The sequence below is a fragment of the Lygodium microphyllum genome, chromosome 12, assembly GCF_053477565.2.
Source record: "Lygodium microphyllum isolate KBCC chromosome 12, Lygodium_microphyllum_v1.1.10, whole genome shotgun sequence".
NCBI lineage: Eukaryota > Viridiplantae > Streptophyta > Polypodiopsida > Schizaeales > Lygodiaceae > Lygodium > Lygodium microphyllum.
In genome coordinates this window covers 110970325-111114503 of record NC_141146.1, presented here as the reverse complement: position 1 = coordinate 111114503, position 144179 = coordinate 110970325, and positions in this window count along the sequence as shown.

Here is a 144179-nt window from a genome sequence, read left to right as displayed (position 1 = left end):
TGCCAAAAATTCAATTGGCCAAAGCATCTCGGATAATAAAAGGAGTTAGAAAAGGGCTACCTGTCTATTTGATTAAGCTAAATAAGCTTGATCAGAATCAAGAGTCTAGGGAAGAACCTTCATGGCTAAAGGAGTATGCAGAGGTATTTCCTAAAGAGTTGACAGAGCTTCCTCCTCAAAGGGAAGTTGATCACGAAATCAAGCTAGTGCCAGGAACTGCATCAATCACAAAGAGGCCATATAGAATGTCCATCCCAGAAGTGATTGAGCTAAAGGAGAAACTCAAGCAACTGTTAGACCAAGGCTACATCCGTCCTAGCAATTCACCATGGGGAGCTCCAGTGCTGTTCCAGAAGAAGAAGGATGGAACACTTCAGTTATGCATTGACTATAGAGGATTGAATCAATCAACCATTAAGACCAAATATCCCATTCCAAGGATAGATGAACTTCTTGACCATCTTCAAGGTGTAAAGATCTTCTCCAAGATTGATCTTAGGTCTGGATATTATCAGATAAGGATCAAGGAAGAAGATATCCCAAAGACAGCATTTAACACAAGATATGGACACTTTGAATTCCTAGTCATGTCATTTGGGTTGACAAATTCTCCTGCTACCTTCAATAGGTTAACGCAGGATATCTTTAGGCCCTATCTTGATGACTTTGTGCTTGTCTTCTTTGACGATACCCTAGTCTACTCCAAACATGAAGAAGATCATGAACCCCAGCTTCACATTGTTCTTTAAACAATGAGGGCACACAAGCTTTATGCCAAAAAGAAGAAATGTGCATTTTTCAACGATAGATTGAATATCTAGGATTCATTGTATCAGCAGAAGGAATTTCAGTAGATTCAGCCAAGGTCAGAGACGTTCTGCACTGGCCAACACCAACAACTATCAAAGAAATATGTAGTTTTCTTGGATTGACAGGATTGTACAGGGTCTTTATCAAGAACTATGCCCTGATTACAGCACCTCCAATTGTATGGTCAACTGCTAAACAGTCCAGCTTTGATAAACTAAAGCAAAGCTTGGTATCAGCACCTATTCTGAAACTTCCAGACCTTAGTAAGGAGTATGAAGTGATAACTGATGCTAGCACACTTGCCTTAGGATGTGTGCTTATGCAAGAAGGTCATCCTGTAGCATACTCTTCAAGGAAACTGAAGAGCCATGAAAGTAACTATGCTATCCATGATCGAACTGTTGGCTGTCATCCATGCTCTCAAGCTTTGGAGACACTACTTGTTGGGTAACAAGTTTACCCTAGTGACAGGGATCATAAAAGTATTAGATGGATCTTTATCCAGAATGAGCTCAACATGAGGCAACGTCGATGGATTGAAGTGCTCAAGGAATATGATTTTGAAATCAAATACCAGCCTGAAAAGGAGAATGTAGTTGTCGATGCACTCAATCGCAAGGCATTTTTGAATTCTTTGATTTTGCAAGATCCATCAACAGCCTGATCTCTAGCCACAAAGGTATCCATGCCAAACAATCCAATTCTTGTGTTAGCTAGAGAAGAGGCATGCCATGACCTAACCTATCAGAAATTTCTAAAAGAGATCCCTATCAAGGATCAAGACCCCAAGCTACAAACAAAGTATCAAGAATTCTCTGTCAATAATGGACTTGTCTACTATAGAACGAGATTATGTATACCAACAAGCCAGTCACTCAAGCAGAAGATTCTTTGGGAGGCCCATGACTCCCCTTTCTAAGGACATACTAGCTATGCCAAGACCCTCAATGCAATCAGAAAGATCTATTATTGGGAGAAGCTTAAAGGTGACATTCTCAAATATGTCACGGAATGTTTGTCTTGTCAACGCATTAAGGCTGAACATGTCAAAATGCCAAGGAAATTGCAAGCACTTGACATTCCTCAAATGAAATGGGAATTCATTAGTATGGACTTTGTTGTTGGCATTCTCCAAGTTCAGGGAGGATACAACACCATTATGGTTGTGGTAGATATGCTTAGCAAGGTTGCACATCTTATCCCTGTTAAGACAAACTATAAAGCCTCAGACATTACAAGGTTATTCATCAAGGAGATATTCAAACTGCATGGGTTACCCAAAAGAATCATTAGTGATCATGACTCTCTCTTCACATCACACTTCTGGAGGGCTTTCTTTGAGGCCATTGGGACTCAACTCTATTTCAATACAGCTTATCATCCCCAAACCGATGGTCAAATGAAAAGAGTCAACCAAGTCATTGAGGATATACTAAGGGCACATTGCTGCCATGAGCCCAAAAAGTGGATTCAATATTTGCCAACTGGTTGAGTTTGCCTACAATGCTTTCTACCAAGAAAGCATTCAGATGACCCCTTTTCAAGCATTGTATGGGCACCATTGTCGAAGTCCTTTAAACTTCTCGGATCCAACCTTGAGGGTTGAAGCCTCAAAGCAGATGCTGCAAGATATGGATGACCAAATCAAGTCAATAAGACAGGACATCCAAGCCGCCAAGGATAGATAGAAGGCTTATGCAGATTTGAAACGTCAAGATAGATCCTTCATTGAAGGTGACATGGTCTTCATTCGCATATGTCCAAAGAAGAGTTCCCTATCCTTAGGTGAATGCAAAAAGCTAAGTCCAAGGTATTGTGGACCCTATAAGATTGTCAAGTGCCTAGGGCCTAATGCTTATAGACTGCAACTCCCTGAGAACCTAAAGGTTCATAATGTATTCCATATCAGTCTACTAAAAAAGTAAGTACCTAACCCTAGTCACGTACTTGATGATCAACAAGTTGTAATGCCTAGCCAAGGAGTCCTTGAGCTACGGCCTGACAGGATCTTAGATGTTAGGGAGAGGCAATTGAGATCCAGAACCTTAAGAGAATACCTCATCCAATGGAAAGATTATCCTAAAGAGGATGCCACTTGGATGGATGAAAGTACTCTCAACCATCAATACCCCCTGTTCTTCTCTAGATGAGGACATCTCAATTCCTCTAAGGGGGAGAGAATGTAATATTTCCACTACGAAATATTGAAGACCCAAAATCCAATGTAAGAGCAACTCAAAATAATCTTCCACAACGATAAACATTGGTGGCTCAGTGCTCCCTCCGCGCACATTAATAAACTCCAGCTCCGTGTCGTGTATGGAAGAACATGGCTAAAAACCCATAGTTCCACGTGGAAACACCCTTCGCGGGAAAAGGAAAATGGATAATGTATAAATTTTTGGCAAATTTTTTTATAATAACCCCCTCCCCTTCAACCGTTTCATGGCAGGGGAGAGGGAGTGTGAGAGGAGTGGTGTGGAGTAGGAGAGCACGAGGGGAGGAGGAAGCATGCAATCAGCCATGTGTATAGCTATCCCTCCCCCTTCCACCTATAAGACCCCCCCTCTCAAGCATGAGGGAGAGGGGGGAGAGATTGAACTCTTCCGCGCTGCCCGCCAGAGAGTTGTCGCCACCATATTGCTACCACATGCCACTGTGGATAAGCTGCTACTACCACGCTACCCCCACCATCATCATCGTCATCATCATAATCATTATCCTCTTCATCTCCTTCATCGTCATCCTCATCATCTCCCTCATTAACTCCCTCATCAACACACTTTCTCCACGTCACTTCTCTGCCACAGAAGCTTAGAAGCTTCTCTTTGGAAGCTTCCACTAAAGGCTTCCATAAGCCCTTGTTCTCACCATGCCTCTCGGGATTTAGAAATCCGTGTTCCCCAAGACCCAAACTCTCGTTCTGCGAGGGAGATCCCGAACAGAAAGCGATTTCAGAATTTGGATAAAGGATCGGGAGGAGTTTGCTGAGACGAGGATCTACGTCATCGATGGCCCTAAAGCAAAAGTTGCGAGGTTCACACGCGGGAGCTTCCAACCTGATTACACGCATAGACAACATTACGAGTCCTCATGCCCAGTTTCCAATTTTATTCTTGCATGAGAGGGGATGCATTAAGCATGATGGTTTTTAGGAAAATTCGAATGCATTTATTGATTCATCTTACAAGATTTAGCTATAGTCATGCATTTGAAATTGTTTGCACTTTCATGATCAGGTTGCAATCTCCTTGAACGTATAATGCATAACTTAGAAGATGGTATTGTGCTAAGAAGGATAGAGATTATGTCGCATGATGCATTTATGAATTAAATTCATGGTCGTGTCCAAATCGTCACAACGCATGGAAAGGAATTGTGAACTTGCAAATTGCATGCGGGGATGGTTACATTTTAGGTCGGTTAAGTGCTAAAGAACAGGTTAAATCATAAATGGTCTCATGGCATTCGCTCATGCATGGAGTTTTTTTATCGAATTTTGTATTTAGGAAAGAATGCATTTTCATATTAAAGCTTGAATTCAATGCATTAAACGAAGGATTTATAAGCATAGTTCTTGATGTAAATCAATGTAGGGTTTATACGAGATTGCTTTGAATTGTCAAACATTATAACAATCATTATAGATCTTATAGCTGCATAGAAGGAAAAAGTCTATGGTTTTTGAATTCGTATAATTGCATGAAATGTTATATCTTGCAATTATTTACATATTTTAGGGGAAGCATTTGCATCTCTAAGGAAAGAACACCTCTTGTTGCAAGACAATTAGATCAATTAGGTAAATCGCTTGTAATGGTGTAACTCAAATGATGATTGCCTCAATGCGCTAGGTAGATCTAAGCCGCGATAAAATTCTGCCTAATATCGCACTCGAAAAACTGACTTAATATTTCCGACCTCAAAGATCCTACCCACATTCACGGAATGTTAAGGTTAGTTAAATGCCCATGCAAGAACGATCTAGGGTCCTCACCCTAAAGATTAATTGGCCAATTACTAGACTTCCAAAACCCTAGGGCCAAACGTTGTCGGCCTAGAAGGGTTAAGGGTTGGGTTGGGTCAAGGGGACGAAGGAATACCGTGTGATGGGAGAAATGACCCTGCAAGTTAGGTGCGACACTTGACTTGTGCAACAAGTTGCAACATCGCATGATTTTGTGACTAAAACACAAAATAGATTTGCCACTCCTTAGAACAAGGTTGGCGAGTTCTAAGAGGATGAACAGACATCCCACTACATCACCCTTCCTTGGGCTGATTTGACAAGTTAGAGGAGTTATGAATTGCCTAGCAAGCAATTGACCAATCAAGTGAGGACAACGAGGTTGTCCAGGATTTATTGACCTTAATATAAGGAACCTAAGGTGTTTGTCAATTTGGGTTAACAGGGTATAAACCCTAACCCAAGGATAAAAGGGTATAAGAATCTTAGCTTACAAAACCCTTGGGATCTTTGATCCCGGATCGAATGCTGGATGCATTTGGAGAGAAGGATTCACACCTTAGCAGTTGGTCGTACAAATGACCACTGGAATGATTGTGATTGTATACTTAGGAGCGTTGTTTGTACCTCTTTGCTCAAGGAACTAATGTTGGAAAATAACTAATGCTTCAGGTTGAAGACCTGAAGGGAGAGGCAACATTAGTTACCCCCGATTGTCTGCCTGACCCTATCCAAGGGGATTGTGATCTGCGCCGGATACGTGGACCGAACCTGCCGTGAGAGATCTCTCCATGGGTGCTATTTGGAGTAGGAGGACGCTTGGGTGCCACGGGGGCTCTAGCCATAAATCCCTTGCCTCTGGGTCTTGCACAAGAGGCCGACGTGACTCAAGATTGGATCTCGAGGCCCGCATACTAGTCTACGGGCGAAAACTTAGAATAGCGATCCTTGAGGATTGCTGGAATTGCCTTCGGGCGGTGTCGAAGGGTTTTCGAAAGCAAAGTCGCGACCACAGACAACCTTGACTAATTTCAGCAGAGAAGATTAATCATACAAATAAGCAAGATGAGAGGATTTGTGAGCAGCAAAAGCACTAATTTTATGCCAAAAAAATCTGCAAAATCCACTATTCAATCAGCTATAGTCATAATTGTTATTGGCAGCTTTCTTTGTGTCAATAAGCTTCAGGGATTTTGGCGCCAGAGATGATGACTCTTGTTCCATTTTCATGATTGATGGATTCATCTACTTGCAGGGTACTGCTCATCCAGGCAAGTGCCAATGTTGTTTCATGCAGCAAAACCAGGTATCAATGAGCAATAACTACAAAGACAATGAATCGCAAGAGCCTGACACCAATTTTTCTGCTATTGGAAAAGTTGTCACCACAGGACATCTGTTATGTTATTGTTGGGCATGCCACGTCCAGAATCTCAATCTGATGTATTACAATAGAACACAATATTAGTGAGTTTGGGAATCTCTCAATTCCCATTTTTTGAATACTAAAAAGGTGGCACCTAGATAACATACCCATAAGTTTCACAAAACCATATGATGTGACCTATCATTGGAAAGCACTTGAAAAATGGAATCTATTGAGCTATAGAGCACTCGATTTTGGAGCTATAGTGTTCAAATTATGACAAATCCAAAGATTTGACCATGTGTCCCAAACTTATGGGAAATTCCCATATTCCCCAATATGGTGTTATAGGGTGAAGACTTGACAAAGGTCACAGGTGGATTCTCATCATCAATCAGTGTTTTCAGGCAATATCCAGTGTGAGAATCCCAGATTCTACAGATGCCATCATAGCTGCTGGAAACTATCAATGAACCATCCTTGTTAAAGTTGACTATTGTCACTGGTTTTGAATGTGCAGGTAGTACTCTCAAGCATTTCCCTATTTTTTTTTACATCCCAAATCCTTACAGTTTCGTCAAACGAGCTAGATACCATCAAGTTGGACTGAGGATTGAAGTTGACATAGAACAGAAAATTCGTATGACCCCTCAGGGTCTTTACATACTCTCCTATCTCAACGTCCTAAATACGCAAGGTCTCATCATTAGAAGCCATGCAAATGTACCGTGAATCAGATGACCAGGCAAAGTCCGAAATGCCTTTGTTGTGGCCCTCAAGTTCTTTCAGAAAGGTGAATTGTCTTAGCAAACGAAAAACAATTTCCCTCTCCTCAAAGGAGTGCTCACAAAGAAGAGCTCGACGGATCACTTAAGAGCCCATTGCCTATGCGCCTTTCTTCGTCTTCACTTCTTTTCCCCTCACGTATATGCCTCCCTTAGATGGAACAAACACAAGCTTCAATTTCCCTGGTCCCTTGATCACAGTATCGGTAGCTCTAAGATGCCACTTCTTCTATAATGCCATGGCCATGGAAGCCTCTGCCCCACTTTCTCTCATTGCAGTCCTCTGACCTCCTCTGAGTTGCTCTGCCAGCCTGTATAGAATCTATGCAACCAATTCATCATTGCTTACGCTTCGTAAACGACGATCACAACCTTTTTCAACAGCATCTGTTTGATTCTCAAAAATCTCTCTTCTCTTCTGGAGATAGTCTAAATTTTGGAATCCAGTTCAGGAAAACTCTTCCTGACGATGCTCGAAGCACGCCTAGCAGCTTCTGTGGCTACATGAATTTCCTCCAGACACGCTCTTAGAGTCTGCGGAATGTGGGTAGCCTTCCTTCAATACGAATCCTTACTGAAAGGTCTTTGCCCCGCTCTCTCTCGATCCAGAAGATCCCTTTGCTGTTCTGATTCCCCATATCTTGCACCATAACTGAATCTGTGTCTCCATAAACAACCTCCGCATCGAACTGATAGCCATTCCTCAGGTTAGACCGATCTTCAACGAGCTTCTTTGTGTGTTCAATCCTCTGTCTCCCATAGCTCGTCACACTGCTTGATATTTCAAGACATGCGAGCTGCCCAATTGTTGCTCCAGTAAAAAAAATACACTGAGTTTTCACTAACCTTTAAAGCCCATTCTCTTCCTTCAGTTTCGTTGCATCCTCGGTCTCCTCAGCACGTTAAGTCCCTCGTTCCCTCTTCTGTAGCAGATTTCTTTTTTTTACCCCCCCCAAAAAGCCTCCTTTTGAAAATAGTCATCCGTGGCTTTATTTTTTTCTTTCCCCAGGCATTCGATCCTTCCACAATAGGCCCTAGAAAAGCATACAAGCCCTCATCTTGATGCTCTAACCCAGTGAATGATCTCATAAATTTGCCAATAAGTCGACCATAAACTGCTCCTGCTATAATTTTTGGTATAAACAGACCCTAAGGAATTGCAGTGCCATAGGTAATCAGAGCTAGGAAGAAGGTGTTCAGATTCAAAGAGGCAGATAGATGACAGACAGAGTGAAGCAACTAGCTTCCTCTCTCACACTCTATTATTTATATCACACTCAATAGTGAAAGATACAACCTACGGTCATAAGACCATTCACACCAAAGGCACCGACTTATTTAATGTATCTAACTACTATGGCTAGACTAGCTGTGTCCAGCTCATGTCGGTCAACACACACTAAATGAGCTTGATATTCTAACACTCCCCCTCAAGCTCAAGACAGCATATGTACTCCAAGTAGCTGTCTAAAACCACAGAACTTATCTTTACCCAGAGACTTGGTAAAGATATCTGCTACCTGCTCATCAGTCCTCACATGCATAAGATCAACCTTTCCTACAAGAACCATCTCACGAATAAAGTGGTAGTGTACCTCTATGTGTTTTGTCCTAGCATGGTAAACTGGATTCATGGCCAGGAGTACACTACTCAGATTATCACATAACAGTTTCACTGGAGCATCAACCTGAATATCCAAGTCAGCCATAAGCTTGAGCAGCCAAGCAATCTCACATGCTGCCAATGCAGCCCCCCTGTACTCTGCCTCAGTACTAGATAAAGCAACCGTAGGCTGCTTCTTGCTGCTCCAACTGATCATGCCGCTACCAAAGCCAAAGGCATAGCCACTCGTAGATCGTCTGTCAGTTGAGCATCCTGCCCAATCTGCATCTGTGTATCCAATCAGTATCAAGGGCTTATCTCTGACATAGAACAGCCCATAGTCTACAGTGGACTTAACATACCTCATGATGCGTCTAACTGCATCCAAGTGCGGCTTTCTCGGCTTTTGCATAAACTGGCTTATCAGCCCTACTGCATAGCTCAAGTCAGGCCTAGTGATGGTCAAGTAAATCAGACTGCCGACCATCTGCCTGTACATAGTCACATCTTCTACTTCAGCCCCAGTGTTCATGTCTAGCTTTACATTCTGGTCCAGAGGTGTATCCAGTGGTTTGCATTCAGCCATGCCATACTTCTTAAGCATTTCCATGGCATAGTGCTTCTGCATCAGCCATAAGCCATTTTCAGCTGGTACGACCTCAATACCCAAGAAATACTTCAGATCTCCCAGATCTTTCATGTCAAATTCGGATTTCAACATCTTCATAGCATGCTGAATTCCCATGTCATCATTTCTAGTGATTATCAAGTCATCAACATATATGACCAGCACTACCAAGCCACTGTCAGTCTTCTTTGTAAACAGGCTGTGATCAGCCCTGCCAACAACAAATCCAAGACTCTGCAAGTAACTGCTGATCCTAGCATGCCAGGCTCTCGGAGCCTGCTTCAGCCCATACAGTGCCTTTTTCAGCCTGCACACATAATGCTGAAAATCAGGGTGCTCATACCCTTCCGGCTGAACCATGTATACATCCTCTGTTAAATCACCATTGAGGAATGCATTCTTAACATCCATCTGCTGCAATTTCCAGCCTTTTGCAGCAGCTAAGGCAATAACAGTTCGTATGGTTGCCATTTTTGCAACCGGGCTGAATGTTTCATCATAATCCAAGCCATACTGCTGAGCATATCCTTTAGCGACCAGCCTTGCTTTGTACCTTTCTACACTGCCATCAGACTTACATTTGATTTTATACACCCATTTGCAGCCAACAGGCTTTTTCCCTTCAGGCAGTGGTACCAAATCCCAAGTCTGATTTTCAGCCAAGGCTTTCATCTCTTCGTCCATAGCCATGCATCAGTTTTCATCCTTTGCAGCTTCAGCATAAGTACCTGGTTCTTTGATCTCCATCACTTTTGTCATGTATGCATAATGCTTTGCAGAATAACCAGAGTACGTCAACCTGTCAACAGGGTATCTGACCCTCTGTGATCGTCTAGGCTGTGGTGCACTACTCGATTCACCTCTCTCATGAGGCGGAATGTACCTGTTCTGCCTCGTGCCAGGCGTATAGACAGTCGGAATACCAAGTTCGCTGTCTAAAGTATCACTAGACTCATAGCCCAAAGTCATTCTGCCAGGTGTCATCATACCATCCTCACTAACTTTCTCTTTTCCTTTGCTGTCCAAGACATCATGTCTCCCCCTCACTGACATACCCGTGTCAATGGACGGTGAGCTCCTCAATCTCCCTGTCCATGGGGATACTGTCTGACTGATAGGGCCTGTCATAGCAGTGCTCTGCTGCATATCAACCGTAGAGACATGAGTGGAAGACAGATCGGATAGCACTGCAACTGGTGAGACATACCAAGAGCCCAGCTCATCAAAGATGACATCCCTGCTTACCAAAGTCTCCCTGGTAGAGGGATCATAACATTTGTATGCCTTCTTCTCCTGCGAGTATCCAATGAACACACTCTTATGCGCTTTGGGATCCAGCTTTTTCCTCTTCTCATCTGGAATGTGCACATAAGCAAGACAGCCAAAGACCTTCATGTGTCTTACATCCGGCTTATAGCCATAGAGCCTCTCAAACGGTGTCATGTCATGAATGCCTGCAGTGGGAGTCCTGTTCAGAATATATGCGGCTGTCATAACAGCCTCTGCCCAATAGTAAAGTGGCATATGCTTCTCATTCATCATGGCCCTGGCAGCTTCCATTAGAACCCTGTTCTTCCTTTCAGCTACTCCGTTTTGCTGCGGAGTGTAGCTGCAGGTTAGCTGCCTACGAATGCCATTTTCAGCCAAAAAATCAGCAAATTCATTGGAGACATACTCCCCACCGCTATCAGATCTCAAGCAAGAGATGTAACACTCAAATTCCTTCTCAACCTGTGCCTTAAATTTCTGAAAAACAGCAAAGACCTCATCTTTTGTTTTCAATATGTAAAGCCAGGTATATCGACTGTAGTCATCAATGAAGGATACATAGTATCTGGAACCCCCCATAGATGCATTATGAGCTGGTCCCCAAACATCAGAGTGCACTAACTGCAGTGGTCGTGTACTCTGTCTTACATGCCTGACAAACGGCAATCGTGACTGCTTACCAAACTGGCAAGCCTCGCAGACATGACCAATATCTGAATATTGGAATCTAGGTAGCCCTGTTACCAGCTGCTTCTTCTGCATGGTCTGCAGCCTCTGCAAATTGACATGCCCCACTCTCTTGTGCCAAATCTCTAAGTCCCTGATAGTGCCAGAACCCTGAGCAAACATAGCGGAATTCAGCTCTAGCAGTGTAGCATCAAGAGTGAACATTCTTCCATTTCTGTGGCCTTTCGCGATCAACTTGCATCCATTGCCAAACTCTTCAATAAAGCAGCCATGCTTATTGAAGCGAACCTGCAAGTTTTGCTCTGTCATTTGACCCACAGACAATAGGTTCTTCGTAATCGAAGGAACATGCAAAACATCATGAAGATTCTTCTTCCTGCCATCATGTACAACCAGAGGCACTTTGCCTTTATGCTCAATGCTATGCTGCGTGTCATCACCTGTGCATACATAGCCATGCTTTTCAGCCACCATATCCGTGAACCAATCACCATGAGGGGTCATGTGATTCAACGCCCCCGAGTGAATGTACCACACTACATCATCAGATGATTTTTGAGCAGCCATATCTTTGACATATTGCATGGAAAACAGTCTATCACCAGAGTCATCTGCCTGACTGGATGTAGCATAATGTCCATGCTGCTTGCCCTTCTGATTTCCCTGCTTCTTCCAGCAATCCTTTGCAATATGCCCATACTTTCCGCAGTAGTGACAATCCTTGTCCTTATTTGGATTGTCTGACTGACGCTGCTGCTGCCATGAGCCTCTGCCACGAGAGTTCGATCTCCCCCTACCTCGAAAGCTGCCACTACCTCTTGCATTTGATGACTGCTGATTGCTATTACTATAGGATGCATTCTGCTGGCCTCCTCTGCCAGATCCATAGCCTCTACCACGGCTACCACGACCACGCTGATTCGAATAAAAAACTGCATCCTTATTCTTAGAGCTGCTTGACCCTGTAACTAAGCCAAGCTTCACCTCTTCATGAATCAACAACGCAACCAGCTCATTAAAATCAGGCATCTCAGCCCGCACAGATACTGAAGTGTCAAAAGACTTGTACTCCGGACCCAAGCCATTTAAGGTCACTGCAACCATATCCTCATCTTCTACCTGTGAGCCAACAGATGCGAGCTGATCTGCTAAGGTTTTAATCTCCGTGACATAGTCCTGTATGGATCTGTTCTTCCTCTCTATGTTGTTGAATTTTTGCTTCAGTTGTATCTTCCTGGCACTCGTAGTTGTGCCATAGTACCTGACCAATATGTTCCATGCATCTGTTGGGGATTTACAGTTCATGATCTGCATCACCATAGCATCCGAGATACATAATGACAGCCAATGTAAAACTCTACGAGCTCTTTCCGTCCAAGCTCGATGTGCTCGTCTTTGATCAGCTGTAGGATTCCTATCTGGAACTTCAGGTTCAGCCTCAACACCTGTCACTAAGTCCCAGTATCCTTTGCCTATCAAAAAGTTCTCCATGCGGAACTTCCATATTGCATAGTTGTTGCTATCAAGCTTTTCTCCCACAATCTGGGTTACATTATCAGTTCTATCAGCATTTGCCATGTTGCAGACCTTGCCTGACTACCTGCAAACCAAGATTTTCTTAACAGTTCAACTTCAGCCCGGAACTGTTTATGACAGTTTTCTGCAATTAATTGCTGTAAAAAAACCAGAGTATTTCAGCCCACTGACACCCCAAAACAACCCACAAACAAGTGGTCTCAACTGTAGATATAACTGTCAATACATAAGCTATGTGTTTGCTTCAGCTTAAGCTTATGTAACCTCACTGCCAGGGTACATACATGCAGTCTGAAAACTGTAAACTGTGAGTAACCAGCAGCAATTTCAAGTCCAAAACTGAGTGTGTCAACAAATTCAGTTTCAGGTTGCAGTCAACCAGAATTCAGCATACCAAGCTCCAAGCAGCTCCAAAATTGTAATTAGCCAGGACAGTGTAACTGCATTTACTTCAGCTTCAAAATTCAGTTTTCAATGATGCTCATTGCTTGCTTCAATTCTCCATGCATTAGCATGTATAGGCCAGTTCATATAGATGATGGAACCCCCAAGATGACCTGTATTGCTTCAGTAATGCACAGTACTTGTCATTGACTGTGTATGAAAGTTTTCAGCTTGTCATTGATTTTCAGATCTAAGTATTCTGTCATTGACTGTGTATGACAGTTTTCAGATTTTCAGATCTGAGTATTCTGTCATTGACTGTGTATGACAGTTTTCAGATTTTCAGATTTGAGTATTCTGTCATTGACTGTGTATGACAGTTTTCAGATTTTCAGATCTGAGTATTCTGTCATTGACTGTGTATGATAGTTTTCAGATTTTTTAGATCTGAGTATTCTGAGCAAGAGATCTCAGCTCCAAGACATTTGATCCAATGTATACATGCTTTGACACATTCTTGTGCTCCAAAGATGCTTTCTGAGTGTAGTACAAGGCTCCTGTGTGTCAGTAATGACTGAATGCATGCTGTCCATTCATGTTTATAGCAGTTCAGAAATGATTACAGGTATGTGTCTGTCACTCCAGCTCATAACAGAGCTCCCACACAAGCATTTACTCCTTGCACACTTCAAATACCTTCAATAGTGAGCATACATGCTCTATGAACCTTGTCCAGGTGCCCCACTGAAGATTGACAGGTTGCTATTTACTCAGATCAGCAAGCGCAGATTTTCAGATACAGGTTGCTATCCATTCAGATCAGCAGGCGCAGATTTTTAGATACAGGTTGCTGTCCATTCAGGAGGCAGTCCATGATTTTCAGACACAGGTTGCAATCCACGATTTCAGGACAGATTTCAGGAGGCAGTCCACGATTTTCAAACACAGGTTGCAGTCCACGATTTCAAGACACAGATTTCAGGAGACAGTCCACGATTTTCAAACACAGGTTTCAGGAGGCAGTCCACGATTTTTCCTGATTCCTTACTTCCATCTCCTTTGCACTGCAAGTTGTCATGCCCATTCTCCCACAGCCTCATGGATGAAGCTCTGATACCATGTTCAGATTCAAAGAGGCAGATAGATGACAGACAGAGTGAAGCAACTAGCTTCCTCTCTCACACTCTATTATTTATATCACACTCAATAGTGAAAGATACAACCTACGGTCATAAGACCATTCACACCAAAGGCACCGACTTATTTAATGTATCTAACTACTATGGCTAGACTAGCTGTGTCCAGCTCATGTCGGTCAACACACACTAAATGAGCTTGATATTCTAACAGAAGGTTGCAGGCAGAAGGCAAGACATACATGTGGCCACCCATGGTAGTCCAAATAAGATCACAGAAGTGAGCATGGCCACACCAACTGCATGAACTATTTTTACCGAGTTTCCATACCTTGTATGCCAACTAGAGTAGAGTCTAACAATCTTTCCGTTCACATAATTAAAAAAGGTACCAAAATAGCCACCAAGCACATCCAATATTACAACTGCTATCAGTTCTCTAGCGCCCACATATGTCTCATCCATTTCCATATCAAACATGATCAAGCTCCCAATTCCAAACATTCCACATTTTCCACTCTGATAGTAATTAATTGCTAAACGAAGAGTTACAGCACAAGTTGCAATGGTGAAAAAGGCCCATTGTTGGAATGGAGACTATATTGACACAAGATTTCAAACTGCACAAAAATTTACCAACATCCAAGGATAGGCCTTCTTCTTGCATCTCCCTGAAACAGTTGAGCACATCCTCACTGAGCCCATATTTAGAGTATCTAGCAGTTATAGCAGGCACATTGAATGTATCAAACACTATTTGTGTCATCTTCTCTCTATTAGACTTGGGATTCAGTGGAGCTTCTGTGAGGAGGACTGCCTGCTCTTCCTTAATGACCTCTATTGCAACCCTTTGCTTTCCAACTTCAAAAACCTCCATTGCAAAATCCAAGGTAGATGGTAATCAATCTTCTAGTGCTTCTGAAACTGATCCAAACTTCCCAAACATATCCATCACTATGCTTCCAAACTTCTCTCCACTATACTCGCACGGAGAAAATAAATGTAAACACGACTAAGTATGTACAAAGTAACAAATGTGACACACACAGCATTTTGATGGATTCCACACCTCGAATGCGCAGCAGTACGACATCCACCCCCTCTAATCCAGCGCATCCTCCGGTTGAGCCAACTACCCATGATCATTATCATCAAGATCCACGAATAGATCAATCTCTTCATTGTGTATTTCCGGGTTATCAGCAAGATTATTTGTCATATCATCTGTCTCTTCTACTGGAGTTTCTTCTCGTTGCTCTTCTCTTGCAAATTCTTCCAATGCATAATCCTCATCATCTCTTTTCTTGAAAATATTGATTCTTTTTCCTGCAATAGGTACTCTAAGCATTGTCCCATCGAATTCTATCAACTCATATGTTGCATTATCAAAGACGTGTCTGACTATGTACGGTCCAAACCATCTTTTCACCATCTTCCGAAGTGCAGTATGCTGATTTTCAAGGCTGCTATCAAAGACTAATACCCAGTCTCCCTCTTCTATTGTTCTAGGCTGCAAGCGATGCCTACTGTCAAACCTGTCCTTATTTCTTAGTCTAGAAACCGTCAACCTGTCAATAGCTAGCAAAATATCCTCTAGTCTTCTCTCCAACTGTCGAATCCGAAGAGCTAAGAGCTCCTCTCTCGTCAAATCCTCCTGCCAATGTAAAATTGACCAAGTCAAAGCACAAGTCTCAGTCGGCATAACCGGTTTTTGACCATACATCAACTCTGCAGGCATATATCCTGTGGTAACACTATGAGTCGTACGATCAGCCCACAAAGCAAATGGTAGAAGTCTCGGCCATTCTCCAATGCGTTCTCTACATGCTTTGGCTAATGCTTTCACTATCGACGGATGTCCTCTTTCACTCTTCCCATTTCCCTCTGGATTGTATGCTATGGTTAGAGCCAACTTGATTCCTAGTTGAGGGAAAAACTCTCTAGCTTCATCTGCATCTAATTCACCACGATCTGCAGTGATCTTACCCACACAGCCATACCTGCAGAAAATTTCTTCCAATAAGAACTTACACACTGCACTAGTGGTCTTCGTTCTCAAAGGTCTGGCCTCAACATGATTAGTAAGATCCTCTCTAGCCAAAACAATATACCTCATCTGCCATAGACCCATAGGCATAGTAATCAAGTCAACTTCCCACTTATAATGAATGCATAGCGGATAGGTCGGATGAAGCTCATCTCGATGACGCACTACCGAATACATCTGGCAGTCTCTGCAAGTCTCTACAAAGTGAGAAACATCTCTATACATGCCTTTCCACCAATATTTCTCCTTGATTTTCTCATAATTAGCCCACACTCCTCTATGACCAGCCCAAGGACTCTCATGAAACTCCCTCATCACCTGTAACTGTGTCTCTTTATCGCAGACAACCGGCAAGGGTAATCCACCTCTTTTCTTCAGATGCTTCCAAAGAAATCCGTCCTTGAGAAAATAACCATAGGCTTTTCTTCTGATCTTTTTGAATCTTCATCTGTCCATTCATCTCTTTTGCTTAGAGTACTAAGGTACTTGCCAATCTGCAACCAATCTCCAACATAGAGTTCTTCTATGAAAGCCACAATATCATAGACATGGCAAACATGATCAACCATAGCGGCTGAAATTTCTGCATCATCCTCTTTTGCAAGTAGTGTCTCCTCATCATCATATCTGGCTCTAGACAGCATATCTGCCATTGGATTATCCTTTCCTACTATGTGTTTAAATTCTGGATTTAATGACTTGATGTATGCAATCCATCTCAGCATAGCTATATTCGGAGTAGAGCAACTTGTAATCATACCTATCAATGGCAAGCAATCTGTCTCTACCACAACTGAGGCCCCAATAAAGTACTCCTTATCACATTTGAGAGCCATAACAATCCCCAGTAACTCCCTCTTGATTTGCGGATATCTCCTCTGTCTCTCATTTAGGACTTTCGCCCCAAACCGAATAGCATACCTGTTTCCATCTGCATCATCTTGACCCACAGCCCAACCTATGCCAATTGGACTAGTGTCAACTGTCAATACAATAGGCCTTCCGCAATTATAATCCGTTTTCCTGAGAGTAGGAGCAATCTGCAATAACTTCTTCAATTTCTTCATGGCTCTAGTGTGGCTCTCATCCCAATAAAATTTTTACCCCTTTCGAAGCAGCTAATATAAACATTTTGCTATGTGTGCAAAATGGGGTATCCAAATCATATAAAACACACAAGCTCCAATGAATCTCTGTACCTCTGAAGTGGTAGAACAATACTCCGTAATCTTGCCTAGCATCCACCTTCTGAGGTGAGGGTTTCCTGCCATAATACCCACACATATGTCCAACAATGACAACCTCATTTACTCCAAAAACAGATTTTTGCCCTGATAGTGTCAAATTCACCTCTTCTAGCCTAGCCAAAATCTTTTCACAAGCTGAAATATGATCAGCCACAAAATATCTGCATCCCTGCTCATTTAGACTCTCATTCTTCTCTTCTTCTGCACACCCCTTAATGGGCACATCATCCAAGAAAGACATGGTAAGCTAAGGTATGTAATCACGAAGGACCTTATGCATGGCATTCATCATATGCGCAATAGAATTAGTTGCACCTTGAGGCAAGGTACACATCCTGACAAGCCCAATACGAGTTCTCATAGTGGTTATGTCCCTGCTTTCCAAAGCCAGCTGAAACTGATCATATCCCAAATACAAATCACCTAAAGAATAGATGGCACGTCCAGCAAATGCTTTTGCAAACTCATCCACAACTGGACCTATACCAATATTCCTTATAGTAACTCTATTTACTGGCTTCATATCATGTATAAATCGGAGAGTACCATTCTTCTTTGGAACCATAAACCACCTACTTGAGTATGGTGCAGATGGCGGCTCTAGGATTCCCATCCTGATTTTCTCATTCAACAAGTCAATCAGCTTTGGCAGGTGTGCCTTAGGCTCTGGAATAGGTCGAAGGTTCCATGGAATATGAGGAATAGTAAAGATCACCATAGGAGCAACAATATCTAGATTCACACATCCAATATCATGCGGAAAAAAAGCAAACCCCCTTCCATGTCACTCAAGCATCTCCTGAAAGCATTGCTTCTCTGTGGGTAGCAAGAAATCACCATTTCCATTTTTTAATTCAGCAAGAGTCTCTGCTGAAAATTTATGGCCTATATGCTCTAGATTCCTCAAAATTGGCTGTTTGGCAGCCCTCTCTATTTGCTGATCAGTGTCAGGTGGAAGCGGTACAGCTACCGACTTCACCTTATTATCCACAGTCTTGTATTTCGTGTCAACCCTGGCTTCATTATGATCCTCTGCATTACTCAAATCTTGCTGTAAATCAGCAATTCTGCACTCCAGTGGTGGCTGAATATCCTCAGCCCTCTGCTCTATGGACTGCATAGGAACAGCCCTAAACTTTGGATGCTGAAATATTTCGGCATAAACTTTGTTGGCTAAAAGTTTTCAGCCCTCTATGTCTCTGTAAGCTGATCATAATTAGCCGGAAACTCTATTTGCTGAATTTCTTCAGCACTCAATACTTTTTGCTGAGTCATCTCAGTCTTTGACTCTATCTATGACACAAAATCTGCAATTTCATGAAACATGTCCAGGGATTGCACTGATACGTGACAACTTTGCATATTAGTTTTCAGCATATTTTCTATCTCTATCATCGTATATGCACAAATCATACTATCATACATCCCATCTATATGCTCATCATCCTCTAAAATACTTGCATTTTTCAAATTTTTCTCCTTCCTGCATATGTACTGCCTGGCAGCTCTAGGCAACTTACAAGTCTTCTGATAACTCATCGAACTGTTTGCTGAAATTCCAACAAAACTGGAGGAGAAAACACTGCTGCCAGGAGGCGAGAACTCCAATCTCCTCTGCTCTATACCACCGTCGTCTCGCAAAACAGCGGTACCTAATGAAAATCTGAATCCCTCACAGTGCAAAGGTGCATCTCTAAGAGTATTCCTGTTTCTAACATGGTTCACACACATAGTCATAAACTGAACTGCTCTCATGCCATCTTTACTACGAATCCATGCATAAGCAGATCCATCATCCATTACTTTTGTTTCCATGCGCATCTCTGTGATGAATGGCTGTCCAAGAATTATGGGATAAGAGCATGAATCCTGCACAAAGAAATGGAAATCCTCCTCTACATCTCCAATAGAAACCCTGACACTGGGACAGGCAGCATACAAATCACCTACAGTATTGTTGGCGGCTCTCATACGCCACCCATGCTCTACATCCATAGGCCATCTATTACTTTCATAAACTCCACGAACTATGAGATTAATCTCTCAACCATGATCCACCAAAGCAACATAAGGCACCTGTTTCTCTCCAATTTTTATCATCGTTTCTGTAGTTGCCCTAGCCCAATGACTCTGTGAAAAGTGACTATGCGGTATCAAAACAAGCTCATCAGTTTTAGCATAATGCATAGGATGAACCCTCTTCTCTATCTGTGGAAAAACAGAAGCATTCTCAACCATAAACTCATCCTCATCCTCATCCAACTTCCCAATCAAAACTCCCTGTGTATCAGTAGTAGGCAATGCATGTCTTTTCCTCTTCAAGTCTTCTTGGAACTGATCTTGAAACTCTCTTTTCGAGATGCCCAAAACCTCAGAAATAGTAAAAGTCACCTCACTGCCAAGTATCTTGTCATTAAATATTTTCTTCATGTCCGTAGAGATGTCTCAATATCGGACATCAATCTAAACCCTGGCTGCTTTCTCTCTCTAGGCTCTTGCCTCTTTTCTTTCTTTTGAGCATCTTCCATCTGTCGATCTGGCCCTGGTCTTGAAGACGGTCCTGCAATAGGTGGAGTAACAAACTCACCCCCTTTAGTCTTTTTAGCTGCATTTGGATTTTCTTCATTCCCTCTTACACTTCTCCTTAACAAGTACATCTGCTCCCTGAGACTTAGCCAAGTAGGCATAAATAGTGTACCTGTCAACAGGCGAATCCCAACCTGTCTCAGATCTGATGCTAGAGCCTGCACTAGTCAAAACAGTTTACTAAATTTTTCTCTTGTTTGCCATCTCCATAGCATAAGTCCATAATGCTGACTGATTCTCTGATCCTTTCTCAATCTGAACTCCATATGTAGAAGCATCTCCTCTAGCTGCCACATAAGAAGTACGCGCAGCCATGTCATCCACTAATTTCTTCATTCCGCCTTTCCCAAAGTTGGTAGCAAGCGGAGCTCCTATTTCAGTCAACCAAATCTTACCATCTTGTCCCCAAAATACCAAATTCTTTCTCCTTGCATCCTGAAAAGATTCACAATCCCTGCAATGCTGATGGTCCGTACTATCACACCAAATACATCTTTGATCTCTCCTAGGTGCACTAGGAGCACTCCTAGGTGCAGTTGGAGCACTAGAAGAAATAGTAGGCATAGTTGAAGCAAATTGCTCTTTCAATTTTCCCACCAATTCTGCTTTAACTGACTCCAGTGTCAAATCTGTTATGCCTTTGATTATGTCATTAAGAGAGGAAGGCACTGACGGAGTGGATGGTTTTGGAGCAGAAGGAGCCGGCATCGGTCTTGGAACAGGAGAAACAGGAGGAGTAGAAACAATAGGCACATGTATAGGCCAAGAAACTGGTTGAGGAAGAGAAGAAATAACAGGGATAGAAGCAGGCATAGGAGCAGAAGATGGCATCGGTGTCATAGATCCATTCTGTAGGCGGGTCTTCCATATCCTCCTCTTAGTCAAAGTCGAGACTGCATCCTGGGCATCTTGCCAATCCGTTTTAAGACCCATAGGCTTCGTGCGATCCTCAAGAAGCTCTCCTAATTCTTCCTGAAGAGCAAGATCTACAGCTTGCAAGAAAAGCTCAACTTTCTCAACATCCAATGCTCTTTGTTCAATGGCATCAAGCTGACTATACCTCTCTTCAAATTCTCGAATCAACTCTGAAGCAGCTAGACCTTTGTTTGGCATGTAGACCCACTCTCAGAATGATCGACATGTAGCCATCCCAAAGTCCTCAAGGAAATACTCTTCTTTCAGGGCCTTCTTAAAATCTTGCCAATGCGAATTTTGAATAAAAAGATCTGTCACTTTTGCCCTCAAGGCGGGTGTGACAAGACGAAGGAAATACTTACTCATAAGTCCAGCTGGTACTCCAAAAAATCCCATCTTGATCTCATACGTCTTCAAATAAGCTGAAACATTATAGCCATCAAATAGCTTCTTCTCATTCTCAATTGCTTCAATCGTCTTAGTCGCGCTGATTGCATTCTCCTGCTCCGAATATAGTTGCCTTTGCTGAGACAACTGTTGTTGATGCAATTGCTGCTGCTGCTGCTGCATATACAATTGTGTCTGCTGATTTTGAAGCTGCATATACATAGACATATTCTGCAAAATCTGCTTTAAATCATCCGTTGAAGTACTTGAAGCAGTAGTCAATGATGGAGCTGAAGTAGAGGACAAAGCAGGAATCGTAGAAGAGGCTAAAATGGATGTTGAAGTATCTCCCATCCTGAAATTTATGCGACGCTTTCACGTCGAGTTCACCAAAGATGTCGAAGGGTTTTCGAAAGCAAAGTCACGACCACAGAAGACCTTGACTAATTTCAGGATAGAAGATTAATCATACAAATAAGCAAGATGAGAGGATTTGTGAGTAGCAAAAGCACTAATTTTATGCCAGAAAAATCTGCAAAATCCACTATTCAATCAGCTATAGATATAGTCATAATTGTTGTTGGCAGCTTTCTTTGTGTCATCAATAAGCTTCAGGGATTTCAGCACCAGGGCTGATGACTCTTGTTCCATTTTCATGATTGATGGATTCATCTACTTGCAGGGTACTGCTCATCCAAGCAAGTGTCAATGCTGTTTCGTGCAACAAAACCAGGTATCAATGAGCAATAACTACAAAGACAATGAATCGCAAGAGCCTGACACCAATTTTTCTGCTATTGGAAAGGTTGTCACCACAGGACATCTGTTATGTTATTGTTGGGCATGCCACGTCCAGAATCTCAATCTGATGTATTACAACAGGGTGAAGACTTGACAAAGGTCACAGGTGGATTCTCATAATCAATCAGTGTTTTCAGGCAATGTCCAGTGTGAGAATCCCAGATTCTACAGATGCCATCATAGCAGCTGGAAACTATCAATGAATCGTCCTTGTTAAAGTTGACTGCTGTCACTGGTTTCGAATGTGCAAGTAGTACTCTCAAGCATTTCCCTGTTTTTTTTTACATCCCAAATCCTTACAGTTTCATCAAAAGAGCCAGATACCATCAAGTTGGACTGAGGATTGAAGTTGACATAGAACAGAAAATTCGTATGACCCCTCAAGTGTTGAGAATAGCAAATGATGTATGCCCATAGAGGCTGAATGTGTGCCCAAAAGAGGCTTGCCCATAAGTGGCTTTGTATGAGAGATATGACAAAGATGTATGCTCTAGAAGCTCTAAGAAGAGATGTCCAAAATCCCATATGCACAGTGAGGTACAGTGGTACTATCCAAAAAGCTATAAAGGCATGTACTTAACACTCATTTCATGTAATGGCACTATCAATTTGATTCACTCAAGATTGTGTTTATGAGTCCAAGCTAATCTATCTTGGAACCTAATTCACTTGAGTTACAATTCCTTATTCTGATAATGTATCGTGTGTTTGACTTGCGTCCACCATAGCCGATCTAGTTCTAGGTCCGTGTTTCTCAACATGGTATCAGAGCCATGGCTGAGCTAGATAGCTAGTGGGCGCATCTTACTTATTCCCTGCATACTTTAAATCCTTGCTATTTCGATTTTTCTCCTTGTACATGCCATCAAAATCCTATTTCCATCTCAATTTCCTTTCCACACATCCATTGTCTTGTACAAGGTGAAGGAGCTCAAGGAAGAAAGTGCTGCTACTCAAGAAGATCAGTTTAGAGTTTATATTGAAGGGGCTATTTTTTTTAATAGAGAAATAGAGAGGAAGGAATTGAAGATTGATTGGCAAAACCCAGAAATCTGAGGACCTCGAAGGATTGCCCCAGGTGGCTCACTCGCAACAGCACCTTGAAGCCCAAACAAAGGTGGCTCGGGGGGCTCGCTACCATTTCTCTGTGGCACTGCATTCATTCTAGCCCTACGCGAGGCATCTGTATGCATTTCCAGTCTAGATATTTCTTCGTGAAGCTCGAGCTCCTCCTGTGAGAGGGAGCTTCGAGGGGAGAACAGGTCAGAGGAGGACGAAGACTGGCTGGAGGATGCGTATGTTGCGCAGAAGGCACGCATGGGCTGGACAACAGGCACAGGTGCCAGGCGGACTCCTATCCACTGCCGCCACTGGCTGTCATATCCTCCATCACCCTCCTTACAAGCACCTAATCGGCCCCATCAAGCTCCCTGAAGCCGCCATATCTTCCCTGCAAAAAACGAAATCCTCCTCCTCCTCCTTAGAGCCTTCCCTCTCCGACCAAACTAATAGCTACTTGTATGCCTTGAACGATGAAGATTCTGTCATGTTAGCGTCTGTGCAATACTCTGTTCTTGCAAAGAACAGGCCAATTCCTGGATGAAGTTGCTGCTTGATTTGATCGAGGCTTAGGGAGGTGCTCGTACTTGCGGCGGTTCTGAGCGCACCTCTGCAAAACTGCAACCCGCGCCAAAAATAGTGCCACGGCTACTGGAGCAGCTCGCCATATTCGTCACCTACTGCTCGACGTTATCCTTCTTTCCTTTCATCCTAAAGTCTAAACTTTAGGTTGAAAAAAAAAAAAAAGAACCCTAGCCTTAAAGTCCATTCACACTAGCTCATCCTTTCTCTCCCACACTTACTTATTCACACCTGCACTTCTCCAAAATCCATTGCCATGTCAAGCTCTTTCAGTGATTGTCTATCCATTAAATCCAAGAAATTCATGTATCCTGAACTTCAATATATGAAAGTTTGTCAAACCAAGCCCATGTACCCAATCAGTGTATCCATTTGTAAAAGCATGAAGCAGAAAAGAACGTGTCAAGAAGACTGGAGTAAAAAGCACGTATCACACATCGACAAAAGGGATAAGGAGCACAACAAAAGCCAAGGAGCATGAAGATAAAGAAGTCCAAAAAGACGAAGAAGATCAAAGGTTTCCAAAGAAGCAACAAAACAAAAAGAATGAAGAAAATATTTTCTGCTGCTACAAAAAAAAAATGTTTTACAAAAATCTCCCACAGAGGATCTCGAATCCCTTGAGTAGATTTGCTTCCCATAGTGGATGTAAAAACCCTACCAAGATGTAAAGTTTCAAGCCTTAACTTGACTAGGCTGCCAAAGAGCTAGTCTCCTGGTCCATGTTCACATGAAGGGGGGGAAAAAGCCAGCAAGGGTAGAGACTCATCATTTGAGGGGGGGTGTTGAGAATAGCAAATGATGTATGCCCATAGAGGCTGAATGTGTGCCCAAAAGAGGCTTGCCCATAAGTGGCTTTGTATGAGAGATATGACAAAGATGTATGCTCTAGAAGCTCTAAGAAGAGATGTCCAAAATCCCATATGCACAGTGAGGTACAGTGGTACTATCCAAAAAGCTATAAAGGCATGTACTTAACACTCATTTCATGTAATGGCACTATCAATTTGATTCACTCAAGATTGTGTTTATGAGTCCAAGCTAATCTATCTTGGAACCTAATTCACTTGAGTTACAATTCCTTATTCTGATAATGTATCGTGTGTTTGACTTGCGTCCACCATAGCCGATCTAGTTCTAGGTCCGTGTTTCTCAACATCAAGGTCTTTACATACTCTCCTGTCTCAACGTCCTAAATATGCAAGGTCTCATCATTAGCAGCCATGCAAATGTACCGTGAATTAGATGACCAGGCAAAGTCCGAAATGCCTTTGCTGTGGCCCTCAAGTTCTTTCAGAAAGGTGAATCGTCTTAGCAAACGAACAACAATTTCCCTCTCCTCAAAGGAGGGCTCACAAAGAAGAGCTCGATGGATCACTTAAGAGCCCATTGCCTATGCGCCTTTCTTCATCTTCACTTCTTTTCCCCTTCATGTATATGCCTCCCTTAGATGGAACAAACACAAGCTTCAATTTCCTTGGTCCCTTGATCACAGTGTCGGTAGTTCTAAGATGCCATTTCTTCTATAATGCCATGGTCATGGAAGCCTCTGCCCCACTTTCTCTCATCGCAGTCCTCTGACCTCCTCTAAGTTGTTCTGCCAGCCTGTATAGAATCTATGCAACCAGTTCATCATTGCTTACGCTTCGTAAATGACCATCACAACCTTTTTCAACAGCATCTGTTTGATTCTCAGAAATCTCTCTCTTCTCTTCTGCAGACGGTCTAAATTTTGGGCTCCAGTTCAGAAAAACTCTTCGTGATGACGCTCGGAGCACGCCTAGCAGCTTTTGTGGCTACACGAATTTCCTCGGGACATGCTCTTAGAGTCTGCAGAATGTGGGTAGCCTTCCTTCAATATGAATCCTTATTGAAAGGTCTTTTCCCCGCTCTCTCTCGATCCAGAAGATCCCTTTGCTATTCTGATTCCCCATATCTTGCACCATAACAAAATCTGTGTCTCCATAAACAACCTCCGCATCGCACGGATAGCCATTCCTCAGGTTAAATCGATCTTCAATGAGCTTCTTTGTGTGTTCAATCATCTGTCTCCCATAGCTCATCACATTCCTTGATATTTCAAGACATGGGAGCTACCCAATTGTTGCTGCAGTAAAAAAAATACACTGAGTTTTCACTGACCTTTAAAGCCCATTCTCTTCCTTCAGCTTCGTTGCATCCTTGGTCTCCTCAGCACGTTAAGTCCCTCGTTCCCTCTTCTGTAGCAGCTTTCTTTTTTTCCCCCCAAAAAAGCCTCTCTTTGAAAATAGCCATCCGTGGCTTTTTTTTTTCTTTCCCCAGGCATTCGATCCTTCCACAATAGGCCCTAGAAAAGTGGCCCCTAGAAAAGCATACAAGCCCTCATCTTGATGCTCTAACCCACTGAATGATCTCATAAATTTGCCAATAAGTCGACCATAAACTGCCCCTGCTATAATTTCTGGTATAAACAGACCCGAAGGAATTGCAGTGCCATAGGTAATCAGAGCTAGGAAGAAGGTTGCAGGCAGAAGGCAAGGCATACATGTGGCCACCCATGGTAGTCCAAATAAGATCACAGAAGTGAGCATGGCCACACCAACCGCATGAACTATTTTTACCGAATTTCCATACCTTGTATACCAACCAGAGTAGAGTCTAACAATCTTCCCGTTCACATAATTAAAAAAGGTACCAAAACAGCCACCAAGCACACCCAATATTACAACTGGTATTAGTTCTCTAGCGCCCACATATGTCTCATCCATTTCCATATCAAACATGATCAAGCTCCCAGTTCCAAACATTCCACATTTGCCACTCTAACAGTAATTAATTGCTAAATGAAGAGTTACAGCACAAGTTGCAGTGGTGAAAAAGGCCCATTGTTGGAATGGAGACTATACTGACACAAGATTTCAAACTGCACAAAAATTTGCCAACATCCAAGGATAGGCCTTCTTCTTGCATCTCCCTGAAACAGTTGAGCACATCCTCACTGAGCCCATATTTAGAGTATCCAGCAAATATAGCAGGCACATTGAATGTATCAAACACTATTTGTGTCATCTTCTCTCTATTAGCCTCGGGATTCAGTGGAGCTTCTGTGAGGAGGACTTCTTGCTCTTCCTTAATGACCTCTATTGCAGCCCTTTACTTTTCAACTTCAGAAACCTCCATTGCAAAATCCAAGGTAGATGGTAATCGATCTTCTAGTGCTTCTGAAACTGATCCAAACTTCCCAAACATATCCATCACTATGCTTCCAAACTTCTCTCCACTATACTCGCACGCAGAAAATAAATGTAAACACAACAACTAATTATGTACAAAGTAACAAATGTCACACACACAACATTTTGGTGGATTCGACACCTCGAATGCACAGCAGTACAATAACCGATTATGGAAAAGCCTTCGGGTTGGATTATATGATGTACTCCAAAGATTGATAAATAAGATCAATTGTTGAAAAGAAACTTGCTTGACATTGTTTTTCTATGTCAGTGCTTAAGTTACGTGAAGGAACCGGTGATTAATTGGCTAATTAAGGAAGCTGTTTTTGCTTGTCAAACTAAATGTGGTAGGTAATAAGATAACTAAAGAAACCTGAGGAAAGTGCGGTGGATGTGACCATGGGTCCGTCCTATGGAAAGGTGGTCACAGTTGGCCGGCAACTTTTCTCAAAGGAATTGACAGTAAGGCAATGATGAACTAGAATCTAGAAAGCTAGAGTCCCGATTTATACTGTTTTAGGGGAACGGAATGCGACTATGCCTTATGGGCAAAGAGGTCGAGCTTTGCATTCCTCTCATTTCCCATTCTCCTTGAACCAAGTGCAGTATAAATCCGCTTCGACCTTGATGTTTCTGCGTCGTCAAGTAGTTACGCTAGTTACCTCTGAGGAACTTGACCATTAGGGAAACCCTGACTCAGGTTGATCCTAAGTGGGAACAGCCGAAATGCTTCCGCTTCGTGGCAAACTCGGGAATACTTAGATCGTAAACCCCGCAACATTCTGTGGGAGTGCCGGGCCGTGCTTTCTGGACTCTCTTCCCGATGGGCTGCTAAGACGTGTCCTACCAGCAGATAGGTGGACACATTACACTTTCCCATGAGGATCGATTATTTCATTGAAGATGACTATGGGTAAGGGCACCTTATAACCATACATAGACTCAAAGGATGAAACTCCAATGCTAGCATGAGTGGAGTTATTGTACACAAACGCGACCAAGTGTATCATAGAATCCCATGAATTATGGACATCATAATAGAAATGGTGAAGATAATTCTCCAACCACTTATTAACCCTTTTTGTCTGTCCATTAGCCTATGGATGATAGGCCATAGAGGGAGCCAATTTAGTACCCATGGATGTAAATACCGCCTACCAAACATTACTCATGAACTTTGATTCTCTGTCATGAACAATGACCTATGATAATCCATGCAATCTAAAAATCTTCTCCATAGACTGACTGGCCACTTGAGAGAGGCAATAAACTAGGCCGTGGTTGGAATCAAATGGGCTGCCTTGGTGAGTTTATCAACCACAACATATATACTATTCCATTCCTTTTTGGTAGTAGGCAAGCCAGTAATGAAATCCATGGTAATGTGCATCAATTTGCCTATAGGAATGGGTAGTGGCTGCAACAAACAACCTAGCTTAAGGGTGCTATCCTTAATTTGAACAAGGCATGTATTTCATGACAAAAACCTTTGACATCTTTCGACGATCCTTTCTGATAGAAGCTTTTGTTGATCCTATCATAGGTTTTGAAAACTCTAAGGTGTCCAACTAAAGGCAAAGAATGCAACTCCTCCATAATTTTTGTGTAAAAGAAGAAGTAGAGGGAATGGAAATCTTGTAATTTAACCAGATTAGGCATTTTGAATCTGATAGTGCAAGTTATATTCCATGAGACCTAGTTGTAATTTCTAAAAAATAGGGCTGAGCTCTTCATGTGGCATATTGATTATCAATCTGAAGAACTCGAAGCAGGGAAGCTAGAGCAAGTGTTGCTTTGTCAATCAGAGGAGCAAGGATTTGGAAGTTAGAAAGAGATCTTGATGGTAGACTCCATGAAACCTGTAGGAAGCTCCAAGAAAGGGGAAAGAGAACCCTCTCTTTACAAAGTAACCACAGTTTGTTTCCCCTTTAGGCCTCTTTGACTGCCATTTGGACCTAGTTACCTCCAAATTGCATGAAATTTTTATAAACGACTTGCTAGTTTAGCCTTCCACTGCCATATCTGCCCTTGAAGATCTCCAAATATAGTCTTCATCTAACTGTAGATGTCCTGCAAGCCTCTACTAGTCATTGTCTATGTCAAGTACATATAGTACTTGTCTGAATTTGGTTTTAATGGTGAAAATTTGAATCGAAATGGAGAAAAATGGATCAAAGATCAATGTTTTGATACCACTTTTCAAGAAGTAAACTGGAGTGTAATATTTTTGCATGAAATATTAATGAATTTTGACCACTATACGCCCCGTACAAGAGCAACTTAAAATAATATCCCTGCGACTAGAAGAACCCTGGGCTAAATACTCCACCCTCATGCATTAATAAACTCCACCCGCATGATGCATAAGAGGCCACGGCTTGAAGACCGCAAGGCCGCACAAGAACACCCTTTACAGGAAAGGCCAAAAGGATAATGGTTAAAATTTTGCAAATTTCTTAACTATTTACGCCCTCCTCTAAGCCGATGCATGGCAGGGGAGAGGGAGTGGAGCTAAGTGGAGGAGAAAGGAGTGTTATGTGGAGAGCATGGGGGAGAGAGGAAGCATGCAAGGCAACCACATGGGAGGCTATCTCTCCCCCCCCCCCCCCCCCCTTACTCTATATAACCTCCCCCTTAAGCTTGGGGGGATAAAGAAAGGGAGGATCCTGAGCAGCCGTGCAGCCACCATCGCCGTCGTGAAGTCCGCCACGCCATAGCCGCCTGCTGCTGTCTGCTGCTACACTGCTGCTGCCTACCCCACCCCCATCACCATCATCATCATTATTATCATCACCTTCATCCTTATCCTCATCATCATCTTACTTTCTCTCTCCACGACACGTTGCTGTCACAGAAGATAGGAAGCTTCTTTAGAAGCTTCTAAAACAAGGCCTCCATAAGCCTTGTTCATCTACACCATCTCAGGTTTCTTTAAGAATCGCGATTGTAAGGCTGTGTCCTGCGCGAAGGAGAAGCCATCAGGCAGAAAGGGATTCGTAACGCCTAAAGAGCCAAAGTGGAGTTGCTGAACTAGAATTCGACTCGTCAATGGATCCCAAGAAAATGGCAAGAGGCGCTCATGCGGGAGTTTCTACCCCGAGCACACGTGTGGACAATACCTCGAACCCCAATGCCTAGGTTCTTAGAAGTTTAATTCTGCATAAAAGGAATATGTTAGGCACTTTTAATTTTCGTGGGGAAGTTATGAATGCAATTATTCATTCGTCTTACAAGATTTAGTTGCATGTTGCGCATTGCTTGCATGTCCAAGTCGCAATCGTGAAAGCATATTGCTTAAGTAAAAGGTGGATTTGCCTAGATACATCGTTGATTTCCTCGCGAAAGAGAACAACGCATAATGCATTTAGACAATAACTTCATTGTTGTGATTTGCATGAGATAATTGTTAACATCCGTTAGAATATTGTCCCAAGAATTGCATTGCGTGAAAAGGAAACCATGAACTTATCTGTTGCATGCGAGGATGCTTGCATTTTTAAGTCGGATTAAGTGCCGCTGAATGGATTAAGTCAACAACAGTGTCATGACATTCCTCATGCATGAACTTATTTATTGAAGTTTTTTTAGAAAAAGATGCATTTCATACTAAATCATGAATTCAATGCATTGGACAAAAGGTTTATAGGTATAGTTCTTGTTAAAACTCAATGTAGGATTCTATACGAGTTAGTCCTAAATTGTCAATCATTAAAGCTTGGTTCCGTTGCATCATTATAGTTTTAGCACAAGGGGAAAAGAAATGATCATTGAAATCTTTTAGTTTCATAAAACGAAAAGTTTATGAATGGCATGCTTGCATGGAATGTTATGTTTTGCAATTATTCACATCTCTTTTGAAAAGGATTTGCATCTCTTCTAAGGGAAGATCACCTCTTGTCGCAAGACAATTGGATCAGTTAGGTAATTCGTTGTAAGGGTGTAACTCAAATGATGACCACTTCAATGCGCTAGGTAGAGTTAAGTCACTTTAAAATTCTGCTTAGTATCGCACTCGGCAAATCGACTTAACATTTTCAATCCTAAGGACCCTACCCACATTCACGGAATGTTAGGGTTAGTTGGACGCCCGTACAATAACCATCTAGGGATTTTGCCCTAGGGAAAATTGGCCTAATACTAGACTTCCGATTGAGATTAGAAACCCTAGGGCCAAACGTTGTGAGCCTAGTATGGTTAGGGTTGGGTTGGGTCAAGAGGACTTCCAAACCCTACATCTTGACCAAACATATTTATTGGCCAAGGAACGTCGTTTGATGGAAGAAATGATCCCACAAGTTAGGTGTGAGAGTTGTCTCATGCAACAAATTGCAATGTCACATGGCTTTGTCCTTAAATCACAAGATAGGTTTACCACTCCTTGGAACAAGGTTGGCAGGATCTAGTGCAAGTCTAATTTGCAAGAGGATGAGTAGACATCCTGCTACATCACCCTTCTTTGGGCTGATTTGCCAAGTTAGGGAAAATATGTATTGCCTAGCAAGCAATTGACCCAATCAAGTTGGGGCGACAAGGTTGCCCAAGAATTACTGTCTTCATTTAAGGAACCTAAGGTGTTTGTTAATTTGGGTTAATAGGGTATAAACCCTAACCCAAGGATAAAAGGGTGAACAAGCAACGAACCCTTGGGGATCTTGCCAAGTCGCAACTGATCCCGGATCAAATGCTGGATGCATTCGAAGAGAAGGATTCACACCTTAGCAGTTGGCCAAATAAACAACCACTAGATTGATTGTGTTTGTACAATCAGGAGCACTCAAGGAACTAAAGATGGAAAGATAAATAATGCTTTAGGTTGAAAGCCTAGAGGGAGAGGCAGCATCAGTTACCCTCGACTATGTGTGTGACCCTATCCAAGGGGGTTGTTAGCCGCTCCGGGAACGTTGATTGAACCCGCCATGAGAGGTCTCTCCGTGGGTGCTACTTGGAGATCAGGAGGACGCTTGGGTGCTAGGGGGGGCTCTAGCCGTAAATCGCTTGCCTCTAGGTCCTGCATAAGAGGCCGACGTGACTCGAGATTGGATCTCGAGGCCCCCATACTAGTCTACGGGCAGAAACTTGGATTAGTTATCCCTAAGGATTGTTGGATTGCCTTTGGACGAATTATGGATTGCCTTTGAGCAGATAATGGAATAGCCTATGGGCTGGATTATTATGATGTATTCCAAGGACTGATAAATAAGATCAATTGTTGAAAAGAAACTTATTTGATATTGTTTTTCTATGTCAGTGCTAAGATTATGTGAAGGAACCAATGACTAATTGGCTACTTAAGGAAGCTGTTTTTGTTTGTCAAACTAAATGTGGTAGGTAATTAGGCAACTAAAGCAACCGTGAGGAAAGTGCGTGAATGCAACCATGTGTCCGTCCTACAGAAGGGTGGTTGCAGTTGGCCGAGAACTTTTCTCAAAGAAGTTGTCAGCAAGGTAACGATGACTTAGAATCTAGGAAGCTAGAGTCCCGATTTGTGCTGTTTTAGGGGAACGGAATGGGACAATGCCTTATGGGCAGAGAGGTCGAGCTCTGCATCCCTCTCGTTTCCCATTCTCCTTGAACCAAGTGGAGCACAAATCCACTTCTGTGTAAAGTAGTTCGCTTGGGGTTCAATGCTAGCTGCCGTTCTAGGAACTTGACCACTAGGAAAATCCTGATTCAGGTCGGTCCTAAGTGGGAACAGCCGAAATGCTTCTGCTTCGTGTGGCAGACTCGAAAAGACCTAGATGGCAAACCCCGTGTCATTCTATGGGAGTGCGGGATAGTGCTTTCTGGACTCTATTTCCGATGGGCTGCTAAGACATGTCCTACGAGTGAACAGGTGGACATGTTACAGTTGGTATCAGAGCGAACCAACGAAGAACTAATATTTACAAGAAAACTTAATGAGGAGAAGTAGAGAAAATTTTGTTGTTAAGAACATTTCCTTACTTATCAATGCTGACTTTCAGAGTCGCGAAGCATGGAACCAATTCTTGGTGTTTAAGGTTATATTTATGACTGCGATATGTGCTTCGGATTATCGACAGAGGATCAATATGATGAATATCCTAGACTGCATCTACAATCCTTCACCCCTGTACTACGTGGAACAGAGATGGATGGGTGATTCAGGAATTTATTACATAGCTGCCCATCGATTTGTGTACCTTCGAACCAACTTAAAGAGAATCAAGTGGTTGGAGCACTTAAAGATCGTGAAGCTATTCATCTTTGTTGAGGCTCACGCAAACGCAACCCTACATGTCGGCGGTTGAAAGGTCATGCAAAACACGTATGTGTACGAGGAAGTGACTCGAATAATCCCTGCTGACAGAATCAAGGTGTTGGGACGCTATGAAAAGAACAGGTACCAAAGGAAAGGATACCCTAATCTTCCTATGACCTATCGATTCCTGAAAATCCATGACCCTGATCCATACTATTACTCAGTTTCTGTAGCTGAATGTAACACAATCTTATTCTCCCCAAATTAATGTATCAGCTTGCTCTACCATCCCAAGAATAATTGTACTCTGAAAGGGCTATGTCCACACGAATGAAATAGACTTTTTATCAATGATTGTCTTGGCTGTGAGTATTGATAAAGAAGTTAAGTGATTAGGTCAATTGGCTAAAAGCTAAACTGGGCATGGAGGAAGGATCGTCCAAACTAATGCTAAGATCTGGATCGAATCCATGGAGAACTACTTTGAAGCAGCAGGTACTGCACACGCTAACCAAGCAATGCTCGCCAAGCTGAAGCTTACCGGCGAAGCTAGACTTTGGTGGAAGCAATGGTGCAGATACCAAGGGATCTCGAAAGGGTCAATTACTTGGCAGAAGCTAAAAAGAGCTATGCAAGGAAGATATCTACGACTTGCCTATTGCACGCAGAAGATGAACGAGTTCTATAAGCTAAAACAGCTTGGTCTATCTCTTGATGCATACTATTCAAAGTCTGTCTCTCTTTTGAAGTATGCACCACAAATGGACATGACATAACAGGTGTCAAAGTTTTGTGCCAGATTAAACCCACCTATAAACACCCGCCTCGAATCAATGTGCCCAACAAACCTTCAGGACACGCTCATTCGAGCTGCACCCATAATACAAGAGGTACAGACTAGGCCAAGAAATAACAAGACTTGGTCTTACAAGGATCAGAACAAAGGAGTGTATAGGTCCCAGGCTAAGAGAACGCAAGGCCAAAATCAGGGACAAATGAAGAAAGCTAGGACCAACAATGTCAACAATTTTGTTCCTACCCAAGGTAATGGCTACAATCTCCATTGTTTCCATGGCAACGAGCATGGTCATTTCAAAAGGCAATGTCCCAAGCTTAATGGAGGACAACGTCAAGGACCATCTCAAGGAACCGTCAGTGGCCAAGGAGCCGTCATCAGGACCAAAGGAAGAACCGCCAATGTTGCCAACAGGGAAATGTGTGATGAAGAAGACCTGACCATGGAAGCTGACTTTGAGAGGGCAATAGTCCATGCTGCCCTTCACAAGAAAGGCCCGAATCGCCAATTTTCAGTGAGTTAGGCTCCATCGGATTATCAAGGTAAAAGCTTCAAAACCTTGATTGATTGTGGCAGTACACATTCCTTTATTTCACCAGTTTGTGCAAGAAGATTAGGAATAGCCACAAAAGATGCACCTACCTTACTTGTAGAATTAGCAAATGGTCGTGAGGTCACTTATACTAGGCAAACTGCTAAGGTGGAATTCCTATTCGGAGGAAAGTCGACTTCGGTCAAATTCAGGGTTATGAACCTAGGTATCCATGAGTGTTTGCTCGGAATGGATTGGCTTAAACCTAATGATGCCCACATTCACTATGGAAAGGGCCAAGTTTCCTTTTGAAATTCTAAAGGGGAATTGGTCACAAATCAAGGAGAGGGTGGTAAGCCAAGAATTCAACTGGCCAAAGCATCTTGGATAATAAAAGGAGTTAGAAAGGGGCTACCTATCTATTTGATTAAGCTAAATAAGCTAGATTAGAATCAAGAGTCTAGTGAAGAACCTTCATGGCTAAAGGAATACGCAGACGTATTTCCTGAAGAGCTGACAGAGCTTCCTCCTCAAAGGGAAGTTGATCATGAAATCAAGTTAGGACCAGGAGGTGCACCAATTGCAAAGAGACCATATAGAATGTCCATCCCGAAAGCGATTGAGTTGAAGGAGAAACTCAAGAAACAGTTAGAACAACGTTACATCCGCCCTAGCAGTTCACCATGGGGAGCTCCAGTCCTGTTCAAAAATAAGAAAGACAGAATGCTTCGGTTATGTATTGATTACAGAGGGTTGAATCAATCAATTATTAAGAACAAATATTCCCTTCCAAGAATAGATGAACTTCTTGATTATCTTCAAGGTGCGAAGATCTTCTCCAAGATTGATCACAGGTCTGGATATTATCAAATAAGGATCAAGGAAGAAGATATCCCAAAGACGGCATTCAGCACAAGGTATGGGCACTTTGAGTTCCTTATTATATCATTCGGGCTGACAAATGCTCCAGCTACCTTCAACAAAGGCTAATGCAAGATATCTTTAGGCCCTATCTTGATGACTTTGTACTCATCTTCTTTGACGATACCCTAGTCTACTCCAAATAGGAAGAAGATCATGAACCCCAGCTTCGCATCCTCCTTGAAACAATGAGGGCACACAAGTGTTATGCCAAAAAGAAGAAATGTGCATTCTTTAAGAGATAGATTGAATATCTGGGATTCATTGTATTAGCGGAAGGAATTTCAGTGGATCAAACCAAGGTTAGAGACATTCTAGAGTGGCCAACACCAACAACTATGAAAGAAATATGTAGTTTTATTGGATTGATAGGATTGTACAGGGTCTTTATCAAGAACTATGCCTTGATTGCAGCACCTCTAACCAATCTACTGAAGAAGCAAATATCAATTGTATGGTCAACTGCTGAACAATCTAGCTTTGATAAACTAAAGAAAAGTTTAGTATCAGCACCTTTCCTGAAACTTCCGGACCTTAGTAAGGAGTTTGAAGTGATATATGATGCTAGCACGCTTGCCTTAGGATGTGTGCTTATGCAAAAAGGTCATCCTGTAGCATACTCTTCAAGGAAACTAAAGAGCCATGAGAGAAATTATACTACCCACGATCTAGAGTTGTTAACTGTCATCCATGCTCTCAAGCTTTGGAGACACTACTTGCTGGGTAACAATTTTACCCTAGTGACGGATCATAAAAGTCTCAAATGGATCTTTACCCAAAATGAGCTCAACATGAGGCAACGACGATGGATTGAAGTGCTGGAAGAATATGATTTTGAAATCAAATACAAGCCTGGAAAGGAGAATGTAGTTGCCGATGCACTCAGTTGAGGCTTTTCTAAATTCTCTGAATTTGCAAGATCCAAGGTCCCTAGCCACAAAGGTATCCATGCTAAACAACCCAATACTTGAGCTAGCTAAAGAAGAGGCATGCCATAATCCAACCTAACAGAAATTGCTAAGGGAGATCCCCATCAAGGATCAAGACCCGAAGCTACAAGAAAAGTATCTAGAATTCTCTATCAATAATGGGCTTGTCTACTATAGACCAAGATTATGTATACCGGCAAGCCAGTCACTCAAGCAGAAAATACTTTGGGAAGATCATGACTCCCCTTTTTCAGGACATCCTGGCTATGCCAAGACCCTCAATGCAGTCAGAAAGAGCTATTATTGGGAAAGGCTTTAAGGTGATATTCTCAAAATGTCATTGAATGTTTGTCTTGTCAATGCATTAAGGCCGAACATGTCAAAATGCTAGGGAAATTGCAACCACTTGACATTCCTCAAATGAAATGGGAATTCATCAGCATGGACTTTGTTGTTGGCCTACCCCAAGTTCAAGGAGGATACAACTCCATTATGGTTGTGGTTGGTATGCTCACCAAGGTTGCGCATCTTATCCATGTTAAGACAAACTATAAAGCCTCAGACATTGCAAGGTTATTTATCAAGGAGATATTCAAACTGCATGGGTTACCCAAAAGAATCATTAGTGATCATGACTCTCTCTTCACATCATACTTTTGGAGGGCTATCTTTGAAGCCATTGGCACTCAACTCTATTTCAGTACAGCTTACCATCCCCGAACCAATGGTCAAACAGAATGAGCCAACCAAGTCATTGAGGATATGATAAGGGCACATTGCTGTTGCGAGCCCAAAAACTGGATTCAATATTTGCCAACTAGTTGAGTTTGCCTACAATGCTTCCTACCAATGAAACATTCAGATGACCCCTTTTCAAGCATTGTATGGGCACCATTGTCGAAGTCCTTTAAACTTCTCGGATCCAACCTTGAGGGTTGAAGCCTCTAAGAAGATGCTGCAAGATATGGATGACCAAATCAAGTCAATAAGACAGGACATCCAAGCCGCCAAGGATAGACAGAAGGCTTACACAGATTTGAAATGTCAAGATAGATCCTTCATTGAAGGTGACATGGTCTTCATTTGCGTACGTCCAAAGAAGAGTTCCCTATCCTTAGGTGAATGCAAAACCTAAGTCCAAGATATTGTGGACCCTACAAGATTGTCAAGTGCCTAGGGCCTAATGCTTATAGATTGCAACTCCCTGAGAACCTAAAGGTTCATAATGTATTCCATATCAGTCTACTGAAATAGTATGTACCTAGCCCTAGTCACGTACTTGATGATCAACAAGTTGTAATGCCTAGCCAAGGAGTCCTTGAGCTATGGCATGACAGGATCTTAGATGTTAGGGAGAGGCAATTGAGATCCAGAACCTTGAGAGAATACCTCATCCACCAGTGGAAAGATTATCCCGAAGAGGATGCCAAGTAGATGGATGAAAGTACTCTCAACCATCAATACCCCCAGTTCTTCTCTAGATGAGGACATCTCAATTCCTCTAAGGGGGAGAGAATGTAATATTTATGCATGAAATATTAATGAATTTTGACCACTACACGCCCTGTGCAAGAGCAGCTTAAAATAATCTCCTTGCAACTAGAAGAACCCTAAGCTAAATACTCCACCCTCGCGCGTTAATAAACTCCACCCGCATGGTGCATAACAGGCCACATCTTGAAGATCGCAAGGTGGCACGAGAACACCCTTTACGAGAAAGGCAAAAAGGATAATGGTTAAAATTTTGCAATTTTTTTTACTATTTACCCCCTCCCCTCAGCCAATGCATGGAAGGGGAGATGGAGTGGAGCTAAGTGGAGGAGAGAGGAGTGTTATGTGGAGAGCATGGGGGAGAGAGGAATATTGCAAGGCAACCATGTGGGAGGCTATCTCCCCCGCCCTTACTCTATATAACCTCCCCCTTAAGCTTGGGGTGAGAAAGGAAGGGAGGATCATGAGTAGCTGTGCTGCCGCCATCACCGCCGAGAAGTCCGCCATGCCATAGCCGCCTACTACCACCTGTTGCCACGCTGCTGCCACCTACCCCACCCCCACCCCCATCGCCATCATCATCATTATTATCATCACCTTCATCCTTATCCTCATCATCATCTTACTTTCTCTCTCCACGACACGTTGCTGTCATAGAAGACAGGAAGCCTCTTTAGAAGCTTCTAAAACAAGGCCTCCATAAGCCTTGTTCATCTACACCATATCGGGTTTCTTTAAGAACCGCGATTGTAAGGCCGTGTCCTGCGCAAAGGAGAAGCCATCGGGCAGAAAGGGATTCGTAACGTGTGAAGAGCCAAAGTGAAGTTGCTGAACTAGAATTCGTCTCATCAATGGCTCCCAAGAAAATGGCAAGAGGCACTCACGCGGGAGTTTCTACCCCGAGCACACGTGTGGACAATACCTCGAACCCCAATGCCCAGGTTCTTAGAAGTTTTATTCCGCATAAAGGAATACATTAGGCATGTATAATTTTCATGGAAAAGTTATGAATGCAATTATTCATTTGTCTTACAAGATTTAGTTGCATGTTGCACATTGCTTGCACGTCCAAGTCGCAATCCTGAAAGCATATTGCTTACGTAAAAGGTGGATTTTCCTAGATACATCGTTGATTCCTCGCGAAAGAGAACAACGCATAATTCATTTAGACAATAACTTCCTTTTTGTGATTCGCATGAGATAATTGTTAACATCCGTTAGAATATTGTCCAAAGAATTGCATTGCATGAAAAGAAAACCATGAACTTACCTGTTACATGCAAGGATGCTTGCATTTTTAAGTCGGATTAAGTGCCGCTGAATGGATTAAGTCAACAATAGTGTCATGACATTCATCATGGCATGAATTTCTTTATCGAAGTTGTTTTAGAAAAAGATGCATTTCATATTAAATCATGAATTTAATGCATTGGAAAAAAGGTTTATAGGTATAGTTCTTGTTAAAACTCAACGTAGGATTCTATACGAGTTAGTCCTAAATTGTCAATCATTAAAGCTTGGTTCCGTTGCATCATTATAGTTTTAGCGCAAGGGGAAAAGAAATGATCATTGAAATCTTTTAGTTTCATAAAACGAAAAGTTTATGAATGGCATGCTTGCATGGAATGTTATGTTTTGCAATTATTTACATCTCTTAGGAAAAGGATTTGCATCTCTTCTAAGGGAAGATCACCTCTTGTCGCAAGACAATTGGATCAATTAGGTAATTAGTTGTAAGAGTGTAACTCAAATGATGACCACTTCAATGTGCTAGGTAGAGTTAAGTCGCGTTAAAATTCTCCTTAGTATCGCACTCAGCAAACCGACTTAACATTTTCAATCCTAAGGATCCTACCCACATTCGCGGAATGTTAGGGTTAGTTGGACACCCATACAATAATGATTTAGGGTTTTTACCCTAGGTCAAATTGGCCTAATACTAGACTTTTGATTGAGATTAGAAACCCTAGGGCCAAACGTTGTCGGCCTAGTATGGTTAGGGTTGGGTTGGGTCAAGAGGACTCCCAAACCCTACATATTGACCAAACATATTTCTTGACCAAGGAACGTCATTTGATAGGAGAAATGATCCCACAAGTTAGGTGCGATAGTTGTCTCATGCAACAAGTTGCAACATCGCATGGCTTTGTGCTTAAATCACAAGATAGGTTTGCCACTCCTTGGAACAAGGTTGGCATGATCTAGTGCAAGTCTAATTTGCAAGAGGCTGAGTAGACATCCTGCTACATCACCCTTCTTTGGGCTGATTTTCCAAGTTAGGGAAGTTATGTATTGCCTAGCAAGCAATTGACCAATCAAGTTGGGGCGACAAGGTTGCCCAGGAATTACTATCTTAGTTTAAGGAACCTAAGGTATTTGTTAATTTGGGTTAACATGGTATAAACCCTAACCCAAGGATAAAAGGGTGAACAAGCAACAAACCCTTGGGGATCTTGCCAAGTCGCAAGTGATCCCGTATCGAATGTTGGATGCATTCGGAGAGAAGGATTCACACTTTAGCAGTTGGCCAAATAAACGACCACTGGATTGATTGTGTTTGTACAGTCAGGAGCACTGTTTGTACTTCTCTACTCAAGGAACTAAAGATGGAAAGATAATTATTGCTTCAAGTTAAAGGCCTAGAGGGAGAGGCAACATCAGATACCCTCGACTGTTTGCCTGACCCTATCCAAGGGGGTTGTTAGCCGTGCCGGGTACGTGGACCGAATCCGCCAGGAGAGGTGTCTCCGTGGGTGCTTCTTGGAGCAGGGAAGAGGGAGGGGGCTACCTTCCATCGAGATAAGGAGGGGGGCGTGATGATTGGGGCATAGAGAGGGGGGCACCTAGCAACATGGAGGGGGGAGCTACTATCCGTGCAGACCCCCAGGGGGAGAGCTACTGCCTTTTAAGGTGGCGGGGGAGAGGTGGCTTATGGGGGGGAGGAGAAGGCACCACCGTCCATGTGGGGGGGCTGCATGCCCCCCCTTCTCTACCTCCTACTCACACACACTCTCTCTCTCCCCGCCATGCACATGGCAAGGGGAGAGAGAGGTAGAGTAAAAAAAAAGTTAAAATTTTTTAAGGGGGGGTTCTCATGGGGGGGGAAGCATGGGGGGGGGACATTACAACATGGTTCACTCTTGTATGGACTGCAAAATCATGCTATGGTGACAGATCACAAGAAGTCTGGGTGGGATGCAAAATCATGCTTCAATCTTGTATGGTCAATGAAGAAAGAACGTAGATCTCAATTTCAGTTGGAGCTTTTCATGGCAGGATTGCACGTGCACAACTCTTTGATAGTTGCAATGACTATGAAAAAAAAATAACAACAACAAAAATTTCTACCGTTTTTGGAAACATAGATCCCCCTTATAGAGGAAATCTTGGCAGTAAGTATTCTAGTATGGATGGTGATGGAAGAAGCCTTTCAAAGTATTGCTTTAAAAATAACAAATGGATGAAAAGACGTGGCATGATGCATACTAAAATTTGAGTAGAACAACCCTGGTACTAACATCCAAGTTTGTATGCAGGAGATATAGAGTCGTGAAGGTTGATGTCTAGCTAGGACTACATGGTGTAATGAATAGTTGCAGGTTTTATAGAAAATTTTACGGGCTGAAATATTTGGTATTTGGTGTAGGTGTCTTCAGATAAGTTGTAGATTACAAGTGGGACTACATTTATTCTTTTTAAAGCTTGGAAATCTGGGTTATGATTCAAAAGATACGAGCAGTTTTCTATAGGGTGGTCCTATAGGACAATTTTTTGGACAATATCAGATTGAATCTAATGGATGTAAAGTAGTCCATATGGCATATGCTTTGATATAGACATTTGAGACTGACATGAGGTCTTGTAGCCCCCTCTCTTGCCAACCTATCACAAAAATGGCTCCTGTAGAAGAATCTGCAACAAAGACAACTAGCTCCATGTAGACAATATGAGTCTCAAGACTAGGAAGACCATGAATTGAGAGAAGAGAGAAGTCCAAGTCAAGAACATGTAGGGCCTCAAAAACAAAGCTCGATGAATAGTTAGATAATAGAGGCAAGGTACCAACATCACTAATAAGGCACCAAAGAAATGTCACCAGTAGTGACGATACCCTCGGATGGACCGAGAACTTGTACCAAATCACCTCGTGGAGTCATAGGAATCTTTTTTAAAAACCCTCAATCATTGAGCCCATAAACACTACTAATATAAGTTCCCAATAATAACAAATAAATAGATCCACATTAACTATAATGGTTGGATCTAGAAACTAGGCAAACAACTAGCCCCGATAGTTAACGTACTCTAGAGAGAAGAATCCAAGTAGAATGCATATTCCAGATCCAAACATTTCAATATTTTGATTACATCTACTTCAACTCTATTTGCCAATCAACCTTGAGGAAAACCCTTTAGAGCAAATTTTGTGTGGTAGGTAAAACTGAATTTTGATCTAACGGGGGACTTGAACATATCATGGAGGAAGTACCAAAAGATCAAAGAAAAAATAAAAAAGAGAAAAAAGAAGAGTGGAAACGGAAAAGAGAAAAACATGAAGAGCAAAACAAAGACCAAAACGAGCAAAACATGACGTATGCCAAAATCAACACAAAAGGGATTGGACATCAGACTTATCTCCCAAACATAGAGCCAAACAAGCTCATCCTAGGAGCTAGCAATACTCTAGGCCACGACCACATCCCAAGTGTTGGCATCCCATACCATCAATCCACGCCATGCCAGTGTACAAATGCACTGGTCAATGGGCCAAGAGGATGACTACACAATGGATGTGCACAATAAGGCCTTGAGTCCTATAAATAAGACTTGGTTGCCATAACCCCGAAGTACCCTCATTGCATTCACATGGCTACTATGACCAATTCTACTAGCACCCATCTGGATATCCAAGGACATAATAGAATGGATATAAGGATGGCAAGAAGAGTGCCACTACCAATGAAGTCCACCAATGAAGAATGCCAACCTAGAAGTAAGATGCCCTCCCTAGATGAAAATTTGATCAAAAGAGAGGTCACCATATACTAAACAAATTACAGAGGCCTCGAATGGATTATCTAAGGGATGTCTATTTAAGAATGTGTGAGCCAAGCCTATGATCCAACTGGGAGACAATAGTAAGGTTATTAAAGGCATCATAACCTACCAAAAAAGAGCAACCAAAGGCCATGGGATAGGCATGCAAGCAATATGGGATGGTAGCTTGATGACAAAAAAAGAGATCACCACATGAAAGAAAGGACACTATAATCCCTAAAGAAACTCCTCATGATCCTCAAAATCCTCCTTTGAAACAAGAAGGGCCAAAGAATCCATAACCACAACTTTGCGATAGCTTAGAAATATGGATTGAAGACCAAAATTCTATTAGCAAGGTTGAATATCACCAACAATTATATTTTACCATGGGCTTGTTTTGGGTGTGGATATTACTTAATTCAATTTTAGGCTTTAGCTACTTTCATTGATTTGGAGTTGTACAAGGAGTGCAAGCATTTGCAATCTCAAACTTTTCCATGGGCTTCTTTTGGGTGTGGGCATTAGTGATGCGGGAAAACACATAAGCATATAATGATTTTTCCATGAGCTATAACATTTTTATAGATCGAAGCTTTCCATACTAATCATCAACTTCATTCTCAGCATCCAAAGCTCTATGTACTACAAGACAAGAGCCTCACAAACCCCATGTGTCTACAACCCTTATGTACTTAACTATGGCTTACAATGAAATGTCCAAAATGTGTACCTTCTAGCATGTCATGATGCTCTTCATCTTTAAGCTGTACTACAGCATCTTGCAGAGCATCTTCATGTTTTTAATTTACAACTAAAAATATTTCCAAGTTGTGCAACTCTGTGTGTATTCTTGTTGACTCTTTCCCACCCTATCACACATATACTAAACAGAGTGTTTGAGCAGAGCACAATGAAATCATGTGTAGTCATATGTGTATAGTGAAACTTGCAAGGTGCATGTTTGTCCTTGAACACAAAACATTAACATACAATGTGTAGCTCACTACAAACCAATTCAAGTTCTACATCCAGTTGCTCCTCTTCTGATACAATGTATGGATGATGTGTCTCCTTCTTAAGCAACTTGGAGTGATGTGTCAAGAAATTTATTATATGTTGCTTTGGAGTGAACGCGTAGCCCATTTAATGCTACTCTAAACACATAGCTTGCTACAAACACACAATCCCTTCCTAAATGTGTACATAATCATGTATGTTCCCTATCTAAGGCTTTGCAACCCTAACTTATAAGCTAAATCCATCTATGTGCGGCTCTCACAAGGGGTAGCAGTCCATTCCTAGGTTACCCCAAGGGAAGGAATCATACTCAAAGTGAGGAGAAGATATTATGGTAAGCTACTAGGAAGGGTTGTGCAATCTTGCGAGCTCAATTTGAATGTCAGAGGTGAGGAGAAGCCATTAGGGTAAGCTACAAGGAAGTTTGTAGATCTAGGTGGACATGCTAAAAAGCAGAGTGATGACGTTCTCCTTGTATGATTTGATTCAAGGAAAAATAGAAACATTTTACCCTATGATGAGTAGGCTGTCAGTGGAGCTAGGGTGGATGAGAGGCGATGTCTGCACTAAGACACAATGTAAGCTATAAGTCGATGGCTCCCTATGTTAATAGTTCACAAGCATGCAGTTGGGCTGGATGAGAGGCACCATGGGTGTGTAGTCCATAGAGAAAATATGTAGATTGCAACTTGATGGGCCCCTAAATGAACCAAGGGTCCACAAGTAGGTGCAAGATGAGAGGCACTGTAGGGGCACCATTGACAGGCATAGTGGGGGTGCCATCCACTAGCAGGCTAGATGAGAGGAACCATGGGGGATCATCCACACTGAAGAGAGGCATGCGCTCCAACTCCATGGCTCCCTGAACCAAGGGTGCAAAAGCATCAACAACACCCGCTACAACTTGATGGTGGAGAGACGATCCACAACCCTAAAACCCTTGTGCCATCAACACAATGAACTGTTGCTGCCATGCCATTAGTGCAATGAACACAAGGAGCTTTGAGCACTTTCCCATATGGTAAAAAAAAGGGAAATTTTCTAGATACTTGTCAAAGAATCTAGAAAAATTCTCAACTAGTAAAATTGGAACACTTTACAAGTTAGCAATATGGTAAAATATTCCCATATAGAAATTCCAAAAGTTTCTAGTTGTTGATATAGTAAAATTTTGCTATATAAGGAAACTAGTTAGAATCAAAAATATAGTAAAACATTTTCATATATTATATGCTAAAAGTTAATTATATTTTACTATATGTTACCAAATAAAAATTAATTAGTAAAATTGAGTTTATATTTTTAAGACAACTAAATAGCATAAATATGAAGTCCTAAATAGTGGCTCCAAGAATATAATAGTATGACATCCATCAAGTTCTCACAACATCAAAACCTGTTACAAAATCCATGCATAAAACATGGATCAACACTCCAATATTTCATGAGATCCAAACAACTAGTAGACCCAATCAAGATCACTATTCACTAAAGATCCCGAAAGGAAAAAACTACATGAACCAACCAATAGAGGGAACGTTAAGAAAATTTTTCATCGGTTCATGGGTAGCTAAGCCCCTCTTAGTCAAGGGAGAAAGGGAAAATGTTGATTCTATGTGGACTACAAGCTACTCAATAAAGTGGCAAGCAAGGATGTACATCGTCTACATATGATAGATGATCTCTTTGATAAACTTGGGTAGCCAACATATCTTACATTCATTGGCATGGCTTCCACCTATTGGTAAATACCTTTAAAGCCCTTTGGATTAGTTGATGCCATTTGGATTAACTTTGAGTACTTTCCAATGCATAGGCAATATAATTTTCCATGACTTACTCAAAAAAAAACTCTTAAGTATTTACCTTTATGCCAGATTCACACCAAGACTTGTAATGAGCATCTTTATGTGCTTTGGGGAGTTCTCCATCATCTTTAAGAAAATAATATGACAATCCAATTCCAAAAATGTAAGTAGGCCAAAACATCATCAAAATTTTTAAGCTATATAAATTTTAATACAGGACTCTAAATAGATCCAAAAAAGTACTAGCAATCCAAGGGTATCCCATGTATGTCAGTCAAGCAGATACAACAATTTCTTAGATTGGTTGCAGTGCCACTACTCATAGCACCACCATCACAAACCCTTTAAAGACCTTGCTAAAGAAAGGAAACAAATATAAACTAAGAGAAGAGTGCCACACAATATTTGTAAAAGACTGGGGATAGATGGGTACGACATGAGTTTATCATGGGAATACTCGGTTACACTAATGAGTTATTTAAGGTGTTGAGAGACCAAATTAGGGCATCAATTATCAATAATCAAGTCCCTTTTTATCCTATCTTCCAACTTCCATGGCTTCCCTTCTCTTTCTCGCCTTTTCTTGTCTTTCTCTCTCTTCTTCTCCCTCTTTCTTTCTTCCCTCTTGTAGTCTCTCCCTTCTCTCCTTCTCTCTCCTAGGTCTCCTTCATTACATTTGGCATCAGAGTTTTGATCTTTGGTCTACTCTTCCTTCTCTTTCCTCATATCTAGTTACATTTTACAAAAAACAAAAACCTAGTTTAGATAGGTATAGCAAAGACAAGAGCTGTAAGGAGCAGTGATGGAGTACCATAGGATACTTGCAGGCTTTCTTGGAGATCTCACAAGAGCCATGGCCAAGTTGGAGGTACCCACATCAAATTTTGTAGCTTGTCACTAACTTTGAGGTAAAATTTTAGGGGTTCTTGGGTAAAGAAAACTCATAGGACTGGGAGAGAGTTTTGGCTGTAATGTTGGTGGTAAAGGCGCATGTGCCTAGCTGTCATATATTAGTTACACTGATAGTACCTGCATACCTGCACAATTGTATATTGCAGGTGGTGGCGGGCACCCTTCACTTCACTTCATTATTTATTCTTTCAGTGATATTTGAATAAAGGGAAGGCCGTCACACATTGTGATTGTTGGAGTTCCCACATTATGTGTGTGTCTCTCTCTCTTGCTCTTGCTTCTTCCACTATAGCTCTTACTTCAGCTCCCTGGTTCCACTTCAGGGCACCCTCCCTTCAATTGGTATCAGAGAAAGATTGTGGAGCTTGACTCAACCTTCTCTTAGCTAGCATTCAAATATCTAAAACAGAGGTTTCATGGCAACCATGGCTTCAGTCCAATACACAATGACTTCAGTCCAATACACAATGTTTAGCTAGCATTCAAATATCTAAAACAAAGGTTTCATGGAAACCATGGCTTCAGTCCAATACACAATGTTTATCCTCCCCACTCTCGAACTTGTTTGGCATTGCTTCAAGCCATTGTTGAGGTTACTTTGAAGCCTTCTTGAGCATCCCTATGACCAACCAGCATAGCAACAGCTCAGCGTGTTCTCAAGTTGTTGGCGCCTAATCATTGGACAGTAGAAGAGAATTATGCAATTGCTTTGGTTGACATTTGTGCCGCTCAAACTCTTTGTCTTCACTCAAAGGCATGTTTGGAGTCCACATTGGCCCTTCCTTGTGCCCTCCCTACTCTTCAACATATGCTATGACCCGCTTCAATCAGTGTGAGCTAAGAAATTTGCACATGTTGTTCAACTGATCCTCTTGGTTATAAATTGCAACTCTTGCTCATCACTTATAGTTTGTGAAACCTTTAAGCATTGGTTAGTAGTCTTGGGCATTGAGTCTTGGGATTCTTGCATTATATGTATTAACTTTGAGCTCCTGTTCTTCAATACGCTATTGCATAAAGTAGTTACCTTGCTGAAACCTATCAGAATAAGTACACTTCTCGATGTTTGGAGCTCATATAATGATGCCATTTCCTCTCATATACAGTTTTCTTGATGATAGGATGCTATGATAAAGTTTTTCCATGACTTTGGGACTGATTGAAGCCCACATTTGGCTCAGTCTTACACAAATATCATTGTTGAAAGTAGAGCAACATACTGGTTACTCACAAGGACAACCACCACTATTTCATGTTACAAGCTTCATTCATGCTTATTGTGGACATGGCTATGATGTTGGATGTTATGATAAGTCTTGGATATGATTTGAGCTTCACGTTGGGCTAACATATGTCAATTTATATAGAAATTTCTACTATTGGTCATTGCTTCCAGCATGTCATTTACTTGGGCAACTCTATGTATTGAAGCACTTATGCCATTTAGGGATTACATTGGATGACATTGCTACCACACGTTTGTGACTATGCTATGGCAAAAATTTGACCTTTATATTTGGGGAGAAATCTGAGTTGACACTTGTCTCGTCCCTAAAGCAAGCTCTCTCAGGTCTTGTCAATTATGCATACACTAATCTTGGCTTCTTTTTGAGCTTCTACTGCCCTGCTTAGTCCACTGTGCCTTTAGCAAGCCCCCTCAGTTACCCTAGGACCTTGCAATACTTGCAATACCTTAATTTTCTTGAGAATAAAGTGGATGATTTGTCTAGCTCATTTGTAACCCAATTCCAAGTGGCTACTTCTCTTGTATTCCTAGATCCAGAAATTGTTTAGATGAGGTGGAATTTTAGGCTATAGCTTGTGATGAGGTGCATGAACTTGAAAAGCTTGAAACTAAAGAGGTTTGCATCATTGGAACAGTTGTAGGAGTTTCGTTTTAGAGCTCTCCAATTATCACCTCATTCTCAAATGTTGATTCAAGATTACATTTCAGAGTTAGGTGTTTTGGATTGTTAAAAATAGTTTATGCCCTTCCATTTCTGTTGTTTACTATATAAATGAGTGGAGCACGGGTTTCATGACCAGTGTCCAGATTCTGATTATTTGTCTTGACTTTTCCATCAGTGACATTCCTGGATGGCTCTGACCTACGGTCTAATTCATCATCTCAAAGATAAACTACCATACCATCATCAGTCATGTAATTCTAAGATCCAATCACTACTGATTGCTATCGAACATCTCTTTCATCAGACTCATCTCCAATGCTGCCTGCTATAGGCCTAAGCTGGTAACTCTTTGAAGTGGCATCATCCTCCAAATAGTCCTCTTCATCAAATAATAATGTGTGCACAGTTTTCCAAAACCTTTTTTGCCAAAGTAACCAAACATCTTAACTTGTTTTTTATTTTTAAACAACAATTAAACTTAAATGGAAAGGCAAATAGAAAGGGCCAATGAAACAACATACCTCTCCAAAGCTTTTAGACTCGAACAAGAAGTACCACTAGGCTGGGAGTCTAGAGAGCTCTACAATGTATGATGATCCTTGACTGATGTCCCACCAAGCTCACACACTGAACTTGAATGTAGGACTTGTACTACTTACAAGCGGAGGTCCAATAGTAACAACTTCTATCATATTTCCAAGTTAGTTGGTATACTCAAGGTACAACTTCTATCCTATTTCCAAGTCAGTTGTTATACTACATATATTCATTCAAGAAATGAGCATAATACCAAACAAGCTACTGTTAGAATATTGAGAATGCATGCTATGGAGAATCATTGAAGAGGAGATAGACAATCATAGTGAAGCATAAGCATTGACAAAGAAGAAAAACTGATATTATCCAAGAATAATGCAAGTAAAACTGATGAGAATGACTAATGGAATGAGTGTGGGGATGAGTGCCTTTTATAGGCTTACAATAGGTGGTATTGGTAGGTGGAGAGAAGTGGAAAGGGACCATGGTATTCAACAACTATGGTTTTAATAAACCATGCATACATGACCTAGTATAAGGCTATAGTCTAAGGCTATATTTGTTGTATGTTTCTTTTCCTTGTTTGTCCCATACAAAGAGACCATGGTGGATGTGATTGCACATTTCTCAACACCCCTCCTCAATCACAACCGGAAAAGACAGTGAGTATACAGAGGCTGTCATCAGTAAAACCTTGCTAAGTGTAGACATGGAAGAATAAAAAAACAACCATACAAAGCTAGAGGTGTTACAAGGCCTCACTAAGTGTGTAGAGACTGTAGTGTGCAGAGGCTACATGATGAGTTTAGGAGCTTATGGTGGGAACATAGGGAATGTCCACATGTTAAACTTTTGAAAAAGTTTATCATGGGAAAATGAGCTACAAAAGAGGGATTGGTGAGTCCTATCCTTTTGTTCTTGGGGTTATTCTTCTCCTTCTTCTTCAATGTTGTCTTTATCTTCTTTGACTATAGCAAGATATGATCTTTGAGATTTTTTCTTAGCATTAAAATATTTCTCAATATGCCTAGATTTTTTACAAAAGTCACAGACTACGCTCTTCTTCCCTTTCACATAGAGGAGTTGTTGGTCTCTTCTTGGGATGCTTTTTTCTCCTTTGTTCTTGATCTTCTTTTCCTCTTCTAGGAGAGAAGCTTTGATGTCCACAAGTTTTGGCTTTGGCATGTTGATTAATGTGGTAGACACATTATCAAACTCAAATGGAAGACTTTTGAGAAGCACTCCAATGCAAATGTCTTCATCCATCTTCAAGTTGATTCCTGCAAGTTGTGTCAACAAGCTTTCCATATAATTCAAATGAGTTGCAAGTGAGGTATTACTTTGCATGTCGAGCCTAAAAATTTCAATTAGTAAACCATATTTTGAGGATTTGGAATGAGCTCCAAATAGGGTTTCTAATCGATCCCATGTCGCATAAGAGGATTCACAATCATCAACATGATGAATGTAGCTGTCATCAAGTTAGAGCTTGATAATAGCTTGAGCCTTATCATCATTTTTTTCCCATACTATTGAAACTACAACTTCCCTTGGTTTCTTCTCCTAACCACTTGTGATTGACCACAAGCCTTTCTTCATTAGGATCAGTTTGATCCTAGTTTGCCATGTATGGAATCCAACACCATTGAATCGGGATGTCGGTGAGTTCTTGCCCATTTTGAGATTGCAAGATCAATAGCAAATCAGCTCCAAAAAGTTCAAATTTTAGCTGAGCACAAGTTTCAAGAAGCACTAGGTAATTAGTATCAAGAGATACTAGGTGATTATGCCCTTTGAACTTGGGATCTTCAAGTCTTGCAAGTCTGAGTTTTCAAAGTCTTCCCCTCCTTGATTTGATGCTGGAATAGCAAAAAAAACTCAGATTTGTTGATCAAGGGCAAGGCTGATTGTGTTAGATACCATAGGTGCTACAACACTAGATGAGTGTCAATGGACACTATGCTTGTATCTTCTTGAAGTGCTTTGCAAATTTTAAAAAATCCTAAAATTTCTATCAAATTTCAGTCAATCAATGCTTAAATCAGTCCACTCATGAAATGCATTGTTTACTCGATGCATATTGCATCCAATCAATGAATTAGAAGCTTTTGAGACTGAAATTTCAGCATTACATTCAATCCAATTGATTACACCCAATTGATTGATAAGATTGCTTACTCTAATCCACAAATTTGTTGATGATTTTTCATTTATGGCAAAAATATATCATAATCCATTGTAAAAGGGTACGTTAGTAGTGAGCCACTACATGGTAAGCCCCTCTTCCCATTCAGTTTGCCAAAATTCAATTCTTTTGCATTTCATGTAAAGAGCTGTATAAAAAATTCAGTGATACATATCATGTTGATTGATTAGAGTAGCATTCCACTGCCATGTTGATACTCCCACTGAGGAAAAAGGTAAATGTGAGGGGAGATAGTGGGACAATAGAGAGATGATCCTCTTCCATTATCAAAGATCCCAAAGGGTTGCAACCAACTGACCGAGGGGAACTTTGCCCACCTCTTAGTGATTAAGAGCATATGTAGGGAGCCTGTCCTACTGTTTTATCCCTCAAACATGTACAAAAAGTGGATAATTGAATATTAAAGCACTTTCAAAGACTCAAGAACCTTGAAGATCAAAACAAGGTGAAATAAGGGATTTACAGGACACTATAGGGTATATACAGGTTATTATAAGTACCATCTTCATCATTGAGGTATAGGTCCATATAGTACAGGGTTCCCACAAGTCATATCAAGCTTCCTATAGGGTTTCGTAGTCATTAGGCACTACCATTTTTCTTTTACAGGTGGAAACATGATACTTACAAGTTTAAACACAATGTAAGCAGCCTGGACAGTTCAGCCTTAGAGATTGAATTGCAAAATTTTCTATCCTAAACAGATTGTGGCATGCTATATCTCTTCTTGTAGAGGGTATTATTGGCTCAAATTTGAATAAAGATGCTTGGAAATTAGAGTTTTCTAGCTCGAGTTATAGCTAATTTTCTAATAGGGGATACTACAGGATTGCACTACTATGGCAGGTCATAAGGGAAAGAGTAAGGCCTAGGATGAGTATACTAACAAAATTAGAGATTCTATACTAGAAAATGCACCTCAAGAGGACCCTAAAGAGCCTCAAATGCAAGGAGAAATTTGTGTAGTCAATAATACCATGTGTGAATATGAGAATAGATATGCTTAAAGGCATAAGGAGCTATTATCTAGAGTGGAACGTATAGTATTATCTACTAATCAAACGAAATCTTCCATTGAGAAGTTGGTAGATTCCACTACTCAAACAAACGATTCAATTGACAAATTAGTAGAATTCAATGCTCAAATAATGGCTCAATGCTCTTAATGGATGCAAATGTAAATGGACACTAAGGAAGCTAAGGAGAGATCTCATTCAAACAGTGATCCTTCAATTCCATTTTAGTCACCCAATCAAAATGGTCAAGATCATGGTATCATTAGAGGAAGGGGTATTTCCAATAGTCAATATGAAGTAGGTGAGACTTCATAAAGGCATAATGACTATTTGGACAGTTTGAATAGTACTAATTTCCAAGCTTATGGGCTAAATTCCCAACCTCCTAGAGGTCCTCTACCATCATCGGGAAGGTTTCACAATAGTTCTCAGCCACCTATTGGAAGAGTACCATCTTATTTTGGAGGTTCAATGCCTAGTAATAACCATGAGCAATGTATTTTGGGATAGAAACCCTTTCATGAAAGCGAGTTGAAGGATAATATCATTTTGGCAAAGTAGAATGGGTAGTCATCTTTACCATCCAATATGGACGAATGGATTTCAAAATTGGAATCCTATTTTGATATATTCCCTAGAATTGATGATATGAATATTTATTTTACATCTTTACATTTGGAAGGATTTGTGCATACTTGGTGGAGATACATCAAGAAAAGAGAACATCCTTGTAGAGAATTGGGATGCATTTAAGACACTTATGGCTAAAACATTTGTCTCTCCTCTTGAATACAAGAAATTGGCATGGAGATGATATGGATTAGAGCAAAGAGGCCTAAATGTATAGGATTATACAAACCAATCCCTTCACCTTACCGTATATGTAGAGAGCATTAGTGATGAAGCTAAACTCTGCAAGTATATGTATGGTTTAAAACTTTCTTTATCAGTTGATGTTATGGTGCAAAACCCTACTAAACTTTTTAAAGCTATTGAGCTTGTGGAACATATGGAAGGAAGTATAGAAAGGAGTCCTCATTTCGGCCTAGTTATGGATAGCCAAGGACTACTTTAAAATAGGGACATGTTGAAATGTTTCTGGTAGCAATCATGTACTAAGTGGGAGCCTAAGAGTGCTAACTTATCCATCGTTCAATGTTTCAAGACCTCAAAGCAATTTCAAGACAGCTAACAGTCCAAAGAGTGGAAACAAGGGGACATCAAGTTCGGATCTACTTCAACCAATGTGAATCCAAAGTCTATTCCTATGGACCTCTACAAAGAAAGGAAAGAAAAGGGCTTATACTTCAAATGTTGAGAAAAGTATACAACTGATCATGCAATGTATACAAAAATGCAAAAGCCAAGGTTCATAGTATGTTAGTCTTTGAAGATTCAAAGGATGAGAAATATCCAAAATTCCAGTGTTAAAAGCTACAAAAAGAGGTGAGATTTTCTAGATCTTTATGGCTACAACAATGTATACTTTTAGTTGTTGCCTATCCTAGATATAAGAGGCACGTCTTTATCATCTAATCACTTTTGTAAGCCAAAAATTAGACGTTTTGGAGATTCGGTATAGTTATTTAGAAAAAGTACATTTGGCTATGGTATTTGTCACCAAGAAGTTTAGACATTACATTCTTTATCAGAAGGTAATTATTTTCACCAAGGATAAGGGTCTATACTTATTGTAGAACAAGCTTCAACCTCCTGATCGCCTAGCCACATGGTTCTTTTTAGGAATTTGACTATGAGATTCAAAGTAAGCCACCAAAATTGTGTGGAATTATTGAATGTTTAGTGGATTTTGGTAAGCCTGAAGAGTGGGCTGATATTAGTGACTATGATGATTTATGAAAGATTGATTTTGCCTTAATCATGTAATGGTATGTGTCTATTACACATTACCTATTCATAGGCAACTCGACAAAAAATCTTTTTAAATCTAAGAAGAGAAAGATTAAGAAAAAAACACCTCACTTTTCCATTACAGTTGGTGCCTTGTACAAAAGGGGAGTGGATGAGGTGTATTATTATTTTGTGATGTCTAATGAGGTGCCATTCATTTTAGAGGAGTGACATGATTTAGCATGTGGGGGTCATTTTGTTGGATGGCTTATCACCCATAAAGCTTTATATGCTAGCACTTGGTAGCCATCCGTTTTCTAGGATGCTTTTATATATGTTAAGTGTTATGATATTTATCAAAGATAGATGCTAGGGAAAATTGTAAGAGATCGCTAGATCCCATTATGGTGACCTTGCCCTTCAAGAAGTGGAGCATTGGCTTTATTGGATCTACACATTCCTTCATCTACTACATGAAAGAGTTATATTATTTTTGTGACCAACTATTTCACAAAGTGGTTTGAAGCCCATGCTATAATGAAAGATAATGCCAAGGGGACACCTAGTTTCATTTTGGAGAAATTTGTTTATCATTTTGTCCACCCAAAGAGCTTATGTTTGACCATGGGACACATGTTCTGAATAAAGTGATTGAGGATTTAATGGAATCTCTAAAGATTAAACACAATAGTACCACATCTTACAATCCCCAAGTGAATGGGCAAGTAGAGAGTACCAATAAGCAACTTGTGGAGAATTTATATAAGATGGTATACAAAGGTAAGCATGATTGGAGTAAGAAGTTGTATGTGGATATTTGGGCTTCTAATAGGACATTCAAAAGAGCTACATGCCACACCCCTTTCAAATTAATATATGGGAAAGAATGTGTTTTACCTTTGGAGATTGAGTTCTTGACAATAAAGTCTACTCCAAACCATTCTTTGGATTAAGAGAAAGCATTACAAGAAAGGTTCACTTCCCTTGCACATCTTAATGAGACTAGATTACAAGCCTTATTACATCAAGAAGTAGGAAAGAAGTGGATGAAAGTACTTCATGATCTTTGTGCTACGAAGCATAATTTTTTCAAGGATCAATTAATCTTATGTTATAATGCCCATCATGAACTATTCCTAGGAAAATTAGAACCCAAGTGGGATGGCCCTTATAGGATTTCTCATATAGAAAACAATCGCTTTATAGCCCTTTAGCCAGATTTGCAAGGGGTAGAGTTCAAAACTAAAGTATTCAATTAATTGAAGACCTATTATGTGTAGGGAGATTGATATCAACTTGGTGCCTTTGCAAGTCCTTTAGGATTCAACTTAAACTTATAGAGGGTACTAAGACTATTGGATATGAAAAGACATTCTTTATCTTGAGCATCCATATTTAGAAAACCGTTACCACCAAGACAAAGTGATTTGGTGGAGTAATGGTTATCACATTAATGAGTGGCAAGATGGGTATTTCACATGGGACATTCAAGTTTATTGCCATCATTATCATCAGGTTCTTACTAGTGTTCCCATTTAGTCTAGTGAGAAAGGAGGAATTGCACCCATCTCACACCCCCTCTCTAGGTTAGACTTTGACTACCATAAGTACAAGTAGGTTGATCATTATTGCAAGTTATATGTAACATGTCTCCCTGTCTACTTGTAGAACACGTCTTAGCAGCCCATCGGGAAGAGAGTCCAAAAGGCACTGCGCCTGGCACTCCCATGGAATGTCACAGGGTTTGCGATCTAGGTCTTTCTGAGTCTGCCACGAAGTGGAAGCATTCCAGCCATTCCCACTTAGGACCCACCTGAATCAGGGTTTTCCTAATGGTCAAGTTCCTAGAAAGTAACTAGCGTCAAGCCCCAGATGAACTACTTGTGCAGAAACGTCAGGGTCGAAGTGGACTTATACTGCACTTGGTTCAAGGAGAATGGGAAACGAGAGGGATGTGAAGCTCGACCTCTCTGCCCGTAAGGCATAGTCCCATTCCGTTCCCCTAAAACAGTATAGATCGAGACTCTAGTTCTCTAGACTCTAGGTCATCGTTACCTTGCTATTAATTCCTTTGAGGAAAGTTCCCGGCCAATTAGGACCACCCTTCCGTAAGACGGACCCATGGTCACATCCACCGCACTTTCCTCAAGTTTCTTTAGTTATCTAATTACCTACCACATTTAGTTTGACAAAGCAAAAACAGTTTCCTTAATTAGCCAATTAATCACCAATTCCTTCACGTAACTTAAGCACTGACATAGAAAACAATGTCAAGCAAGTTCCTTTTCAACAATTGATCTTATTTATCAGTCTTTGGAGTACATCATATAATCTAGCCCGAAGGCTATTCCATAATCCGCCTGAAGGCAATTCCATAATCTGCCCAAAGGCAATTCTAGCAATCCTCAAGGATCTCTATTCCAAGTTTCTGCCCGTAGACTAGTATCCAGGCCTCGAGATCCAATCTCGAGTCACGTCGGCCTCTTGAGCAGGACCGAGAGGCAAGGGATTTATGGCCAGAGCCCCCTGGTACCCAAGCATCCTCCTGCTCCAAGTAGCACCTACGGAGAGACCTCTCATGGCAGGTTCGGTCCACGTACCCGGCGCGGCTAACAACCCTCTTGGATAGGGTCAGGCAGACAGTCGGGGGTAACTGATGTTGCCTCTCCCTCCAGGCCTTCAACCTGAAGCATTAATTATTTTTCGAGCTTTAGTTCCTTGAGAAAAGAAGTATAAACAGTGCTCCTAAGTGTACAAACACAAGCATTCCAGTGGTCGTTTGTACGGCCAATTGCTAAGGTCTGAATCCTTCTCTCCAAATACATCCAGCATTCAATCCGGGATCTATTGTGACTTGGCAAGATCCCAAGGGTTTCGTAAGCTAAGTTGCTTGTTTACCCTTTTATCCTTGGGTTAGGATTTATACCCAGTTAACCCAAATTGTTTCCACCTTACATTTCTTTAAATTAAAAACAATAAATCCTGGGCAACCTTGTCGCCCTAACTTGATTGGTCAATTGCTTAATAGGCAATTCATAATCACCCTAACTTGGCAAATTAGCCTCAAAGAAGGGTGATGTAGCAGGATATCTACACATCCTCTTGCAAATTAGACTTGTACGTAGAACTCGCCAACCTTGTTCTAAGGAGTGGCAATATTATTTTGTGATTTAACACAAAATCATGTGACCTTGCAACTTGTTGCATGAGACAAGTATCGCACCTAACTTGCGGGGTCATTTCTCCCATCACACGGTATTCATTGGTCAAGAATACCTTTGGTCAAGATGTAGGGTTTGGAAAGTCCCCTTGACCCAACCCAACCCTTAACCCTACTTGACCGACGACGTTTGGCCCTAGGGTTTTGAAAGTCTAGTAATTGGCCAATTGATCTTTAGGGTGAGGATCCTAGATTGTTCTTGCATGGGCATTTAACTAACCCTAGCATTCCAAGAATGTGGGTAGGACCTTTGAGGTCAGAAATATTAAGTCAGTTTCCCGAGTGCGATACTAGGCAGAATTTTATCGCGGCTTAGCTCTACCTAGCGCATTGAGGCGACCATCATTTGAGTTACACCATTACAAGCAATTTACCTAATTGATCTAATTGTCTTGCAACAAGAGGCGTTCTTTCCTTAGAGATGCAAATGCTTCCCGTAAAAGATGTAAATAATTGCAAGATATAACATTCCCTGCAATTATGCAAATTCAAAAACCATAGAAATTTTCCTTCTATGCAGCTATAAGATCTATAATGATCGTTACTTTTCCTTGCCTATAATGATGATTGACAAATCAGTGCTAACTCGTATAAAAACCTACGTTGATGCAACGAAATCAGGGCTTTAATAATTTTGATGAAGATGCGTTCAAATTTTGGTAAAGGACTCCATGCATAAGCGAATACCATGAGTCCAACATTAAATTAATCCTTCCTTTAGCACTTAACCCATCTCAAAATGAACTATCATCGCATGCAATTTACAAGTTCATAAAATTCATTTCCATGCATTGCAACTATTTTGGACAACATTCAATGGGTGTCTAGGATTATCTCATCCTCTTCTGCAATTGCCATCTGGTTGTATCCTACAAAGCAATCCATAAACGAATATATTTCCCTACCCGCTAATTGATCCAAAATCTGGTCAATAAATGGCAACGGGTAGTAATCTTTAACCGTCTGCTTGTTCAGCTCTCTAAAATCTACACATAGTCGGATCTGGTTGTTTTTCTTCTTCCTGATGATGACAACTGGTGAACACCATTTTGTGTGCTGGACAGGGAAGATTAAACCATCTTTTCGTAACTTTTGTAACTCCTCAAACAGCCCATCCCTCAATTCAAAAGGCATAGGCCTTACTTTCTAACGCACAAGACGATTGCCTTCCTTTACAGGAATAGTATGAATAGCCAGGCTGGGAGGAATGCCTCTCAACTCGTCATAACTCCAACCAAGGACCAACTCAATCACATCTGCATCTCTTATCCTATCTTGAGTCTCTATCGTCTCATTTAGAGTTATCTGATAAATATCCTCTGTAGTGGACTCCTCTTTAGATTCATCGATGTATGATGTCTCACTACCAGATGGATTGTCTGCTGTTTCTAATTCAGTAGAGGATAAAGGAGCTCTTTCACTCTGAGGAGACTCAGGGTAAGCATCGACTATTACTCGATTCACCTCTACCTAGAACCACTCGACCGGTGGGTATATCGACTTGACAGTCTGTTCATAAGATCCAAGGCCTACCTAGCAAGACTCGATAGCTAGGACGTCCTGCAAATATTATCACCCTAAAGTCCAAGAAGCATTCTACACTTGCAACTGTAACATGGACTTTAGTAACGCAACCTTCTGGTTTCCTTAGACTATCATCAGCCATTCTAAGAAGGGTGGAGCCATCTTTTTGGATGCCTAGACCCAACCTCTCCATCAACTTTGAACTCATGATATTGATGGAGGACCCAGTGTCCATGATAGCATGCTCCACTAATATTCCATCCACATATGCTGGAACCCTAGGGCAGTTCTTTTCAGCATGATCAAACCAATCTTTCCCTACTCGTACTATACCCAAAGGTTCTACAATATACCCAATACGCAGGATCTTCTTAAATTCCTTGCATATTCCTGGAGATAATTTTATCAATTGTAAGAGGTTTACATTTGGTTTGACTTCGCAAAGAGAACTTGCTAAATCAAAATCATGATAGGTAGCCAAAGTTCTCTTTTCTCGCCAAACCATTCTCTCTTTTGGTCTTGGGACCGGCTTTGGTACTTCTCTTTTAGCTATTGCCTTCTTTCTTGGCACTTCCTCATCCTTCTTAGGATCGAATTTTCTGTCAATAGGCCTTAGAGGTCCACCTTCCACGCTAGGATTCAGGACTTGCATCCCCTTATCCCCTTGCTTAGGGTTTTCCTTGACCGGTTTTGCATTATCTTTATCACCCTCTTTAGCCTTTTGGCCTCTTGTCACGGCTCGTAGGTTAGAGGTTTTAGAGCCATTGACACGTATAGCCTCGATAAGGCTGACTCCATTGCCTTGTGGCAACTCCTCTATAGTGGCCTTTCCCCTTTGCAGTATTTGTCTTGGTCCATCATTTTGCTCGAGGTTATTACCTTGCACTCTATGATTAACTGGACCTGGCTGTTTACTCCCTTGTTGGAGGGAACTAATCTTACTCCAACAGGTAGCGGCTAAGTGGCCCGACTTCCCACAAATATCACATTTAACATTTAGACAGTTTCTAGGGAAATGTTGTCCGCCACACCACTTACAGCTGAATCTTGAGGGACCACCCTCTTCGGGACATCAACTCCCTATCAGATTCTGCTGCTTCTTCAAGAAATTGACGTCAACAACTATTTGTCAATATTGTTCAGCAATCATGTCTGTGTAGTGCTTCATCATATCCTTAACTTTGCCAAGGACATTAGAGGCACTCAACTCATAGCCTTGATTGTCTATCCATCGTTCCATTGGCCTAACAATTTGATTGGGCATTGGTTGTTGACTCACAGGAACAACATTAGGGTTCGAAACTTGGCCTCCAACATTTGGTGGAGCCAACTGACTAGCCATAGGCATAGTCACACTGGGAGGAGTTGGCAGCAAAGGTACATTTTGAACCATAGCCAACTGACTAGCCATAGGCATAGTCACACTGGGAGGAGCTGGCAGCAAAGGTACATTTTGAACCATGCTTCCTCTCCCATTAGGGTTATTCATAGGCATCCCTTGACTTCCATTCATCAATGGTAAATTGCCTCCAGACCAGCATTAAGATTTATTTGAGAGGAGTAGGCCATTTGTAATCGTGACTCTACTCCTTCTGCCCGCGTGATGGCAGTGTCTATATCAGCCAAAGCCACACTGCTCAATTGTACCTGAATATTGAAATCCAATCCATGCAAGAAGTATTGCAATTGGGCAGCTGGCGGAATAGGAATGTAAGTTTTTAACTTACGAAATACTTCCTTAAGCTTCTTGGCATAAGCTTTCACATTCTTATGGGGTTCTTGGCGTGTTACACTCATAACACGCAACCAGTATTGGCCACCTCTTTTAGGGGCATATTCTCCTCAAAAAGCTGCATAAAATTGGTCGATTGTAGTTATGGTTCCAGTCTCTATGCTATGATACCATACTACAGCCCTTCCTTTTAACGTCATGTTAAAGAACATCATAAGATGTCCCTCATCTTGGATGCGGTAATTAAACATTATTCTTTGGAATTCACAAATGTGAAACTTTGCATCTTCTTCGGCTAACCCATTAAAAATGGGCAAAGGAACTTCTAAAGCTGCCAAATCCGGCATCCCTTTAGGAATTGCAATGGATTGTGCCATGACGACAATTGGATTGACAATAGGAGTTTGGACTGATGGGATCACACCCCCACTTGAAGTGGGTTGACTTGGTGGAAGAGAGAAAGAACTTGCGCTTCCTCCTGCACCTAAAGGACTATGTACAGCAGTTGGGTTACTAAGACCACTGCCTGTTATGCATATCGGGCTGCTCCTTTGAGGAGAATAGCGTCTTACAATCTCCAACCACCGTCTAGCCTCTCAACACGTTCTGCTTTTTGAATTTTGGCTTGACGGTCCTTGCCAGAGGACATAAACCAACTTTTTGGTCCCTAAAAACCCTAGATTTGAGAACCACCACTTGTTGGCATCTCCCGGCAATTGCACCACTGAAGGAACCTCAAATGGGTCGGCATTGGCTATAGCACTATCCGGACCTCATGCTCATAACAGAAAAACACACCAACACGACCTTGCGGGCCAGGAGCGTCTATCTGCTGCTAAAGGACGGACTATCCTAAAGCCTAACCTATGCGTTTATAGTTTTGTAGTCCAATGTTTCCCTTTCTATAAACTCCACAAGGGGAGAACCCATACACATTGGCAATAAATGCCACGATAATCACATACATGGGAGGCAACCTCTCGGTGGAATCCCCGCCACCTCACTGCAGCTCTCCTACATTGCAGGGATTAGCCCCTTGATGCACTGCTCAACATATAGAACAAACGAACAAACTCCACTCTTTCATTCTAAACGTATTCCAGGAGATACCATGTGTCCTTACCAAATAATCCCCCAAGAAACGAACGTCTATACTACAGTTTAGGTTGCCTTTCCACACTCAAGCATGGGTCATTGTCATCGAAAACAGGTGCTATGCATCCAGTCCTTTGTATTATGATACCATGGTTGACATGCACATGCAAAAGTGGATGATCCTAAAGTGCTCAAACATAATTTTCAATTAGAAACGTGTTGTGCACAACCAGGATTTCCAATGTTCATTCACTAACTTGTTGCGGCGATGTAAGGATAGCACCGAGACCACACTCGTGCTACTATCCTCTTAATTAAAATACAACAAACCCTATATCATGATATGCATCAAAAAATCAGCAACAATCAGCATGTAAATTTCACCATTCAAACATCCCACCCCTTACGCTTAGGTGTTGCTTTCGTTGCATAGGTGTAAAGGATTATTTTTTCATGTTTTGATATATGAAAAGCGGTAAATCACAGAGTTTGACAAAGAGATAGGAAAAACTGAGGCTAAACCTTATGCTTTGCCACTACCATACATCCACAAACACTCATTATATAGCTCAAAGGGCCAGGTTTGGATTTCTCCTTGCTCCCAAATACTTAGATCCTAGGGCTAGTTGATGAGATAGCGATCCTCACATTGTGGCATGGGCTCTCTTAGAAATTGTTGGGGTTGCGCTCTAGCTCTCTGTTGCGCTTGCTCCACCAATTCATATCTTCTTCTCTTAGCTATAATGATGCACTAGAGTACTTGACGGCCTTCTCAATCTTCCTAAGGCACATTTGGAAGCTAAGCTCTTGGGCATGTTGCTCTTCTTCTAGCTCTTGCTAGAAGTCCTGCTAGAAGTCCGGCCCTTCCTTTGGTGGTTGCTCTTGTGGGGTCGGAGCTAGGGGTGGATGTGGCTGCTCTTGTTCTTCAAAACCTAGCTCCTTTAGCTCATAGGTGGAGAGACTAGTTTTCCTCAAATACTAGCATTGTTCTCTTCTCGTTAGGCCAATGCCGGTTGGAAGAGCATGCTCTTATAGGCTGTACTTTAGGGCTCTAGTGGTCATCTCTAACTTCCTTCTTATCCTCTCCACACAATCCTTGTTGTCCACTTGCATTACATGGAGCATTGTGCTTAAGAAGTCTTGTTGTTGCACTTCTCAACTTGCCTTTATTGCTTTGGTTCTAGCCTTTGCTAGCACCTGCTAATTTTGCTATGGCCAAGCACTCAGCAAGTCCTCACACATGTTCAAAGTTGTGCTCTTCCCACCATTTTTCTCTCTCTTCCAATTCCTCCTTGCCCTTTTCCATGCTTTGAGATAGCATTATTACCACCCATTCTTGTTCATTCCATACTTCTAGCATATGTGTTTTTTACTTGTTTCGGTGTGGCTGCTCCTTGGCTATCTTCTAGCTCCAGCTCTACAAGGGTGACTTTCTTTTCTTCTTTGGCCCTTTCTAGCTACTATGACAAGAGCTCCTTCACATATTTGTCATAGTTTACAAACAATGACAGTGCGGTGGGGGTTGTGGTCATAGATGCTTCTATTTTTGGCCTTTTGGGATCTTATCCTCTAGACTCCACATCTGCAACAACCAATCTTTTAGCTCCACTCATAAGGGTTCCTTCACCTACCCCTTGGGCCATTTCCTTATTCACCAAGAATTGCACCCAAGCCAAGACGTTGCTGGCAACGATTTTAGGCATGGAGCCTTGGGTGGTTGTGGCTGTAGGGGTGGTGGTGGGCACTAGGAGAGTAGGGATGTGATCCATTAGGACCTTGCCCTTGCCTTCTTTCATCAGAGGTGGCATGATCTCTAGAACTTAGTCACTTGTGCTTGGGCCTTCATCTCATGGTGGGCTCATGGCACCCAACTCATCCTGTCTGCAATGCTCTTCTATTGACTTGCGCGTTGCTAGTGCAATGTCCTCTTCTTCTTTTCTTCTCAATTCTTCCTCTCTTTCAACTCTGCCTTCCTCCTTCTCTCCTATTTAGTTCTCTTTGATTCTTCTTTCAACCTCTCTGATTCCTCCTTTTCCTTCTTTTTTCTTTCTTCCTTCAATTTCTTAGATTCTTTCTTAGCCTTTTACAAGTCTGCCTTCTCCTTTTTCCTACTTTCTTCTTCTTGCTACGTCTGTGTAGTCTTTTTCTTTGCTACCTTTTCCATTCCATGGATAGATTGTTTTTCCTTTTCCACTTCTTTGTCACTTAATATCCTTTCACTAGATCGCTCTCGTTCATGGTGTGGAGGCGACCTGCCTAGCATTTCATGGACTCCTTCTTCTTCTTCTTCTTCATTCTGTGCCTCTTTCACTACCTCTTGTATAAGAGCACTCTCAACACACCACCATATCCAATGAATGTGGATTTTGATGATGGTCTCTTCCTTTCATCTCCTACCTTTGACACTAGGGATTCCTCACCAGCTAGTTTGCTCCCTAGGGCTAGTGCCTTGGCTAATTGGTCAATCATCTTTCTCACATACCCATTTCAATCAATCTCATCCAATGAACATGCTACTAGGCTCTTAAACGTGGGCACAATAATTCTGTGCGTGAGTGAATTATACCTTTGGCTAGAGAATAGGGAGTGGATGAATTTTTCCTAAAGCCTCACTTCTGAATCTAGGATGTCTTGGATGTCGATGCCATCGTTGGTTAGAATGTGGTCCTTTTTTATGCTCACCATGGCATAGACATCCCTTTTCGGTCTCCTTTCCACCTTGGGTTCCAGCCGTAGTGCCTTCTCCACCAAGGCGTTACTAATCTAGATGTGTACTTTCTTGACTTCTTCTCCTCTTCCAACTCTCACAATACCACATTCTCTGTCAGGATCGTAGGTTCTCAAGAACTCTACGCACTTAGTGTGTTTGGTCTCGTGCCTAGATTTCTTGACATATTGAGCAAGGTTGCACTATTCCACAACTCCTTTGGCATCCTCCTCCTTGGCCACGACTTCTCCAATGTTGTAGATAGTCTTGAGATTTAGTTGGTTGTAGGTGTGGTTCTCGAGGGAGATGTGGTACTTTTCCCTTTCTTCTTCTATGAATGGGAGTCGATGGGCCCGATCCTACTATGCTGCCATTTTGAGTTCCTACCATGATACCATAGTTCACCAATAGTGTCCTTAAGATAATTTCTTGCTCAAAGATAAGAAAGAATTGATTATGCTTTATGGAAAGAATAAAATTCTTAAGTTCAAAAAGAAAATTTTTCCTTCAAGCAGTCCATTCATTCCAAAAAATTTATGACTTTTTTCCTCGATCACGAGTTGATTTTCATCCACTCTTTTCTGCTTTTGGACATTGATTGAGGCTTTTTTCCTTGCATGTTCCATTCACCTTACATGTTTACATATTTGATTCACCTTATCCCCTCCCCTTGGAATTGAGAAGAATCCAACCTAGGATTAAGGTTTGAGAGGTCAAGGGCATTCAGCCGTGCTTGCAGTGTTTTACTTTTACATGAGCCAAGCATAGAAGTTCAGATTGTATTCTATATTAGCATAGTGGTCCATGTCGAAAGGATGGATGCCAACTTGAGTTATGTGGGTGAGAACATTTGTGAGGAAGTCACTAGAGTCGATCTTGCTAGCAACATGTAGCTCTTCTTTAGTAAGGACTTGATCTAGGTAAGCGTGGTGCATGACATGATCTTCTAATGATCGATTGTGAGTGATGGCCAATACCCTAAAAGAGGTAGGATCTACATAAGTGGGATCATACTCAGAGGTCTTAATGGCACATTGGTGCTCAACATTGGTCATGATTGGCAACCTCCTTGTTCCCACTAGAGTCAAAGAGCATACCACTTGCGTAAGAAGGATGACTCATTATTGGCTAGCTTGTGGAGTTCTCCAACTTTTGTCTTATGTAAGTAAATCTACTCTTGGTATAGGAGGTGATTAGCTGTTGTTTAAGGGCATGGTCTTGAGATATCTCGACATTGGCAATCAATTCCTCCATGACCATGGGGTTTTTCACCTTCACCAATTTGTATTTCTCCTACATGCATAGCATGGAGCAGACATTCGGCACTAAGAATGGATCAAGTAGACCTAGGTCTAAGTGCACATAGCTTTTAGCAAGTAGGGTGAAAGTGGCATCTAAGCACTTGATGTAGGTGACTAGATCATATCCTCTGTTTTCAACTATGTCTTTAGCCAATGTGAGGATTTATCATCGTTTGTAGGATGGCTCAAGACCTGCTGGCGGGTAGAGTCAAGATGAGCTAGACAAGGGAGCTTCTTGTGACTAACCCTCAGGTGGGTCCTTAAGAGTATTGCATCCTTAGGGACCATGGGTTGGGCTTGTGGCTCAGAGGATGTGCTACGCTTAGTTTGAGAAGTAGCTGGGTCACTAGGCTCCTTGGGAGTGGTCGAGTCAATGGGAGTCGGCTGCAATTTTTATTCAATGGACTTGCTATAGTGCCAGCGGCTCAATGATCTTAGTCTCTATAGGTTTAGTAGCTTTGGGATTTGCAAGCTTGGGTATGGATGTGTCTTGGGGCCTTTCTTTCTTAACAGTTGTTTGATCCTGCATGGATGAGTTTGAGGGTGGCACTTGAGTAGTGCCATTGATAGTTTTGGCTTTAGGCACCCATATCCAAGCATTGCCCTCATAATAGCCCTATGCTTGCAACAAGGTTTTGGGAACCCATCATGGCTTGACCATTTTTCTTTACTTGTATCTCCTGTTCTGCAACCTCCTAGCTCTTGGGTGTGAGTTTCTAGCACTGTGAGGCCGTGTGTGCTTGCTTCTAGGAGGTGGGCCTTTGTGCTAAGGCATCCATTTGAGATTTGGTTCTTGGGCCTTAGCTCTAGTTTTTGTGGTTTGTTGGCATTGAGGGTTGGCGGGTCATGACAAGTCACGACCCCTCTGCTTAGGCCTTATGGTGGGTTTCTCTACTGGTGGCTTGGTGGACTTTGATGGAGTCATGCAACCCTTATTGAAAACTATGACCATACATACGTTGCCAATGGTTAGGTGAATGCATTGTGACTGGTAATAAACATTGCACAATGCATTCTTCTTAAATGTATGTCCTAACAACGATTCCATACCTGCATCCTTCGTATTTGGCAACACATAAAAGATCATGGGTAGGCTTTCAGGCTCGATAGAGATAATAGCCTTGCACTTTCGGAGAAATGCGTATGATTGGCCCCCATACGGATTGAGTTTGGTGTTAGTTGTAACTGTGGTTGCCAATTTAAATCCAATGATTGTGAGTTAAGATATTAAAATTAGCACCCATATTGATCAATGCATCAAATGTATGTGTTTTATTGGTAGTGATAGTCACAAGCAGGTAGGTTGCCAGAGCTATGGCTTCCTTATCTTTATCTTCAATTTCTGTGATAGTGGCCACTCATACCTTGACAGGGTTGGGTTGTCTATGCAAGCTCCTTGCCATCATGTAGGCTGGTACTGGGGGCACCTTAGTGGCTTGCTCATACTCCTCATTATCCGAGAATGGAAAATCAATTGTAGCTAGCACATGGATCCAAGAGCAAGCACATTTTGCATCATTTTCTAATGAGTTAGGCTCCTAGACATTACATGGCATTTTGTGACACACTCTCTGAAGAAAGGAATGATCCTACCCTCATAGGCACAAAGTGGATTACAATAGGGAGGAGCATGATAGGTATGACTTTCCCCAAGATCTACAATGACAATGCAAAGAATCCCGAGGAGTGCTTAGCATTCAAGGCAAGAGACATCTGTCCATCAATCAAGAGCTTCCTTGAGGATTTCTCATCCTATCTAGACCCCGTTTTCATCACAACTTGTAATTTTCTTAGGTTTATTAGGTTTCTACTAAAGCAAAAGCTAGCCGTCAAGGAGGCCCACCTCCCTCCACTCTTTTTTTATCTCAACCTAGGAATAGATAGTTGTGCCATGGCCCAAATAATAATGAGGGCTACCTTTTGTTACCCTCTTCTTTTATGAAGGTACTTGAAGACATGAACGATATCAAATTTACAAGGTGTGGACACCCCTTTTTGTCAACCACACCTCTAAACATCAGAGCTAATCCCAGGAGCTACATGCCAAACTGTGCCATTTTTTGCAAATCCCTTAGGCCACCCTGTAATGCATTGTCATAGAAGAGGATCAAGGGACAACCTAAGAGTACCCCTGTATCTATGATGGTGATTGTGCTTATCTATCAAAAAAAAAGAGAAAAGACTAAGTCCCTAAAATCATGTGAGTTCCACAATCACTATACTTAGGATTTTTAAACTAGCCCCATCCCCCTCTTCATCCTTAGGGCACCTCAAGGGCAGGACTTCCAAACATGTCTCCCTAAGCCATGCACCGCACCTACAATGATGCACAAACTAGGTCTTGAAGTGTGGGACAACACCTCAGGCTTGAACCAAACTCCCAATTCCACTAGCACCTACACCGTGCACTACACGAAGAGGTAGATACATCCCTTAAGAAGTACACAACTTTGTCTTGTAGGTTGAGATCACGTCGTATGGATCTCGGAGGGCATGAGGAGAGGTCCATCCAAGATCATATTCAATTTCAAGGACCGATCTGTCCATCTACCATTCTCCAAGAAGGATCCGTCCAACACTATCATCAATTTCAAAGGACAAATCCACCCACTCTCAGCGTTAGGGAGGGACCTACCCCAACATCATCTTCAATTTCAAAGGGAGGTAGATCCATCCAACACCATCCTCAACAAGGGCTTGTATACAAACTCAAAAGGCCATCTAGCTACACCCACCCCACTTTCCAACTACTACCCATGAGTGTCATGGGACTAGCACTCGGCTAGGAGGGGGTAATGTTAACCTCAGCACAAGAAAAAGCAGAAAAAGTGAAAAACATGGAAAAGCGTAGGTCGGGAGCTATAGGAGATGGCCCAAAAGGAAATTAGACCTGTAAGGGCCCAAAAGTGCAAGCATGGCCACAAGAAGTCCAAGGCGCAGCCACTAGAGCTGCCCTTCAGAATTTCGGAAGGAGACTTGGCCTTTTTCATAGTGAATGTGGGCATTATTGGGTATTAGCCAATCCATACCAAGCAAACACTCGTGGACACCTAGGTTCATTACCCTGAATCTAACCGAAGTCGACTTTCCACCCAGTAGGAATTTCACCTTAGCAGTTTGCCTGGTACAAGAGACCTCACGACCATTTGCTAATTCCACAAGTAAGGTAGGTGCATCTATTGTGGCTATTCCTAATCTTTTTGCATAGACTGGTGAAATGAAAGAATGTGTACTGCCACAATCAATCAAGGTTTTGAAGCTTTTACCTTGATAATCCGATGGAGTTTTAATCACCGTGAATTGGCGATTCAGGCCTTTCTTGTGAAGAGCAGCATGAACGGTTGCCCTCTCAATGTCTGATTCCATGAATGGGTCTTCTTCATTACCCAGCTCCTTGTTGGCCACACTGGAGGTTCTCCCTCTAGCCATGACGGTGGCTCCTTGTCCATGGGTGGCTCCTTGGAATGGCCCTTGACGTTGTCCTCTGCTAAGCTTGGGACACTACCTTTTAAAGTGACCAGGCTCGTTGCAATGAAAACAATGGAGATTACGGCCATTACCTTGGGTAGGAATGAAGTTATTGACAGTGTTGGCCCTGGCTTTCTTCCTTTGTGCATGATTATGGCCATGCACTCTCTTTGCCTGAGTCCCATACATTCCCTTATTCTGATCCTTGTAAGACCAAGTCCTGTTATTTCTTGGCTTGGACTGCACCTCTTGTATTATCGCTGCAGCTCGAATGAGCGCATCTTGAAGGTCTATTCGACGCATTGATTCCAGGCAGGTATTTATGGGTGGGTTTAATTCAGCACAAAACTTTGACACCTGTTGTGTCATATCTATTAGTGGCGCGTACTTTAAAAGAGATAATAACTTTGAATAGTATGCATCTAGGGATAGTCCAAGCTGCTTTAATTCATAGAATTCATTCATCTTCTATGTATGGTAGGTAGGTGGTAGATATCTCCCTTGCACAGCTCTTTTAAGCTTCTCCCAAGTAACAAACCCTTTCAAGATCCCTTGGTCTCTGCACCATTGCTTCCACCAAAGTCTTGCTTCGCCAATAAGCTTCAGTTTGGCAAGCATCGCTTGGTTAGCGGGTGCAGTTCTTGCTGCTTCGAAGTAATCCTCCATGGATTCAATCCAGACCTTGGCGTTAGTTTGGACGGCCCTTCCCTCACCATCAAATTTTGGTGGCTTGATTTGTTTGAGAAGAAACTTCTTCTCCTGAATTACGGCTGTACTTGGTGCAGAGGTCAGACTAGGAATTTGCACTTGAGGTTGCACCTGGGCATTAAGAATTCTCTACGTTAAAACTTGCTAAATGTCTCTCACATTACATTAATATGCCTAGTTTAGCTTTTAGCCAAGTGACCTAATCACTTAACTCCTTTACCAACACTTACAGCCATGACAGACAGTGATAAAAATCTTATTCATTCATGTGGGCATAGCCCTTTCGAGTACATTTATTTTTGGGAAGGTAGAACAAGATGATTGGCATATCAGTTTGGAGAGGATAAGATTGTGTTACATTTGGCTACGGGAACTGAGTAATAATATGGAGTGGGGTCATGGATTTTAAGGAATCTATAGGTCATAGGAAGCTTGGGATATCCTTTCCTTTGATACCCATTCTTCTCATAACGTCCCAACACCTTGATTCTATCGGTAGGTATTATTCGAGTCACTTCCTCGTACACATACTTGTTCTGCTCGACCGCTGACATGTAGAGTTGTGTTTGATCTCTCATATACAATCACTCTGTTTCAGTAGATTTGACTATCTCTGACTCTCTCTCTCTCTCTCCATCAATAATACATCATCTCCTCACTACAATCTCTCAAAATCACTCTCAATAATCCTTCTTAGGTCATGGATACCCCTCCCAAGAGGTGTGTTTGATATGAAGAGTCACCAGAGCCACTACAATGTCCTTTCATAGCTCACTACTGTCACTTCACTCCAGTCTTCACTTGAGTCTTCAGCAGCTACTTCTTCCTCTTCTTTCAGCTCTTTTGCACTTGTATTCACCTCTTTCCAAGGCTAGAAAACTTTCCTAAGCTACACTCTCATCCATCAGAACACATACAGAAGCATATAGAACAGTCTACAGAACAGTACCAGAAGAGCTACAGTACAAAACAGAACAGAACAGAGACAGAAGCTCTACAGAAGACCTACAGAAGGTTATAGAAGGTCATCAAAACCACATAACTCATACTCAAACCATTCCAAACTCTCAAAAACTATTCAATAAGCTTTCACAAGATCTCAATCTTCATCAATCAATACTCCATCCCTCCTTACAGAAGACAATCAGAACAAAACAGAACAAAACAGAAACTATACAGAAGGTATACAGAACCAATCAGAACCTATCACAACATCACAGAACCACTGATAAACATCATAAACTTCCAAAACACAATCAATATCATCCAAAATACTCTCAAACCACTTCCAAACCAATCAATCATCTCATAAAATCAACCATTTAGCTCTCAAAAACAACAAAAATCAGCCAAAAAACAAGTCATTTCAACACTCAACATATCCCCACACTTAATAAGGAAGCGTCCTCGCGACCCAAGAAAAAGGGAATACAAGTTCAGGTAAAAGCTCAACTTTAATCTTCAATATGTCTTCAAAAACAATCCATCCAACCATGATCCCAACTTATCACCTGTATCTGATATAAAAATACAACGAAAGGAAAACCCTTTATACATTAACACTTCTTATCAAACTAGAAAATCACAACAAACTTGTAAAGGATATAAGAGTTTTCTTCTTCTTCATCAGCATCAGCTTCAACTCTGCAACCACGACCCCATCACCACAATTCTCCAAAATGTAGCTCACACGAAATCCAATCCAATAGGAAACCACCACGTTCTTTTTACATAAACTCACAACACAAACACTACACACAACACAACCATCTGAATGACTCCTCCAAAAAGAGAGATTTTCATTAAAAAGCATCCACCATACATTGGAAAGGTATCAATGAAGATGATCTCTCTTGAAAGATTGGTGATTTCAGAAACGATCCATAGACAAGGATTCATCTACAAATGTTTTGGGAGGATTTTGAAAATTTTGAAGATAGCACATCCTTTCCAACAGGACCAGGTATTTGCTAGGCAAACAAAGGGCATGAAAATACAATATATCCAACTGCTGGGAATCAATGCTCACATTGACATTCATGCACAACTTTGGAATAGGCTTGGAATCATTATGAGAGTGCCTATGCATATACGCCAGGTACCAAGCAAAGTGAGCAGTTAATCTCACTGAAGGATCTGCAAACTGTGAATACTGCTGAGAAAAATGAATATAGTTCTGATAAGCTTGACTGGCAGCTGTCCATTCTCCTGGAATTACTGGCCAATTGATCTAAGGTCCTGTAAGGGAATCATTCGAGCTCCATCCCCTTCTTCTGGAAATTTGATGATCAAACCCGTCATAGTCACTAACCAACTGAGGTGGTTGAGATATAGAAGTGTTAGGTGAGGGAAGTGGAATAAGGAAAAGTGGATGAAGTGAGGGATAGGCAAAATCATAAAAGGAAGAAAAGTTTAAAGAAGGAGTGGCAGAAATTGGTAGGGAATCACTAAGGAAGGGTGTTAACTGATAAATAGGAAATGTGAAAGGTACATGAATGGATGGAGAAGGACAGGGTGGAGAAAGGGAAAATACTCTATCCTCAATAAAGGAACAGTATGTAAAAATGGGAATTTGAGGGAAAGAGGAAGGTTGGAAAAGAAGGGGTAAAATAGTTGTGGAATTAGATTGACAAAGGGAAAGATATATATCATATCGGTGAGCCATTTGTTGGTAATATAGGAGGGTAGGAATAGAAGGTCCTAAGAGAGATCTTCTACGATAGGCATCAAAGAAGGTAGAATCAAACGGATTATGTTTGGAAAGATAAGCTAAGAGATCCACCCTCAGTTGATTAGTACTCTGGGCATAGGTAGGGGTTGTGTTTTGTCTTTGATTCAGGACCACAGAATCAATCATGGTATGCCAGGAATTATCATGACAATCAGCCACTTTGGAGGAGTAACCCTGGAACATGTCGGCTATGCGCAACTCCAAATGGTTGACATACAAAACAGCTTGTAGAACCACGTCCCCCACATACCAAGCCATATCCACCTCATCTGGAATTAACAAGTCTTCTCGTAGATACATGTATGACATCAACATGGTATCTGTTGTGACAGAATCTTCAAACACCATCCTTACCACCTCTGTCAACAACTCAGCAGACCAAGCCCCACTCCATCCATCCTCTAGAAGAGGTAAATCCATCGTGGAAAGCTTCATGTAGAAAACCAACTTCTGTAATTGGTAGTGGACAAAGAAAGAATGGTCTGGTGGAACATATTCCTGAAACTGCTCGAATGTAGACCATATCAAATCCATTCTGGACTGCAATCTTTCCACTTTATCTTGGAATAGAGGACACAAGGTAGCATGTCTCTGAAGAGCAGCCAAGTCCTGCTGTGAGAGAGAAGGAATCAAGGGAACATTAGGGCTTGGAGGAACAGACCGTGACTTTGCCAGTTGATCTTGCAACTGCTTGATTTGGGAGGCTTGGGATTCCACTGTGTCATTAGCAGTCTGTAAGGCTGAAAGTTTGTCATCTAAGAGAGTTTGGAACTCCTACGCTTCTCTGGACATCCTCTCCTTCTCCTCTGAAAGGCTAGTAACCTCTGATTGAGCCTCTAGTAACTAGATCTTCAAAGAAGATATCTCATCTCTTTGGGTGGCAACCAGTTGGGTTTGTTGTTCCATCTGCTTAAACAAATCTGCTAGGGTATCCTTAGCAGAAGCTAACTCGGATGTTGCCTTATGCAACTGGTCCTTAGACTGCATGAGCTCTTCATAAAAGGAAGCGTACAGCTGTTGAACACAGGCTATCACTGACAATTCAATGGAACTCTGAATATCTTTACACAGGAAAGGAATTGCATCTCCTGAGACTAGACTGTTCAGTGAGGGAACTGGTATGTCCAATGATCCTTCGCGATGTGCTCTGAATAGGTTATTACAAGTGAGATACCCAAGGAGATCACTACCAGAGGTAGCGGGAATGGGCACTGAAGGAAGTACTGAAGGAGCTTTATCCGCTACCCGCTTCAAGCGTTTGCGCTGTATGACCAGGGGAGGCGGAGAATCATCATCCTCTATATCAATGGGTTCTGACTCATCTGAAGGTGGAGGAGGAGGTACTGGATCTGATGGAGGAGGTGGAGGCACACTCTTCTGTAAACCTGAATAGGTCAAGAAGGCAGACAAGTATGATCCATATGTGACATTGGTAACATTACCCCTGGTGACTTTGACGAAATGTTGATCCATTTTAATGAGGAGGTAAGTGCTCCAATAAATAGCAACTCCTTTCAACACCATCCTGGAAGCTATGAAAAGCTCTTTGGACAAATACTGGGATGGCGTTTTGGCAGGCATAAACCTGTCCTGGAGAAACTAACAGACCATCTTCCATATGGGATCAATGATCATGGAAAAGGAAACTCCTGAAGAGTTTATCACCTTCTTAACATCCAGCATTTCCCTTGTCTGTTTTTGTAACAGCTTCAGAATCTCTTCATTAGAGAAAAGCTGACGAGTGGTAACAAAAGGTTCATCTTTGAAGGGAAGAGACAGAGCCTTCCCTAGGCCTCGAGGTGTCAAAGTCATAGAAATGCCCTGGACTAGTCCCGTCTTCTTGCTGTAGGAGGCCAAAAACTCATCACATAACGACGGATCCTCGGGAAGCAATGGAAAGGAGGTAGCCACAAAAGCAGCGAGTCCCGCCTTCGTGAGAGGCTCAAAAGTAAGTAGGGAAGAGTAATCCCTAATAACTAGTGGGACATACTGGATAGGGGGAGGAGCATGAGAAGGCGCCATTCAGATGGTTACACACACACCACAAACACAGACAATCAAGGAGAATGCCTGCAAAGCAATAGACAAAAACCAAGGATAAGAGAACAACCAAAACAATAAAACGTGACTCGACCAACTATCCCCAAACAAACCACAACCTAGAAAAAATTCGACATGACCTCGAGACATATGCGACCGAAGGCTTCATGCTATGCATCATGCAAACACCCAAAACCCCGTATCAGGCAATAAAAGAAAAAACTACACACCGTACCCTTAACCGTAACAAAGACACTAAACCAAAACATCACCACAACCTACACACATCAAGACTACATTGTTGATAAACCAGTGTTTAACCATGGAAATAACTCCAATGTCTGCGCATACCCATCCCACGAAACGGGTTCGTTAAAAAGGGGAATTAAGTGCAGTGAAGGGGAATTAATTTAATGAAGGGTTCATTTTAATAAATTATTAAGAAATGGATGAATTTTTATTAAGTGATAAACCTTAGCAAGAAAACGGCGATTCCTTCTTAAAAATTTAAATTACCAATTATTAGGTTAAAACGGTGCGTTAATTCGAATCACGGACTTCGATACCCAGACTGGGTCTCTAAATGCAAGTTCATTGATTACAAATTAAGGTGATGTGGAGCGCGTTTTTGCCAGCGCGTGCTCTTGTGACGGCTGGTTCATTTTAATTAAAAATATTAAAGTGCCTCTTTAGCGCACTTAGTGCGTGCTAAGTGAACAGTGGGTTTATTTTAATTTTTAAAAAAAATGTGTGTTGAGCGCGAATGCGCGTGCCATGGTGGTGTTTAGGTTTCATTTTTTTTAATTATTTGGGTGTTTGTTTCGTTTTTTTTTTCTCTTTGTTTTTTTTTAAATATCAACCGTGGGTTTTTGGGTAGCTGAAAAAATAACAAATAAAAAGGAAAATACCTAGTAGTGGGTGTATGGAAATGCAAAGAATGCGCTCTCCTCAATCCAAAAATATCTGGATGTTTTTTCTAGATGTTTAGTTGGTGTGTGGGATGAAAAAGAATGTTATTATTATTATTATTTTGTATTTTTAAGGAATTTAGGTGGAAAATAAAATATTATGACAGCTTAGAAAAAATATGCCAAAAATAAATAAAAATGTTAAGGAAAGTTTTAGGAATTTTTCAGAAATTAATTTGGAATTTTTAAGCATTTTTAATGAATTTTTTCAAATTGTTGTGGGGTATTTTAAAAGATTTTGGAATTTTAAAATGGGCAGAAATATTTTTTCTGAAATTTACAGGTGTAGAAAAATATGGCCATGGGTTGCAGAAATAGTAGGAAAGTTTCCTAGATTTTTCTGTACTTTTTTCAGAATTTTAAGTGTTTTTTAATGATTTTTTTGTATTTTTCAATGTTTTTGTTTTGTGTTTATTTGTTTTGAATTTTAAAAGGGTTTGTGGGTTTGTGAATTAAAAATGAGGGAAAATAAGCTGTGAGGCAGCTGCGTGTCAACAACCGACGATCAAAGTCCCGCACCCACGCACGATCAATCACGAACAATCACCCACATGCGCAGACACACCCGTGCGCATGTCGAAGGATGAAAAAGGTTATCGGCGTGTGTGGGGGGAACAGTGGCTGAGGAAGGGGTTCTGCGGTTCAGTGGGTGAACAGTGTGTTAGGAAGGAGGACGGTGGGTTCGGCTGGTGGGGTTTCTGCGCGGGAACAGGGGTTTGGGAAGGGGTACGGTGGAGGTGGGTTTATGTGTGATGGGACGGGGGGCTTGCAGAGGGTAGGGGGGTGGGTGTTGAAGTGTGTTAGCTGGGGGAATAGGGGTTTAGGTGGGGGTGAAGAGAAGAGTGTGTGTTCTTGGGGAAAAAAGGGCTAGGGAGGAGATGGGTGTGCTTATGGGGTAGGAATAGGGGCGTGTATGGGTGGGGTAAGTGGGTGTGCTGGGGGGTGGGAAGGGGGATTAGTGGGCGGGTGGGTTTGAATGGGGGTGGGAAGGGGGATTAGTGGGGGGGTGGGGGAGGGGGTACGTGGCAGAGAATGGTTGGCGGCGACAACTGGCACGCAGAGGTTGGAGGAAGCACGATGGCGGGGCTAGGGGGCCCAGGACGGATGGCGGCAGGCGGGGCGGGAGCACGAGGCCGGGCGAAGGCAAGAGCTGTGCTGACGGCGTCCAGGAGGCGGCGAGGCGGCACTGCGACGTCCATGAGGAGCAAGGGCAGCGTCAGGAGTCGCTGCGACACGGCAGCGAAGGCGGGCGGCTTGGAGCACGAGGCCGGGCGAAGGCAGGAGCTGCACTGACGGCGTCCAGGAGGACGAGGGGAAGAGGGAGAGGAAGGAGGGGAAGGAGAGGGGAGGAGCTGCAGGGCGGGAGAGGAAGAAGGGAGAAGAAAGAGGGGAGGGAGAATGGCGGGGAGGAAGGAGGAGAGAAGGAGGAGAAGAGGAGGAGGGGAGAAGAAGGAGGACGGGGAGGAGGATGGAACAGAAGAGGAGGAGGGGAGAGAAGGAGATGGAGGGAGGGAGGGAGATGGAGATGGAGGTAGGGAGGGGGGGCACGGAGAGGGAGCGGGAGAGGGAGAGAGGGAGGGGAAGCAGTTGGGATGGGGAGGGGTCGGGGAGAGAGAAGGTGGGGAGGGTAAGGGGATAGGGAAGGGTGTGGGAAAGGGCAGGGCCCATGGGGGGTGCCCATAGGGGGATGGGGGTGGAAATGGGCAGGGGCCCATGGGAAGGGGGGCAGAGGGAAGGGCAGGGCCCATGGGAAGGTGCCCATAAGGGAATGGGTTAAGGGTTAGTGGGCAGGATGCCCACAAAGGAGGCGTACCCCCTCGTCCCGCGCGCGTGCGCAACGCAAGGGTAAAAAAATTTGCCGTGACGGGAGTGAAAGGGCACCCGGATACGGGAACGAGGCACGCAGATGCGACCGGGGCACGTTAAGACGCGTAAAATCGAAAAAGGGCGTGTTCACGCGCGGGACGGGGCGCGTAAAAACTCATAAAAATAAAGAAAATTTAATAACTCCCAATCCGGACGTCAAAACGAAATGGCGTAAAAACAAAAAGTGGGCAGGACGGCAGGGGGAAGACAGGAAAAATATGCAACGAAGGTTCCGGGAGGGGTAAAGGGTGGTCACATGCAAAAAACACAAAAAACGGATGAAAAAACACAATTAAAAATTAATATCGGAAGATCCGTGCATCGGAACGAGGTACAGGAAAAAGGAAAAATGTGTAGAAAGACGTGCCCGACACTCCTATCACGTCAAAACATAGTTCCGATTGAGATAAGACACGTTCACATGGAAAAAACCCAAAAAACAGACCTGAAAATGGGATTGGAAATTAATATTGGCTGAACCGTTCGCCGGAATGACATGCAATAAGAAGGAAAAATCTCCGCACGAAGGAGTGGCACAGGGTTTTCACATTAACCGCAGTTCTGGTGGAAGTAGGAGGGGTTCACATGCAAAAGACACCAAAAATACGATTGAAAACTCATTTAAAAATTAATAATAATAAATCCAGAAGGTGAAAGAGGGTGGAGGAAAAAGGAAAAAGGTAGGCGAAGGCACAGGGGACACAGCTGTCAAATCAAACTGGAATTCCGATGCAAATGAGGTAGATTCATATGGAAAAATGTCAAAAGACGCACGAAAAAGTCTCGAAAAACCGGAAAATTAATATTGGACAAACCGTGCATCGAAATGACATGGAGTTAAAAGGAAAAATATCAGGGGAAAAGTGATTGTCAGGGCTATCATGCCAGATCACGGTTCCGAAGCAAGAAAAGCGTGTTCATATGGAAAACCAGCTAATTTACGTAAAATGCTTCAAAAATTAATAACTCGAAAACCATGCACCAGAACAAGGGTAGGTAAGAAGGAAAAATAGTCAGTTCAAAGGGAGGAACAGGGCTATAAGGTTAGATTTGGATGTCGGTGAACGTAGGATGCATTCACATGGCAGGACCTCAAAATCAAGGAATAAAGGAAAACTGCAAGGGAACAGTCCCAAGGGTGGGTGAAAAATGAACGAATAGGTGGGAAGGGACCCCATCAGGGTAACAGCAAGGCATGGCATAGAGGCATTAGCAGGTTGAGTAATTTGCAGAGAGGTGTGCAATGTAGACGCGCAAGAACGCATCCCCACACTTAAGACCTTAACGGATAGGGTTAACCGAGCAACAGGGACCTAGGACCACGCCACAGACCATCCACTAACGTCCCCACACTTAAAACATGAACGTCACAGAGAAACAGAAGTTGTAGGGTTAGAAAAACTTGGCCCATTTTGTCAAGAATCAAGGTTGATTGTCAATAACATTTCATGTATTGTTGTCGGCTGTTGCTGGAGGTACCAAGGCATCTTCTTGGCACACATCCGTCATGGCAGGGACCACGCAGCATTTTCTAGGGAGGTAGCTGATTGAAGGAATCGCAGGAAATTTATCGATGATGAGGGATATGACACTCAACTCACAATGACTCAAATGAAATGAAAGAACTGTCACTCGCTCCATGACTAATATCACTCGAGGAATAAGGATTGAAACCCATATCGCATACCCGGTTTAGAAATCAATAGGAGAATGGTGCAGAAGGAGTGTGCCAGGGTGCACAGTTGATGGTGCATTAGTGCGTCGAACCCGTCTGGCATAAGTGCAAGGAGGAAGGCAAGGGAGCCTTACAGTGCAGTGTACAGAACAGGGTGACGTGTCTTGTGATGACGGCAAAGACCCATCCCGTGGGTGCATAGGGAAACGGGAACATACCTGACTCCAAGTGTCGTAATGTCCCTCAATCTCACCTCTCGGTAATTGATTGAAGAGACTCTAGTCACACTCAGCCCACCCTCTGTCTCACGCTCTGTTGATAGATACAGGAGGGCAGCCCTTTCCTGAAACCCATTGATGTAATCCTCACAGTCACTTGTGCAAAGGTTGTATGCCTTGTGCGCATTCGATGGTGCAATTGTGCATCCCGCCCTGTGCCGGCATACGGTGCGAGAAGGAAGGCCAGGGAGCCTTATAGTGCAGTGCATAGAAACAAATTGTGCTTTGTGCATTGAGAGGCCCATCCCGTGCGTGCAACACTTCATTCACACTACTCACCTCTCATTTGATTTGAAGGGAAAAACTGGTCACTCGCTCCACCCTCTGTCTCACTCTCTGATAGATACAGAGGGAAACCATACTCACTTCCCCATCCGGTTAGGATGAAAGCTCACGTCACTCGATTGTTTGTCGATGAAGATCGCGTCATCAGTTGTTGAAGAGGTGTACCCAGGGAGGTAGCCATCAAATCGAACATTGTGTTGGATAGGACATGGCGTCTGCTAGAGGACAGTTAGACGCTCTGCAGAGAGACACAGGACACAACGTACCAAGGGAGGTAGCTTCAGAATTGGATCTTGGAAATATCAATTAATGAATCAACTTTCTGGACTGCTGGGTGTTGCCACCTTTTCCACAGCCAGCTTCTCGCCCAAGGGTGTTTGCCACCTTTTCTTGGAACGAGGCCTGCTATGATAGGGAATTGCTTCCTTTTCTCCCATAACAGATTCGTTTTTTTTATCTTGTTTTTTTTCTCCCTTTTCCCGAGGATGTTTCCACCTTTTCTTGAAGAATAGGTCGGCATGACAGGGACCTAAGTCCTTTTCTCCCATGACCGATATGTATTTTTTTTTTTTCTTCGAATTAAACAAGGGAATGGTAGAAAGACCATGTATCAGAACCAACCTCGCCACTGTCGCTGGTGGAAAATAGAGGATAAGAGATCAAGGTTGGAAGGTGGAGTTGAGGGGACAGAGGGTTGCGTCCATCTCATCAGGAGTGACTGAAGAACGGCTATCAGAAGTAGCATCATAAGAATGATAGTGCCACGCCAATGGGGGAAAGGATCAAGTGACCGTAATTGTCAAGATCCCCAAGGAGGGAAGTACTTCTTCAAGTGATATCCATTAACCAGGAAGGGATCATCAGAGGCATCAACAGTCTGCACTTGGACAGAGCCATTAGGGTTGATGTCAAGTACCTTATAGAGGCCCATCCACCGCTGTTGGAGCTTGCCAGGAAACTTGCCAAATCGTGAATCATAGGCTAGGACCAAATCACCTTCGTTGAACTCCTTGTGCTTGATGAAGCTATCATGGTAAGCCTTACGTTGAGCTTGCGTGACTTCCATGCACTGTAGAGCCATCCTACGAATTTCGTCCAAACATTCCAAGTGCAGGAGACGGCATTGCAGTGAATCATCATCCCCCAAACGCTCTTTGATAGCCACTCTCAAAGAGGGTAATTCCAGTTCAACAGGGAAAACAGCTTCTATACCATATACCAACTGGAAGGGTGTCTGTCCTGTTGCTGCTTTATGGGAGGTTCTATATGCCCAGAGGGCTTCTGTAAGTCGATCATCCCAATCACGACGATATGCGGTAATTATTCTTGTCAGAATCGAGCAGAGGATGTGATTGGTGACTTCTACTTGGCCGTTGGCTCTGGGGTAATAAGGAGTGGACTTGCGATGGCGGATCTTATACAACTCTATCAACTCTTCCATGACTTTGTTAAGGAAATGAGTGCCTCTGTCACTTATCAACTCTAAGGGACTGCCAAAACGGGTGATGATATTCTCGTACATGAACAGGGCCATGCTGTTACCATCGTCCCGCTTTAGGGCTTTAGCTTCACACCACTTTGTGACATAATCCGTACATACGAGGATGTATCTGTTCTGTTTCCTTCTGGTGGGAGGATCGATCGGACCTACGAAGTCGATGCCCCACTTCTCAACAGGCTTCAAAGGAAGGATAGGTTGCAGTGGCATGGCACTTGTCTTGGTAGGTTTCCCCATTCTCTGACAAGCATCACATCTTTTACAGTAATCATAGGCATCCTTATGAATGGTAGGCCACCAGTAACCTGCTAGCAGAGCCTTCCTGGCTATAGCTTCTCTTGCAAAGTGACCTCCACATGGCTCGTCATGGCAAGCCTTCAGAACAATCCCAATCTCATCTCCTGCAACACATCTTCGGAGCACTTCATCTTTGCCTTTCTTATACAGCGCACCACCTAACAGGGTGTAGGGGGCTGATTCTAGCATAAGCTTCTTCCTTTCCCAACTAGAAATGCTAGGAGGATACTGTTGGGTTGCCAGTAGATTGGCAATGTCTGCATACCAGGGAGTTACAGTTTCTACCAAGAATAGGGAAGCATCAGGGAGGTCTGGATCATCCTGCTCCTCGTCTGTAATTTGTGGGATTCACGACAAATGATCAGCCAGAACATGGGAACGACCAGGCTTAGTAATCACCTCAAAGTCGAACTCCTGGAATAGAAGGAGCCATCTCATCATGCGTCCTTTCACATCTGCTTTGTTCATCAGGAAGGACAGGGCCTCATGATCCACATAAAATTTAAAGTGGGTAGACAGGAGGTAGTGGCGGAACTTCTCTAGGGCAAACACCATTGCCAAGCACTCAAGCTTTGTCACTATATAGTTCCGTTCCCTATCAGTGATTTTTCGACTTGCGTAATAGATCGGTTGATCCAACTTTGAGGAGCCCTTTTGGCAAAGAACAACACCTAAGCCTTCAATTGATGCATCAGTGTGTACATGAAACTCTTTCGTCCAATCAGGAGGTTGAAGAATGGGTGCCTCAATCAGACACTGCTTCAGAGTGTGGAAGGCTTTGTCACATTCTTCCGTCCAAGTAAACTCTGCATCTTTCCTCAGAAGCTTGTGCAAGGAGGTTTCCTTTGTTGCGAAATGAGCTATGAACCTTCTATAGTAACCCACATGGCCTAAGAATCCCCTCAACTGTTTGAGGTTGGTGGGTGCTATCAAAGCTGCGATCTTTTCGATCTTTGCAGGGTCTGTTGATATCCCTTGTGTAGAGACAATGTGGCCCAACAGAACTCCAGAAGAGACCCCAAAGATGCATTTTCGGGGTTAAGGGAAATCCCATACTCCCGGCATCGGTCAAAGCATTGTTCCAAATGTCCCCAGTGTTCACGGATCAAACTATAGACACAGAAGTCATCCAAATATACCTCAATAAAGTCGTGCAGATGATTTTGGAATGCGGCCATCATGACTCGCTGGAAAGTAGCAGGGGCATTGCAGAGTCCAAACGGCATCACTCGGTAAGCGTAGGTCCCCCATTCTGTGGTGAAGGTTGTTTTGGACTGGTCTTCTTCTGCTATCTGCACTTGGTTGTATCCACTGAATCCATCCAGAAGGGAATAAAGCTCATGTCCAGCCACTGTGTCCAACAATTGGTCTGTGAAAGGAATTGGAAAGTGATCCTTCTTCGTCTTAGAATTCAACTTGCGGAAGTCCACACATATACGAAGCTTGCCATTCTTCTTGGGTACAACCACGATGGGTAAAACCCATTCACTATTTGCCACTGGATAAATGAACTCGGCTTCCAGAAGCTTCAGCAGCTCTGCTTTCACCAATGTGGAATAATTTGGGTTCATTCGCCTCTGTCGTTGCCGTACTGGCTTGGCATCAAGCTCCAAGTCAATATGATGCTGACATATTGTGGGATCAATCCCCTTTAGGTCTTTGTAGGACCACGCAAACACGTCCAAATTTTCTTTCAACAAGTTGTACAAGGTTGACAACTCCTCTTTTGGGAGGCTGCTACCCACCTTCAAATGGCGTTCAGTGCCATCTGCATCCACAAAGGTTAACTGCCTTTCACCTTCTACTTCACGGATGAAGATCCCGCGGACTGCTTCTGGGTACAGATCCGACTCCTTCAAAGGAGTGGTATCCTCTTCTGATGTCCCACTAGAACCAAATTCTTCTTTTGATGGAGACTTAGGTTGCTCCTTGAGATGTTGAAATGGGATTAGAGCCGTTTCGGGTTTGGTTTCAAGATTAATTACCTCTTGGCTTGAAGACTCCTCTTCTGATGACACATCCAAGAACTTCACATAACAAAGACCCTCTGATGCCTGTTCGAATTGTGAGACTGGTGCTTGTTGGCACGGTGCATCATCATCATCCTTTCTTGGCAAAGGTGATTGAGGACGGCAAGAGCCACTGCTGAAAGACGGCTTGTTCTTCTTAACCCATGTCTTATAAAGATTTTGCATATGAGAAGATCCATTTACCAGACCAAATGGTACCATCACCATTCTGTCCCACAGCATGAGCTCGTCTGCTTCTGATGCTTCTGGAACTTCTTCTCCAAATGTATTCTCTTCAGGTGGGATAGATTCTTCTGGCTCACTTTCATAACCTTCTTCGTCCATATCATATCCATCCTCTTCTGTCTCTACTTCTGCTTCTGTCTCTGTCTCTGTCTCTGCTTCTGTCTCTATCTTTGTCTCTGTAGGAGCTCTGTAAGAGAAGAACAGGTTCTCTGTTTCCTCTTCTGCCTCTGTCTCTGGCTCTGCTATGGCCATGTAACAGGGAGAGCAGTACATCCATGCTTCTATCTCACTGTCAGAAGTGATTTCGGAAATCGTTCCTGGTTCAGGCAGGAAGTATTCACCCATTGATAATGGCTTTGCATCTTTTGGAAGTCGGCTTACAGTATCCACTGTTAAGGAACGTGCCATTGTTTTCTTGGGAAGGATTTTCTTGACAGCATCTTCGTCTGCTGATGTTCCATCTGTAGCCTCATTAGGGGAGTCAGAAGATAATTCCAAGGAGGTGGATCCATATCCTTTTTGAGAACCATACAGTTTCAGCACCACTTTATTGGGCCCTCTACCCAAGGTCAAGGTTCCTTTGAACCAATTCGTCCTTGCTCTGGCTTCAAAAAGCCATGGTCTACCTAGTAACAGAGGGTAGGATGTACCATAAGATTTTGGCTTCACCACGAAATAGGTTAGCCAATAATCTTTTCCAGCCACTGTAGTCTTCATATATGGGAGAATGCCCAAAGGCTTGATTCTGCTCTGATCCGCCAGTCTGATGAGCCATTGGGTGGGTTGCACACCTTGTAGGCCTAGATCCTTCATTGTCACATCCGTCATAATGTTCACTGATGAACCACCATCAATCAGTGCATTTGCAATAAAGAAGCCTTCTATCCACATGCCAGTCTCTGGGGTACCCGGATCTAGGAAGGCGTTAGCCACGTCCACTTCTTTTACAAGCTCTGGAGCTTTGTTGGACTTTGTTGCTGTTGAGGGAGCAATCCTTAAGCCACGTCTTCTTGTCAGTATACTTTTGAACCTTTTTCGGCAACTGGGAGACAACATCAATAATTGTCGGAATGTGAGGTTTGGTTTAAAGGTATCTAGATCTCTGACCAGATCGTATTCCTTAATAGGATCCATTGGCTTCTCTAATCGGTTAGGGAATGGGGCAACACCCATTTTCATTTTCCCTCTTTCTTCCAACAGAGGAATCATGGGAACTTCTTCTGCCCCTTGTGGCACTTCCGCCTCTTCTGTCTCCTGGACCTCTAGTCCTATCTCTATAACTCTATGTGGCATCGTAGTGCTCTGTAGGCACTGTCATGCTCTGTTCTGTTCTGTTCTTCTGGTGGAAGATTGAACTTCACTGTTCTGGCAGGAGGATTATTTTCTTTCTAGATAGGTGGTTCCTTCTTCTTTGCACGTGTGATGGCAACAACTTCCAATTCCACTAAATTGGAGGTAGGCTATTGGGCCTTGGCCGGACTATCAGTAGCACTGTTTTTCACTGGGGCTAGGCTTGGACGGCCTTTTGCAGTGTGGCCTTCTCCTTTGCATCGACTGCATAAGGGCTTGTAATCCACTGACCTTCTGGGATTTGGACAATTTAGTGAAATCTGTCCCTTTTCGCCGCATCTGTAACACTCCACTTCTGATCTCTGACCACCGCCAAACTGTCTTCCTCTGTAACTTTGGGATGGAAACCTTCTTGGACCGAAATTAGGACCAAACTCTCTAGGCTTGGGTCCAATATCCTGTGTTGTCATTTTGGATTCCAGCAAGTTGAATCTTGCATCTTCTTCCTTTCTTCTCCTTTCATGCATCTCTTTCAGAGAGCAAATGTCCTCTGTATGGTTCTTCCGCAAACAGTAGGAACAGAAGGCTCTAGGAATGGTTGGTTTTCGTGTGCATTCAGTGGCTAAATGGCCTGCTTGATGACACTTACCACACCAAGTATTTGACCGCATCACATCTCTTCCTGCTCCTGCAACGTTGGATATGCTAGCAGTATTCACTTTCAGCGTCTGTAACTGCTCTGTAATCACATCCATCAACTCCTTTTTGATATTTGCAACTGATTTGGATAAGTAATCCTTCAAGCTTTCTCCTCCTGAGGCACTGGCAGGAGGGTTTTGAGGAGTCTCTGTAATCACTGCATAAACAAGTTGGGCTGGTGCAGAGGGATCTCTGTTCTGATTCTGATTCAGAGCTCCTGTTTGAACTGTTGGCTGTTGGCTCCAGTTAGTAGGGTTCCACTATTGCTACTGATTTGGCATTGGGGAAATTGGTTGAGACCATTGTTGTTGTGGTTGAACCATCATTTGAGGCATTGATTGTGGCCACTATGGATTTGGTGCACTGTACTGTGATACTGAGGGCATCTGTGGGTAAGGGTAGGGGACAGTCCCTGGGACTGCATTTGGTGGGTACATCATTCCTGGCATCAGAGGAGGTAGAACTCCTCTTCATGGATTCATCGCCAATCTAGCTTCCATTTCATTGTACAGTCTTGCACCTTCTGTTGCAGCTTGCAGTGTGGCTGGTCTTTGCAGCCCCACAAACTTACAGACTTCTGGTTGTATTCCTCTGAGAAACACCCCCTTCTGAATGCCATCATCTAGATTATGGTTAGTCCATCTCTTCAGGATGGATTCCATTCGTGAGACATAAGCTTCTACTCTTTCTCCAGAGAACTGACTTAGGTTCATAAATTCCTCTCGCATTCGCTCTTCAAAACCTTCACGCCTGAATTTAGTGAGGAAGGCCAACTTCAGGTCGTCCCATGTGCCAAAAGTTCGTGCTGCTTGTCTCTCATACCACTGAAACGCCGCGCCCTTGAAAGTGGCAGGGAATATTGCTAACCAATTCTCAGGGGTTCTGGCATTGTTAGCCACACATGCTACCATAAACTCTGCTACATGAAGATCGGGGTCTTCATTGTACTCTCCCTTAAAAATTGGCAATGGAACTACATTTGCTAGCCTGTCATCAATATTTCCAGGATGGATCTGGCTTGGAAGTGGGCCTCCAACAGGAGGAGGAAGGGCTTGATGTGCCATTGGGACTTCTGTAAAGAGTTCCACAAGGGCGTCAAAGGCGGCTTCTGCTGTGAGCTCATTCTCGGCTCTGATTTTTGCTTTCTCTCTTCTCACATACCTCTGGACTCGTTCTAACGCTTGCCTCTTTATTGCATCATTCATCAGGGGATTGGCTCAACTCTGTTGTTAGTGCTCCACAGAGGGTTAACAGAAGGCTTCAGTCTCTGGAGGACTCTCTTGCCAACATTTCTTCTACTTCTTCCTTTTCAACGTCTCTGAATTCTGCTTTCATGCCACTGCACAGAGGAAGGTATTCGGTCCTGAAGGTGTCAAAATGCATACGTCTAAGCATTGTGGTGGTGCCATCATCATAGTAATGCCATCTTCTGATGGTTTCAACAGTGTATGTTGTGAAAAACACTCTGTCTACCAACTTCCAATGGGTTGCCAATTGAACAAACAGAAGGTTATCAGTGCACCAAGCATCCCATGTATCTTGATGTTGAGCATCCACGAACAAATTCCAACTCTTTTCCTTCTTATCCTTGTGAACCTCTACAGACCAAGACTCCTGAAGCTTCTTCACAATCTCCCACTTGATGATGTCTGGAAACTTCTCAATGAATACCAAATCTTCCATGGATGGTCATTCTCTCTATTTCTGCTCTTCAGTTTGTTCCCAAACAGTTTGCCACCAAGATGCAAGTTTCTGCTGCTTCAACAGGAAGAGGAAACTGTCCACCACATAGAGCATGCATCATGATGGTGATGTGTTTCCACCATTGTGGGATGAATTTCTTGTGGAAAGTGGCTTTGATTATGAGAAATTCCAACTCTTCAGTGGAAGAAGGAACTTTACAAACATCCATTGAATTCTTCTCTTCTTGGCAATGTCATTTCCTTCATTTTCAGCCTCTTCTGGTGCTTGTTGATGGCAAGTTTCCCCGGCTGCGCACCAAAAACATGGAGCCCCAAGAGGAACACCAAGGAAAAGGGAATTCTCTTGCAACAAAATCTATCTTATAACATCAACAAGCTTGTTTATTATGTTTTATATGATCACAATGAGGAAAAGAACACCAGGCACAACAAATCTTCATGCAGCATCATGTAGATCTCCCACGGATTTGATAGAATCAACCATATTCTTCAATATGTTCACAAAATCCATCAATAGAACAAAGAAAGCAAAGGAATACACCATCTTTGAATGGAAATACATCACATAGTATTCATCTTTAATATCTTCATAGTCTTCTCTCTCAATCTCTCATATACAATCACTCTGTTTCAGTAGATTTGACTATCTCTGACTCTCTCTCTCTCTCTCCATCAATAATACATCATCTCCTCACTACAATCTCTCAAAATCACTCTCAATAATCCTTCTTAGGTCGTGGATACCCCTCCCAAGAGGTATGTCTGATATGAGGAGTCACCAGAGCCACTACAGTGTCCTTTCATAGCTCACTACTGTCACTTCACTCCAGTCTTCACTTGAGTCTTTAGCAACTACTTCTTCCTCTTCTTTCAGCTCTTTTGCACTTGTATTCACCTCTTTCCAGGGCTAGAAAACTTTCCCAAGCTACACTCTCATCCATCAGAACACATACAGAAGCATACAGAACAGTCTACAGAACAGTACTAGAACAGCTACAGTACAAAACAGAACAGAACAGAGACAGAAGCTCTACAGAAGACCTACAGAAGGTTACAGAAGGTCATCAAAACCACATAACTCATACTCAAACCATTCCAAACTCTCAAAAACTATTCAATAAACTTTCACAAGATCTCAATCTTCATCAATCAATACTCCATCCCTCCTTACAGAAGACAATCAGAACAAAACAGAACAAAACAAAAACTATACAGAAGGTATACAGAACCAATCAGAACCTATCAGAACATCACAGAACCACTGATAAACATCATAAACTTCCAAAAAAAAATCAACATCATCCAAAATACTCTCAAACCACTTCCAAACCAATCAATCATCTCATAAAATCAACCATTCAGCTCTCAAAAACAACAAAAATCAGCCAAAAAACAAGTCATTTCAACACTCAACAGAAGCATTCCGGCTATTCCCACTTCAGACCGACTTGAATCAGGGTTTCCCTAATTGTCAAATTATTGGGAGGTAATTAGTGTCGAGCCCCAGATGAACTACTTTACATAGAAACGTCAGGGTCGAAGCAAATTTATACTATGCTTGGTTCAAGGAGAATGGGAAACGAGAGGGATGCGAAGCTCGACCTCTCTGCCCGTAAGGCATAGTCCCATTCTGTTTCCCTAAAACAATATAAATCGGGTCTCTAGCTTTCTAGATTTGAGGTCATTGTTACCTTGCTGTCTTGAGAAAAGTTCCCAGCCAACCGGGACCACCCTTGCGTAGGACAGACCCAAGGTCACATCCACCGCACTTTCCTCAGTTGCTTTACATATCTAATTACCTACCACATTTAGTTTGACAAGCAAAAACAGCTTCCTTAATTCACCAATTAATCACTGGTTCCTTCACGTAACTTAGGCAATGACATAGAAAAACAATGTCAAGCAAGTTCATTTGGTCTTTATTTAACAGTCTTTGGAATACATCATATAATCCTGCCCGAAGGCTATTCCAGCAATCCTCAAGGATTGCTATTCCAAGTTCTGCCCATTGAGTAGTATATGGGCCTCGAGCTCCAAGTAGCACCCAGGGAGAGACCTCTCATGTCGGGTTCGGTCCACGTCCCCGGTGCTGCTAACAACCCCCTTGGATAGAGTTAGGCAGACAATTGGCGGTAGCTGGTATTGCCTCTCCAAGATTTTAACCTGAAGCATTAGTTATTTTTCTAGTATTAGTTCCTTGAGCAAAGAAGTACAAACAGTGCTCCTAAGTGTACAATCATGAGCATTCCAGTGGTCGTTTGTACGGCCAACTGCTAAGGTGTGACTCCTTCTCTTGAATACTTCCAGCATTTGATCCTAGATCAATCGCGACTTGGTAAGATCCTAAGGGTTTCGTAAGCTGAGTTACTTGTTTACCCTCTTTCCTTGGGTTAGGGTTTATACTTTGTTAACCCAAATTGTCACTACTTTAGGTTTCCATATATTATGGTCAATAAATCTTGGACAACCCCGTTGTCCTCACTTGATTGGTCAATTGCTTGCTAGGCAATTCATAATTACCCTATCTTGGCAAATCAGCCCCAAGGAAGGGTGATGTAGCAGGATGACTATTCATCCTCTAGAAAATTAGACTTGTACTTAGAACTCGCCAACCTTGCTCTAAGGAGTGGCAATACTATTTTGTGATTTAGACACAAACCATGCGACGTTGCAAGTTATTGCACGAGATAGGTGTCAGCACCTAACTTGTGGGATTATTTTTCTCATTACACAATATTCCTTGGTCAAGAATACCTTTGGTCAAGATGTAGGGTTTGGAGTCCTATTGACCCAATCCAAAACCTAACCCTACTAGGCTGATAAACGTTTTGGCCTTAGGGTTCCTAGATCCCTTGTGGAAATCTAGCATTTGGTCAACTGACCCTTAGGGTGAGAACCCTAGATCGTTCTTTCATGATGTTTAAATAATCCTAACATTTCGTAAATATGGGTAGGACCCTTAAGATTGGAAGCATTAAATCGGCAACCAAAGTGCAATACTAGGTAGAATTTTAACATAGCTTAACCCTACCTAGCACATTGAGGTGATCATCATATACTAACTAATCATACCTTTATGATTCTCATGTAAGCTATTCAATTTTTTGCGAATTACTTAGTTGATCTAACCAACCCACGAGTAAAGATGATCTTCCCTTTAAAGATGCAAATATTTTCCCTAAAAGATGTAAATAACTGCAAGATAGGTGCAATGCATCATTCCATGTGAATATGCAAATTCAAGACCATAGACCTTTTTGCAACTATAGGATCTATAGTGATCTTTTCTTTTCCTTGCCTTATGTGATGTTGATTTATGTCCAGAACTATTCTTATAAACCCTACGTTTAATGCAACGAAATCAAATCTATAATATTTTTAATGAAGATGCCTTCAAACTTTGATAAAAGAACTCCATGCATGAGCGAATGGCATGAGTCCATTATTGATTTAATCCGTCCTTTAGCACTTAACCCGACCCAAAATGTAACCATCTTCACATGCAATTTGCAAAGTTCATAATTCCTTTCCATGCATTGCGACTATTTGCACATCACTCAATGGGCATCTAAGATTATCTCATACACGAGTCACAACTAGGAAATTATTACCTAAGTGCATTATGTGTTATATGCACTGTTCTTTTCGCGAGGCAACAAGGATGCCTTTAGACAAATCCACCTTTTAACTTATGCAATATGTGTTCAAGAATGCAACTACCCTTGACCATGCAAGTACTCATCATGCAACTTAACTTGGTAATTTGATGCGAGTATATGAATTTTCCAATGTATTCAAACTTGCCTACAAGAATTAAAGACATGTTTAATGCATCCTTTCATGCAGAAATATTATCGGAACCTGGGCATTAAGAATCAAGGCGTTGTCCACTTGTGTACTCGGGTTGGAAGCTCCCGCATGTGCTCCTCTCAACTTTTTCTTAGGAGACATCGATGACGTAGATCTCACTCAGCAAACTATACTTGCCCTTTATCCGATTTTCGAACTCCCTACTGCCCAGAACTTACTTCCCTTCGTAGGAATCGGGCCTTGTAAACTCGGTTTAAAAACCCGAGACACTAGGTGAACTAGGGCTAAGGAAAGCTTTAATAGAAGCTTCCAAGCTTCTGGTCACAAAGATGACGTGGAGAGAGAGTGATTGGGATGATGATGAAGATGACGATGGGGGAGATGAAGACGATGATGACGATGTTGATGATGATGTTGATGATGATGCGGAAGGTGGAGGCGGTAGCCTACTGGTAGCATGGTAGTCCTGGCGTCGTGATGGCAGCGTGGCGGCGGCAGCAACGGGCAGCACAGCATGATCCTCTCTCCTCCTCTTCCCTCTCTCCTCAAGCTTGGGAGGGGGATGTTCTTATAGGCATGAAGGTGGGGGGGGTAGCCACACATGTGGCAGGGTGCATGCCCTCCTCCCCATGCTCTCCTACTCCACACATACTCATACTCCCTCTCCCCACCATGCAACGACTGAAGGGGAGGGGGTTAATAAAAAATTTTGCACTTAATTCATTATCTTTGTGTCCCATGAAGGGGTGTTCCCGCGTGGGCTACGATTTTTTTTTGGCTACGGCTTCCTATACACGACGCGGGCTGGAGTTTGTTAGTGCACGCGGAGGGAGCACTTATCCTAAAGTCTTTTGTTGCGGGAGATCACTTGAATTTGCTCTTGCGCAGGATGTGTGGGGTCTAGGGTCATTAATATTTTGTGCAGAAATATTACATATCCAAAGCGTTGCTACGTGCTCAAGGGTATTATGCAGGTAACCGATGGATTTGGATACAAAAGCCCCCTGCTAAACCTCCTCTATCACCTGAAGGCTAGACCATATCAAGAGCAAAGAAGCGCAGGAGGAAATCTAAACAAAAAGCCAAGTCTTGAGTCAAAAACATTGGAGTGACCGAGTCCCTCATAATCAAAATTAAGAAACCAAATGGGACTATGCGAAGGGTAGATCCTTAGCATGGTGTGCTTGACAAGCAGATATTAGATGTAATCGTTGAGGTTAAGAAAAAGCCACTAGTGCCTAAGGAGCCTTTGATTTCCTAAGAGGATAGCAGGCAAGAAAGCCACTAGTCCCAAGTCTCCTACACCATCTTTCCCAATCTCTATCTCCATCTAAGCTTCCAAATATCCAAGATGTGGGACATGAAACCACTCGTAGCTCTCGGCCCAAGGATATGCCTATGCAATATAATGTGACTAGATCGATCTGCACAAGTGAATGCTCAAAGGGCAACAAAAGACACACCCACTTCCGATCTGCCTAAGGACCTGACATCGCAATCTACTAAGAGTAGCCAGCTCATTGAACTAGCCGTTACTACTTCCAATTAGGAATCACAGTAGTCACAGCCTTTGGCCGTGATAATGCCCCTTGCGGAACATGTCCTTAGGAACTATGTTACGAGCTCCTCCTAGCATGACTATGCCTATGGCTAGTCGGATGGGCCCACTAAATGGTGGAGGCCAAACAACAAACCCGAATGTTGTCCTGGTAGGTCAGTAGCCAATTCCTAATCAAGTGGTTAGGCTGATGGGATGATAGATAGACAATCACGGCTATGATTCGAGTGCCTCTAATGTCCTTGGCAAAGTTAAGGACATGATGAAGCACTACACTGATATTATTAGTCAACAATATAGACAAATAGTTGGGGATGTCAGTTTCCATAAGAAGCAAAAGAATTTGATAGGGAGTCGGGCCCTGAAGAGGGTGCCCCCTCAAGATTCAGTTGTAAGTGGTGTGGTGGCCAACATTTCCCTAAGAATTATCCGAAATATCAAATGCGATATTTGCGAAAAGCCTGGCCATTTAACTGCTACCTGTTGGAGTAAGATCAGTTTCCTCCAACAAGAAAGTTAACAACCGGGTCTATTTAATCATTGCGCACAAGGGAATAATATCCAGCAAGATGATGGACCAAGACAAATATTGCAATGAGGAAAGGCTATTGTAGAGAAGTTGCCTCATGGCAGTGGAGTCAGTCTTATTGAGGCCGTACGTGTCAATGACGCTGAAACTTCTAACCTACGAGCCATAACAAGAGGTCAAATGACTAAAGAGGGTGACAAAGGAATTGTAAAACTTGTCGAGGGAAGCCCTAAGCAAGATGCCACGGGAAAGCAAGTTATAAATCCTGATATGGAAGGTGGACCTCTAAGACCTATTGATAGTAAAGTTGATCTCAAGAAGGATAAAGGATTGCCAAGAAAGAAGGAAAAAGTTAAGAAAGAGGCACCAAAGCCAATCCAAAGATCAAAGGAGAGAATAGTTTGGCGAGAGAAGAGAACTTTGGCAAACTATCATGACTTTGATTTAGCAAGTTCTCTTTGCGAAGTTAAACCAAGCATGAATCTCTTGCAATTTATTAAACTGTCTCTAGGAGCACGCAAGGAATTCAAGAAAATCCTGCATATTGGGTATATTGTGGAACCTTTGGGCATAGCACGAGTAGGAGAATATTTGTTTGATCATGCTAAAATGCATTGTCTTAGGGTTCCAACATACGTGGATGGAATATTAGTGGACCATGCTATCGTGCACACTGAATCCTCTGTCAATATCATGAGTTCAAACTTGATGGAGAGGCTAGGTCTAGAAATCCAAAAAGAGGGCTCCACACTTCTTAGGATGGCTAATGATAGTCTAAGGAAACTAGAAGGTTGCATCACTAAAGTCCATGTTACTATTGCAAAGCATGGAAAGCTATCTGGACTTTAGGGTGATAAGGTTTACAGGACGTCCTAGCTATCAAGTTTTTCTAGGCAGGCCATGAATTTTACGAACGGACTGTTAAGTCAATATACCTGCTAGTCGAGTGATTCTAGGTAGAGGTGCCAATCGTGTAATAGTGGATGCTTACCCTGAGTCTCCTTAGAGTGAGAGAGCTCCTTTATCCTCTACTAAACTAGAAACAGTAGATGGTCCATCTGGTAGAGTGAGATGTCATCGAGTGATGGATCTAAAGAAGGGTCCACTACAGAGGACACATATAAGATAACATTGAATGAGCTGATAGAGCCTCAGGATTGAATAAGATATGTGTACGTAATTAAGGTTGACCTTGGTACGCCAAACAATTCGTGGCCAATCAAATTAGGTTCCATGCTCAGTTCGGAAGAAAGAGAGAACTATGTCCCTAATTCAAAAGTTCCGCGACATCTTTACTTTGATGAACTTAGAGGCATTTCTCCCAGCCTGGCTATGCATACTATTCCTCTAAAGGAAGGAAGTAAGTCAGAAAGTAAGGCGTATACCTTTTGAATTAAGGGACGGGCTGTTTGAGGAGCTACAGAAGTTGTGAAAAGTAGGTTTGATCTTCCCTGTTCAGCATACTGAATGGTGCTCACTAGTTGTGATCAGGAAGAAGAAAAATAATCAAATGTGGCTTTGTGTAGACTTTAGAGAGTTGAATAAGCAGACTGTTAAAGACTAATACCCATGCCCTTTATTGACTAAATTTTAGATTCAACTAGCGGGTAGGGAAATATATTTGTTTATGGATTGCTTTGCAGGGTATAACCAAATGGTGATTTTTGAGCAAGACAAGCTAAAAATGACATTTATTATTGTCTTTGGTACCTTTACGTACCATGTGATGGCATTTGGTTTATGTAATGCACCTGGTTGGTGGCAAAGAACAACCGACAAGACCTTTGGTGACATCTCCCCAAAGGAGTTGAAAGTATTCATTGATGACCTGGGGAGAGCCACACCACAAGAGAAAGGCAGTTGATTATTTTGTGAAAGTGTTTTGAGCATTGCAGACAAATTTGCTTAGCTCTTAACCCTCGGAAGTGCATCTTTGGGGTGCCTTATGGGCTATTGTTAGACCATGTGGTTAGTTCAGTAGGGATCGCGATTGACCCTGAAAATATCAAGGTCATAGTCGCCATGAGTCTGCAATGTACTCCAAAGGAAGTGTATACCTTTCTGTCATCAGTAAGGTATTATCAGAGGTTTATCAATGCCATGGCAAAAAGAACGTTGCCACTGATGAACCTATTGTCCTTTAACTATCAGTTCACATGGAGTGATGACTGCAAAGTATCTTTTGACGATGTGAAGTAGGAGCTTGCCAAAGCACCTAAAAGGGGCAAAATATTTTATAAATTTTCAACAGCAACCATGTATAGCATCACCTAATGTTTGGCCCAAATTTGAGAGGAAAAGTGGTACCATCCGATAGTTTTTGCTTTTATGACTATAGCCCACCTGGATGAACTCAAATTGCAAAGTTTGCTACACCAGGAAGTAGCTAAATATTGGATGAAGAGACTGCATGATTTAAAAGTAAAGAAATATACCTTTAAGAAAGGACAGTTAGTTCTGTATTATGATGCTTATAGGGAGCTATTTTTAGGGAAGCTGGAATCTAGATGGGATGGCCCTTACAAGGTAGTTAGGATAGGTAAAAATAAGTTCACAGCTTTACTGGCTGATCTATAGGGAGTAGAATTTAAAGATAAGGTTAATCTTAATAATATTAAACCTTATTATTTTTGAGTAGGCTAATGCACTAAATGCATTACAAGTCCATGATGCTGGGGCTAATTTGAGACCTGCATGAGGGCTTAAATTGGTTGATGGGGTGGTTAATCTCTTATTTGAAGCACCCATATCTAGAGCAAAGATATCATCAGGGGAAGCTTATCTAGTGGAGCAAAGGATACAAAGTGATTGAGCAAGAAGACGATACCTTTGTGTGGGAGATCAAAGTTTTCTGTCATCACTACTTACAAATTTTGACAAGTATTCTGTTGAGTTTAATGAAGAAGGTGGGATGGAGCCGTCAGTTCATCCTCTAAATATGTTGAATTTTGACTATCATAATTACAAATAGGGGAGGTCTTGATGGCCGGCTATGTAAACCCATTGTGGATGTACATTATAATTTGATGGAGCATCTAGAGACCCTAATAAAAAAGGGGGTGTTGGAGTAGTTATTTGATATCCCTGATGTCGAGTTACAATGAAATTATCTGTTTATCTCAGGGCCTGGATTCACTAACAACATGGTGGAGTATAAAGCCTTGATGATGGGACTGAATATTGCCAAGAAAGCTGGTATTCGGCAGTTGTTAGTAAAAGGGGATTCCTAGCTAATCTTAAATCAACTAAATGAGTCATACACAATCTGAAATCTCATTCTTTGCATGTATCATCGAACTGCTATGACCCTACTTGATGACTTTGAGAGCATCTCTCTTCAAGTGATTCCACATTCTTGGAATCAGTTTTTGGATTCTTTAGCAAATTTTGCTTATGAAGAGGACCTCTTCTTCAATTGTGGTCCTAGTTCGGATGTTGCTATTGATAATGAGACAGGACTTGGTTGGTTGTGGGGAATTTAATAAGACTAGGCGTTATATGGCAAGTGATGGTTGATATGGGTCATGCGAAGAGTGGCCGAGACCCAAATCTACCACTATTATATTGGACACATAGGTTGATCCGACGACATGTTATGCATACACCTCTTGCTATATATGCAGGAGGGATGGGTCACAACTTGATGCATTTAGTTTAGGTCTGAGAGCCCTATTTTTCCCTTGGGATGGAGCATATTTTCGTATATCTACCTTCTTCCAAGAAGGGATCTATATGAGCTGGTTTGTTTGATCTCATTGGCCAAGAGGGCCAGTTAGTTTACAGTAAAATGTGCTATTTCTTTAGGCCAAGAGGGCCATATGTCTATTTGGTGCAGGTATGTCTAATGGTTTTTGTTGTTTTAGTGATTGCATCATACAGGTTGACGAAGTTACTAGAGGGAGCCTTTGCTATATGGAGGAGCTTCTTGTGGCCATTCCAAGTGGTTTCGTCCCCCTTCCTGAGTCTTTTCCCTTAAGTAATGATACATGTGTATGTAAGGGTGCTTTCTTTTTGTTTGTTGGGGGACTGGAAATCAAGGCATGAAGTCCCAGGTTTAGGTTCTATATGTCTAAGGGAGGTCTAAGTAGTCATTGCCTCCTGTACAGACATTGTCAGGCACTGAAAGATCTATTTTGGAAGGAAGTTCTAGTGATCGTGTTCTTCTAAAAGGCTTGGCGGCTGATCTAGGAGTTCCTGTTAGTGTGAGGCAGTTAGAAAAGCTTGCAAGACAAAATGATTATACAAAGGAAAAAACCCTAAATATTTGAAAGAAAATATATGAATATACAAAGGTGTGTAAAAAGGGGTTCTAACCCCTATAAAAATAGAAAAAAGGAAAGAACAAAAAATCCTTGAGCACTTGTTCATTGCCTTGCGAAGGCCTGGTAGGTTCCTAGGCCGAGACAAGACCCGGGGCCGATGCTTTGTCTTCCTGGGGGTAGCATCTAGCTGAAAAGCAAAGAAAATAAGAAAGGTTGGAGTGAAAATAAAAGTGAGCGTTAGAAAAGGATTAAGTGTCACCTTGTGAGGGCTTGGTAGGTTCTTGGGTACGAGACATGATGACCCGAGTCTGATGCCCCGTTCTCCTTGGGTCACTACACTCAGCTCCCTCCTTTTTACACGCCCGAGTATGGAAAATAACGGCCTAACAGGAAAAATGTGCTAAAAGATAATATTTCTTGCTCAGGCTATAGGAGTCCTTGCCTAGTAGGAGCTTCTGGTTGAGTTGTCCTTAGTTAGGTAGGTAGTTCAAACTAACACATAGGATGACCTCTTTGATAGTTCTTTTTAGCTTGGTTGCATTGGAACAGTTGGTTAGTGACTAGCTTTAGGCTTCTTGTTAGATTATGCTCGGTCTACTCCTTGTGGTTTTCATGCCTTGGTTTTGACAAGAGGTAGGGTGCAAGCTATGATGGGTTTTGTTGAGTATTTTTTGTATCAGCTTGATGCTCTTTGTAGTTGTGTTCATGTACAGATTTGTTTGTGGGATGCGACGGGCTGAGTCGCCCTATCCCGTGATCGCCAATGAAAGAACATCATTAAGTGTCTGTCTTGGATTAGATAGTTGAACATGAGTGTTTGAAACTCCTTTATATGGAGTTCCCCATCTTCTTCTGCTAACTCATGGAAGATGGAAAAATGTGCTCCTAATGCTGATAAATCTAGCCTCCCTGCTAGAATTGCGATGGGTTGTGCCATGGCTACAACTGGATTGATAATAGGAGTTTGTGTAGGTAAAACTACACCCCCACTTGAAGTGGGTTGATTAACTGGAAGAAGGGAAGTATTAAGACTTCCTCTTGCACTCAAAGGGCTTCTTATGACACTTAGGTTATTAGAACCACTATCGCTAATGCGTAGTGGGTTGCTCCGTTGAGGAGAATAATGCCTTAGAATTTCCAACCGCCGTCTAGCCCTCTCAACACGTTAGAGCCGCATTTTAGGAGCCAACTTGAAAGCATGACCGGTTCTCGAGCAAAAAAGTGCATAAGAGATGCCAAAGAGTGAATTTTCATGGAAAATTCAACAATGATGGATGGCCGAGCTGGAGATTTCCTAGGCGCATTTCAACACTAGGAATCCAATGCAAGTCTCAGTTCATTGATCGAAGGTCGTTTGACCCCCCATTTAATCCATGCAAAGGTTCGGCGCTCTAAAGCAGCTATTGGATCCAAAAGTTGGGAAGAGCAGGACAGGGCCCAGATTCGTAAATTTTGACGTCATGAAGTCACCCGCCCGTCTAGACGGATCTCAATTCCAAGCTCATTTGGCCCCTCAAAATCAGAAAAGCCACTTGCTAGTAGTATGAAACCAAGAAACATGAACTAGATATTTGTTTTAAAGCTTAAAGCTCTTAATAAAGAGATTAATCCCAAAATTATAAGATGACATGAGGAGGGGGCCGTCAGTTTTTCAACGCCTCCAAAATCTCCAATTTTTCATAGTTTTCTGATCTGGAGAGCAGAGAGGAATCCTCTTGGGCCTGAGATGCCTTTGATCTTTGCTCCGTATCGCTAGAATCTGATCAAGAACTAATGTACTATGCAAAAAGATCAGAAACTAGTCTTTCTCTCTCCTCCCTCCCTCTCCCCTCTATGGGTTGTTCATGTGCACTAGCTTGAAGGAAGAATCAGGAATGAGATTGAAGAAAATGATGATGGAGATTAATGAAGATGCTGAAGATTGATGTACAACATGGAATTGAGAGCAATGGAGGCTCCGTCCACTGGTCACATAGTCATTCAATGAGTCTCAGGTTTTGTAGAAACACGATATGACTTATTTTTTATAAAGAAAATGAAGGTTTTTTGATATTTTATGATGGAAATGATGTTCTTATGCGATGAAAATTTGTTTGAAGACTAGTTTCATCACTTTTAATTGATGTTTAATAGAAATTTCTGATTTGGTAATGATTTACATGCGCTATTTAAATCCCGCAAAACCCAAAATGCAATTTTTAAGGGTAAAATGATAGTTTTGTCGTTTTGGGTGGGGGAAATGTGTTTCTATGGGGGGGAATGGAAAATAAAGTTGAATTTTAGTATTTTAAAATGATTGGTATGAAAAATTAGAAAATAATAATGATTATTAACAAATACATGCTACAAAATAAGAAAAAATATGAAAAAAATAGAAATACGCTTCATAAAAATAAGGAAAAATATAATGCGTGTTCGTGAATGTATGGTAGTGGCGAAGCATGAGGTTTAGCCTCAATGTTTTCTATCTCTTTATAAAAGTTTGTGATTTATCGCTTTTCATACATCAAAACATGACAAAATGAACCCCTACACCTATGCAATGGAAGCAATACCTAAAAGTAGGGGCTGGGGTATTTGAATGATGCGATTTGGGTGTTGATTATTGCTGATTTTTCTGATGCATAGCATGATATAGGATAATTCGTTGTATTTTAATTGAGAGGATAGTAGCATGAGCGTTGTCTCGATGCTATCCTTACATTGCCACAATGAGTTAGTAAATGAGCATTGGAAAGCGTGGCTGTGCACGACACATTTATGATTGAAAATTATGTTTGAGCACATTAGGATCATCCACTTTTGCGTGCGCATATCAACCATGGTATCAGAATATGAAGAACTAGATGCATAGCACCTATTTTCCGTTATGATGACCTACACTTGAGTGTGTGAGACAACCTAATCTGTAGGCTAGTCAATTGTTTTTGGGAATTTTTTGGTAAGGACACATGGTATCTCCTGGAATACATTCAAAATGAAAGAGTGGAGCTTGTATCATGTGTACTATATGTTAGGCATCGCATCTTGGGGCCAATCCCCTTGATGTAGGAGATCTATAGTGGAGCCACGGCAGTCAACCGAGAGGTGCTTCCCTATGTTTGTGCTACAAGGTATTATGCTTATATGTTATGGGATCTCCCTCTGAGGAGAAGGGAAGGTAAATGTTGGACTATGATCTAATACAAACACAGAATAAACATTAGCATTTAGTGTAGAGTGAGTCCTAGATGCTCTTGGCCCCTAAGGCCATGTGGTGGGATTGTCTATTGTGTGTATGAGGTCTGGCTATAGTGCCATAGCTAGTGCCGGCCCATATTAGGTCCCATCAGAGTGTATGTGTGTGTGTATGTGTGATCGAAAGATTTCTTGAAAGTAAGATAAAGAGAAAATGAGAGAGAGAGAGAGAGAGAGAGAGAGAGAGAGAGAGAGAGAGAGAGAGTAACATGACGTCATAGATGATCTATTACTTACATTGTAGCAAAAATAAGTAGCAATGATGAGTGAGGTATTGGAGTGAGAGGCATATCTCACTTAGCATGTTCCATGTCATTGTACTTAATGCAAGTGGGAAATTAGCAAAAAACATCGTTTGTCTATAGACCATGTGCAATGTCATAGCGAGTTCTAACCATAATCATCAATCAAGTTATCTTAAAATATAAGTTAGTAGTGAGTAAAGTGTGTAGAGATGTGCACTAATTGTGGCATAGAGTCAACCTCTAATTGTAAGTGAATTATTGACTTTACAAATCTTTATAGGGTGATGATGGTACATCACAAGTAATAGATCTCTTGTGTCTAGTAAGAAGAGTTCGTTGGGTATACTATGCAAGGAGCACTTGAGTAGGTAGATCTTATGGTGCGTCCTCCATAGGAGACAAAAATGGGGACTAACTGGATCATTCTCAAATATTGGAGCTTGAGATAGGAGTAATGATCAATTCATTACTACCCATGCATGTTAAGTCCTCAAACTCATTGAAAATAGAGGTTTCCATACTATTGCATGATGGGTACCAAGTATCCCACTTAAATACATGTTTTGCACTCATGAATATAGCTAGAGTAATGTAAGTGTGAGTCAGATATTTAGATGCATAATACATTGATCTTTTTACTGCGTGAAAATGTATAGTACATTTTTTGATGTTTTATGGGATTTTTAGAATATTAAAGTGTCACATATTGCCATTTGAAAATATGATGCCAAAGTCTCATGATGATGCAAGGCAAGTGTTGTAGAAACTAGGCATGGATTATAACACCATACATGTGCATGTCAATGATTGTGTGATCTTTCAATGAGAATACCAGTTCATAGCTACATGTCCAAAGTGTGGTATATAAAGGTATCAATAAGATCTACAAGCTCAAATGGTCCTTCGGAAGGTTTTGAGACACTTTTCGCTCGCATCATGTATCCATCACATGTTTTAGATATCAAGCATGGTAGGATCGATAATATGTCATGAAAATAGATCCATTGATGGTATCTAGCATATACTAGGTGGCTTCCATGCATGGCATCACATCGATTCAACATTTTTGGACTTTGCAAGAGAGGTAAGGAATCTTTAGTTTGGTCTTGCTATGGATGGTGTGAATCCATTCAGATTGCACTTGACCTCTTACAGTGTATAGCCAGTAGTCCTTGTTAATTACAACATTCCACCATGGATTTCTACCAAGAAAGGATACTTGATCCTTAGCTTACTCGTGCTTGGATACTATAAGGTCAAAAATATGGATGTCTATCTCCATCCATTGGCTAATGAGCTTAAGATGTTGTGGGAGGGAATTACAATGGAAGACATGAGGAAACATTATGGGAGGTGGTTCACTAATATAATGGACATTCTTATGTGAACCATGCATGAATTTTTGTATTTAGGAGATGCTTAGGTAAATGATTCTCCAAGGTCATTGCTTTCTCTAATATGTGCTTTTATAATCATAATGATTATATATAGTAGTTGTTGCAAAGCTAGTCGCTTTAGGCTATCATGTATGTCCCTTGTGTGAACTAATTGGACTCTTGAAGGTCTCAGATGATGGAGAAGATAGTTTATTAGGGACATGGAACATTCTTGCCATAGGGACATGATCTAAGAGAAGGATTCCTTGGGTAACCTCCTCCAAGGATGAATACATGGGTTGGTATGAGTGCTACATGGTCCATGGTCTAAATGCAATGCAATAGTTATTCATTTTCTATGAGCTACTATATTGGGCTCATATGCAAATAAACATCTTTTGGATTCCATGCACATTTTCAAGAATATTGGTAGCTTGTTGTGGGACCATATCACATGAAAGAGAGACACTTTAGGGGCAAGGATGTACTTGAAAGAGATAGGTAAATGTATATTGGCTACAAACAACCTTAGATGGGCTGAGTTTAGAGTTTCTTAAGGAGATTAAAGTCTCCATTGCAAAGCCTTGATAGAAACCATTTAAGGCATCTCAAAGAAAGGTGTTGTTAAAACATGTTCAAGGAGGTGGGTTGCAATCTATGCAGCATTACATAATGTCATATACTTGTTAGATCCTAAGTATTGGGGTCTAAGTTTATGCAGCAACAATGAGGTAGTTGTAGACTTCTACATCATGATCAACAATGACGTAGTTGCAGACTTATACACTGTGATCAACATGTTTTATATGCAAGGCAACATATAGAGAATGTGTCAATAAAATCTCTACACTTTGACCAAGAGGAGGTTCATTTTCTAATCCCTTTGTATAGAATATGGCCAAGGAGCAATTTGTGTGGAAGAGGTGGGCCATGAATATAGGTGATACTTGTCCACATTTGAGAACTCTCATAGATGTGTGTACTAGCACAATGTGCTAGAACCTCCAGTTTGGAGCGAAATTGGAGCATATATAAATATGTGCACAACATTACTCAAAATAGATTATTGGTAGATATGGTCGAGAAGTTGGAATATATGTATTGCAATGACATGATATTATAGATTCTTGAGAGTAGAAACTATAAGGAGGGTATGTGCCTATGGATGTACAAATGTGATGACATTGAGATCAAGGTATCAATCTTTGATGGGATTGAGCATTTTGAGACTGAGAGTCATACCATTGCAATAGACATTGAGATTCAAATGGATCTAGAGGTAATGGATGCAAATATTAAAGAATGTATTGTTTGTTGGATGACTCGATCCCAATAAACATTCATTGAGCTAGAACAACATGATGAAGCAATGGATTAGCTTTCAAGCTTCACCTCTCCTTTGGCTTTGATGTAATGAATTATAAATGTTATAAATGATTGAACCATGGACATTTAATGTTTTTTATATCAATAAGTTTACAAAGTCAGACTTAACTTGTATACTGAACGAAGTGTTTGTTATTTTCATAGTTGATAAAATTTGAAAGCCACCAATTTACAGAGAATCAAAGTTCTATTACTTTCATTTAATGGTTATCATTCAATGTTTCTATAAACAAGATTACATGTAGGTTTTAATGAAATGGGTTGTGGATAGCACTAGGAGTACTCTCTTGATCTCCCTTGTGGGGTTGCATATAAGACATTCTAAAGATCTTACATAAAGCTTCAGAAAAAAGGGTGATGCAAGTAGGATAATTATTGTTGAGAATTATTGGTAGACTAGGCAACGAGGGTGCATATAATGCTTGCATGAGAAAAAGTATGAGCATGTTATCCTATCAAATGGCTTAAAGTAGCCAAGACAAATATTACTCTTGTCCATGGGGGTATCTACATTTTGCATGATGGCATAAGGATGAGTACGATGCTCATGAGGTGATCTCATGGTAATACCCCCTAAGAAGCTTCATCCACATTATGGTGCTCCACATACTTAATCATCCTTGCGAGTATCTCAACCTGCTCCTCAGTGTGAGCTTGCACTTGTGGCAGTTTTTGGGACTATAAGACTTGCTAAAACTCCATTTCTCTTTGGGCCAACTTATTCTTTAAGGCCTCTTCTCTTGCTATAAGTACAATCTTGTACCTTCTAGTGCAAACTACAAACCATCTCTTGTGATTGTCATGCTATGTGCCCATATATCCTCAATGGAATGGTGGGTCTCCTTTGATGAGAACTCCACAGTTGACCCATTATGAAGTGCATGTATAGCATCTTCACTAGGTATAAGGGGGAGTTGACATTGTGAAGAGGTTGATCGAAACCTCAAGAGTTGTACACCTAGCATTCTCTTTTATATTGTTGTGAAGGAATTTTCTCACTTTCCATTGCTCTTTTTTATCTCTGCCTTTGAGCATTGTCACACTGCCTTGACCATTTCAGTAGTCATTACCTTGTTAACCTCCCTCTAGTGCATGTGAGCTAGATTAGCTCATTGTGAGAGTCATTGGGCTATGTATTGGGCCTCCCTTCCATCTAATGTGACTAGAAAATCCTTCAAGCCTTCGTATGCCTTTTGAGCATGCTCATTGTATGCTCTCTCTTCATTGTCCTTATCCTCATTTCTTGCCTCTCATCAATCTTTGCTCTTCATTGTCATTAACCTCATTTCTCACATATCATTGTTCTTCGCTCTTAGCCATGTTGTGTCCTTAATGGATAGAGGTATTGTATTATGTTTTAATAGACTGACAGTAAGATATCTATGCTAATTATGAGAAACTGCATTCACAACGCGGTGAGGGATAAGTTAGTACAATGTGATGGAGAAAATAAGTTATCATAATGAGATGCAAGTTACACAACTACAAACTCCGACAGTTTAACAAATTACACACAAGGAACTGCAATTCTTTAAATAAAGATAGATAGAGAGCAAGTTAACATAATGATAAGTTAGAACAATAAATGATAAGCTAACATAATGAGATATAAATTCATGCAAGCTAACACAACAAATGAAAGTTAGTGCAATGAGATATAAATTCTTAGACATGCAAATTACAAAATATGATTATTTAGTAGATTTTATTTCATAGAGGATAGAGTTTTACAAAAACTCACACCTTTGTTCAAGGTATCCATGGATTCTCGAGTCATAGAGACTCCAAAAATTGATAAATTATTTTACAAAATACAAAGCAAGATTGAGTAGGCTAGGCTATTCAAAGAGGGTGAGTTGCAAAGGATGCCCTATAATCTATCAACATTGGACCCCTTACCTTCCATTTTATCATGTGCATAATCTCTTTGTTTGGTGCATTTGTCAACTCCCTATGCAACCATAGGTAGCATTGGCTTAAGCACCAGAACTCAATGAGGCAAACAATTAGCTAGTTGATTATGTACACACGAGACTTCTTGTTGTAGGCAGACTAGTAATGTGGGTCATAGATCTTGGGTGCAATCCATGGTCTTCTTATCTTTTCCAACTATGATTTTTGTTGGTGCTCATCTATAACATGCACACCCTCATTAGGAAACCCACATTGCTAGTTGAGAGCTGGTCTTACTATGCTTAGAATTAGCATTAGAGCCTAGTCTATGATACCCACCCTATGGATACCATCTTTGCTAAAGTCTATAATATGTTATTGGCATGTAAGTCTATATGGATGATACCGACAATATGCACTGTCTTCATCCCATCTGCAAGCACCTAACAATGTTCAGCATGTTATTGATGATGCCTAGGATCCTGTCTCTCATGGCTACACTAGCCTCCATGTTAAAGTCAAGTTTGAGATGGAATTGAGGCTTATATAGATACTCAATTGTTCTTTTGTATTTATGTTGCTAGTAAGGGCTCTGCATGAGGATGTCATTTAGTGGAGTGCAATTGAAGAGGGGAAAGACTATAACTCGGGGGCTCATAAGTAAAGGAAATGTATTAATAATTGATGCATTGACCTTCTATTTTCCATGCTCCACTTGGAATTGCTACAACTTAGCACTATTAGAGCCTTTGTAGATTTTGACACTACTATATCTTAATGTGGAAAGGAAATAAGAAATGCTGTCTATTTAACTTCAACATACTCTTTGAAGGTACCTTGGCATATGATCTTGCCAACCTTGGTGGCATTGAGTGGAATGCCTATTGTTGGCACACATTGATGATTCCATAATGTGTGCATAATAGTTGTGATCCTTGACAGATTAATTAATTGGATGCCTTGTGGGATCGGAGTTGGGACTTTCACCTTTGGTGGTCTTTAGCCACTTTGGAAGAGAGGTTGTGCTTGATAGGTCCTTTGCCCGCTTTGAGTATGCCATCTCCTCTCTCCACCTCATAATTGCATAATGCTAACTTTTCCTTTGAAGCAAAATCTAGTGCTAGCTCCCTAAGATCTTCAATCATATTGGGTGCATTTTTGAGTAGCATGCAGTAAAAATGCAAGTTCTTCTTAGGATCCCAAAATAGATAACATGAATATAGAGTTGTGACAAAGGCTTAAACATGATTTTCAAAACCTAATTTGCATATAAACTTGTGGCAAAGACTTGATAAAATTCACAATCACAATTCACAATGAATAAATACACATGTATTTAAAAAATGTTTTATTTTTCAATGAAAATACACAATCACATGATATAATAGATGCAAAAAATGTAACATATATTGCATTAAGTAATTTCCACATTGAGTTAAAAAACACGAACACACACACACACACACACACGCACGCACGCACGCACGCACGCACACACACACACACACACACACACGTTCGTGATTAATACAATAGAATTACATGATATGAATCTTTAGTGGAATAGGTGTTGCTTATGCTATATATGTATATATATATATATATATATATATATATATATATATATATATATATATATATATATATATCATGATTGCATGACATTAATTTAAGTTAATTTAGAGTTGCATATAATCCTTGATTAAAAAACACAATTGTATGATTTCACTCTTGAGTTATATTGGTGTTCTATATACTCTTTAATTTAATTATACAATTGCATGATATCATTTAGTAATTGGAAATGTAAAATAAATTGCATCAAGTCATTACTCATTCAATTTAAAAAGTAAGAATATTGCAAGATTTAGAAAAAAAGTACACATGAGCGAGTATATTTTTTCATTAGATACATGGACTAAATGCCCATTCTATCAAACAATACTAGACAATTAACATGTTAGGACATTATGGGCTTGAATATATGACCAAATCACCATCACTTTATTTATTCATATGTAGCCTATCAGAACACTATCTAGCCGAATTCATGACCAAGTACCCATTCATACCTAAGGGGAAAGGAAGGGTATCACAATCAAAATGACATCTCTATGTCGAGTTCAAAGTATAGTGCCATTAGGAAAAAAATGAACTCACAAATGGGCCCTTAAAAATAATATAGTTTAAGATGTGGGCCTTTTGGATTGTCCAATAGGAAGGCTAGATATTGACATCCATGGAGGGTGAATCTTCTCTCTCCAAATATTTAAAAAAAGGGGTAGTGGGGGATTTTAAAAAAGGGAGAATGAATAGTACACAAAATTTGAGTTTCTCTCACCTTGTATTTCCCCCCTTTTTTTGAAAAAATTTCAATTTTGGTTCTTTTCCCTCACGAAATCAGTTTGACCCAAAAGTTGAGCAACGTACCACTTTCCCTCTCTTCTCTATACTCATGAATTTTCGTCTCCGTTGAAGCTCCCTGCTAAGAGTAAATAGGGTTTTTAGCATTTTCCTTATCTCTGCACTTTCTTCTCCATGCAGCTCTAGATTTCGGGCAAAACACAGGTGTCCATGTCTCTTTGCATTTTCTCTTATTTGCTATTTTTTCAGTAGGGTTTGATGTCGTTACTTTATAGTTATTTTTGTTTTATTGCAGAGGTTGTTTTGGGAAGGAGACAGAAGTGCTCATCTCTCTCTCTCTCTCTCTCTCTCTCTCTCTCTCTCTCTCTCTCTCTCTCTCTCTCTCTCTCTCTCTCTCTCTCTCTCTCTCTCTCTCTCTCTCTCTCTCTCTCTCTCTCTCTCTCTCTCTCTCTCTCTCTCTCCCCCTCTCTCTGTGTGTTGTTTCTCTTTTATGTTGTGTTTTCAATAGAATTTGGTGTTGGTTATAATTGTTGTTTTCTTGCAGAGTTTATTTAGAGCAAGAGGCAAAGATGTTAATATCTCTCTATGTTTGGTTTTTTTTTTTTTGCTAATATCTTTTCAATATAACATAATGCTAGTTCTAACCCGTGTTGCTATTTTATTGCAGAGATAATTTGGGGTGAGTTTGCATAAGTGCTCATCTCTCTCTCCCCCTCTCTTTCTCTCTCTGTGTTTCCTCTTTTCTACTATTTTTTCCTTCATGTAAATACTAACTCTTGCTATTGTCTTTTGCAAAGATCAATTTGGGCAAGATTGGATAGGTGCTCATTTCTTTCTCTCTCTCGTGTACTCACACTCTCTCTCTTTCTTTCTCTCTACATTATCCCTTTTCTACTATCTTTACAATAGGGTTCGATGCTAGTTCTAACTTAAGGGTCAATTGTTGTTGTAGCACTTAACATAAGGTAGAGTAGAGATTTTGTAGCTCAATTTATAGGTAAATCTACCATATTTTGTGGTGCCAAAATTTATTTATTCAATTCGTGAATTTTATGTTTGATGGGATTGATGTTTTCTTATGCCCATCATTTGCAATGGGTTTTGATTAGCAACGATTCAATATTATCTTCAGCAGATCAGCTTATAGGTAAATTGGCCTTGTTTTGTATTGCTACTACTCATGCAGTTATCTAGATATTTTTTGTTAAAAGAGATTCATGCTTGTTAAAAGGGATTCATGCAGGTATTTTTTTGTACATGTAGGTATTGTACAAGGTTTAGGTAAAGCACATAATTCTCGATTGACTATTTTGTTGTGGTGAGTGATTCCTTTGTGTTGTATGATATGGATCTGCTAGAAGTTGATGGTTCAAAAATCCTCTACTTTATTGGTCATATATGTCCATTCGGATCTCCATGCCAATTGGCAATGATCCATGAAACTCTCGTATCATATCATCCATATAACACACAATGTGTTGAGTCTTAGAATATCTCAAGTGTCAATCCAATGTGCCTATTAAGATTTTCATGCCATGTGGCTGCTATCCTTGTAACAACTACTCTATGATACCCACATTTCATACAATGTATTGAGTCAAATCAGACTCCTATTCATTATAGTAAAATTTATTTTGGCAAAATTCTTTGAGTATTCTTGTGCTATTATTTTCATTATATTTCATGTAAATGGTATGATTAAAGTGATGCCTTGAAATTGAATCTATACTTTGTGTCTATGTACATATCCACATGCATTTTGATATCGATGTTTGTGCATGTTTACAAAAGTGTAAACATCTCTTAATGCCATGTTGATTTGTATGCATATTGGTGATTACTAGACAGACTTAAAATGCTTATTATTTAGGGGTTAATACATACTTCTTTACATCTAATGCATAGGTTATAATACCTGAGAGAAGAACAAGCATTCTCTTGATAGAAGTACGTAACAAAAAAGATGAAGAAGGGAATTGGATCATTGATACATATCATTGCTCGTCTTGGGTACATATGCATCCAAGTATGAAGGGAGCTTTCAGGGTATAAGCATCTGCAATTGCAGATGTATCAAAGCACTGGAAGGATAAAATTTTAGCTCTGAGACAAAGGAATGTTGATTCTCACCTTGTAACAACATAGGCGTTTGTACAATATGTATTCATGAAAAACAAATACATATTGCACCCACTGTGCCCTTTCAACGAAACATTGCAAGCAATAAGTATTTGCAACTCATTGAGAATGAGAAATTTCATGATATCTATGTAACAACTTGTCTCGCATTTACAGAAGCATACCCTTTAGATTGCTGTAAATGGCAAAATGTTGAGAGTTTCACAGGTTCTTTTAAGTATTACCACCTCGAAATTGGTAGATTGCTCTTTGAGGGGCATACAGCTAAGCAGCTCACAGAGGACCTTGTTTTTTCTATGACTCCAAGTACATGTTGCCCAAGCAGGGTTGAGAATATGGAACCCTTGAGTCTATGCACATATCGAATCTCAAAAGCATAGAATGGCCATTGTGTAGTAGCAACATTTTGCACATGTGTAGCACCAAAAATTCAATAGACATATTGAATTCTATGAAGCCAAGCACCGACTCCAAGAATGTACATCTAAGTTGGTTCATATCGATTGCAATTTTTGCATACATGTTCAAGGAATGTAAGGGTTTGAGATGTACCAAAAGCATGTACGTCATAAAAAGTGCGTTGAAGGATTATATAGCAAGGATTCTAGGCAAAACTTGGACATAAAAAATGACTCACAATCCTAACACAGTGGAGTGTCGAGTCACAACAAGGGACATGGCTTTCAGGTTAAAAATTTCTCTCTTAGTTGACTATTATCTTACTTTGGGATGGATTGGCTAACTTTCCTTTTCAATTACAGGTACTTTGTCACATGACAGACTTTATGCCTAGTGTTCAAGTATCATAGATGGAGGATGCTCAAGGGTAAATGGTTGTCCCTTGACCAAGACATGTGTGAAAGTGCAGTTGTGGATGCTACTGTCATTTGTGAGGGGCGCGAGCCCTAAGTGTTGCAAATGGAGAATGATTGGCCCTTGAGTATAATGCACCAGGAAATTACAATGTTAATGCATAATCTACCTATTAGCTTCTATTTTAAACTAGATGGTAGGAAAATTCGAAGCCGAGCTGAGAATACTATTACCAACGGAAAGTGTGTGGCTCCACATAATTTAGAAATTGTAGAGTCTCCCTAAAAATCCCAACACCACAAGTTGTAATATCCAACACCTATAAAATTTTGGATTTTTTTGGCCAATAGAATATTGTTGCTTGCAAACTTGCAATATTTAAAAATTATGGTATTTATGCAGAATCATACACTTGTTATACACTTTTCACATCAACACATTTAGATATGCATGTAAACTTTACAAAGACATAAGTAAAGCCATAACTAAATATCGTACGCGAGCATCCCTTAATGGTTTAAAACTTAAGGTTTTTAAGGTAAAACTAGTTTAGTTCTTGTTTCATTGTTTCATTTCACACTTTCTCTCTTCATCTCTTATATCCACCACATCCCTCCTACCTGCTGCGATGGATGCTTGTGCACACTTTGATGAGTGGATCCACGAGACTATCTTTGCCAGCCAGGTTGATGAGATATTTTAGGTTTTCTCTAAGAACTTCAACCTTGAAAGTGTGCTCTCATCGCTGGATCCCCCCCTTCAGTTGTTGGAAGACTTTGTAAGCACCATTGCTACTTGCACATACTTCATCGAGGGATCCAACGTGACTTGAGTGCCTCAGGAACAGCTCATGGTATTTCAGGCATGGAAGAATCACCAAAAAGTGGTGAATAGGTGTCTGGCCCATGTGGATCCTTCACACAAAATATGCATTGTTCCCATGGCCAGTGCACCAGGCACAGCATCTTTGGATCTCGTGGAGTGTGATTCTGCATTGGCAATTTACCTCCTTGCATTGGATATACCCCTAGAGGAGGAGAGTGATGAAGATACAACTCCACATGTTGTTGCTATCACATACACAGGAGAAGAACTAATTGAAGAGCTCATAAATCTTGAAGAGGAACATCGGGTGGTGGAAGAGCAAGGGTTGACTCTCATGGTGCCATCTTCTTCAGATCAGCCACCACAAGACGACAAACCCAACCTTGCCTCCTTGATGCCCATTGAAGTAAATGGTGTACAATACTTGCTTCTATCAGATGTGCTACAATACTTGGAAATGAAGGAAGAAGAGTTTTTTTCCATCCTAGTAAGGGATTCGATGGAAGACCTGATCGTTTATGATTACATGGATGTGTATCCGACGATGGTAGAGATTGGAAGATATGATGGCACAAGCTTAGATACAGTGAGTGCCATCATAGTAGCACATGAGCATATTACCTCGGTTGAAGATGATTACCTTATATCAGATGTCGAATTTGAAGCACTACAACATGATCTATTCAAACCAAGGCCCCAACTTCCTACCAAGGAGTTTGTAGATCCCTCTGCCCAAAGAGGTGCCTTGCTGACACACGAGGAAATGAAGATACAAGATGATTTGGAGAAGGTGAGATTTCTAACTACCATATATTTTTATGCAACGAAACTTGACAGTAGGGCGCATTGGGTCCCCTGGAGTCCACTGCTGAGATCCTGGCCAAAAATGATGCCTATAGCTGCCCTGTTCGAAGTGTGGCGTTTGGGGCCAAGATTTCAACTGTGGACTCGGGGAACTCGACGCACCCTACTATCAAGTTTTGTTGCTTTTTGATAAATAAAGGAAGCAAAGATGCATGCCATTGATTATGAGGGACATATTCAGAGATGTTGGGAAAAATTTTGGAGTTTTCCTCGCTCAGTACAAGTGCATCCTAGCTTCCAACCATTTCTACAAGGAGACAACTCACTTGTTGATACCAAGGCAGCCTATGATAGGCACCTTGGTAGCCAAAATCTCCAAGCAGAAAATGGCAATAGTAGGGATAATATACCCCCTGGGGATGAAAATTTACCAAGCCCAGTAAGTCCCATCAAGGCTTGCAACACTTCCATGAGAGGTAGTTGTGACGGTGGAATTGATAGAACCATTAGGTCTACAAGCTTAGATGAGCATTCTATGAGTGGTTCTAGTTGTGCTCCTAGTAAGGCTCTTGAGAGACCTTTTCAATTTATAGATGAATCATGATTTTGAGTAGATGCTATTCCTTTTAGTAAAAGCATGGTTCCTATGGCTAAGCAGTTGTTGCAGAGTGGAAAAAGTCAAGTAAAGAAATCTCGTGTAGAGAAGATGCGGCATGCCAAAGGTCCACCTGTACTAAATAGAAGCCATAAGGCTATGAGGCCATCTGGTAATTGGTAATGGTGATAAATCCACAGTGAGTCCATTGGACCAATGTGGGTAGATGAGGCAGTCCAAGAATATGAAAAGGAATATGAGATGGGTTTGAAGGCCCAAAACCCCTAAAAATATTGTTGGTGTGTCAGATGAAGGGCCAGGAGTTGCATGTGGACACGCTCTGATGGATTCCCAAGAGGATGCGACTAAAGGCCATAATGCGACATCTGACAATAGGGACTGCCGCCCTGAGATGCATTTATGTGATGGGTCTAGGCTTGAAGCTCTGTTTAGTTTGGATCGTATCATTGACATATGGAATGGTCCAACTACAGAAGAGTTGAATGATCATAAATCCATGATTCTCCCTGGAGGAGAAGTTACTGGAAAGTTGGGACAAGCGATCCGTTTGAATGACGACCAAGGGGATGAGATATATCAACCTAATGATGTCATTCATTCAGCTCATAGTACCCAAGAAGAGATGGCCATTATTACTAAGATATCAGTAGAAAGGCTTGGGCTAGTGAGTCTACAAAGAGAGTAGATCAAGCTTTTAGCTGACTCGCATGAGTAGCATGAGGCTAGTCCTCCTATTTTATGCTATCCTGATTAGTTTGATAGGATGTGTTGTATATACCAAGGAGATCATATATTGCATGGATTAGAATGAACTATCCATTTTAGGCCAAGAGGGCCAGTTAGTTTGTAGTGAAATGCTTTATTTCTTTAGGCTAAGAGGGCCAGTTGTCTGTTTTGTACGGGTGCAGTTAATGGTTTCTTGTTTAATCTTGTGCTAGACAGGTTCAAAGAAGCACTTGCAAGGAGCCTTTGTTGCATGGAAGCTTCTCGTGGCCCTATCCAGGTGATATCTCTCTGCTTGAGTGAGTGACTCAAAAGCCAAGAAGCACACAAATCCAAAATAGACTTTATACAACTAACACTTTAATTTATAGAATGAACCATCCAATGTTGCTCTACTATATTATATTGAGGAAGCTTCTATAGCCTTCTCCTTATAGAATGAATAATCCAATGTTGCTCTATTATCTTGAGGAAGCTTCTATAGCCTTCTCTTTATAATTCCCCCTTGGTTGTTGAATCTTTCCTAAGATGGATATAGTGTATGCAAGTCTTAGACCTTGTACTCACTTCACCATTTCCTTAAAAACCTATCTCCTCTCTGATGTTTGGATCTTCTAGAGGTTCTACAATGACCAAATGGTGTTGTTGCTATATTATTATCCTCTAGGACCTCCATTTGTATTTAAATAAGGAAATTCATATGTAAATGAAAACTTAGCTAGAGATTGCTCTTCATTAACAATTCTTTTTCCAATATGATTGACCTCTATGATAAGGTCCTACAAGGCTTCTACATAAACTCTTATCTTCTCTTCAATTTCTAGAACTTATAAAGGCTCTATATAACCAAGTTGTGTGCTTGCTATCTTATTCTCCTATTGCACTTGCATTTGTATATATATGAGAATAAACATTTATAAATAAGATAAATTATCAAAATATGGTCTTAAAACTAACCTAGACCCTATGGCATGCTAGGAGGAAAATTGACATTGCTAGATTGCCCCTAGTTGCGTTATTTTACGCCCAGACCCTATGGCATGCTAGGAGGCAATTTGACATTTTTACACCCAAATCCTATGGCATACGAGGAGGCCTAGTGTGCCATAGGGTTTAGGTGTAGAATAACACATTTTCTTTAGATTCAGCATGCTGAAAGACTTTCCACTTTAACTGAGGTACTTGTAAATGCTATATATGAACAAATATAAAAATCTTAAGTAGTAAACATGATAAACAGACAGTGCACATGCAAATTCCTAGCATAACTCCTCCATTAAACAAATTAATAACTAATATTAACAAGTGATATCTGGAACCTCTCACAATTGGATATTAGGTTCAAAAGTATTTGTCCCATATCCCTACTAAGTGTTTGACAAGTTAACATACAATGTACCACATGGTACATTAAATATTTCATTGGCATTGTCAAAGCAATAAGTTTATTTAGCTTTATAAAGGAAGAGAAACATCTTCTCACTTGGGAGTTTCTCTACAATGAGAGTTTCTTATCCAATGCAATAGTCCTCTATACGAAGGTTATTTGAGGTTTTTACATCAACTTCTATTTTCTCTATATATTAGTGACATCAATTACTTGGAGAATGATGGTAGTTTGAGCTAACATCACAATATATAAAGAATATGGTGACACTTACTACTTGGAGAAAAATATAGTATTATAAACCAAATTTTGAGATCATAAACACTATTAAAAATATGAAAATCCTTAATGCAAATTTTTTTTGTAAGGATTTTGATTATGATAAAGCTATAGATGAGCTCAAAAGGCCCATTTTGATCATTTTGTGTATAAACATGAATCCATTCCAAGCTCTCTAGTGAAAGTTATGGCATTTCTTATGGTGTATTTTGACCCACATCCTACGGTGCACACAATACCATTCCAACTTGAGGCCTTAGAACGATAAAATCCCGACCAAAACAATTATCCATCAATAATTTTCATATTTCTACTAGTGTTTGTCTCAAATCTCAAAATTTAACTCATGATACTATCTTTTTCTCCCAGGTAGTAAGTGTTAACATATTCTTTATATATTATGATGTTAACTCAAACAACTATATTTTTTTCTAAGTAATTGATAGTATTAATATTTAATGAGATCTTAGATTAGCTAGTGGTTGATGTTGGGTTTGAGGACAGGGCTTGAGGACAATCAATAATACTTTACTATATCTTTAGAGGGCACCATGTTCCTCCATAGAAAGGACAAGGAGATCAAGGATACAACAATTTTGGTCCTCCTAATGTACGGATTTCTCATATCTTATTTAGTTATCATATGCATTAAATTCACTGATTGAGAGCACAAAACTTGTGAAAATTCATTCTAACATGTCAAATTACCTCCTTATAGGTCGCAGGGTCTAGCCTCCAAAATACCTTCTTTTGTGCAAATATTGCATTTAGAATGTGTTTCTGCATCCTCTACTAGTGAACATTTCATGTTTCATGTAGGAGTTTTAGAATGATCATGCTATCATTATGAGATCAGATAGAATGGCACTGAAAAGGTTCCATAGAGTAGCAAAAAAGGCCAAATATGAGCTTTCTCCCCAATAAGATGTCAAAATGTATGTATGGTGCAAGAGGCGCAGATGTTAGAGGCACATGTAACTAAATCCCATAAGCAAATTGTTAGGTATGTCTCCAAGCTACAAGGCTATAAATAGATGTACATGCTCAACCATGAATCATCAAGTTCTTCTCCATTTCTGTATGGACTCATTTTTTGTTATTCTTCTTCCTTCTTTAATCCCTTGACTTCTTCGTGTTCTACCATGGTTCTTAACATGGTATCAGGGTCTCTTTCCTAGAGGTTGTGAGGTTGTGGTAGCTTCCATAGCTACTACTCAAAGCTCAAGAGCTCAAGAATTGGAGATACTACCGTCCAAGAGGCCCTTGGAGTGAATATTGTAGGTTGGAGGTGCCAAGCTCATTGAGAAGACAAGAAGGTCATCACTCATTAAGGTATAGCTCTCCATTGTATTCATTACTTTTTGCTCATCTTGAAGACGTTCATGTCAAAGAGGAAGAAGGGAGTTCAAAGGCCTAAAGGGTTAGTTGTATGTGGATTTTCATTACTCAAAAATTGGGTTGTGATCTTATCTACCCTTTATAACTAGAGTTAGACGCTACCGTGTGACTCACTAGTAAGACCTCTCCATTCCCAAAATGTCCAAAATCGAAGCAATGGAAAAATTCAACGGCAACGTTTTTCACAATTGGAAAATGAAAACCATGTATCATCTGATGAGGAAAGTCCTTAGAAGGATTTTCAAAGATCGTGAATATCATAGTGAACCAACTTTGAAGAGGAAAAATAATAAAGACCTTGGGTCTATCTAATGATGCCTTACACCACATTTCAAGAATGAAAAGCACAAAGGAGTCATGAAACAAGGCAAGTAAGACAATCAAATCTCAAGCAAAAAAAATCTAAAATTAATATGTTAATGGAATTTTTAAGGCTTGATCTAAACCAATATGAATCCCTTGACATCATTAATTTAAAAAAATTGCATGAAAGTACAGTTATCTTCAATAGGAAAAGATATAGAAGATAATGAAGCAATTTCAATACTACTCAAAAGTGTGGGCAAACCCAACAAGGGATATGAATAAGTGGTTGCAACACTAAGAAATTTGCAAAATAGAAAGCTCTGTTTAGTGGAAGCTGCTTTGTACAAGCAAGAATGCAAATTTAAGGAGAAAGCCCAAGATGCTACATTGAGCCGCATAATAATTGCACTTTACAACAAAAGTTCTTCTTCGAGAAGTATTAACAAGATCTATATTCATCGGTTGTCTTGAGTTCATAGTCTTGAGTTCATGAGGGTTATGTGATCCCTCACTAGTTGTTCCCTGATACTATATTATTGAGATAGTTGTATTGTTTTTTTCATATATCAATATACATTTTTTGTTCCATTGAGTACAATTTGGTATTTAATTTCATTGTTGTGACTATGGTGAGCTTTGTACACCATACACTAACTGTAGAGTAGGATGTGCATGTCCACTTGTGTTAACTCCTTTTAGTATGACCACACTCCATTTTGTGGCAATAGTGCTCAGACATGATTACACATGGCAACCATGATCATCATTCCTCCATGTGTGCTAAGCTAAAGACATACACATTTACATGGTTCATCCGATGAAATTTTGGCTCTAGGCCAAGCATGGTGGTCCAAATCTAGAAAGCGCCACATGATACCATCTCTTGAGGCTTCTTCAATCCTTAGTAAGGATGTGTCTCGAGTGCAACAATCTTCATAATTCCAAAGCCACCATTTGCATTCCACTCCTCCAATTGGTAGCAACTTTTCTCTTCCCCTAATTGCTCCCACTACTCCACTACTCCACTAAACCTCATAAGTCATCTCTTGTAACCTAGTTGTTGTTCCCTCGATACCCCCAACTCCACCCTCACTTTTGATTCCAATGGCTCACCTACCTATTATCTCCTTTTCAAAGTTCTTTGGATCTTCCAATGAGGACCTAGATGCCTTTATGTATCAACTTGATGTGGCATATATGGTCAACTTCATTGGCCAAGTCAATGATCCTTGACAAATATCCTGTAGAAGTTAGCAAAGCCAAGGAAACATTGGACATCGTGGACACTGTATCCCAAGAATTTCATATTTAGACTTAGTTGATTCTTTCTTCTACCTTCAGGCATGTTGCATTTATGTGGGAGGTTGTTGGGAATAAAGGGCCACCGTGCTTGCACCCTACATAGCTAAACATACGCTTTACGTGTATTGTACTATGTCTCATATATTTATCTGAAAAACCTAAAGAGGTACGTCATTGTACCCACTCTCTCAACCTACTACATCTCCATTGAAGCATAGAGGAAGCTTTGTCTTGAATCCTTCACTTCACATATGAGGTAGCTTGCATATGAAAGCTACTTGATGATTTGGGGATAGAGATAGACAAGAGAGTTACCATTTATTGTGACAATATGAGCAACATATAGTTGGCAAGGAACCCAATGTTACATACATGAAACACATTGAGGTTTATTACCATTTCATCATTTCATTAGAGAGGCAATATTGAGAAGTGTCATTAATCCACATATGTAAGCATAGAGTAACACATTGCATGTATTTTTACTAAGGCCCTAGGAGTATAAAATCTTCGATGATTTTGAAGCTTATCCTATGATTATAGGTCATGGAGTTGAGATTAAGGGGCAATGTTGAGATGCCAAGCTTAATATGAGATGATACTCATGTACTTGGATGATTGTTTTCACATTTGTATTATTACTTGCATCGACATTGTACTTCCCTCTCTAGTAGGGTTGTCCACTTGTGGTTAAAATCCAATAATCATGGAAAGATCTCCAAAAGGAATGTAGTGATTCAATACCGAATCTATAAAAATTGCAAAGGTAAATTGGTAAAAAATAGAGCAATAGGATACAATTGTATTTATTTATAGCAATTTGAACTTGAAATGACTTCAACCACCCATATTGCTTTGAAGAATTAGTCCATCAGCCCCATTGTACATGAGATCTTACTACTCTAAGCTACTATGACTAGCAAGTCTACAAGAAAGTATTAAAACACATACATGTACACTTTTTTGGGAATCATAACCCTTGTTAGAAGTGGTTTGAATCTGAAACGTCATCTTCTTTGAGTTTGTTACTATTGCAAGAGCATGACATTTGCATATGACATTGCTTGTTAAATCTTATGGTTTGATTCTTATTACCATGGACTTCAAGAGGTATTGTAGCCCATTTATGTATACGTCTATAATCAAAGTTCTTCTCTATCAATGTTGTTTTTGCTAATCCAAGTTTGGGTTGATTTGGTCATCGCATTCTAGAGTTTATGTGGATAAAGCTAAGTTAGATCAAAAACAACTCAATTGTAGAGAATTCATATGTTTAAGACATTTATAAATAGACTTCCTTCATTACCATAGAGGTATTATTAGGCATACTCTAAAAGGATTTTACAAGAGTTCTTTAAACTTCAAGACCTATAAGAGACATTTGTACTAACCAATAGCGTCAACTTTGTTAATAGATCTTCTACTTCTTTTTTATACAATGGGCATCCTCTTCTAGATCAATGATCATTTGTTTGATGCTAGGAAGAGTTGTAGAAACAAACCTAAAGGACCTAAAGTGAATTCTGATTGCAATTTGCAAGCTTCTTTGGTGACATAACACACTTCACCTCAAATGAGCAAAACCATAGGTCTACATGTTTTAGATGTTCCATACAAACTCCCTTTGCAAGCTATTGTAGATAGAAGATATACACTATTTGTAATTGGAATCATTGATTGGAAACATGATTTAAATGTTGCAAACAAATTCCTTTTGTAGGATATTGGAGATAGAAGATATACGTTCTTTGTCATTGGAATCATTGTTTGGAAACTTTTTTACTCCCATTCCATGCACATGTAATGCTAAATGTCATTTGTACTAAGGTTTTCAACTTTTGCTACCTATTAAGGATATCTATGCATAACATGTACATGTTTGTAGGGTTTTTCATAAATATCAATAATTGAAATCCCTGTATTGCTTTGGCATCTTAGATTTGGGCACTAAGCTAAAAGGTGTGAGACTTTTTCTCTTAAATTGAGTTGTTTATCTAGTATTTGACTCATTGATTTGAAGTTTTGGTATGTTGAGGACATAAGAACTCTCGTAGTTGGGCTATAGATCTTGTAACGATGCAAGGTTGAAGGTGGGAGAAGGGATTGCATTGTTGCAAGTTGTTGGTCTACATAAGGCCTTGCTCTACACTAACCTACCTTATCATTGTTTGGATATAGAGTTGTCTTAGCAGCCTTTTCCTAGTTCCTCACACCACCTAGGGATGATTCAAGATTAAGTATTTCTTTGGAGTATGTCATTCATAGGTGTAGCAAAATAAAAAAACAACACGTAAGCTTGATGTTTAATAAGTGATGCAACTAAAATAAATAGTTGAATACTATCATTATGGAACATACCAAGATTCCTAGGACCAAATTTTCCCAAAGAAGGCAATGTTATGTACAAATGCCAATGTATTGGAATGGGAAATATTTGATCATTGAGCCCATCAATATATGCATTATGATCTAGTAAAGATGGTAGGAAGTAATTGAAAACCAAATGCATGGATGCATGTTTCCAAGTTTATTGATTGGGCAAAAATTGTGATTATTATTCAATTTGTTAAATGTAGGCACAATCTTTAGAAGCTTGCTCTCAAGAGTTTATGAATTGATCTTCCTAGAGTGGGACATTGAGATCACAAATTTATCACATTGATATGACAAGTGTGAGTCATTGTTCTTAAGTGTGAGATATTCCATTTTCATTCTCAGTAAAAAGTTACAAAATAGCAAGTGCAACTTTACTATAGAAATTATCTATCGTTTTTTATCATGGTGTTTCCTCATGCAATTTCTATCTTTAGTTGCCACAAAATTGACCTTACGTATGAATTTGTGCATGGAACTTTAGACGTTCTTATAATATGATACTATCGTTCTACGTGTGCTTCGCGCGCATGGAGTGCTAGACCACTTTGCGATAGCTTTGCTGCCTCAAAGCGGCAAGTAAAGCAATCCATTTTTTATCTTTCTCTCTCCTCTTTTCCCTCTATGTTTCTAATTTTTTTCTTCATCCTCTTTCTCTCTCTCAGCCTTCTATTTTAGTTTATTTTTTCTCCTCTCCTGGTTCTTTCTCCTTTTTTCTCTCCTTGCTTTTCTTCTCTCTCTCTCTCTCTCTCTCTCTCTCTCTCTCTCTCTCTCTCTCTCTCTCTCTCTCTCTCTCTCTCTCTCTCTCTCTCTCTCTCTCTCTCTCTCTCTTTTCTTCTTCTTTCACTTTCTCTCCCCCCTTAGTCTCTCTTAAAGTATGTAAATTTTATATTTTCCCTACATATAATTCTCTCTCTTTATGTTCATATGCTCTCCTTCTTTTCCTCTCTCTCTCTCTCTCTCCGCCCCCTTTTATTCTCCTCCCCTTTCTCCTAATTTTCATTTTTTTATTCTCTGCCTCTCTCTCTCTCTCTCTCTCAAAATATTTAAGTTAAAAAAGGTTGTTCTCTTTCCTCTTTTCCCCCCATCTCACTTTCCTCTTTTCCTCTTTCTTCTTCTTCTTCTTCTTCTTCTTCTTCTTCTTCTTCTTCTTCTTCTTCTTCTCTCTCTCTCTCTCTCTCTCTCTCTCTCTCTCTCTCTCTCTCTCTCTCTCTCTCTCTCTCTCTCTCTCTCTCTCTCTCTCTCTCTCTCTCTCTCTCTCTTTCTTTTAAATTTTATCTTTTCTCTCTCTTCTTCTTCTTTTCTCTTTCTTCTTTTCTTCTCTCTCCACTTTTATTCTCTATGTCTCTCTCCCCCCTCTCTCCTCTCTTCCCCCTCTCTCCCTCTCTTAAATTTTATATTTTCTCTCTCTATAATTCTCTTTCTCTCTGTTCCATCTTCCTCCCTCCCCCCTCTCTCTCTCCCCTTATTTTTCTTTTTCTCTCTCTTTCTCTTTCAATTTTTTTCTCTCGATCTCTTTTCTCTCTATATATTTTTTCTTCTCTCTCTATTCTTATCTTTCCTCTCTTTCCCTTTCTCTCCCCCTATTTTTTATCTCTTTAAATTTATATATTTCCTCTCTCTATCTCTCTCTAAGTCTCTCTCCCCCTATTTTTTATCTCTTTAAATTTATATATTTCCTCTCTCTATCTCTCTCTAAGTCAACAATTATATCAAAAAATGTTTAATTTAAAAAAATACTATTCTCTTTTCTCTTTCAGCCCCTATTTTTGTCTTTTTCTCTTTCTTTTTCTTCTTTTTTTAAAATCATTCTCCTTCTTTTTCTTCTTCTCAAAGTGTGTGAAAAACTATGTCCAAAAGACTTTAAATTTAAAAAAATCTTTTAAAATTTTTAATTAAAATAAAATTTTAAATTAAAAAGTTTAGTCTAATAGAGAGAGAGAGAGAGAGAGAGAGAGAGAACTTGGGCCCTACACATGAGAGAAAGAGAGGGGGAGGGGAGGAAGAAAAATGTTTAATTTAAAAATGACTATTCTCTTTCCTCTTTGCCTCTCTCTCTCCATCTTTTTCTTTCTTCTTCTTTTCTTCTTCTTCTTCTTCTTCTTCTTCTTCTTCTTCTTCTTCTTCTTCTCTCTCTCTCTCTCAAAGTGTGTGAAAAACTGTCTGAAAATTTTTGAAATAAAAAAATATTTTTAAAATATTTATTTAAAAATTTTAATCTAATGAAGAGAGAGAGAACCTAGGTCCCACACATGAGAGAGAGGGAGGGAAGGGGGAATGAATTTATTTAAAAAGGGAATGGGGAAAAGAAAGAGAGATTATAAGTGAGAGAGAGGGGAGGGGTTTTAATTTAAAAAAGGGAGTTAAGAGAGAGAGAAAGCCTAGGCCCTACAATGAGAGAGAGAAGGAGGGGGGAGAGAATGAGCTTTTAATTAAAAAGGGGAGGGGGAAGAGAAAAGGAGAGATTACAGGTGTGAGAGAGAGAAGAGGAGGAGGAAAGGGGTTTTAATTGAAAAAGGGAGGTTTGGAAAAGGGGGTAGGCTAGAGAAGCCCTTTGAAACCAAAATAATATAGTAGTAAGATAGATACCTCTTTATACATACCTTTTAAGTCAACAGAGATGAAAGTGACTTGGCGCATGCTTTGGTTTTACCAAAAAGTGAATAACTTTTTGTTTGATATGCTATAATGTTTCCTATCATACACATTCAATCTTACATCCTTATACATAATGTTTCACCTTTTTATTTGGCAAAACAAATGGAATAAAAAGTTAAGCATAAGAATCTTTCAAATTCTCTAAGCATAAGAAGCGGTGCTTGAAAAAAACTAATTTCCTAGCTCTTATTATTGAGAGCAAGCTAACTAGATAATTCAAATTTGTATAAAATCTATGTTTTTTGTATGGATAATTGAAATGTCAAAAACTTAACCGTGAAAAGTAGTCAACAAGCCAAACATTTCCCAATGTATAATAAAAGTGTTTCAAATAATTTAAAGAGTGTCCATATATGTTTGAAAGGATCATAGTGCTTGGCTTTTGAAGAGCAATCTATGTTCTAGAGAAGTGTGTAACACGCCTTATTGTAATCAAGATTGTTCATTTTCAACTATAAAATGTGAAGTACAAATCGGTATATGTGAACATGGGTACTAAGAGTTATGTCGTAGATACACTAGGGTTAAGAGGAAGATAATGAAGAACTAAGCTTTCATACAATCCGGCGAGGTGTTCTATATATTGGAGTGTTTGCATCTATTAGTGTAATAAATGACAATTTGTGAAGATTATCTGTGTTGGAAAATTTTCATTGCTTCCTTCTAGTATGTTGGCAACCAATTCTTGCTTTCATTCACTAGTGCTATTAGCATTATCTTAAAATGACCCTTTTGCGTTCGGTTTTCTAGAGTTTGTCACTCTCCCTAATCACTTTTTGTCTAACCCCATGGGAGTGGGGTTAATTGCACCCCACTTACCTAGCTATTGCATGGTGTGACACAATCCTAAGGTCCCTTATAGACTGTGTAGGATGTTTGTCCTTGATGAAAGTAAGTAAACATGTGTCATGACAATGTGCAATAAAGGCTCTCTTATAGTGTGACCAAAGTATCATCTTGTAGGGCTGAAGTAACACCTTGCATGTGACTAGCCATCCAAAATAGATTGACTAGAAAGGATTTGTTTGGCATAAAGGATAAAGTACATGGTGTATTTCATAAAATATAGTCTCCTAATCATCTCTTAGATGTGTGTAGAGCGTTCTTATCTATATTAGTTATACAACCATCACTACCAAGTGTCTTTACTTTGGTCACACACTCTTTACCTACCTATCTTGGTTCCAAAATTGCAATTTCCATCTAATCATTTTCACATAGTCTTGTATCATCACTTCACACTCCTCTCCTATAAATGTTTCCATGATTTCACATGAGAGACCAACCAAAGCTTGTAGTATCAATTTTCACATTAATACAAAATTATTATGAAGATATATGCATGTCTTTAATAATAACTAGGTACACTCGTCTCCTAAGAGACAAAGCCTTCAAACTCTCATAAAGCATCACCCATGTCTTGCTCTACACAGGTATTCATCCCAAAGTTCTTCATACTACAATTTCCCTTTCATACCCATGTATTGCTACAAAATCACTCATCACAAAGTCTTCATGCTACAGTTACTCTTGCACACCCATGTCTTGCTACATAAGAACTCATCACCGAGCTCTTCATGCTACAGTTGCTCTTGCCCACCCATGTCTTGCTACATAAGAACTCATCACCGAGCTCTTCATGCTACAATTTCCTTTGCACATCAAAATGTTTGTCATGTCCTTGTATCTCTTACTCTTTTGCCCATTCATTATGTAATACTCCATGGTTACACTCAATATCTCAACTTATAGACCTCTTATCTCAAACATAATGGATATATTTCTTCAATCCCTTGTTCAATTACATGATCTGTATTCATATCATCCATGTTTGACAACACAAATTGAATATAGGACTCTACATAATGCCTCTACCACTACTAGAACTCTATCTAATGCAAATTTCTTTACAACACAAATAGTAGGTAGGTAGGGCCTTCTTTTCACCTCTTAGAAATCTACTTGCAACCCTATGAATATAGATGAATCTTACCTAATGCCTTTGCTAAAGCATAGGTTTCACCTACAGCCAATCAAGGAGTGATGGCAATGTGACTCAAACCATGACTTATGGAGAAATATTTCCTAAGGGATAAATTTGGTGACCAAGATATTGCATGTACCCCTTGAAGAGATGAGCTTTTTTTGAAGAAATGCTCCAAGTAAAATGAGTCTGTATCCAATTTTTTATAATTCAGTGTTTTCAATATCTTCATTATTTTTGTCATGTTTATGTTTTCATAATCATGTACTAGCTGAATTCAAGAAGATTTTAATGCATTCATTTCCAAAGAAACTATAAAAATCAAGGGCCAAGTATTGCTAGAACATGAAACACAAAAAAAATATTGAAATTGCCATAAGAGCTGAGGAAGAACAGTTGAAAGATCGTGGCTACAAGTATCTCTCCATTGCCAATCATGCCACTAGAGAAGATAGCTTCAAGGTATTATATGGGATCCAATGGGATGAACCAATCATGGTGAAGATTACTTCTACGACAAGTTATACTACTTGAACTTCCCTAAGAGGTAAGATTATTTGATGTGTCTAAATGTTGCACTTGCTTCAATCTAATGAAAACAAAGGTTGCATTTTCTACTTTTATGGATTTCCATATTTGTCATGTAGGCATATGTGCATCTCTTGAACATAGTGAAGCCATCCGATGAAGACCAAGACAAGATGTTTAAGCTAGATTTATCAGCTAAGAGACTACTCTCTGGGTATTTTGTTGGTTTTTCACTCAAGTATACCTATATTTCTATCATTGGTTTGTGGCTATTACAACCCATGATAGCATGGTTTGTTTTAGATTTGTTCTTGTACTTGTTATACATGTTTGCAAACCCATGCTAGTGGGTTGCTCTTGTTTGATTTGAAATAGAATACCTAAGCAAGGGGGATACTATCAATTTTTTTTGGATAATATGCTAACTTACGTTGTGGTTGCTAGATCGCGGTTATAGGTGGTTCAACCCCATTCTTCATGGTTGAGTCAGCAACCTCATCCTTCATGGTTGAGTCCACAATTGGGCACCTAATTAGGAAAGATGGCCCATTACACATAGTGTTGGTGAGTACTAATTAAACATGGATGGGGCACCATGTCACAAGGTTGCATGATTAATATTTATAGACTTTACCACGAGTCTAATAGTGGATACATTGGGTGTAGAGTCAGTGGGTGAGTTATGTCATGTGTCATATGCTAGGCATATATTATATGTTGCATGCCACTTTTGAAGTTCACAAGTTGTCACGTTTTGATATGTATAGAGAGTATTTCTTTACAAAGAACTTGGTGATTGGCATCATGGACCTGGCATATGAGTGATTCGTAGCAGATGAGGGATTCTTGATTACTATGTACCTATCAGAGCACATTGGAGAGTTCATTGCAAATGCCCTGCCAAAATGACTCTACAGTACATCAAACCACATAGTAGCATCCAAGTCAATGCAAGACCGGTAAGTGGCATAAAATCTTGCAATGGTCAAGCTCCAGGAGAAGCCCAAGTATATGTACAACAACATCCAAATAAGTGGCTGTGTAAAGTACATGACATTAGACAAAGTGCATAGTCGGGTAAGCATCAAGAGCAACTGCTCTCTGACCCATATGGGCAAAAGCAACCTAACAAGCATAGAAGCTAGACAACACAGAAGCAACAAAGCCATAACTGCTAAACCCAAGCAATGTTAAGAAGTATATTGATCAAGGAGTAACCCGCAAAGAACCAAGCATCAATGAGTAATGAAATCTCAATAACCAACTGCTAAGACAATGGAGCAAGCACTGCTCCAAACATGTATCTACATCCAAGTAAATCCAAGATCCATAATCGGGGCATTAAGGGCCAAATAGCATCCAAGCTGCATAAGTGATAAGCCAACCAAATTCAAACTGCTCCACAAAATTCTCAAATGCAAGTCGATTCAAGCCCAAACATCTTCTGTACTGCAACCGAACCCAAAAGCATCCACATCAGACATAAGTCCCATAATGGATAGCACAGGGCATAAACCTTGTCAAGTGAAATGCCAGCTACAAAGAAAATGACAGTGAATTAATGATTGAGCTCTACTCTTTTCTCAAGAAGCATCCGAGAGCATAAACATCACAGTAGCATCATCCAAATACATCAGCATATCATCCCGAGTAGTCAAGAGCACTGGTAGAACATAGGCATAACCAAATTAGAGGTAAAATAACATGTCAACCAAGGTAGCATAAATCCCAACCAACAACGAAGTGTCCGCATCCAAATCAAAGCTCAATAGCTCTCAAATAGCATATCCGAGCATAAACCATGATGACCAAGCATCAATACATCCAATAGGACACCCAAATGTCAACAAAGAGCATTATGCATAAGCCGTCCCTAATAAAACCTTACTGCCTAAATAATTTATAGTAGTAAATCCCTGCATAAATTGAGCTATGGAAGCTCAAACCAAGTCCCAAAGCATCTCAAAAAATTGGGCAAACATCCCCAAAGCATCTGAACATCAAATACCAAGCCTTGGGAGCATCACATAAGCTAAGAGTATGGCATTTTCTTGTTGCAAATCTGTTACAAAAAATTTTGTGATCAGAATTTGGCAGATCTAGCATCACATTGCGTCCAGAGTATGGCAAAACCCCAAGTTAGACTCTTACCTTGCCTAAATCGGGTTCCAGATGCCCGAGATATGAGAAAAAATGGAATTTTTGAGCCAAATTTTGAAACAGACGCAAAAAACGTGAGCTCCTACTGTGGGGCCTGTTGGTTATGCTGAGGATAAGGGGACAAGTGCGGGCATACAAGGTGACCAATGAAGCCAACGAACACTTGCAAAGAGCCTATGAGGGCCGAGGAGAGGCGAGAGATGAAATCTTACCTTGGGGGGAAGAAGCCATGGATGGCATTGAAGCTCCAAGCTCTAGGTCTTCAATCCGGGCTGAAGTAATACTAGGCCAAGCTCCACGATCAAGCTATGATATCCAAAGCTTTGATACCAGTTGAAGGGGATGCAATGGCAATGGAGAAGGAGAAGAGGAAGATGCGGGAGAGAAGAACACACACAATGTAGGTGCCGTCCAACAATGATATGACAACCTTATTGCACTATCTCATATATATGAATGAAGAATATAGGCGGTCACTATATATGGGCAGGCCCAAGGGCCTTTTACCCCATAGAGTTCCATTACCATTTCATTTGAGATTAGGTCCTAGCAGGTGATATTGACTTGGTTTATGTTAGCATAGATAATGAAGCTGCTAACATTTTCACCAAGTCCTTGGGAGCTGAGAAGCTTCAACACTTCATGACTATGCTTGGAGTTCATGAGCTCATGTTGAGCTTGAGAGGGAGTATTGAGATGTCCAACTCTACATGAGTTGGCATCCACTATGCGACTTGGTGATGTGGCATGATATTATTCACTAGCATGTTTGGTGACCAACATGAGGATATGCTAGTGATTTTACAATAAGACTACACCCACGCAGTCAATCCTTGGTTATGGCGCATTCATTCTACCAATTCTTCTTTCCTTAGCGGGTTCACACTTAGTGATCACGTATACATACGTTGTAGTACTTTCATATTTGTCTTTTATCATGTTGTAGACTTAGTTCTTTTTGTGCGAAGAAGAAGAATGAAGAAGAAGAATATTTTAGCCCTATTTCTCTATGTTCTCATGTCTCCATTGTTTGTGTGTGTCTCTGTGTGCTCTCTTGGTGCTTCACCTCTCTCCCCTCTTATCTGTTTTCACTTTTTGCTTAGGGAGAATGTAAAAAAACATTGAAATTATATCACTTTAGATTGTCACCATCAATTTACTTCCAACTCTTCTCATACAAGATGCATGTATCTGGGGTTCGCTGGGTACCCTTAAGATCTATGTAATTCCATTAAAACACAAATCAAAATTCCTTAAGGATGCTAATGAGTTTCTTTTGGTCCTCCTCTAAAAGGTCATCAATAATATACATGGGTTTAGGAGAATCTCCTTCCCTGATAAGATTTGGTTTCTCCTTCATAGATCCCTTGATTAGTTTGTTGGATTTTCCTTCTCATTTACCTTCCATCAAAATAACCATATAAGCCCCCTTCTTGAATTGAGTGAACCTCTCTAGCAGATCCTTTAACTTCTTCTAGTTGTCATCACGAGAGTCTCAGATCTTTCAAGTTTCCTTCTTGTGGTTGTCATCGCCATCAATTTTATGCTAGATTTCTTGGATGAAGTTGGATGTGGAATCTCCAAATTAGAATCCATGCCATCATCCATCAACTCTAAGCTCATTATATTTGATTCTTGAAATGAATCTGTGTCCCTAACTTGGGCTTCTCCAACTATGTGAGGATGACATGAGCTATAATGACGTCCAAGAGTTGAAACCCTAATTACTCATGGTCAAGGACCTCCAAATTAACTAGACATGCATTACTGCACTAAGCATTGTGCTCCCTTTGGCACATTTGTACTGATCCACAAACACAGTCATATGAGGTAAGGTATAGTGCAGATGCATAGGACATTGCAGACAACCACATCCTTGGGAAAATTGAATCTCATTGAGGAGTGACTAAGTTAGGATAACAAGGATCCAAATGTGGCACACAAGCTGTGCACTCTCTCCACCATAATAGATGCAATTTCATAGAGAGAAGTGATAAGGTCAAGCATACCTAGACAAGTTGGGTTCTTATATTCTCACCCTTAGAAATCAAATACCACTGACTTGCATAGGCATCACCCAAAACCCTATTGACAATAGCCACACATCCATTGCAAGACAATGGTGAATTGAGCCTTTAAAAAAAATCTTAAATCCTTTGAATCTAAAGCATCCAACACACAACACTTATGCAAAAGGCCAAGGAAGTCATAGTCTCAAAAAAATTGCATATAGTGCACCTAGCCGTGGGATCAACACCTCCCTTAGGACCCATCATAGTCTTAAAAAAATTTCATAGTGTACCTAGCAAGGGGATGAACACTTCTTTTAGGACCCATTTAGTCTAAGCAAAGAATTGGCTAATAAAAAGACCCAATTACACTCAATAATGAAACATTAACCTTGCAAGATTTCATAGGGTTGTGAAGGAAGCTACACCATGACTATACCTTGAAACATTACCCAAGACTTTACCTCTAGTGGTCCATGAAGTACCTAAGTCTACTCTTTTTGTCGATATTGCTTCCAATTTGCAAATTGACTGCACTCATGGATCAATGCTTTCCATGAATATCCATAAATAGAATTGGACTTGGTCACTAGGCCACAGAATGCATTGGGCAAGGACTCTTCTCCTTGAGTATCTCCTAGTTCTTAAGTACTTGAATAGATACCTTAGTTGTAAATTCAAAGTTCACAATGCAAGGCCACAAACATCAAGAAACAAAGGTGAGCTTGAAATTACAATGACCATCTTACATGCCCCAATCGACAAAACAAAATTGTCCCTTGCACGCATAGGCACCATTGCTAAAAGACATCTCTTAGAGCCACCCACCTTTCCTTAGGACATTCCCAAAACCACTAGAGCTATGTGATCCCATCGCCTAGTAAGCGCATAGGGCATCTCACTAAGCTGCAACACATCCTTTGCATCAAACACACTCTCAATGCACATTCCAATAGCTTAAACATGCATGCAACCCAACCACCACGCAAGACACACTAGGCATAGACCTGACATGCAATAGGTGCACAATCACTACTAGGAAACAATCACTTGCATTTATGATAGGAATTCTAGCACATCATCTTAATGATTCCACATGGTAGGGATATTCACCAACCCCTACTACCAAAGTTCAATTCCTTTAGACACATGTAAGGATCCAACCCATATTCCACAAGGAAGAAAGGGTGTGAACAAGTAAAAGGCTTCTCAAACACTGAGTTTCAACAAACAGCTAAGCAATCAAGATTAGGAAATAAACCACATAGGATAGGATCACCATTTAATTTCACCTTAGGCACACTACAATTAGGAGTTCCACATCAACTCTTACTATCATAGCATACATCATAGAAGCCATGTGACATTGGAAAGAGCATTTTTGTGTGTGATCATGGTCTTCTATAAATTAAAAAGTGAATTGGGATTATATGCTTGATGATTCAATAATCACATATTATTTGGAAAAGAAAAAAGATTGCTTGAGCATAGATGCATAGGTGAATAATGTGGATCACATTAAGCCCATTGTTTGGAAAAGCAAAGAGGCTTGTTTGAGAGCGAGGCACGAATAGGTTTTAATATTGTTGATTGAAATTGAATAAAAGCCCTACAACTAAGGTAGAAAAACTAGAGAAACCCTTGAATCCAATGTGCAAAGGATTGAGGCCATCAAAGCCTTAAGTTCCAAACTCAAAAACTTCAAAGAAACAAATGATAGACCATTAGTCTTGGAAACACACTCCAAGAATGTATTATGGATGCTTCATTCAGATACATAGAAATGTAAAAGGAGACTTTGCTAAAAAACGTACCTAATGAGTTGAAAGTGTTACTAGAAAGCTTTTGTACTATTGCCAATAAGTATGTTAGTGTGGCATCACCAATAGGATTGGAAGATCAATACATCACTTTGGCTAGAAAGAGCAAGGACACATTAAATAATCTAATGGACTTGACAATAACCACTCAGCATGAGAACAAAAGTATGTAGTGAGAGATAGTACAATGTAAATGTTGGAAGATCTTCTATAAACTGAATCACTGACTCGATGCAGTCAAGACTAGTAGATAATTCATACATGCCCCACATTTGAATGTATGTAGCCAGCTCTCTATTGATAGAACTTGATGTTACAATTTGTTCAAGGGTCCAATTGAAGATTCCCTTGGTCTTTAAGTATATAGAAAAGTATAGAGTAGGGGATATGTTTCCAGGTGGCATCTACACGAGGGGATGAGTGCCTTCAATGGTTCTCCCTTGAAGATTCCCTTGGTCTTTAAGTATATAGAAAAGTATAGAGTAGGGGATATGTTTCCAATTTGTTCAAGGGACCAATTGAAGATTCCCTTGGTCTTTAAGTATATAGAAAAGTGTAGAGTAGGGGATATGTTTCCAGGTGGCATCTACACGACGGGATGAGTGCCTTGAATGGTTCTCCCTTGAGTATGCATGTTGATGGGATGAGTGCCCTAAATGGTTCTCCATTAAAACATGAGGCACATTCCTAAGAGAGAATTATTTTTCACCTTGGGTGGACACTTATCCTTTCCAAGCATGAGACCTTACAAGTGTGCATGCATGTAAAGCCATACATGGTTGATGCCACAATATTCATATCTCAAGTGCTTACATCTACGAGATTTGATTATTTAATGAAATTCCAATGATTAGTTGATTTGTTATGGCTAGTTGTATTTATTCAATTAATTATTTTTCTAACATAATTTTTGACTTTTTGATAGCTCTGATGTGTAGAGCAAGATGAATTGGATATACATAGCAATCACAATTTATTCCAAAGACTTCTTCATTAAATTTTTTAAATAAACCCACCATCATTTATTCTAAGGTATGTGTACATCCTCTTTGTAAATATTTATTGATATTTGAGATTCTAGGAGATATATTGAAGATATTTTAGAAATACTATATGGATCTCAACAACAGTTGTGAGTTGTGCAACTGATTGTAACCATCAATCCAGTTAACTCAAACTTTTTGTGAAAAGAGTGATTATAAAGGGCTGATCTTTGGGCAAAGCAAGATTCATTTTAATATTATAAATATGACATGGAGGAGATCCCCACTCCATATACGGAGAGAAATTGTACCCAATAGTGTATTGCTCAAATTTACTTTATTCTTTATGTCTATTTTGAGTTTTATGAGTCGTGCTTTCAATTTTTATAGGAAAAGAGAGTAAGGGAGAGCTTCTTTGGTTCACTATGCGGAAGTGTTGCATTTGATCTTTGCAACACTTGTATCAAAGCTCAACTTATATATGGGACTTCCAATCATCTATCATCTTGTGTGAAGGCAAGCTCTGTGGAGAAATCAAGCTCTATGGTCCATCTCAGCTCACACAGATTGCAGGGCTGGATTCCCAAGGCTTCAAAACCCCACACCCCTCTTTCTCCACTCAGAATTTCTATAGTTTAGACCAAGATTGAAAAATTTAACCCCCTCTCTCATGGTGCCATTCTTTTGATAATCTGTGATGAAAAGAAGGTTTGAACAAGCTTCATTAAGCTTTGTAATTAAGCTTTAAGCTTATTAAAGCTTGATTATCAATTCGTGGAGGAGGGGCCATTTTTTACCACCGCCTACAAATCGACAGCATGTTTTGGTCCTAAAAAGTCAAGTTTTAATTATACTAAATCTTTAAGCCTTAATTACTCCCTTTCTCCTTGAGCAACTTTAACCTCTTTACTCCAAGTCACGTTCAGACTATCCAAATCAGCTCAAATAATATTCGATTTTCAACTTCTAAGAGGTGATTCCTGTGCAATCACTCTCGGGCTACCGAAATGTATCAAATTACCATTAAAAATTCTAATATTTCTTACCTATTCCATCTTATCATTTTGCTAAGAAGTGGCTCTTTATTTTGATGCTTACACAGCAAAGTTTTATTACCACGGGTGAAGGCTCTCTCCAAGGCATCTTTATTATTCGAATATCTTCATCAAGCCATCCGATACTGCAAACTTTGATTCTACATCGCCGCTTCCTAAACCAATCATGGAGCAACGCATGGATTTATTAGCCATGCAAATAGAAGAAGAGTATCAACATCAAGTCCAATTGGAGCAAGAGTTGCAATCTCTCAAGCATTTGTCCTCTCAAATTTCCTCTGACAACAATGATGTGGTCCATCCCATCAATGCACCCTCGAAGCACAATCCAATCTCGCACAACAAGGTGAAGATAAGAAAATGTGCCTTTAAATTTAATACTCATGATGGTATTAATAGGGTTCTCTCTTGGCTAAGTCAATTTGACTCATTTTTTGATAATGAAAGTTATGCTAAAAATGATAAAATCAAATGTGCTTCAAATTATTTTATTGTCAATGCTTCTTTATGGTGGGATGTCATATGCAAGAGCAATGATCATCCTCTTACGTGGGAAGCATTCCGTAAGAAGGTTCCCACTCATTTTCTTCTTGCTCAATTCAATCTTCGCGTGCAACAAAAATGGGATGTCTTTATGCAATGAGAGCAAGAGACCATTCCTCAATACATCAAAAGATTCTAGAATACTTTGCTACAACTTCAAATGGTCGAGCCTATAGTTGAATCGAATTTTAAAAGAAAGTATGTCTGGCCTTCTTCTATTTTTCAAAGCTAAAGTCAACGTGTTTAAACCTAATACATTGGATGACGCTATATTTTTGCCACATGACACCAAAAAGAAACAAACTAAAGCGATAACTTTTAGCTTCCACAAGAAATAATATGAGTAACAACATTTCTCATTTTAATTAATTTCATGCTTTCAACTTTCAATTTGGCAAGAATTGTCCTAATCATCGACCTTGGATGAGAAATTTTTATAATGATGTAAGCCAGCCTAATCCCAAGAATTCTCATCTACCTTCTAATCTACCTAAGTAATCTGAATCTGAAAATGTTAGTCCAAGTGTCTCAAATACCAATTCCAATAATGTAATTTGTTATAAATATAATCGCCCTGGCCATATTGCGAGTCATTTGTTCTATGGGCAGCACTTGTGATTGGAAAAAGTTCAATGCACATTTAAATTATCTTGGAGCTGACAAAGCAACTAAAGACCTTGAAGAAGCGATGCATGATTTTGATGAAGCTATGCTTATGGAAGAAAACTCTAACAACATTAATGAACCTACTAGTAAAATTTATATCCATGCTTTATTGAAAATAAAATGTAAAATCTATAATAATGAAATGATTTGTTTGCATGATGATGAAAGTACGCATGACTTTGTTTCAAAAAAGGTAGTCAAAAAATTTCAACTTAAAACTATTCCCTCTACTTATAAAATTAAGGCTACATTTTTAGGACAATGATATAACGGAACTAAAGCGATACATGGATTAGACATTTACATTGGACCTTATAGATAAAAACAAAATTTTCTAGTAGCACCCTTACAATCTACCAATGTAATTTTAGGTATGTCTTGGCAGCATCAATTTGATCCTAATATTAATTATATAACACATTCAATGCATATTCAACATGAAGGTCAACTTCTTTTTCTTGAAGGACTAACTGACACTCAGTTATATCCATTAATTAGTCATACTCTGGTGGAGCATGCTGTTCGAAAATAATCTAAAGCTTTTCTAGTGTTACTTAATGAAGTCGAAGCTACTAATTCTAAGTTGACCATAAGATAGTAAAATTTTATTAATAAATTTTTTTATTGTTTTCTTTTGATTTTCCTCTTCAATTTCCTTCATCACGGCCCGAGGATCATCAAATTGACCTTATATCTAGTAGTCGACCTCCCTGTAAAGGTCCTTATCGCTATAATCACGTAGAACAAAAAGATATCTAAAAAGAAGTTGAAGAATTATTAAATAGAAAATTAATTTAACCTAGTGGTTCACCTTTTTGAGGTCCCATTCTTTGAGTAAAGAAAAATAATCAAACCTATTATATGTGCATAGACTATAGAGCTCTAAATAAAATTATTCTTGAAAACCGATATCCAATTCCTCGTGTGGATGGTCTATTAGACAAATTGCAAAAGGTATTACTGTATTTAGTAAGATTGACCTTAAGTTCAGATATCATCAAGTATGCATGGCTATCCCTGACATTTATAAAACTGCCTTCAGGACCCAATTTGGCCGTTACAAATTTTTAGTAATGCCCTTCAATCTTACTAATGCACCTACCACTTTTATAGAATAATGATTCAAATATTTTCAAATTTTGAGCATTGTGCTATTGTATTTTTTTGATGATATCCTTCTATTTACAAAAACTAAAAGAAAACATGAACATCATTTATCTTTAGTTTTTAGTTTACTAAAACAAAAGCATCTTTTCGCTAACCCAAAAAAGAGTACTTTTTTCAAACAAAAATTTAATATTTAGGTCATATTGTATCCATTAAAGGAATACAAGTTGATCCACACAAAATTGAGGCTATTAATACATGACCTACACCAAAAATGTGCATGCAATCAGTTCATTTTTAGGACTAGCCTATTTTTAAATTTGTTAGAAACTTTTCATTACTTGCTTTGCCATTAGTTATATTATTAAAGAAAGATCTTGTATTTCATTGGGACAACACCCAACAACGCTTTTGATTTATTAAAGCATGCATTCACTCATGCACCTATTTTACAACTCCCTAATTCCAATAGACCATTCTTTCCTATTATTAACACATGGTTCTAGCATTGATGTTGTATTGATTCAAGATTATCATCCCATTGCATACTTTAATTATAAATTGAAACCTTCTGAACGTAAGTATAGTACCTATGACAAGGAACTTTTAGTTGCAGTACATGCATTATGATATGGAAACATTATTTAATGGGCTCAAAATTTATGATTAAGATAGAAAGAAGGTGATTATGTTTGGTTGCAAACTAGCAAATGTAGATTGCATAGTGTTGAGAAGAATCCTAATATTAAACTTACACCTAGATTTTATGGACCATTCAAAATTCTTCATTGTATCAATGCCAATGCTTTTAGATTAGAATTGCCTTCAAATTGAAAAATTCATCATATCTTTCATATTAGTCTTCTCCGTGCATTTAAAGGTTCAAATACATGTCCATCCTGTGTATGATTCTCCACCATTGCTTGAAGATGAACGTGAACTTTTAATTCTTGAATCTATTATTGATATTGATTATATGACCACCCGCACTGGTAATACGTATCCTTGTTATCTTGTAAAATTTCAAAACCATTCTCTTGAGGAAGCTGAATGGATGATTGCATGCGCTTTACATAATTTTCCACATTTATTGACTCCACATCTAGCCCATAGCAATTGAGGACAATTGTTATCCCACCCAAGGACATGTTGCCAAGTGGCACCTACACGAGAGGATGAGTACCTTCAATGGTTCTCCCTTGTGTGCATGTTGATGGGATAAGTGACTTAAATGGTCTCCATTAAACGCAGGGCACATTCTTAAGGGTGAATTATTTTTCATCTTAGGCAAAAATTTGATGGTGATGATTATCCTTTCCAGGTGTGAACATGGGTGAAGCCATACTACGTGGGTGATGCCACAATATTCATATCTTAAGTGTTAACTGTTAGATATGCTCAATGCACCACCCTCATAAGGTGCCACCAATGATCCATGGTGCTCAAAGTTGTAAGGTCCCCATTATGAGGAGAAGCCATATGTGAGCCTAGATATTGGTTGAGGCTTGACTTGTATGTCAAATGAGGTCTATGTGACCAGATGGCAAAAAGGTGATCGTTGTGGCTCTAATCTTTGGGTTAGACCGAGTAGTTAAGATGGTAGCAACTCGAGGCACATTGCATCGAGTTGCGAGGTAAGGGAGTTAAAAGGGGCCCCTATTTTGGGGTCTGGGGACCATGGAAGTGGCCCCTGGCTCGAGCGGGTCCCAGCACTAGCCCCCCTAGTGTTGCCAGCCCATCGATAAAGAGAATATTCCTTAGAATATTCCCTGGCCGACTAGTGGAGGCTCATATGGTAGGTCCATCATGCCAACCTAACCACCTTCGCAAGCTATTAAAACTAAACCCCTTCACAACCATCAATCATCTATCTTTTACCCAATCAGAGTTGTTCCAACTAGCCTTAAGCTCTTCACCTATCTTCTATCTAGATCGCCATCTAAGATTCATAGTGGAAGCACACGGGTGGACAGAGCCATCTATGTATCAATTGTTTGGAGCTAAAGAATTTTTTTATTCTTCTCTTATCTGTTGTGTACTCCCTATCTCTTTCTTAGATTCTATTCATTGTGCTGTGTAATTTTTACGCGGTATCAAAGCCTAAGGGAAACTAGGGATCGAAGAGTGTGCAAGAGGCAAAGGTTTCAACAGCAAAGAGAAACTATGTTGGCTTTCGAAAGCAGTTCTGGCCCATCAGGAAGTGGTGTAGGAGGTGGTGCTACTGTACCAGCTATTCAAACACTGAGGATCTGTCCACCAACCTTCAGCAAAGGCAAGTTAGATGGTACAAACTACACTTAAAATTACAACTATCCTTGATTCTTATGAGCTTTTGGAGACTATGCTGGGGACTAATGCAAAACCACAACTACCCCCCCGGCCCATCAAATTCTAGTGTGATGATTCCTCTGAATGCAAATCTTCTACAAGCTTGGAAACAAAGAAATGCAGATGCATTATGTGCCTTAGTTACAAGCTAGTATGATAATGTTCTGACTTTGATTCAACATACAACCAAAGCATCAGAGGCTTGGAATGTGCTGAGGAGTCAGTATGAAACGCAAAACCAAATAAGGATTCAAAACTTGGAGAATCAACCAGCAAATGAGAAGTTTGCGGAAGGAGAGACGGTTGAAGTATTCATCACTTGGATTAAGAATCTATCTGACCAAATGGCTGGTGCTAGGATACCAAAGACTAGCAAGGAGCTAGCTCGGAGGTGTCTTTGGATTTTTCCACAAAAGTTTGATGGACTAGTAACTGCCCTTGATACTTAGGTGAGACCTCAAGCTTTGAGTTTTGAGGAGTTTTGTGCATTATTTCTAGAGGAGGAGTTGAGGCTGAAAGCCCGAGAAGGAAGCAACAATGGAGATGCTACTCTCTGCCAATGCAAAAAGGCAAAGTTACTTCCTCCACCAAAAATGATGGCGACAAAAAGAACAAGGTTGGTAAGAAGAAGTTTCAAGGAGAGTGCTTCTACTGCAAGAAGAAAGAACATGCAATCGCATACTGTCGTGGCAAGAAGGCATATGAAAAGAATGGTACCCTTAAAAGTAAAGGGATAGAGACAACCAATACAGCAAGCAACATTGGAGTTATTCATGGCGACCAATGAGGAAGTGTGCTCCTCGGTGCAAGAAGAATCTACCACTGACTCATGGGTGTTGGATAGTGGGGCCTTTCATCACATGGCCAACAAGAAAGATCTATAAAGTTCTATGCATGCTCTACAAGAATCCATCAATTTGACAATTGGAAATGATGCAAAATGCCCTACTATGGACACAGGTACTATTTCATTTGTTGCTACAAATGGTGAAGTCAAAAAGCTTTCAAATGTATTTTATGTTTCCAAAATTAGGAGAATTTTGTTATCAGTTGCTACCATAACTGATCTTGGTCATGAAGTGAGGTTCAAGAAGACAGGTGCAGAAATTCTTGACAATGCTGGCAAAATTATTAGCAAAGGAGAAAGAAGAAACAACGTGTATGAGCTAAGTACTCTTATAGCCACTGCTAGAGTGGGCACAAGTAAGCTTTGGCATGAAAGGTTTGGACACATCAGATTTGCAATATTGAAGGAGATGCACAAGCAAGGTATGGTTGCTTACCTGCCTGCAATGAGACTGAATTGAAGGAACCATGTGAAGCTTGTACGATGGGCAAGCAATAGAGAAATGCATTTCCAGAGAAAAGCAAGAATAGAGCATAGGCTCCTCTAGAGTTGGTACATGCTGACTTGTGCGGTAAGATGCACCAACTGTAGATGGTAAAGGAAATAATCCTTCGAATATTCCTTGGTCGACTAGTGGAGGCCCATATGGTAGGTCGGTCAGGCCGACCTAACTGCCTTCGCAAGCTATAAAAGCTAAACCGCTTTATAGCCATCGATCATCTATCTTTCACCATGTCAAAGTTGTTCCAGCTAGCCTTAGCCTCTTCACCTATCTTCTGTCTAGATCGCCATCTAAGCTTCACAATGGAAGTGCACGGGTGGACAGAGCCATCTTTGTATCACTTGTTTGGAGCTAAAGAATTTTTTTATTCTCTTCTTATCTGTTGTGTACTCTCTATATCTTTCTTAGTTCAGTTTGCTGCATCATATAATTTTTTCATTAACATCTACGTGATTTAATTATTTAATGGAATTCCAATGATTAGTTGATTTATTTTAGCTAGTTGTATTTATTCAATTAATTATTTTTCTAACATGATTTTTTGAATTTTTGACAGCTCTAATGTGTAGAGCAAGATGAATTGGATATACATGCAAGCACAATGTATTCCAAAGACTTCTTCATTAATTTATTTAAATAAACACACCACCATTTATTCAAAGGCATGCGTATATCCTCTTTGTAAATATATATTGATACTTTAGATTTTAGGAGATGTATTGAATATATTTTAGAAATATTTATGGTTCTCACCAATTGTGAGTTGTGCAATTGATTGTAACCATCAATCTAGTTAACTCAAACTCTTGTGCGAAAAGAGTGATTGTAAAGGGCCTATCTTTGGGCAAAGCAAGATTCACTTTAATATTATAAATATGGCATAGAGGAGATGCCCACTCTATGTATAGGGGGAAATTGCACCCAATAGTATGTCACTCAAATTTACTTTATTCTTTAAGTCTTATTTGAGTTTTATGAGTCATTCTTTCAATTTTTATAAGAAAAAAGAGTAAGGGAGAGCTGCTTTGGTTTGCTACGGGCAAGTCTTGCATCCAATATGTGCAACAGGATAATCCCTATAGCTTTGTAGAGTAATTCAAGCAAGTGTATGAGGCACATAGCCTCACCATTGTTTGATAAGAAGGCTCAAGCCTTCAAACTTTGCTTGAGTGATTAAGACAGAATGTGATTTATAGGGCTAGATGCTAATGAGAAATCATTCTTCTCTAACCTCAACAACTTATCCACCCATCATGCGGTTCAAAAAGAAAGAGATGGGGATAACCTCATTGTACAGCTCATAAACTTGCAGCAACAAGACAAAGAGAGTATATAAGAATATGTCTCCAAGGTACGGAGCACATATAAGCAATTACATCTTCCAAAGATTTCAAATGCTAAGGCTATCTCAAAAGAATTTATGAAAGAAATTAGAGATGAGCACATTTATGAAGCCATAGCTAGTAATTCGATGCTTGACATGTCTACTTGAATGCAATCTTGGACAAGGTCATGCATATGATGACTTACATAGAGAGAGAAATTGACACAAAAATAATAAGTCTGAAAGTGATGCTATATTATCCAGAAGTGGTGTGCCAAGCTTAGTATATTGCAAGACCAAATAGCATTCAAGCAAGACTAGAATGAACTAGGCTAAAGTCACTGATGTCTTAGAGCAACCATGATCATATTATCAACAAAATGTTCAATACATGCACTGTAAAGATGAGTACCTCCCATCTGAGTGTTCTATACCTCCTCAAGTTTGTGAAAATTGCAGACAAACTAGACATGAAGCAACCTACTCCCAAGATCCTAAACAATTTTCCTATGCAAAGACACATATCATGATGAGAAAGAGTGAGACAGAAAATTTGTTGTGCAATACTATCCTAGGCCTCCACAATTAGCTTTGATTGATCTCACAAAACAAAAACCAATAGCACAAAGATCACATATCAATCCCTCATTCATACTTTGGTCCCCAACCTTGAAAATCACTCATTCTCCAAGTGATATTCCCACCCACTATATAGAGGAACCAATCAAAGAAGAGGAATGCACAAACTCATATATAACCCATAACAATGAAGACATCCTAGATACACTTAGACACCCAATGCAATTAGGAAGATTTATCATTGGAAAAAGGTCAAAGGTGATGTACTTAAGTATGTCACAACATACTAAGATGTCAAAGGATAAAAATAGAGCATGTTAAAATGCTAGGCCAGCTTAACCTCTTGATATTCCTCAAATAAAGTGTGTATCCATTAGCATGGATTCTATGGTAGGATTACCTTCAATCCAAGGAGGATATCAAGGGAGGATATAACTTTATCATGGTGATTGTGGACATGCTAACAAAGGTTTCTCATCTTATTCCAATCAAGAAAAACTACAAGACTTGAGAAATCACAAGATTGTTTGTCAAGGAAATCTCTAGACTTCATGACTGCCAAAAAAATTTCTTAGTGATCGAGATTCCAACTTTACTTCTCAATTCGGGAGCATCTTATTTGAACTTGAGAGCGAATTTTTTGAGCCCATTTTTAAAGCCAAGAGGCGTAAAGGACCAATTTTTCATGGAAAATGAAATGGATGTGAATCGATGAGCTTGAGTTTTCCTAGATAGAATTCGATGCCTGGAACACAACACAAGTCTCAATTTGTCGATCGGAGTCCATTTGATGCCCCATTTAATCCTCGCAAGATTTCATGTTATAAAGCAACTATGTGATCTTTGGAGCCAAAAAATGCATGATAGAGGTTAGGTTGATAGATTTTGATGCTATGTGGCGACCTATCCAGTCCATTTGTGAATCGGAGTTCATTTGGGCCTTCATTTAGCAAAAAAAACCACTTGCATGCAATGTAAAAACTCAAAAATTGAACTAGTTTTTTAAGGTTTAAAGCTTAAGCCTTAATTAAAGAGGCTTAAGCTCAACAAAACTAAATCGTGGGGGGGCAAGTACCGTTTTTTTTTGTGCCCCCTTCTTGATTGAAAAATGCATCCTTGCAACTATTGGCATCAAGGGGAGGCAAGAGGGCAGCAAGATGAAGAATTTTGACGCCTTCCATCACTTCAATCAAATCAAAAAACGGCTAAGTAAATGAAAAGATCAATTTCTAGTCTTTCTCTCTCCTCGCTCATCGCTCCTCTTGTTATGTGTTTCCATGGTTGATTCTATGAGAGAAGGGGGTGGGCTGAGATGAGAGATTTTGATGTTGGAGCGTGAAGGACGTAAATCAAGGTTGGAAGGATCATCAGTAGTGGGTGTTGGAAAGCGTCAACAAGCCTCCAATCACACCTATCGTTCCATTGGCCTAACCACTTGATTGGGAATTTGTTGCTAATTCCCTAGAACAACATTAGGATTTATTGTTTGGCTTCCAACATTTGGTGGAGCCATCTGACTAGCCATAGGCATTGTCACTTTTTGGGAGGAGTTGGAAACATGGGCACATTCGGAATCATGCTTCCTCTCCCATTAGAAGTACTCATGGGCATCCCTTGACCTCTATTTTTCAATGCCAAAGTATTTCAGACACCTAGACTCAGATTCCAGTTTGCCTAGAGGTATAAGACACTTGTAAATATGACTCTGCCTCCTCTGCTTGTGTAATAGCAATATCAATGTCGACAAGAGCAACATTGCTCAACTACACCTAAATATTGAAGTCTAGCCCATGCAAAAATTATTGTAGTTGAGCAGTAGATGGAATGGGAATATAGGTTTGCAACTTACGAAATACTTCCTTCAATTTCTTGGCATAGCCTCAAACATTCTCATGAGGTTCTTGATGTGTTATATTAAGAACAGG